General features: G+C 36.8%; 6 protein-coding genes, 1 long non-coding RNA gene, 1 other non-coding gene and 1 pseudogene across 11 annotated transcripts; 6 read left to right on the top strand and 3 right to left on the bottom strand.

The window, feature by feature from the left end:
* The first annotated feature begins 816 nt into the window (after positions 1 to 816).
* Positions 817 to 2,431, top strand: LOC149008119 (UDP-glycosyltransferase 88F4 pseudogene; annotated as a pseudogene).
* A 21,835-nt stretch (positions 2,432 to 24,266) lies between these two features.
* Positions 24,267 to 24,371, top strand: LOC149008118 (U6 spliceosomal RNA). The gene has a single exon (XR_016175419.1). It is a non-coding gene; the product is annotated as a U6 spliceosomal RNA (small nuclear RNA).
* Positions 24,372 to 26,231: 1,860 nt separating this feature from the next.
* Positions 26,232 to 27,061, top strand: LOC149008117 (uncharacterized). Its single transcript, XR_016174997.1, has 3 exons — positions 26,232 to 26,409; positions 26,657 to 26,708; positions 26,794 to 27,061. It is a non-coding gene; the product is annotated as an uncharacterized LOC149008117 (long non-coding RNA).
* Positions 27,062 to 30,353: 3,292 nt separating this feature from the next.
* On the bottom strand, positions 30,354 to 35,810 carry LOC149008116 (alanine--glyoxylate aminotransferase 2 homolog 2, mitochondrial-like). 3 transcript variants are annotated; one of them, XM_089166343.1, is made up of 10 exons: positions 35,475 to 35,810; positions 34,915 to 35,145; positions 34,660 to 34,830; positions 34,225 to 34,368; positions 33,946 to 34,122; positions 33,606 to 33,831; positions 33,237 to 33,350; positions 33,050 to 33,136; positions 32,702 to 32,763; positions 30,354 to 30,583 (listed from the first exon to the last, which is right to left on the bottom strand). In XM_089166343.1, exons 1-9 carry the CDS (start codon positions 35,712 to 35,714, stop codon positions 32,720 to 32,722), a joined length of 1,434 nt encoding a protein of 477 aa, XP_089022469.1. In that variant the 5' UTR covers positions 35,715 to 35,810; the 3' UTR covers positions 30,354 to 30,583; positions 32,702 to 32,719. The 3 variants fall into 3 exon arrangements, with proteins under 3 accessions (XP_089022469.1, XP_089022470.1, XP_089022468.1); XM_089166344.1 differs by having other exon boundaries at positions 30,354 to 30,579; XM_089166342.1 differs by lacking the exon at positions 30,354 to 30,583 and having other exon boundaries at positions 32,256 to 32,763.
* Positions 35,811 to 53,490: 17,680 nt separating this feature from the next.
* On the bottom strand, positions 53,491 to 65,820 carry LOC149008115 (DNA N(6)-methyladenine demethylase ALKBH1C-like). The gene is made up of 4 exons (XM_089165910.1): positions 65,543 to 65,820; positions 64,192 to 64,782; positions 63,303 to 63,647; positions 53,491 to 54,082 (listed from the first exon to the last, which is right to left on the bottom strand). Exons 1-4 carry the CDS (start codon positions 65,627 to 65,629, stop codon positions 53,807 to 53,809), a joined length of 1,299 nt encoding a protein of 432 aa, XP_089022036.1. The 5' UTR covers positions 65,630 to 65,820; the 3' UTR covers positions 53,491 to 53,806.
* A 7,832-nt stretch (positions 65,821 to 73,652) lies between these two features.
* Positions 73,653 to 76,355, top strand: LOC149008114 (D-mannose binding lectin protein with Apple-like carbohydrate-binding domain-containing protein). The gene is made up of 2 exons (XM_089164950.1): positions 73,653 to 74,304; positions 75,226 to 76,355. Exons 1-2 carry the CDS (start codon positions 73,909 to 73,911, stop codon positions 76,228 to 76,230), a joined length of 1,401 nt encoding a protein of 466 aa, XP_089021076.1. The 5' UTR covers positions 73,653 to 73,908; the 3' UTR covers positions 76,231 to 76,355.
* Positions 76,280 to 95,420, bottom strand: RDM4 (RNA-directed DNA methylation 4). Of its 2 annotated transcripts, none has more exons than XM_089164951.1 (10): positions 95,100 to 95,420; positions 94,912 to 94,995; positions 93,291 to 93,379; positions 92,974 to 93,048; positions 86,425 to 86,469; positions 81,899 to 82,056; positions 81,703 to 81,821; positions 77,213 to 77,294; positions 77,063 to 77,133; positions 76,280 to 76,979 (listed from the first exon to the last, which is right to left on the bottom strand). In XM_089164951.1, exons 1-10 carry the CDS (start codon positions 95,212 to 95,214, stop codon positions 76,699 to 76,701), a joined length of 1,119 nt encoding a protein of 372 aa, XP_089021077.1. In that variant the 5' UTR covers positions 95,215 to 95,420; the 3' UTR covers positions 76,280 to 76,698. The 2 variants fall into 2 exon arrangements, with proteins under 2 accessions (XP_089021077.1, XP_089021078.1); XM_089164952.1 differs by having other exon boundaries at positions 92,974 to 93,045.
* Positions 95,421 to 98,860: 3,440 nt separating this feature from the next.
* Positions 98,861 to 109,321, top strand: ER-ANT1 (endoplasmic reticulum-adenine nucleotide transporter 1). Its single transcript, XM_089165349.1, has 3 exons — positions 98,861 to 99,281; positions 107,435 to 107,806; positions 108,584 to 109,321. Exons 1-3 carry the CDS (start codon positions 99,027 to 99,029, stop codon positions 108,893 to 108,895), a joined length of 939 nt encoding a protein of 312 aa, XP_089021475.1. The 5' UTR covers positions 98,861 to 99,026; the 3' UTR covers positions 108,896 to 109,321.
* An 8,266-nt stretch (positions 109,322 to 117,587) lies between these two features.
* Positions 117,588 to 118,574, top strand: LOC149008111 (putative chaperone protein ClpB2, chloroplastic). The gene is made up of 2 exons (XM_089167202.1): positions 117,588 to 117,665; positions 118,230 to 118,574. The coding sequence occupies exons 1-2, from the start codon at positions 117,588 to 117,590 to the stop codon at positions 118,572 to 118,574; spliced, it is 423 nt and encodes a 140-aa protein (XP_089023328.1).
* The last annotated feature ends 12,612 nt before the right edge of the window (positions 118,575 to 131,186 follow it).

Genomic DNA, 131,186 nt, shown 5'->3' with positions numbered 1-131,186 from the left:
AATTATCACAAAATTTAAGATTTAACAATTATTTTTAAAAATACAAATCATTCGAATAAAACTTTTTTTAAAATATTTTATTGAGTAAATTCTTTTAAAACTTGAACATGTGGGAACATTTTCTTTAAAATATTCATAGTTAGGCCGGCTTCCCATGTGTTGTTAATCTACATTCATTGTTCTCTGCCATTTATTTATAATGTATAATTTTTTTTTTCATATAGGGGGAGAAATAATACTAATATGATAAACATCTGGATAGAAGCAGTCGTGCTTCAGTGTTGTACAATTATTACACATCATATGGTTAAGATTTTGATTTCGATTGTCCGTTTCATAAAAGTAAATTTAATTAATTGAGATCGAAATCTCAGTCGAAATTTTAACTGTATGCTAGAGGTACTGTATATTAATGGAAAAAACTTGGGTCATGCGCATAATTAATATAAGGTCTGAAATCTCAATCCAACCGCACATGACCCAATCAAGACCCTATATTAATTATGTAGCACCTAACCAAAATCAATTAGAATATCCTATGTAAGGAGGAAGATTTCGATCTCAACCTTTAAATTTCGACCAAAATCTCGATCCAATCGTCTGAAATGCATGGTTTGATGTAATGCACATGCATGCGCAGAGCCAAACAAGACCCTATATAAATTATGTAGCACCTAACCAAAATCAACTAGAATATCCTACGTAAGGAGTAGTTTAAAAAGGAGGAGTTTAAAAAATATCTGATTTAACAAAGAGAAGTGGAAGGTGACGCAAGCAGTGATGGATGAAGCTCATCTATAAGACGAGAAGAAACAGAGAAGAAGTAGAGAAGAAGTAGAGAAGAAGAAACAATACAATACAATGGAAGGCACCATAGTGTTGTACCCGGTAATGACGGCAGGCCATTTAGGATCAACGTTGGAATTAGGTGAACTCATTCACCGTCACAGCCATGGCCGCTTCTCCGTCACCGTCATCGTTGCACCAGAGCCATTTTTCATCCCAAAAGTCACAGCTTTCCTCTCCCACGCATCTGAAACTAATCCATCTATTACTTTCCACCAACTCCCCTCCGTCAAACCATCTTCTCCTTTCCCAGATAATTTGTTAGCAGCCCGAGCCGAATTCTTCCGCTTAAACAATCCAAACCTTCTCCATGCTCTTCAAGCCATCTCGAAAACCTCCCTTGTTCGAGCTTTTGTTATGGATTTCTTCTGTGCTCCTGCATTTAGTGTGGTATCTGATCTGGGTATCCCTGCATACTTTTATACGCCTTCAGGTGCGAACTTTGTCAACTTCATGCTCTATTTTCCCACCATTCACAATCAAACAACCAAGAGCTTCAAGGAACTCAATATGACCAATCTTTATTTTCCGGGCTTGCCGCCCATCCCAGCCAAGGACATGCCTGAACCCGTTCTGGAAAGAGATGATCAGGCCTACCCTTACTTTCTAGAGATGGCTCTTAGTCTACCCAAGTCAAAGGGAATTATAGTGAACACCTTTGAAGCCCTCGAATCAGGAGTGATCAAAGTCATCTCTGATGGGCTCTGCTTTCCTGAAGCTCCAACCCCACCAGTTTACTGTCTCGGACCAATCACCAGCATCCCCATTAATAAACCTGTGGAGGATGACTCTGTAAATCGTCAGTGCTTGCCATGGCTGGATGCGCAACCGAGTCAGAGCGTCGTGTTCTTGTCTTTTGGAAGTCGAGGTGTGTTCCCCAAGAGGCAGGTGAAGGAGATCGCAGTTGGGTTGGAGAAGAGTGGCCATAGATTCTTGTGGTGTCTGAGAAAGCCGCCCGCAGAGGACAACAACTCACGCAACTCGTTGGAGCTAGGGGATCCGGATTTCGACGATTTGTTACCGGAAGGTTTCCTGGACCGGACCAAAGATCGGGGTCTCGTCGTCAAGATGTGGGCCCCACAAGTGGAAGTGCTCGGCCGGGAATCGGTCGGTGGGTTTGTGACTCACTGTGGGTGGAACTCGGTGTTGGAGGCTGTAAGTGCAGGAGTGCCAATGATAGCATGGCCTCTCTATGCCGAGCAGCACTTCAACAGAGCGGTTTTGGTGGAAGAGATGAAAATGGCGATGGCGTTGCAGGAATCTGAAGATGGGTTTGTGTGTGCGGATGAGATTGAGAGACGCGTGAGAGCATTGATGGAATCCGAAGAAGGGAAGACTTTAAGAGAAAGAAGTCAAAAGATGAAGGAAGAAGCCATGTTTGCGTGGTCTGAGGGTGGATCTTCTATAAATGCTTTGGCCAAGCTGGCTGACTCGTGGACTATTGATGCCAATCCGATGGTTTAGCCGTTTTCAAGCATATGAATATAGATTTGCTATATTTTATTGGTGATGGCTCAGATCCACCAACTCTCTAATTCTTTTCTCAAAAATTCCCTCTCAAGATTGTGCCATGTGGCATTAAGTAATCTAACAGTGATTTTAAATAAAATTCAAATTGATGAATGAATATAAATAAAATTCAAATTTAGTTTGAATTGAGTAACCATTAGATTACTTAATGTCACATGGCACAATCCTAAGAGGGAATTGTAGGGAAATGAATTATAGATGATGTGAATCTGGATGGCTCATGTCTTTTTGCTATTTTCAAATTGTCTCCGTAATCTGTTTACCTAAAAAACAATTTCCTTAATTTCTTTGAATTCTTGTTAGGGAAGGTGGCAGCAGACATGATAAAACTAAATTCAACCGAAATTTGCCATATTTTGGTTGGTTTGGTGAGTAGAGAAATAAAATAAGGGAAAAAAAAGATATCTGCTCAAAGTCACGGAAAAATCGCTCATTTTCAGCAATTTTCCGGCGAATTGGTGAAATAATGGGAAAAATTGCTGCTATTTCACTGAACTTGAGTTCCACTTGTCGGAATCACTGAATTAGGTTCACATTTGCCTCTACAAGATCCCCGCTCCCACGTTCAAGTCATAAATCTATGCTTTAAATGTTATAGAGATCGATCTCCGCCTGAAGGAGAAGCATGCCTCGTTTGCCAAGTTCGCCATTGAGAAATCTCTGGCGAACTGCTGCTTTGTCTTTGTTTTCTATTTCTCCGATGTGATTGGCTCCTCTGTGCGACAACAGAGGGGGAGGAAAATCTTGCTGTCATTTTTTTTCACAGGGAACTCTGTCGAAATTTAACTTGAAGTACAACTTGAGGCTTTGGCCGAAGGTCCTTGATACGTGACCTCGAAAAATTCTGTTTCTCTAATAGTAAGTTGTTTTGGTTTGTATATATATAATATGGAAAGAAGCAAATGTACCAAAAGGGGAAAGAAAAAAAATCAGATGAATTTTGCCAGTTGTTTCTTGGAACTCGAGCGGTCGAGCCTAGTTATTCAAAGAAGAAAAAAGATTAAGCTTTGTTTCTTGGGAGTTAATCATGGTCATTCAAAGAAAAAGACAAAGGAAAAGGACGTTGGTTGGACATGTTTGATAGATAAAGTGCTAGGGGTATTTGGTAAAGGTGTCATTATCCTTTTTGTGAGTCGGTGATTTTTTTGAATTTTGCTTGAATTTTATCCGAAATATCAGTAAAATTCGTCGTTTTATGGTTCTCCAAAGTGTGAAATGACAAATTTTGCTAATATTCTACACCTTGGTAGTAGGATGTGCCTAATATTAATTGATTAGGAATTTTGAATTTCAACCATTGATTTTATTAGAATTAAACTGTAGCCATTGAATTGTTTTTCACACATATTCTATGGAAATCCTCGATTTCCCCCATTTTTCATGGATTTTAGACCCACTTTCTCTCCTCTTTCATCTCACATTATCACATGCAATGTTTCCAAGTTTCTCTCTTTCTCTCTTTCCTCTTACTTCTACATTTTGTTCATCATTTACCTATTATGAATTTTCTACCTTCATTGTGCCATTATATGTTTTTATCTGTTTGGAATCTCTTGAAGGTTAAAAATAGATACAAATTTCTTGTTCATTGTTATGGATTTAGGAACTGTAGTTGGAAATTAAGACGTTACTATTAAAACATAAAAAGTTAAGTGAAACGTGAGATGAAATAAGGATTACTAAATAAAAATATTCAACGGTTAAGATTTAATCCACCAAAAAGAATGGTAAAACCAAAGTAGGGTTGATCTATTAGTGAAGAGGTAGTGGGTTCAATTCTTGTTGACGTTATATGTAATATCCCCAACCCCAATATATAAAAAAGCTCCCTTGTACCAAACAAAATAAATTTATACTTTCTGGTTATCAACAAGAAAATTTTGCTTGGACACCCTATGTTGTGGTGTTGACACCAACATGGAATGTAAGTTTCATGCTATCTTAGAAGCTAAGGTTAAGAATATTAAGCCAGTTTCTCTTATTCATCAAGATTGACAAATTTCACCTAGTTGATGGAGCCCCTCACCAGTTCATTATCAAGCTTAACTCAACAAAGGATATGCATGTTATGCTTTTTGCTCATCTTGTTGGGACGGATGCTCAACCAAGAAGAAGAACACAAGCAAACCCACTCATAGCAACAAGGAATTTAATGTGGTTTGGCAAAATTATCTACATCCACCAGAGAGAAAAAGAAACTCTAAAAATCCTAAAAATCTCGTTACTCTTAGATCTCACAAAGTGTTACCCTTTGCTTGTTTCCCATCCTGTCTAAGGATGGATACGGTTATCCCACAAAGACTATTTTTAGGGAAACCTAGAACTTTAATCCCCAAATAATTACAAATTTATCCTTGTAGAAATAATTGACAGAAAACCATATTCCAATTAAAAAAACAATCAAACTATAATTGCATGGACCTGCAGAATACAAGACACCCAAACCCAATAATCTCCACCTTGGCTTGAATTCTACAAACCACATTGAAGAAAACCGTGTTGATATTTGTAATAACCCCCATTATCCAAATGCAAAACCCAAATTGTAGGTCTGAGAACCCAAACATCAAGTCAAAAGAAATTGTGGGCCATCCGAATTGAAGCCCATGTTTTGTCCCCAAAACCTATGGACCTAGGTGAAGATGGTGAAGAACATGCCTCGTTGATGTGAAATCCCTCACAACCTAACCCGAAATCTATATTGTAGGTTCAAAAACCCGGAATGCAAGAAGAAGACAACTATGGGCCATCCGAATTGAACCCATTGGTTGTGATTTAAAACCAATGGAAGTAGATGGAGATGATGCTAAGTTAGAACCTTGGCGGATTTTGGAAGAAGGACTAATTTGAATGATAATGGACTTGGTAGATGGATCAAGAGTATAGTAATGACACAAGTGGAAGGTCCTGGAAAATCAGATAAAACCCTTCTATAACTTGGAAAAGGACCCAAGATGAAGTTAGGACCTTTGGAACACCAAAATGCATTTATGAACGAAAAAGTACAGGTTAGCAACTTGCTTTGGTCTCCCTAAGCGACCAACCAGTCCCGGGAAAGAATTGTCGCTTTTGGGAAATTAGGTTTTCGAAGCCCTATTTAAATATTTTTTTCGTTCTAATTTGAGTCATTGTGTCATAAGGCCGTCAGAGAACTTCATAGACACTTTAGAGCTCTCTCTCGAAGGCAAAGGAAGATTTCCAAGCGTCTGTGAAGTTTCCCATTCGACGATTCTTCTTCTACAAGGTTAGCAATCACTCTCTTCTCTCTAATTCTATTTTCTCTATTGTTTATACCTACTGTAGAGACTTTGAAGAAGGTCCAAAGCTATTAGAATGACCTATTCTTCCATCCTCCTAGTTCTAGATCTCCATTCACTCTAGCTCTTCCGTGAAGTTCACGGTGTGATATAGATTCACGAATGAATCTATATGATTGTTATTCTCTTTGATTAGTTTGATTTTCAATCCATGGTAGATCATATTAGTTGTTGTTTCAGATCTTGTTCTACTATTTGTGAATCCACACGGTTTGATTTCGGATAAAACCTAATATATGACTTATTATGTTTTCATTCCTTTGGCGTCCATTAATGCCTAAATCATACTAGATGGTGTCCTACCATTATTTTAGAGTTCTCTAATTAATTTTGGAGTGATTTGGAATCCAAACGATGAGTTTTTGATCGATTTTAGGTATTACTATCCATACACAGCAACCTTGGTCGGTTGGCTTGGCAGCCTTGAGCGTCCAAGCTAGGTGGACGAAGGGTACCGAGACAGCAGAATGCCTTGATTTGCCCTCTTTTGATCTTTGAACCTTTAGGGCTTGTTCCCAAAGACAATATGCACAAGAATAGATGTAATATGCCAAAGATTTTGGAATGAACAACTTAGCAAGAACAAACAACTGAATCTCATTGCGTGGGGGAAATACTAACAACCAATAGCTTTATGAGGAATGGGTTTTAAGAAGATGGAATATTACAACTTAGCCTTGTTATTAAAGCAAGGATGGCGAATAATTTCTCAACTTGAAGCGATGTGGATACAAGTTCTCAAAGCTAGATACTTCAAGGATCGATTTATTTTTTATCCCAAAGTATATGCTAAGAAGGGATCGTGGATATGGAATCGTATCACTAGTATCCTTCATCAGTTAAGGACAATGGTTCTCCGCAAAATTGGAAATGATACACAAACTTCATTTTGGTTTGATCCTTGGATACTATCCCAAACACATAGTTTGACATCTCTACAAGATTTCACTCTATGGGCTCTACAGGCAACGGTGGCTGAAGTGTTCAATGACCTACAAACTCTCAATAAGAATATCTCTTCACCTTCCTCTAACCCCATCCTCATTATAACATTGCCAATTTCCCTTTCAGACCAATATGATTCATGATCCTCCTTACTTTCTCCAAATGGAGAATTCTCGATCAAAATGTTCTTTCGTAAAATAGTAAAACAACTCTTCTCACCCCATGAATACCAATTTACAGAATGATGGAAGCAAATGTGGAAGTTACCAATCCACCCAAAATTTAAAGTTTTCTTTTGGTGTGTCTTGAATGCAGGATTACCGCTCCAGGCCAAATTAGCTCAATGGATAGACATTCAGCCGAAATGTGTTTTATGCGAGAAGGAAAATTAAATGATCTGGCATATCTCTATCTCGTGTGAATGGGTGAAAAAAATTCACGTTGTGGGGCCATTGGGGTTACGCACGGAAAATTAGAGTGATACATCTCTTCTGAGTTTGTGTCATAATATATGTTCGCAATTGGATAAGTTAAATTTCAAATGGTTTCTCTCTATCTTTATAATCTCTTGCTACTTCATTTGGCACGAAAGAAACTTGAGGGTATTCACACCAAAAAAACCTAATCCTTTGAAGGTGATGTCTAGTTTAAATCAATGGATTGTAACCTTAAAGCTACAAAAGATTGAGGACAATTACTTGAATCTACAGTTTATATCAACACAGAATACTTATGCGTTATCCCAAAATTTGGAGATATGTTGCACCAATATACCACAAACTAATAATACTGTGTTGATGTGTGCGGAGATGCTTAACCAAAAATTAGAGAATGTAGGCTGGAGCATTGGGGTCTATGTAGATAGATATCTATTTTGGCAAACTGCATACAATGGCTGTCCTAGAGGCAACACCTTTTGGGTTACAAGCTATGATTGAAAAAGCAAAAGCACAAGGGCTAGAAATAAGAGAGATATGGAGCAACTACCAAGGATTACCAACTCTTTTACCAAAGCCAACAGTAGGGATGTGGCCTCCAAATGAAATCTTTATGTTAATGGATGTGCTTAGACGACACAAACATTTAAGTGTGACAAATTCACATCCGAAATGCTTCAACTTTGGTTTGAAAAGTTAGCTACAATATCATCTAATCATACAGTTGACAGTAGTGAAACTTTAGTTAATATTTGTAAGTGCTTTTAAATAACATAATGAATTTTCTTCATTGAAAAAAAAAAAAAAAAAAAAAAAAACACTTTGGGCATTTATAATGGTTCAGTCTGGTTAATAATCCGGTCCAATAGATTCGGATTAAAGGGCCACTAATGGACTGGACTGAAGCAGCCCGAAACTGTTCGGTTTTTTTATCCTTCAGCCTGTACCCCCTCCGATAAGTCTTGATTTGGACCAGTTTGGATCATAACGGGCTAATCAGTTTGGTCTAAAAACTGATAACCTTATGTAAGCCTGTAAGGTCGATGACCTGATTTACTAGGCAGGTCCAATGCAAGAGGTGTTTGGTGGGGATTTGGATCTTGATTTTGAACAAATTAAAGTAATTTATTAATTGGATAAATAATGATACCTTGATTCTCAAATTTGACTATACAAAAATCATTAGATATCTGAATAAAAATCTGCTTGTTAGATTCTTACGAGAAATAAGTGATGATAATGATCTACAATAACATATTAGAGGATGATTAGAATTTTGGGAGATGGCACCTATCATGTACATGGATAGAAGATCCTGATTAATTTTTGAAAGGTGTCTTTCCATGCAAGTATGTGAATTGTTCTGGGTGATGAAGATTGTGAAACATGTTATAATACAATTGAAATCACTTTCTTTTTATTATTATTATTATTATTATTATTATTTTTTAATATTATATTATAAGTAGGGGTGTAATTGGATCGGATTTGAATCGGATAGTGGTAATACTATATCCGCATCCTATTATATTCGGACAGATTCTGATAATATTCTACCGTTTTTTTTCTTGAACGGATTCAGTCTGATTTGGATGATAATCAAAAAATTAATTTTCTTAAGTAGGTTTTTCTAAACAGGCCTATATAAATTGAATACAAGTTTTCGACTACCTGTTGACATATTTATCTTTTTGTTTGTAAGGCTAGGTTTGAAATTTAAGAATTTACCAACTTTAGTAGTTAATTTAGTAAAAAATTCAGAAATATAGTCACATATATGAAGTAAACATTTTAAAAATAAGAAAAATAAATCCAAACAAGTATCTTAATCGGATAATTTAATCAGACGTAATAATCAGTAAGAAAGGGGTATATCATATCCATACCGGCCTATTAGTAATCGGATGGATTCAGAAACTGCTAAATAGATGTGAATGCGAATTTGGGTGCAGATTTTGGTTATCCATTTACGCCCATTAATTGTAAGCTTACCATTTTTTCACTTTCCATCATCTATTATTTTCAAATTTTAATTAATGTAGCAATTAATGTAAATAAAAGAAAATAAAAAAGGCAAGTCATTTAGTGCAATTAATATGCATAATATTACAAGTCATTTATTCATTCATTAAATGACTACCCTTTCACTTTGTGGATGGTTCTAAGGGTTGGTGTTAAGGCTGCAATAGGTTGATGACTCTAATTCTGATTCAATTCTAATCATATGCTCAACAGAGCCAAAAATTTGAGCCCAAAATAGATTTGAATCATCGAAATCAAAATAACATCCTTAATCGATGGTTTGAATAAGATGAGAACTACCAATTTTGTTCAAGATCAATGTATACCAAAGGCAATAATCTGTATGACCCAAATCAGTATAGAGCAATTCATAATTTCAAATGGATATTGAATCAATATGAACTGAGACTAACCTAGTGTCCATGACTCCATGCATGCTAAAAAAAGTTATATCTATTGGCCGTTTTGTTCTTCTCGATACTCATCTGAATGGCTACATTGGTAATTTTGAAAGAATAGTTGTGTTATAAAACCCAACTTCTCCCTTTAGAAGATCGATGTTCAGTTCTCGAAGTGGTAGAGCAGAGCTCAAAGAGAAAGGAAAGTGAAAATGTTCAGAGTTCTGGCTGGGATTTCTTTAGTGTGGTATATGATTAATAAGGGCCTTTACGAAGTTGTGGAACTTTGTTGCTCTGCATGGGACTGTCTGATGGCTCATCATCCATCGGAACAATACCCGTACATCCCATACAGTGGAGGTTTTGCGGAGAGATTTATTGCTTGAATAGTTAGTTCATGATTGAGTTACTCTAATAATAAAATGAGTAAGCTTTCTTATACTGTATCTCAATGAATCCATCTTCCAAATAATAAAAGCTTTTCTGTTTCAAGTTTATAGCTTTAGTGGTCTTTCTTTTCTTTATCTTCTTCTTCCCTTGCTGATGCTGTTGAATGGTGTAAGAGATTTTCAGAAGAGAGGAAGAAAAAAAAAATCCCTACTGGTGTTTCAAAACTCTGGATGGGATTAAAACCTACTTACTTTGTGCCAGCATGAACTATAAATCTTTCTTTGGTGGTGTGCAAATTTTGATCTAAGAAATCGAGAAGTTGAAATTCGACTACTTATACATAACCCAACATCATTCTCATCTTATTATCTCACTCTTTATTGAGGAAAGCATTTAGATACTTTCATGCAGGAAGGGAAAAATGGATTTGAAAATTTTGCTTCTCATACAATTTAGTTTTCCTTGCACTGTGTAAATGAAAACTTGAGGATTTGTTAATTTTCAGTAAAAAATGCTGAGGAAGGTCGTGTGGGGAATTGTCTCTCCTCCTTCTACACCTTTGACTCTATTTGTGTGGAAGGCGCACTTGCTTCGCCCTTTTAATGGTAGATTGCTGGTTTCTTCATCCCTCTCAAAGCTCAAAATTAGTTATAGATCATGCTAAAGCTGAGATATTATGCAAATTGAAGCAAAGCTGTAATGGAAGGCTATTAGATCATTGTTTTCTTTACCTAAGACTAGCAATCATTTTTCCTTGGGTATGTTGTTCACGACATCATTTTGTTGGTTATTGTTGTGTTGTTGTTGTTGTACTTGGCATCATTTTGAGGATACTTAAAATCACGATGTGGTCAATGTAGTTATATTACTTATCGTCGTCAAAATTTGGCTTGATAACATGGTGACCTACAACTCAATTTTTTCTTTAGTCCAACCCTAATTCATAGAGCTTGCTATTGTTATTGTTTTTAGCTAGAAATTGTCTAATTTCTAACGTGTCATGGTTGTTCCCATGCATTTGTTTCAAAAGAAAGGGAAGAGAGCGAAGACCTTTTTGTATTGACACGTAGTAGGGGAGGTAGTTTGTTTTCCTCTTAATTTGGGAGGAAATATTTTGCGAACATGGTTCATTAATGTTTAGATTCCTAAGCGTTACTTTCAAGTAGGTCTTCCTTTATTAGTAAAAAAAAAAAAAAACTATTCTCAACCTCCAAGGGGTTGGCTTATTGACAATGATCAATGTCTCGTCATAGTTCATTAAAAGTCGACCGCCATGAATCATATATTTTCAAAACCAGATATAATCTTTTTGACGGAGACTAAGAAACCAAAAACTCAGATGGAGAAAATGGATCGCATGCTGAAAATGAACAAATCCTTCCATTTTGACCCTGAGGATACAATAGGGGCCTCTTGTTAGAATATTAATTGAATATTCCACATAAGGTGGGCTTCATTGATTGTGTTACACTTTGATTTGGTTTCTTATTGGTCTGATATGGGTAATATACAGTTACTAGAACTCTTATATGGACTGGCTAGTGTGGGCTAATAGGAACCGTTAGATCTTGATGGACGATCTAACGGATTTGCCTATATAAAGGATGCTAGGTCCCTCCTCTAAACCCTAATCATAATCACAATCACATCTGCTTAGTCAGAAAGGATATACCATCAAGCCAGTGAATAGGGAGGAGTCTAGAGGAGAAGATCCAACATCAAGTTGATCATAGAATCAACTTCCACCTCAAGTTTGTTCCTAGTGGGAGACATAAAGAAGATATTCCGCTGCGCTTCGTCTCCAATATAACCATAGAAAGGTATGCTCATCATCATCTTGTGTCATTATCATACTAAGGTGTTTTTAGTCGATCTATGCGATCTTGGATAGAAATATTCTTACATGTGGTATCAGAGCCTGTATAGAATCGATTAAAGACCCATAGGATTGTTGAATGATGAACTTAGGGTTATAGAATGGAACCTATGAAACTTGTGAATTTTTTCTCCTGATTTTTTCAATGAAACCGTGGGGTTTTTTGTCAATAACTTTTTTTCTAGAAAGAATTTTGAAAATCTAAAACTACCACGGCGTAGATCTCAGAAAAACGAAGAAATTGATATATTATGGGTCTCCATCGGACTTCGGACGCGCCGGCAATCGCTGCTGGAATCCGGCAGCATCTTTTTGATCTTTTTTAAATTTGTGCGGTGCTGACGTGGCAGTTTGACCGAGTCAACGGGTCGGGTCAACCCGACCCATGACCCGCCATGGCGACCCGATTTTGAACCCGTCAGGTCAAACGGGTCGACCCGGTTGACCAGTCATCGGTCCAAGCGAATGGATTAACTTGGGCGAACCGGATTTATTGTTTGAACCATTTTGGACCAAACTCGTTTTTTGACTCAGCGAGTCAACTCACTGATTTCTGTTTAATTTATGATTTCGATTCGATTTCTGATTTCGATTCCGGTTCAATTTTGGTTCAATTCGATTTCTGATTTCGATTTTTCGGTTCAATTTCGAATCGATTTCTAATTTAGATTCTTGGTTCAATTTTGATTCGATTCAATTGCTGATTTCGATTCGGTTCAATTTAGATTTGATTCAATTGCTTATTTCGGTTCGGCCTAATAAGATTCTGATTTATTAGACCGTTTTTATTTGCTGGTTGAACCAGTTTAATAAATAAATAAAAAACCAGAATACTATATGTTTAGTATTTGTTTATTTCTGACCAAACCGTAAGAAACTTTAAAGCGTTCTTCTGGGATTTTATATTTTGGATCATTTCGAACGCAATGGAACCATTTTCAAGACCCAATTCTACCCCTATATATGTGAAATATTATATATCATGTTTTGGTTGAGCCGATAATTGGAATGCTATTTATTTAGTATTTTTTTATTTTTGGCTAAACCGTAAGGAACTTTAAAGCATTCTTTTGGGGATTTATGTTTTGGACCCTTCTGGACACAATGTAATTATTTTCATGACCAAATTCCACTTTTATATGTATGAAACATGATATGACATATTTATGTTGTATATGTAATTTCACCGTTGGGTGAATTTTTTAATATGGATTTTTTTATCAAATGGCTTTGTATTGTAAGCATGTTTTATATGATATTATACAATTGTAAAATATATATCATGCATGCCTTATAAAGGGTTTGATTACTGGTAATCCGGATTTTTATGCAAATGTATTTTGATTGCCTTTTGGTAATCGAATTTTAAATGTATGATGTATTTTATACATGCTTTGATTGCCTTTTGGTAATCCGGAATTTTAAATGTATGATGTATTTTATACATGCTTTGATTGCCTTTCGGTAATCCGGAATTTTAAATGTATGATGTATTTTATACATGCTTCGATTGCCTTTTGGTAATTTGGATTTCTTCCAAACAATGTATTAGCATTATTTGTGGGTAACATAAAGTATATCCTAATATGAGAATTTCATGAGCTTGATTGTGAGTGACTGCCAAAGTGGCATTCATGGTTGGGTTTATGGAATGTCAGCCATATATAGTAATGAGATGTCTCTTGATGTTAATGCATTTTTATACTCCCAAAGGTGGTAATTATGTGATAGCATTAAGAGGGAAACATGTACAACATTTGGTTGGGAGTTGATTAATCTAAGAAGTTTATACACCCAAAGGTGGTAAAATTTTCAAGGTTGGAATACCTCATGGAGCCGACGTATAAGGGAGTATCACAACTATATGTCATGAATTCTGTCCAAAAGGTGTTTTCATGATGATATATGTGTGCTCTTTCTAGTGATGTACTTATAAGTTACATATTAAAGTGATAATAAAGTGATTGAGTATCACAACGATGTCATGAATGCAAATGTGTTTTCATAATGATATATGTGTACTCTTTCTAGTGATGTACTAATAAGTTACATATTAAAGTACTAATAAAGTGAGGGAGTATCACTGATGCATGAACGCCAAAGGTGTTTTCATGATGATATATGTGTGTGCTCTTCGTTAGTCACATTTTCGCTATAACAATATGATTGTTATTGAGATTCTTAAAAAGTCAAACTTCAAGAAATTGTTGATGATGTGTTGTTAACCACACATTCTTTGTTCGAGTAAGATGGATATGACTCATAAGAGTATAGAAGACAAAAGTTGATTTTTTGCGAAGTGAAAAGTAGTTATATTCTTTTACTGCCCATTAAGAAGTCCATCAAGGAACACTTGATGAATTGTTTACCCAGAATGCAGTTTGAAATTTTTGAATGCGGAGCGTAAAGATACTAAGTCTCATCTAGTGTTGAAATAAGTATATTTCTAAGAGTTTTTTATCATAAGGTGTGATGGTTTTGGAGGAGTTAGGGATTATTTCATCAGGATGATTATTTTTAAGATAAAACTCATGATTCCTAATGTTTCTTTTATTACCCTTGCTATTATCCATCAATGCCCTTTGCATCCTCTCGAGTTTGGAATTATAAAGATCAATACCTTTTCCGAGAAGAAACTTTGTTCTTATGAGCATCAATACTCATAAAAATGTTCGGGTAAAGACTAAGAGTCCAGGACTAACAATTTGGGACGTGAAAACTTCCTTATAAATAAAGATGATTGTTGTAAGTAGAAGTTGCATTGAGTATAAGGTCCGGTTAACTAAGTGCGAAAATGAAAGCTATGATTCCTTGGTTTTTGTTTGAAGATTTGATTTTCTCTTGTCCCATTCGGCATGGTGTCTAGATAGTGGTCCTTATTCCTCCACCTTGCGTATAAATTATTATTTCATCATATTTGTTGATGACCACTCTTAATATGGTTTTTGTATTCAATTAAAGAATAATCTAAATCTCTAAGATCTTCAAGAATTTTTAGACTGAAGTTAAGAAATTGTTAGATCGAGGGAGGAGAGTATTATGGCGATATGAGGATCGAACGACTAAGGGCCCATTCGCAAATACTCGGAAGATTCGGATATAGTTGGTCTGTTCACTATGTTTGATAGTCCCGAGCAAAATTGTGAACCGAAAGGCTTAATAGATGAGTATTATGGCTGATATGAGGATCTTGACAAGGGCCCATTGCCAAATACTGGAAGATTCGGATATAATTGGTCTGTTCACTATGTTTGATAGTCCCGAGCAAAATTGTGTAACCGAAAGGCTTAATCACACTCTTGTGGACATAGTGAACAGTATGGTAGGAAAACTATTTTGTCTGAATTATTTTTTATAAGGTGAAGCCACGATAATGACCTCTTATATCCTTGATCATGTTCCTTTCCAAATATGTTCTTTTTTAATCCCTTTTTCATTGCAAATTATTCATAAATCTAACTTAAACCATTTTAGCGTTTGAGTTGTTCTGCAAATCTAAGGTTGAATAATCCAGTATTGTAGAAGTTGGAACATAAAAGTTTTTCATTGTTAATTTGTTTCTTACTCAGATCTTGTTTTACCATCATTGTTAAGACAAAGAATTGTGAATTCTTAAATAGTTTACGGAGTTTGATATAGCCAAGAAATGTAGCTTGTTCCCAGACTACTTGATATAATGAACATGAATATAACATTGGAGTATGGTTGACCCGAGTTACTAAAAAGTTGTCTTTAATTAGATTTATGATTGGGTGCAACGAGATATATGATATAGTTGATGAGACAATATGATGTTTGGGAAGCTTGTTAAGTTGCCCAAAGGCTTTAAACCCATTTATTTTAAGTGGGTGTATAAGACTAATAAATATTCACGAAGAAAGATTGTAAGGTTTAAAACCAGACTGGCAGCTAAAGAGTTTACTCATAAAGATGAAGTAGACTAGTGAAATTTTCTCACCTATCTCTTCTAAGGACTCTTTTAGAGTTATACTAAATAGATGTGAAGATTGCCTTTCTAATTGAAAACCTTAATAAAGAAGTCCATGTCATTTAGCTGAGGATTTTGCGGTTGATGACCCCGAGGATTTTTGTGTTGATGATTTTAATCATCTTGGTGTAGACTCAAGAAGTCTAATTTGTGGTTTTAGTAAGCTTCCAACTATGGTGTTTAAAGATTAATAATATTGTGACTTCATTCGATTTTGTTGAGAAACTTGTAGATCAATATATATATATATATGGCAAGGTCAGTGGGAGAAATTTTATCTTTCTCATTATTTATGTTGATAATATTTTGCTCACTAGTAGTGACGTTGGCCTCTTGCATAAAGACCGAGCAATTGTTATTTGAGAATTATGATATAAAAGACCTTGGTAAGGCATCTTTGTCTTGGGCATTGAGATCCATAGGGATTGTTTATGCTATTTATTGGATCTTTCTCGGAGGGCATATATAATTTATATTTAAAGAAGTTCGGTATGCTAGATTGCATACTTGATAATGGTTTTGATTCTCAAGGGAGATACATCGAGCTTATTACAGTTGTCCTATAAAGGATACCGAGAGAGAACAATTGAAGAAAGTATCTTATCTTGAGATACTTGAAGAGGACAATTGATGATAAGATAATCTACAAGCTTGTTCCAGACCTATAGCATTAAGGTATATATATTTGACCTTGCTAATTGTCCGAATAATAAGAAGTCTACTTGAAGTTGTTTTCCTTGATGGCATGAGGGATAATATTGTGAAAAGTGTAAAATAAGGTAAAATTACTTATTTCATCATAAAGGTTGAGTTTGCTACATGTTATGGGGCGAGTTACTCAAATTGTTTGACTAAAGAATCTCATCGGATAATTGAGTTCTATTTTAACATTTCGCATAGATCCATCCAGTTGTACTATGATCACAATTCAGTTGTGTTGTTTATAAACAACAAGAAATGTGTGATCATAGGGTCTAAATACATGATGGTGAGTATTTGACCACTAAAGAAAAAAGCTGTTTGGTTAAGGAACCTCATTAGACAGTTGACATTTTTTTATTGTGGATAGATCTATCCAGTTTATCTTGTGATAACAATTCTGTTGTGTTGTTTGTTAACAACAATAAGGGTATCACAGGGTCTAAACACATGGAAATTAAGTATTTGACTATTAAAGAAAAGGTTAAAGAATGTGACACCACAGTAGAGCATATTTGTACAGATAATATGGTTATAGATCCCCTAACTAAGGGTCCCTGCCCAGACGTCTTTGATAGACATGCGGTAACTATGGGTTTAGGAGGAACCTTAGATGCGGTTGTTTAGTGGGAGTTTGAGAACTTTGCTCTATTGTGTAATAAGGTATTCTATCTGTACTTGTCTCTTGTATGCACTGATAATTTATTTGAATTTAATAAAGTTCTTTGGTGACATATTAATCTTCACATTATTATCATGTTGCATGTTATGAAAGTCTTAAAGTATGTGTTAACTTTAAGCAAAAGCTAAGGCATTCATGTATTAGCCTTAAGGTGTGTCATGTAACACATAAAGTTAAAACTCGAGTTATAAAGATGACACAGGTTCGTGGGAACCATAATGTACATATAATCTCATTTTTGTGGCATTGAGTCACAGGTTCGAACCATAATGTACATGCTTTCGTGGCATTGAGTCACAGGTTTGTAGGAACCGTAAAGTATATTCTTTTGTGGCATTGAGTCACAGGTTCGTGGGAACCATAAAGTATATTCTCTCGTGGCATTGAGTCAGGTTCGTGGGAACCATAAAGTGAGAGATTTGGATTGACAACAGAATGACACATGAGGATTTCTATAAAGTGTCATTAGTTGCCACACTACCATATTGCATCCATTTTCAGTAAAGTTAAGAGTATTTGTGACCATGGATGGTCCTGTGTTGCATAAAAGATGCAGTCACTGCCATGATTCGATACTTAAGGCTCTATGTGAAGGGATTGAGCTCTAGGACTATCCTCAGACCAATATAAAGTTGTGCACATAAAGGTCAAAATGTTTTCAATGTATCTTTTTCAAATGTTTTCTTAAAACAAAGGAGATGTTTTGTTTTACTCGACTGTGTCACAATCAATATAGCCCAAGTGGGAGAATGTTAGAATATTAATTGAATATTCCACATAAGGTGGGCTTCATTGATTGTGTTACACTTTGATTTGGTTTCTTATTGGTCTGATATGGGTAATATACAGTTACTAGAACTCTTATATGGACTGGCTAGTGTGGGCTAATAGGAACCGTTAGATCTTGATGGACGATCTAACGGATTTGCCTATATAAAGGATGCTAGGTCCCTCCTCTAAACCCTAATCATAATCACAATCACATCCGCTAGTCAGAAAGGATATACCATCAAGCCAGTGAATAGGGAGGAGTCTAGAGGAGAAGATCCAACATCAAGTTGATCATAGAATCAACTTCCACCTCAAGTTTGTTCCTAGTGGGAGACATAAAGAAGATATTCCGCTGCGCTTCGTCTCCAATAGAACCATAGAAAGGTATGCTCATCATCATCTTGTGTCATTATCATACTAAGGTGTTTTTAGTCGATCTATGCGATCTTGGATAGAAATATTCTTACACCTCTCTCTTTTTTGGCCGGAATATGTGGACATTCAAGTTATTTCAGCCTTGAATCGGATAACTGAGGAAATTGGAATAAGAAGGCCTGAAGTTTGGCCATACATTGAAGATTTTAACTCTCATCAATAATGGATAATGAAAAATGGAAGGAGAAGATTGAAGGCAATGGGAAGCTTTCCTATGATTGCCAAACCTTTAGACTGATTTATGTAATGCAGAATGGAGGATGCTATACCCAGATGCTAATATTTTCATTCAAAATATTATTGGCTCAGATCATGTGCCCACAAATAAGGCCAAAATATTATAGCTAGAATTGACTAGAGAAGAAATAATATAGCAACAAAAATCTCGTATCAAGTGTTTAAATGAAAATGATTCAAATACCTTATTGCTTCATGCTACAACCTCGCAAATAAGGCAATCCAACAAGGTTCTTGAGTTAAAAGATTTGCAGGGGACATGGTCACAGATCCAACAGAAATCACAAATATTCTTCTTGACCACTTTTCCCAAGCTATTTCAGCTGAACCAATTAACTAAGATTCACTTCATGTGCTTTTTATCTGCTATCCAACCCATTATCTCACCTGAAATGAACACTAAGCTTAATTTGTGAGGTTCTAAGGAAAGAGGAGATCAAGTCAGTTTTATTTTTTCATTTCAAGGTATACGGATCTAGCTAGGAATGTCTCTTATATTATCTTGATCCCTAAGGTTTCTTGCCCTGAGACAACAGACCAATTGAGGCCAATGAGCTTGGTGGTGTTGCAACCAAAGTAGTCTCCAATATTATAGCCAATAGATTACAAGCCATCTTACATGAGGTAATCACTCCATATCAATCGGCCTTTATTCCCGCTAGGCTCATTTAGGATAATATTTTAATGGCTCATGAGTTATTTTATTACATCAAGAAGATGAAAAAAGGGAAATTAATTTTTTAGGGCAGAAGTTGGATATGAAAAAAACATATGATAGACTAGCATGGCTTTATATTGAGTCTATTCTTACTAAGCTTGGGTTTTGCAAACAATGGATGGATATGATCATGCATACGTTACCTCTATTTCATATAAACTACTTGTGAATGGCTCAATAAGTAAATGCATCACTCCGACTGAGGCATCAGGTAGGGCACACCCTCACCCCTCCCCCCCAACTCTATTCATATTGTGGACACAAGAATTAAGTTCTCTTCTAAAGCAAGTTGAAGCCCAAGAGTTGAGCTCCAGAAATTACACATCTACTATTTGTAGATGAACCCTCCCTTTCTCTAAGATTAAATTGGAGATAATTTATAATTTGAAGGCAACATTGGAGCTTTATTGTCAAAGTGGTGGACAAGAGGTGAATTACAGAAGTCAAGTATGGTTTTCAGCCCTAATACCCAAATGAAACTTAGAAGATGGTTCTCAAAGATCTTAAAGGTTTCCTATATTAAGGAACCTACAAAATATTTGGGACTTTCATTTGAGTGACTTTTCTAAGAAGCAGACATTTTGGGGTCATAGAAGAAATGGATGGATGGAAATTGAACCTCCTATCACATGCAGGTAAAGACACCCTTCTTAGACTTTGGTTTTCCCCCTCCCACAATTTGTAGGAATACATTCAAATTACCAAAAGAAATTCATGACAGCACAAGGAGGAAGTTGGCCAACTTTTATTAGGGACATGACGAGGGGAAATCAAAGATCCATTAGGTATCTTGAGCCAAACTATGTAGATCTAAAGACTCTAATGGTCTTGGTTTTAGGGATACAACTCTTCAAAATACAACAATGTCGGCTAAAGTGGCAGTACGTTTATGGGCGAAACCAAATTCTTTGTTGGCTCAATATACTTTCACAATTGCTCCTTAATTAAAGGCTAAAACTGGCGCACAACCCTCTTGGGAATGGCGGAGCATCCTTGAAGAGAAAAAAGTCCTAATGGAGAATCTAAAATGGAGGGTGGAAACAGGTTCTAAAATTTAGATTTGGCCAGATAATTGGCTTCCAATGATTCCAGGTTTCAAAATTTCACACCCCAAACCAGCTAATTGCAGCCTTACTTGGGTATCGGAGTTGATAGATCAAGGGAACCGGATCGGGAAGGAGGAGGTGTTACAAAGCTTTTTTCACCCAATTGATATTGAAGCCATCAAGTCCATTAAGTTAAGTATTTTTCCTTCTGAAGATAATCTCATTTGGGGAGCATCAAAAGAAGGGGTATTTTCAGTTAAGAGTGTATATCATGCTCAAGTTAATGCAAAAGATAGAGAAATACAACCAGCTAGTTCTTCTTCTTCCATTTTGAAATGGCAAACCATCAATAAATGTGTCCGGAGAAGTATATGGAAGAGCCACACTCTTCATACGGTGAGGCACTTCATGGCAAGCTTGTGCCAAAGGGATGCCTACAGCTGAGAGATTACATAAGAGGAAAGCTCCAATTGATTCAATCTGTCAAAACTACCAGCATGAAAGTGAAGACATGGATCGTATTTTATTCAGCTGTTCCTATGCAAAGGCAGTGTGGTTTGCTAGCCCTTTAAGCTATATATGCTGCTTCTCATTCCTCTCCTGTGAAGATCCATGAATGGGCGCAGAGCTTGATGAGAATCCCAGCGCAATCAAAAAGGGAGGCGAGAAGATTCATCAATGCATGCTTCTTTACATGTTGGCAGATATGGCTCTCAAGGAACGAGTTAGTTTTGAAAGGAAATTTGAAGCCACCAAACCAGGTTGCAAGACAAGTGTGGGAGGCAAATGAAGAATTCTGGTCTGCGAAACAAGAAGGCAAAACATTTCCGATGGCCAACAATGGATTTACAACGACTCCTGTGGGGTGAGGAGAGATGGGTGATGGGTCAATCCACCCATGGGCTTCTTAAAGTTGAATGTGGATGCCTCTTTTAAAGAAGGTAAAATGGGCCTGGGCCTGGGCCTTATCCTAAGAAATGAAGATCTTCATGGGGACATTGTCATGGCAACATCGGTTCCCCGACATTTCTCATTGATCCTAAGCCCGGTCGTTGACGAGCATGACTGTTTGGTGTAATTCCACTCCCTAGTTAGTGGACCTATGTAATGTTCCAGCCTTGGCTTTGCCGTTTGATTAATAATATATGTCGTTTACCCCGGGGGGAAGCATGTATTTTCAAAGTGGATGAGAAAAACAAAAATACCTCTAAAATGTAATTGAGGTACACATAAGTTGGAAATTTATTAAGATTTGTATGTGAAATGAAATGATTCATTTAATCATCAAAGCTTCAATTAAATCTCTACCACTTACAATCCAAGATTGCTCACCTTTCACATTGAGGCTGCTCTTCTTCCTTATACCAACCATAATACTCTGTCAAAATGCCTTTCTTTTCTCTAGTCTTTTTTTTTTTTTTTTTTCTTTTTTCCCTCCTACTTTGGTGAATAGTAAACATGAGTCTTTGCTTGTGCAAAAGCCTTTAGCATCAAATACGCCTTTTCAAATAGTAATTGATCTCATCATCCCTTTATAAGCTCAAATTAGCTCTAGATCATGCTAGAGCTAAAGTATCATGAGAACACAATTCAAAAAAAATTTAGTCATGCAACTTAGGGCAATGGAAGACTATTAGATAGTTTTCCTTTGTTGAGACCAATGATCTTTTTTCTTTTGGTAAGTTCTCCCTGGGATCATCTTTTTCTTTTCTTTTATTTTTCTCTTCTTCTTCTAGTTTTGTTTTCTTGTTTTTTTTTTTTTTTTTCAATTAGAATATAACAACTTAATAGTTGCTTTTCAGTGTGGCTTTAAGAAGGACACGTCTAAAGTATGGAGCTGCAGCCTTTGTCGAATTGCTTCGCAAATGGTCTAGTTTCTATGTTGGAGGTTGGATTTAACGTGAATACAACCCAACCATCGACTAAATTAGTTTGGCTTCATTCCCAGATCTTCCTTTGGAGTATTGGCATGTTTGAGTGGAGATTGTGTGCTAAAGGGATTGCTGCGACTATTGATATCTCATCAAAAGACAGATCAAAGTGGACGTTGATTGCTCTAGATGTAGAAAGTCACCAGAATCCATTGATCATGCCCTCTTCGAATATAGCTTTGCAAGAGCGGTCTGGCTGAGCTCCCACTTGAACTTCAAACCACCGGAAAATCCAAAAATCCACAACTTTATTGAATCCTATAAAAAAGTGTTCAATGAAAAGAAGATGGGACAAGAGGTGGGTGGTAGGGCAGCATTTGTTGGCACATTTGGAAGGCTTGCAATAATTTCCTCTTCAATGGAGTTGATGGGTCACCTAAAGAGACGGCCCATTGGCCCTCAAAGGACTGGGAGACATTCAATGAAGGGTGTAAAAGTATTCCTATATCCTTTGTTCTTAATCCTTTAAATCATGTAGACAAAGAGATAAAGTGGACTCCCCCTGTAGCCCCCTTCCTCAAGCTTAATGTGGATGCGAATCTGAAAGGAGATAAATTTGGAGTGGGTTTCCTAATTAGGACCCAATCAGCAGAGGCAATTTTGGTAGTGTCAGACCCGATCCCGCTTGTCTCGGTGCTTGGCACCAAAGCCCACATAGTCAGAGAAGGTATTTTGGCAGCTATGGCAGAAGGAGTGGACTACTTATTAGTGGAATCTGACAATCAAGAGTTTATCTCTTTGTTAAACTCCGACAAAGTGGCTCCATTGGAGGTTAAATAAATTGTAAGGGATATTAAACAGCTGGAGCTGTTATTTTTCAACTGTAAGTTATCTCATATTTCAAGGTTGAGTAATAGTTCGACTAACTGGTTGGCTAGGAGGGCCATGTCCTGTTTGGGAAGGACATATTGGCCGATTTCCACACTATAGATTCTCAATCCAAAGTTGAAATCTGTATTCTAATGAATGAAAATATATTTACCAAAAAAAAGGTATAACTGTATTACTCAATTAAATCAAATCAGAGGTCAGAACTCTCAAAGAGATTTGGAATTGCAAGAAATTAGGGAGAAATGGTTCAATCAAACATTTTTTTTGCATCTGCTAATTTCCAGTTTTTGAGGTACTTTATCGTCTCATCTTGGTCCAATCGCTTTATAGTCTCATCTCATTTATTGATCACTTTAATAATATTTTAGAAATATTTGTTGTCACCAAGGTTCCAAATGTCGCCTGAAAAAGGGATGTCGGTGGCTGGCGAAACCATCGACACCCCGAGATGTCGGCGAAATATCGCCGACATCTCCACTGAGATATCGTCATCTCGAGGTTTCAATGTATATTTTTATAATTTATAACCAAATAATATATAATATATTAATATCAAAAGATTCAAAACATTTAAATGTTGTAAGTTGTAATTTGCGCACACGTGAAGCCATTATAGCGGGACCCACGATGCATTGATTTTCAACTTTTCTTAACTTTTAGTGGTAAAGAGGAAGGTGCCGTGCTATTGAATAAACTCGAAATCGGTTTCTCACCGGAGCGAGGAGCGAGCACAAAGCGCAGAGTTGCAGAGAGAAGAGAAAGACGGTGACGATGGTGAGGGGTTGAGAGAGACGGAGCGGAGCGAGAGGACGAGGAGAGAGAGTGAGAACAAGAAACAGGCGGGGAGGCGGAGAGACCGAGAAGGAGAAGCGGAGACACGGAGCCCGAGAGAGAAAGAAGACGGGGCGGAGGAGGAGAGAGGGACGGAGGCGCACCGCGAGCCGGTCCCTTCTTCTCTCGGCGCCAACGCGGCGGCAACCGGCGGAGAAATCGTCGATTTTTTTCCTGATATTTCGTTGGTTTGTCGATTTTTCGTCGATTTTTCATCGACTTTTTGTTGCAGTCGTTTCGACTACCAGTGTCGTGTCGCCTGTGAACGACATAGCGATTTTTCGCCGAAATGTCGCGACATTTCGGCGACATAATGTACATTGGTTGTCACCTTCTGTCTTTTCAAGGGCACGGGAAAAGATTGGAACTTACACAAGAAGAGAAGATTAGCATGGTTCCTACGCAAGGATGACACACAAATGAGAAATGGTTCAAAGTTTTATGATTAGAAGAACAAATGCTTCTAATTATGAAATCATAGATTAGACTTTAACATCATGCTTCTAATTAATTCTTGTCACTTACAGGCTGAGGAGAAGAAACTTGCGGTGACTAGGTTAGTAATAGCAATGGCAATTGGAGCTAATGATTCTTATGGTATATCTTTGCCTCAAATCCTAGGCTCCGTCTTTTATTCTTTTCCTCTCCAATCTTGCCATCACACATAGAGCGTTACACTTCACACAAAAGGCATTAGAGTCCAGATCAGCGTCCCTAACAAGGAGCATTTTGTGCTTCCCCGACACTTGTTAACCACAAATAGAAGAAGTCATATGGTACTCACTATGAGTCTCACCCTTTAAAAATTTTTTTTTATTAATTTTCATTTTATGGGTCCCACCTATTTTTGTGGTTAAAAAACACAAGGGGAGCAGGAGCTCCCGTCAAGGGAAATGATATGGATTCAAGGCATTGCATCTCCCTTGCCTCTGTGTCAGGTGGGCTGTAAGAGGGAGAGTTGGGTGCAAAGGGTATGTTTGTCATATCTCTAACATATGTGCATGGAATCAGCGTTCTGCCGATCCGATTTGGTGCCATCCAAATCGATTAGTGTATCAATCGGTTTGTCTACATGGTCTAATTGGTTGAATTGGATCCGTTGTAAATTGAACCCGGACTCCAAGTACTCCCTTGGTAGAGGGACCCTAGGGCTGTTAGAGGGAAAGTTGGGTGCACCGTGCACTAAGGTGGAGGAAATCCAAGTCTGGCAAAATTCACGAACATGCATTTTCTCTTTGTATAAAAACATGTAGAGTAAATATTTGCGGAGGCATTAACCATGGCCAATACTGGGGAAAGCTCTTCTCCAAGATTATCAAATTTATAGATTTCAAATCTATGGATATGCAAGTTCAAAAAATTAACTGTTTGGTTAGCCTCAAATCTATCAAAATTCATAGACTTCCGTCAAGTTACTCCACGTGAGTCCGCAAATTTCATTCATTTTATACTTAAGGTGGAATCCATAGAATTCACTCAATACCCAATAATGGCTTAGGCCTGTTTGGTTACAAGAATCCAGTGAATTGAAATGAAATGAGATTTCAAATCTACGGATTCATGGTTCAAAAAATTAACTGTTTGGTTAGCCTTAAACCTATCAAAATTCATAGAGTTCTGTTGGGTTACTCTGCATGAATCCGCAAATTTCATCAATTTTATACTTATGGTAGAATCTATGGATTTCACCCAATACTCAAGAATGGTTTAATTCACGTTTTTAGACAAAAAAGTGAAATTCCTAGATTTGATGAATCCATGGATGTTTTACAACCAAACAGGTAAAAATATATGATTCATGAATCCAGAGATTTGAATCTCTAGATTCAGATAACCAAGCAGACCTTTAATTCACATGTTTAGGCAAAAAAATGAAATCCCTGGATTCATGGGATGCTTTACAACCAAACAGATATAAATCTCTGATTCATGAATATAAATATTTAAATTTCTTGGATTCAGATAACCAAACAGGCCCTGATAATGTGAGGTGAAGATAAGACTTCGAATCAAAATGAAATGGCATGATTCATACAGTTAATTTTGATATTGCATTACATTGATCATCACTTGGCAGAGTTTGACATCTTGAGGGTGGTTTTGATTATACGGTCTGGTCCTTGGAAATCAAAATTGCAAGAATCATTTTACACGTGGTGAATGGTGTAAAGAAGAAAAAAAAAAGTGCAATTTATGGTCTTGCATGCATGAATCAAGTTGGCGTTCTCGAGCTTGCATAAAACACGCACCTTCAAGTTGGTTTATTCTAAATATTATATTCTCAAGATCACTTCCCAAATTGCAGACCTCAAAGAGAAAGAAAAGAAGAAGAAGAAAGAAAAAAAATGTCGAGATTTGAGGTTGGGATTTCTGTAGTGTTGGGAGTAATATTGAGGAAGAGCTTTTGCAGACTTGTTGAGTGTGTGCTATTTGTAATGGAGATGCTATCAGCTTTTCCATCGCAGGATCGATTAGACAGGTATGCTCCAGTGTCATTGATGTTCTCTTGATTTATTTGTTTGATTTGTTTCTTAATCCAAGTGTTTGTCTTGAAGAAATAAAAATAGAACAGGAGAAGAAGAAGAAGAAACACAGAACAGATCGTCTTTTCTTATCTTTCTTGTATTCAAAATGATTTGTTCTTCCATTGCTTATTTGCAATGATGGATTGAATTTTTGTGTCTATATCTTTCAAAACTTCATCGATTTGGTCATCTCAATTTCAGGTTTTGAACCCCAAATTTGCCGTTGCAGCCGGCATCATCAATTTAAATCAAGGTATTTGTTATGTGTGTTCAAATTCTTCTACTCAGTTTTGAAATTTTCACTTGTTCTTGAAATCTGATCAATTCAAACTTTTCAGAGATTTGTGGTGATAGCAGAGAGCTTAGGCCGATGCGTCACTTTGTGGCCATGACTTGACCTGATGGATCAGCGTGCATGGGGGAATGGCTTTTATGGCTATAGTTTAATTGTAGAGAGGAAGTGGGCAAAAAAAAGAGAGTTAGTGTTTATGGACAAGAATTTGCAGTGTTATTTTGTGTGCTCTTGACGAATCACCATTGTAATTTTCTTTCATTAAAATATAAAGTATTCTTTAATCAAATTTTTATCAGGTCTATTTCTGACAAAAAAAATAGGGCATCCAATTCCCTCTGGATGAGAACACATGTTCATCAATCATATCTAAAGATTTAGATTAAATTAAAATATAAAAAATATTTACTTACTGCTTATTTTATTATTCTTTTTTTTTTAAGAAAAATTTGGCCTTACCTACCCAAAATATCATTTTACAGTTTTTTTGTCAATATGGTTACTGGCAAAACTCAAACTAGTTTTAAAAAATATAGTTGTAAAGTTTAAGTATTTTCTTAATAAATTTCTCCATAAAGAAATAAATTAAAAAGATTATTTTAATTTTTTAACTATTTAGTTCCATGAAAATTAAGATACAATGGATAAAAAAGCATTTTGAATTTGTAATTATTTATTTGGACAAATTTTAAAATAATACATTAACAAAAAAATTTCAGGTCAATACATTTTGAGGTGTCTCTAAAATTTTCCCTAATCTGAATATAGGCAAGGGGTTAAGGGCAAGTCATAACTCACAAGACATTAAGGGCAATTTATGAATTATGAGATTATCTAATTCTAACTCAATGTAGTTTGCTAACGAAATGTATCATTTTACAAATTTAAGAGACATTTTGGGATGTCTATACTTTTCGCAATTTATTTTGGAGTGTTTCTGAAAAGAAAGAAGAAAAAAAATGGAATGGTAAGTGTTAGAGATATATGCTCCACAACAAATAATCGAACAAAACATGGAATGACCTAGTTAGGCACTCAAATCGAACTCCTTAAACCTCCATGTAGGTTAGGTGCCAATCCTGCACAAAAAATGTTAGGAAAAACCCTACAAAGAAAAACAATGCAATAGTGAGTGGTAGGGGAATATGCAACACAAGTAACACCATGACTCCTTGAATCTCCTTTACTATTCACCCACTTATGCTGCATCAAGAACAAGAGATGGAATAACCAACAAATCACACGGCCACTCAAACTAGGGGTGTCAATTAAACCCTATTGACCCGGCCCCGCCCAAACCCTCCCTAAGTCTTGCACAATTTTTAGGCGGGTTTGAAATTATAAAATAATGAGCCCTAGCAGGGTCAAGTTTGGTTTGGGTTCGGTTTGGGTTCGGTTTGGGTTTGGCCCTCTAGCCAACCCGATCCTATGATCCTATATCAGTTAAGTTTAATTAAAGTTAGAGTTAAAAGTTATTTAATGCCACAATAAAAAATCAATGTAGCATTGTTTAGGTGGTAAAACACATAGCTTGCAACAAAGATGTCATGGATTTGAGTCTACTTGGTGGCAATAGTATTATTCATTTTGTTAGGATTAATCAAGGCGGACCGAGTTGGGTTAGGATTCAGATTTTTCAAAACTTGAAAATGTTTGGTTGGGCTTGAATTTGGGCTCTAAGGTAAAATTAGGGTTCAAAGAGTGGACTGGGGCCCAACTTGACCCATTGACACCACTAACTCAAATCGAACTCCCTTGAACCCCCTTGATTTACAAGTCAATCATGTACAAAAGTAGAACAAGAAGAACATAACATGAAATAACCGACAAATCATACAAGCACTCAAATCAAACTCCTTGAACCCCCTTGGTTTACACGTCAATCCTGTACAAAAGAGGAACAAGAAAACCCTAAAAAGAAAAACAATGAAATAGTACAGCATTGTTTGAACCCATCCAATTGTTTACCCACCTATGCTGGATCAAGAATAGATCACATGAATTAAAGAATTGTAAAATAAATTTCCCTCCTAAATACGTGATGAAGGGATACGAAGAAAGTATAATCCTCCAAACTAACAGAAAATAAGCATTATAATCTCCAAGGGTTGCTCAGTTGGTAAAAGACCAATACCTTCATGTAGGATCTCTTCTGGCCAGAGGCGAATCCCTGCCTTAAATTTAACTAAGCTAGTCCGGACGAATCTCAGTCCCCAAACCCCGCAAAGAAAAATAAGTAAGCAACAAAACATGTGACCATGCTTAAGTGTTACGTATCTATGAAACAGACAGTTGAGATCGAAATCTCGATGTGTAGCATCCAAGCCAAATACCAAACTTGTCAACCACTTAGACCAGAAAAGTTACTGGTCCACATGGATTTCCTAGAAATCGATGTATTTATCATGTGATACTTAAAGAGAAAGGAGGAAAAAGAGGAATCTGAGGTAGGTATCCAGTCTCCACAAGAAAAGGAAAAAATAATTAATGTTACCAAAAATGGATGGTAGCTATCAGGATCTCGTGTCCTCCAAGCATATATATATCTAATGTAACCATCAATTTTAAATTGTATCTTCAGGGATTCCATCGACACGGAAAAGGTTATAAAAGCATGTGGGTTGAAAGAAAAAACGGAAAGTATGTGGATGATGTTTGACAGTCTACTAAAACCTTGCCGTTAAAATATTTATTAAAATAAGTGACTCACCAGCCATGTGCAGAATTCGGATTCTATCGGTCCTATCTATCCGATCGTGTGATGGGCGACATGTGACGAGTAAAAGTTCAATTATTGAATAGAAATTGCTGAAACAGAGTTAGGCTTGAAGTCTACATCTTCGGGACTCAAGACAGAATCCAATCACTATAATAGTGAGTTATCAAGACCTTACAAATTTTTAGTACTTTGGCAGAAGAAATACTGTAACCGAAGAGAAAATTGAAACATGGGTGAGGGTGAAACCGGTATTATAAAAAAAAAACTCGAATAGCAGAAAGGTAAGGATAAATTTGGTATTTGGAGCGTTTGTTTATTGATGGCATCAGCATTTAACAATGGAAAAAAAATCTTGAATACGAATTTCGGTAGTTTTGGCATAAACCCAAATATTTTTGGAACCGAAACTAAAACCATCCCTATCTCATGATAAATCAAGTCCACCTATTCATTTAACCCCAATCTTTACCTTAGGGGGCATTTATAATTAATTTTTTTTAGGGGTGGCAGATGTAATTGATTTGCAAACACAGAGGATCTATATGTAATTCGCCCTATATTAAAACTTTATTTGAAAATCCCACATAAATGGAAAGAGAGTATGAGGAAGGATGTTCTCCACCTAGAAGGGGTAGAGAATTATGCTTCTCTCACATCCTTCTATCATATATTTAAAAAGTAGAATTGCTTCAGTGTTACTGCAGCACTGTGCAGCCTACAGTCCATATCGAAACTTGTAATCAAGCCGAAATCTCGCCCATCTTTTTGACTCTTTTCGCGTAAATGAAAAGAGAGTATGAGGAAGATTTCCTATTTGATTATCAGAATAAATGGCAAGGCAAGCTGTCTGGTATTTTATTAATTGAAACCAAAATATACACAAGAAGACATATCTGCCTTATCTTCCTCCGATTCAACTCTGAGTAACCCAAAAAAAAAAATTATTACTCCCTAGTTCCTACACTCATGCTTACATTATAAGCTTGGAAAAAAAAAGTAAAAAAGAAAGAAAGAGTCATTTTGCCTCTCCCTGTCTTCATCTTATATGAAGTTGTGAAATGATCATTGATGCTTTCTCATAAACTTCCATTGGCTCCTCCATTTAGCCAGAAGCTGTCTTCACACAACACAAATAATTAACTGTTAATTATTACATTCAAAAAATGCTAATTAAATGCAATGCAATGCAAAATGAAGCATGGCACACAAGTAATTGGCTTAGTTGGTAAAAAATAAGAGCATAGCTAGGATTTAACATTTGGGGGGTAAAGGACTAATATTTCATACATGGAAATAGTCAAAAGGGTCGAGGGCTCGTGGGTACAGAAATTTCAAAAAATTGGGGTGATGGGGAGAGAAGTGCTAGTATTTTACACATAAAATTAAGGTCATGAAATCTCTTTAAGGAAATTTCAAAAAAAATCAGCGGACAAGTATATTTCACACAAGAAAAAGGGCCAAGGCAAAATCTCAAATCCATTCAATCTTAAATATAATAAAAAATGGATAATTATTGTTGTCCCCTATATTATAGTTTAATTACTAAAATTACTCTATTTTTTATGAAAATTACTGTTGCACCCCTCCTTAGTTCTAACAGTGTTAAGAAACTGTTATAATTGAAATGTTTAATGTTTATTTTGGCCTCAATTCCTATTACCATAAAAAAAAAATACAATATTATCAGGTTCATTTCACGGGTGAAAAATCCGACAGCCGGGGGGCGGGTTTCGGCCCCCAAAAAAAAAAAAATCATATCAAGTACTAATTTTAGAGTTGTATTCTTATTATTTTAAATTCCAATAAAAGATTATCTAAAATATTTTTTTTCAGCTAAGAAAATGAATTTTCTAAAATTGATAACACCAAATTAGATAGTAAATAAATGAAAATTGAATGGAAATACAAACTTCTTAAAATTGATAACATCAAATTAAAAAGTGAATAACAAAAACTAAAAACTAATACTAAATTGAAAAGTAAACATAAAAAAAGCTAAAAAAAAATAAAGAGCTACTTAATTATGGTTAATTTTTTTTCTAATTTCTAAGGTAGTAATGTAATTTAGCATAATGTATAAATAAATTGAATAAGCCTTAAGAGTCATTTTGAGATTTTTAAATAGATAAAAATTGTCCTGTTATCACTTAACTAACGGAGTTTAAGGGTAGGAGACAAGAATAATTACCTATAAAATTTAATTGAATATAAGGAATAAAGTAATAATTACGTTATAGTACAAAGACAATAGTAATTATACCAATAAAAAATCATTGTGAGTGTTCTAATTTCCTCATGTAGATATTACAAAGACAATCAATCTCTCAACCCCTTTATAGCAGATGCCTATCAAAAGGACTTTGCTTCAAACCGGCGCCGACGACCAAGATTTTAATCAAAATTTCGACCAAAATCCCGACCCGACGCCTACAGGACTGAAGCAAAATCACTGTGAAAAGAGCATACCCAGGCACAGCTCATTTTCCCTTCTGTCCACATAACTAAAGTGACTTTCACAACTGGAGATGCCAAGAGTTATGTTACATTAAAAATGCAATCAGGCAACAAGACACAAGTTTTTTGTCTTTATCACAAAATCTCTCTAGGGCAACCCATCCAGACTTTATTAACAAAAAGGAAATGAGATATCACATGCCAGACCACAAGAGAGCCCACATCATCCCTCCATAAGGACCACACCAGTATTGTTTATAAAAACAAAGGACCAGGTCTCTAGAAATGCATTTGAAATCTTATCTTAATCAATCTCTCTGCATTTTTTTTATTCACTTTCTTCTGATACAAAAAATGAGTTCTGTTTTAGGTGAAGAACAGTATGAGCTGAGAACCTAAGATTTTCCCAAGTGAAGTGTTAAAAGTTAGTAAGACTTAGTCAGTATTAAGGGCTCAGTGATCACATAAAAGAATCCCATACCATGAATATGAGAAAGAAAAATAAGCATAATAGACCACATAACATAGCTCACTTAACCAAAGATCCCACACCAATCAGTCACCATTGTTCAGTTTGAATTTTGATGCTAACAACACATTCTTAGAGAAACCAGAAGAAGAAGCAGCTACAGAGAGAGAGAGAAAGAGAGACAACGAGGTGGTGTCTCACCATCTCTACAGCAAAGTTTACATAATTTTATTCGGTTACTGAATAGAGTGATTTAGACTGATACAGCAGATATACGTAGATCGATTTGCAGAGGATGAGTTGGTTATATACTTTTTAGCACCAGAAGCTTCACATCTTCGACATTGAGTAGTCCATCACATCCACGAGGAAGTCTGAAACCAGAGAAACCAAAGTTAGTTCAGTAAAAATATTGGAAGTAAGCATTGGTATGGTGATACATCAATGTTATAGACTCCAGAAATGACCCATCTAACCAATCTGTTCATTTGATTGTATATAGCCTATGGCCATAAGGCTGAACAGGCAAAGTTTTGATGGAATTGGAGAGCTTGATATTTTGATGGGTCAAATCTAAAATATGTTATGCAAGGCATATACATGAGCAAGTATGTATAGATTGCTTTGAGAAATCATTCTAACAATCTGACAATATCATACCTGCATCATCCTTTGTGAAACAAAGGGGAGGTGTAATTCTGAACACATTGCCATAATACCCTCCTTTTCCGACTAGAACTCCCATTTCTACAGCAAAACCGAGGGACGTATTAGATTCGACATATACAGAGAAGACCATAACATGTGTGTGTGTGTGTGTGAGAGAGAGAGAGAGAGAGAGATAGACCTTTCATTTGTTCCATAATGTGCAAAGTTTCAGCCTTGGCTGGTGTTTTCAGTTTACGATCGGTGACAAGTTCAACTCCAAGCATCAAACCCCTTCCCCTTACATCGCCAATAACTGCAGGAATGCAAGGTACATAAGGTAAAGCATAAAGATAAATATAAGACTCCATCTTGGAGAACAGTAAGCATAGCGATTGAAGAGAAAGGAACGACTCCTAAAACATTCAATGCCTATTAACTCTTGGAAAATATTATAACATTACACCATCCATACAATGACCTTGGCCTAGATATTCAATAACAGCTAATACAGAATCAGCAAATCCATCATATAGTTGCTAAGATGTTGAGAAAGGTAAACAGCTCTTACGTTCGTACTTCTCCATGAGAGAAGTTAGGCGTTCCTTCAGATAAGAACCCACCACATGTGCATTCTGCTGGAGATTTTCTCTCTCAATTACTCTAAGAACAGCTAGTCCTCCAGCAGTACATACTGGGTTTCCACCAAAGGTATTAAAGTAACTGCGATAAGTCAAGACTTTCGCAATCTGAGGAGTCGTTACCACTGCACCAATAGGAATTCCATTTCCAATGCCCTGAAGACAGAGGTTCATAAAAAGTCAATCACTGATAGTAGAATAGAGCTAAGGTATTCAATCAATCTTTAATAAAATTGTATATTGAACTACTTGAATTGTATATCAATTCACCTTTGCTATTGTCACTATGTCAGGCACAACACCATGGGATTCAAATCCCCAGAACTGGCCAGTGCGAGCAAAACCAGCCTGAACTTCATCAGCAATACAGAGGCCTCCTGCTTTCCTTACAACATCAAAGGCAGCAGGCAAGTAACCTGGAGCCAACTCTACAATTCCACCGACTCCCTGCCAAATTGGTAAAAGTTGAATTGAGCACACACAAGCTCTCCTGGCTGGATAAAGTCTATGAAATCCTCAAGAAACCTAATAGATGGAAGAGCAATTTACCTGTATTGCTTCCACGAGGAAACCAGCAACACGACCAGAAGTTCCAAAATCAATGGTCTCTTGGACATCTCTTACATATTTCTCCCCATCTGAGCCAAAAAGACCTCTGTATGGGTCTGGGTTCGATACATGATGAACTCCACTCTGTCAGCAAAATGTAACAGGGTAAGGCTACAAGAAACATCAATGAGTTGGATAAAAGATTTGTCAAGATCCCCTAGAAAATGATCCACAAATCGATCACTAGAAAGGGGAAGGAAACACCATGGACATTTTCCTGTCTTTCATATACCAGAGAGAAAATCAAAAATACGAGCAGAGCTCATCATAAAGTAGAAGATTAGCTAATTCCTTAGAGGCATGCAACCCATTAAACCAAGGTAGATCCAAGAACCAAGGAAATCAAATTGAAAGATAGCTGAACAATTGAATTACCTGAACGACATTGAACTTCCAGTTAGATTGGGCAGTGCTTCCCATTGTTCCAGCAGCGTTGCCATGGTAAGCGTTCCTGAGTGAAATGATATCATGAGCACCAGTATACAATCGAGCCATCATCATCGCCAGCTCGTTGGCTTCAGTCCCAGAATTTGTGAAGAAAACAACCTACAAATCCAACCCAGAAATCCAATTAACACCGAACCCATTTACAATCATGACTGTTTAATACAAAACTACGAATTAAAATACCTTGAGATCTCCGGGTAACTTAGAAGCCAAAGCCTCGGCAAAATCTGCTATTGCATGGTTAAGATACACGACGGTTGAGTGCTGCAAGCGGTTCGCCTGATTTGTGAATGCTTTCACCACATCTGGGTGACAGTGGCCGCAGCAAACGGTTGCAATCCCTGCGAATGCATCAAGATATCGACGTCCATTCTCGTCAAAGAGATATTGCATCTTCCCATCAACCACGTTCAACTACAAATTCGAAAACCCATCATCAGTGAAACTGTAAGAGCAGATCAATAGCAAGATCTATGTTCCCCATGCCGTCAAAATCAGAGGCTCACACCCTTTCTCCACCATTAATGCCAGACAAAAAAGGAAAATAATATACCAAAACGAAAAACAAGAAAAGCAAAAAGAAACAAAGAAAAGCGTTAAAGGTGCATTTAGATCATGAAAGGAAAAATATAAAATTGATGGTTCGAAACAGAATGCAATTCAAGCTAACTTTTTTCTTAAAGAATTAAGAACCACAAACCCAATACTCAAATGTGAAAAATGGAAAAAGAGAAGATCTTTACAGGGTTCTTGTAGAAGTAGAACATAGAAGGACTGAGATATTCTTTTCTCTTCTGCAAGATCTCAGCAGCAGAAGGACCCGTGTAGGGTGGAGGAGTATAATCAAAAGGAGGCATTTTAGGAACGACATGGGAGCTTTCTTGCAAATGATCTTCACCCTGTTGAGCCAATTGAGAGAAACTTCGTTGGCAGCAACGAAAATCCCTTCTGGGTAAGGCTCTTGAAAATAAAGCTCTCATCATCGTTAATTTCTCTTCTCCCTCTTGGTCACACTGTATATACAGAGCTTCTTGTTCTCTGCAAAATGTAGAATCGAGAGAGAGAAGAGAGAGTGAGGATACGGAACGGAAACAAAGGGTTTATATAGACAAATCGTGAGGGCCATATGCACTGTGCCGTTTCGGGTTGGTAGAAAAAAGCCAAAATATGAATGGAACACAGATCATATCATCTTCTTTGAATTACAACGGCTGGATTAGAATCTTTTCTTCTTAACCGGATAAACCGGATCTTGTAATATAGATATTGATGCATATTTATCAAGTATACTAGTAAACCTAATCATCCGAGATTAGGATGGACCATAGGAGGATGGAAATAGTGTGCTACAATCTAAATACAAGTAACACATCGCAGATAAGATTTTCATTTTTTATTTTTTTTTTAATATTTTGCAAATAATTCTTGAGATAGTGATACGTTCTTACCGATCTCTTTTGAGAACCCGAAATATCATTTGGTTGACTGAGCTTTTTTCGGCCTCATTTGCTGGTCACATTGAATAAATGTTTGTAATTACTAAAAAGAAGAAAGACAAAAAAAAGTATAGATGAAAGAGAAGATGACTATATCCTCATGCTTATCTAAGCAAGATATGAAGGCGAACGTGGCGTAATTTCATTCATTAGGATGGAAATCCACTCTACCAAGTGATTAGCACTAGGACTAGGGGTGTCAACGGTGCGGTTTGGGGCAGTTTCGGGTTGGGCCTAACGGTTTCGGGCTGAAAAACACCTAGCCCAAACATGGCCCATTAGCAAAATAACAGTTTCGGGCCGGTTTCGATTTGGTGTGGTTTGTGTTCGGGCTAACTAACGGTTTAAAGTCGGGTTGACTAATGGTTTATGGTGTGTAAGAAAAAAAAACAAGAAGAAACAATTGAGCATCTTACAACAAAAGCAAATATTTATATGGAAAGCAAAGTTTCTATTGCTCAATTTCCATTAAAAAAAACCACCCATTCTATAGAAATCAAGAACATAGATATTAAGTAGTAAAATGACTATTTGATCTTTGAGTTCATTCTTAATTTTTTTTAATTATCTATACAAACTACCTAATGGTAATATAATGATTCAAATACTATTTAATGTAAAATTACAAAACGGGTTGTAAACGGGTTATAATGAGTTGCGGTTTGGTTTCGAGTTGGTGCGGACTCCACAACCCTCAGCCCAATTATGGCCCATTAAGGTTCGGTTTGGGCCGGTTCGGGTTTTAACAGGCCGGTGTGGTTCGGTTTTAACGGTTTGGGCTATAAATTGACACCCCTAACTAGGACATTGCCATGTAGAGTTAAAAAGATTTTATTATTTCTTTTGATAGTATTAGCAAGGTCCGACATTTCGCCGACATGTTGGCGATTTTTTGCATGGTGTCAATGAAAATTCGACCCCTGATTTCGGAGGGTGTTTAGGATCATTTCGACTTGAGTTTTGTTGTGTAACCTATTTTGATGCTAATAAACATATTGAGAACATTATTTTGGTATGAAACATCACTTAATCTAAAGTTTTTTATTGACACATGTTCGGCTATATGCGGGCAAAACTAGAAGTTTGGGAAATTCATATAAACTAATGTAAACATGCAAAAAAAACACAAATACACAACTAGTGAATAGATATACTAAAGTTTACAATTCATTATACAATTATGTTGAGTATGGCTCATGCTTCACATTTTGTTGCCGACGGACATGGGGTTCCGCTCCTCGGTGAGCGGGCTGGGGTTCGAGGAGGCCGCCCTAGGGGGTGTGGGAGCAACGCCCCCGGAGCCTGTAGAGGTCCTAAGTCACTTTGGCAAAAATCAAACGAAAAATTGGTGAAAAACCGAATGAATCTTTATTAAATATGGTGAATTTGGCGTTATATCGCCGAAAAATCGACTTCTTACGATATATCGTTGATTTTTCGATATATCGTTAACTTTTTGTATAAGTCATGTCGCTCGGGGGAGTTGTGTCGTCCCCTAGTGACATGGCAATGTATCCCCGTGTTTTGGCAATATATCACCGACACACTATACCATGAGGATTAGTGAAATTAAAGCTCAATTATGACTTACTACCCTTGATCTTAATACTAATCTAACGGTTTCATGACGGAACCCTAATTTGCCTTTAGGGTTGAAATTTTGAAGACTAATCCTATTTGAACTCAAGTTGGACAATATAGTTTAAGAAATCAAGATTAAACTTGCACTTTTATTTTAACATTACTACATTAGTTTATCACATTGATTTTCTTTTAAGATTTTTGTGCCTTCACATTCAAGTTTTATCTTATACATTAGTTTATCACATTGATTTTCTTTTAAGATTTTTTATGCCTTCTCTTTCTTTAATGTGGCTGAGAGATAGAATTAATGATTAATTTACTTACTTATTTGTAAATGATCTAATTATTTTCTACTTTAGAATTAATATGAAAACTAATTTTGTCTCATACATGATATCAATGCAGTAGATGTTGTCAAAAAAAAAAAACAAAACCAAGTGCATTTATATTCGCTTTTCTTGGTAAAACATTTAAACCTTATAAGGTATAATCCTTTTTTTTTTTCTCTAATCCGAGGTTGTCTCTTTAAAAACATCAAGCTTTTAACATGAGTTGTTAACTATGATTATTTAGGGTTTCTAAAATTAAGTTAGGAAGAACAAGAGAGAGAGTTGTAATGGGTAGTTGAAAACAAATATATATCTTTCTAGTCGTCCAGTTGTGAAGCTATGCTTTTATACAGTTCCAGATGTTGAAGTTTGTGGCCAAGAAAATCTCATTCTGCTAATGACATTTTCATCACAGAGCAGAAACCCAGTAAAGCAACCAAGTGCCCATAAAAAAAAAAGAGACGTGGAGGATCTGATGAAGCTGCGTTTCTTGACAGCTACACCTGATGTGATCCGCCGCCAAAGCTTCCTGATACGCCTCTTGTTAAAGCTTCTCCTCACCATCTCAATACTCATCAAAATCATCAACCCAGAAAACTCTCACCCTCCGATAGAGGAATAGTTCCTGCAAATACTGCCAGAACACTTGAAACAAAGAGGAAGGTGGGTAAGGAAGAAAAGTGCCTAAGCCCTAAAGAAGACAAATGAAGCATAGTTGAGTGTTTACGTGGTAAACATGTTTAAAGTAGCAGATATGTCTTCTTGTTCAGAAATAAATACAAGGCATAACTCCATGGGTTCCATAGTAGGTTGGCTTTTCATTTTCAACTCAGTGAATTCTAACATGATTATTGTTTTTGTTGAAAGTCTTGAAACGTCATGCATAACCAAATGAATATGACACCAGGCCAAATCAATTTTTAAAATGTGGGAGAGCCATTCTAGGGTTTGCTGTGTCATATGCTCTGCAAGAGGATATTCAGAAGCAGTATTTGAAGCAGACTGTTGGAATTATTCAATTAGGTCATATCCCCTCTTATGCCCACCCCAGCTTGTTTGCCAATTGTGAAAGATATTAAGAGACTGGGGCAAGGTGTCGGCAAAGTTCGTCATTTCGCCATTTGCCCAAACAAGATAAACAACAAATTTTCACCGAAATATTGGACGAAATTCGCCCTCTAAGTTTTCAGCTCAAGTAATCATTTCCTCTAATTATCGTTTTAAGTGACGAAACATTTTAATGATATGCAAAAAAAATTCAATGGTAGAGATTTAAAGTTGGGTTTGGGTTTCAAGAAGTGTAATAATTACCCCAATCAGGATCTTCTCCCCATCAGGGGAGCACAGCCCCCATGGCTTCCTGACCACAAAAACCAGTGGGTTCCACTGTTGAAAAAAAAACTTTTTTTTTTATTTTTTCTAAAATATGTTTTTCACCGTGGGCCCACTAATGTTTGTGGTTAGGAAGCGTCGCTGATCCAGACTCTAATTACCCACCGTGTGAGACAAAGTCAGAGGACTCAAAATGAAGTGATGAAAGCTAGCAGGTCCCACTAATTACACTACTTGAAACCACCTTAAAATGTGCTCACTTTTGTAAAAGCCACCTATCAAAATGCTGCCCACCGTTAAAAAAAAATGTGGCAACTTTATATTTTCTCAAAACCCAAAACCGAAGTACCTTTAATTAACCGTGGAGAAAAAAAAGTCAATCACAACCGTTATTCTTAAAAATATATAAATAAAAAAAAAAAAAAAGAATGATTGAATAAAAGTCAAATAGAAACCGAAAAGGAAGGAAAATCAAATTCAACTCAAATTGAAAACTAAATATCACTTAAAATATTTTCAAAATAAATGAAGTTTATTGGATTTGAATTTTGCCCATTTTATTAATTCAAAATAAATAAAGTTTAGGGTAAAATTGACATTTAATACGGCTTTTATAAATGAGGTAATATCATCTTTTGATTTCTTAATTTTCATGAAGGGCAAATTAGACATTACATATTCAAAATTAACGACAACTTAACACCTGAGGGGAACCCAAGCACGGGTTTTTTAGTAATAAAATCAAACACAGTAATTATCCTTTTATAAAATATTATAATATTTCATGAGAAATTGTAAAATCGGGTAATATATCGACGATTTCAGCGAAATATTGCCAATATTTCATAGAAACAATGTTAGTTTCGGTTTCAATCTCCAAAAAATATCGCTACTTGTCTGAAATAACAAAATTAACAAAAAGTCCTATAATTAACAACTCTACATTATATCATCGAAAGAAATAACATGGCGAATATTTAACCATTTCGGTAGATAGCAAAACAAAATGGGGACAAAAACGAGATTTTCAAAATATCAATAATATTCATTGATTATCCATTTGATTGCAATAAATTTGGTGACATATCGTCATTTGTAATCAAATTTCAACGACAATATTTAGGCTTTTTCGAAGTTTATCTCTCAATCTTTTTACATTCTTGGATGTTTCCTAATAAACTCCTACTAGTTAGGAATGTCCAATCATAATGTTTTACACAATGTTACAAAATAAAACATGATAGGACAAGTGAATTGGAAGGGTAATTATGTGATGAAAGTGGCAATTGGAGGATCTTGCTTGATATGGAAAGATGAGGTAGAAGAATAATGTGATGAGAATCAGGGGCGGACCTATGAAGGGGGCCGGGGCCATGGCCCCTGGATTTTTTAAATTTTTATATAAATTCCCTTAATTCCTTTAATTTTGCCAGTTTTTTCTCTTTCGACATGTGAAATGTTGCTGTTTGCCCCCCCATATCGAGAACAATTTTTAAAGGTAAAATGATGGATATAAATTTCATTCTTGATTAAAAACTAATTATTTAATCCCTATTTATTCTCCCCTCTCTTTTCTTTTATCTTTTCTTCCTATTTATTCTCTCTGTTTCCATAAACGTGGGTTAAAGGAAATTTTTGAAAAAAAATCTTATTAGGTTTTCAAAAATCAAAATGTCATAAGAAACTAACTCTTCAATCCCTATTTATTCTCTTCTCTCCTCTCTCCTCTTTTCTTTCTATTTATTCTTTTCCCTTTCTATAAGCGTGGGTTAAGAAAATATGAAAAAAGATCTATTATACAATTAAATACTCTTTCTATTTTTCAATTTATTTATCGTTTCTCCTTTTCTTTTTTTTTTTTTTTTTTTTTGTTATTTTTTTATTTGACTTTATATTTTATGTTTCTTTATTTCTTTTGCAGTTTTTGTTATTTGATTTTGTATTGTGAATAAAATGTTTTTTAACTAACTATCATTGGTTTGCATCTCTTACCTAAAAAAATAAAATTTGGTTTACATCTCTTACCAAAGAAAATTTTGGCTTGCATCTAGCTTTTTAGGGTTGAAGTCACGTGTATATATTTTCTTATATTGTTGCTTTAATTTTACCTATATTTTTTCATTATCAATAATTTACCAATTTTCAAATATACGTGGAAAAAAAGTTAGTGCTTCTTCAACCGGAAGGTTATCTGGCTTTCACTCTTCGCCCCCCCCCAATATTCCATCCTGGGTCTGCCCCTGATGAGGATGGTGATCAGGTGAATCTTGATAGAAATGGAAGGATGAGGTGTGAAAATGTCATGAAGGTGGTGATATGGAGAATCATGGTAGAAATGAGGAGTATTTCTTGCATTCTTGAATGTTTCATAATTTAATCATACTAATTAGGAATTTACAACCATAATAATTTACTAGTTAAGCAACTTAGGCTATACACAAATTTGACAAAAAATCACTTCAAATACCCCCAAAGTTGGGGGGCAAAATTTGACTAAACCCCCCCCCCCCAAAATTTGTAAACCAACCAGCTCACTTTCTGACTTTGCTTTGAAGTTTGATTTGGCTAGATTGATTCTAAAAATGAATGTAATTGTTTGAACATGTTTATAGGACCTACTAAAATCTGTTAAAGTATTGGTTTAGGTGAAACCAATTCATATAAAAGGAAAGGGAACAATCACACTTATACTTGGTTGATTGGTATACTATCTCTTTTATTTATTCTAAGTATGTTCTTGTCACTTTAGTATATTGTAATGTACTATTTAAGTGTGTCTACCTTGTGTATAATGACCATGGTTACCTACTGCTATTCTTTACTTAGTTACTTGATGTGATATGTTAGAATGTGTGACTTTGGCTTGGGAATGCATGGGTTTGTATACCTACTATCATACATTAGGGGTTGTGGTCTAGGCCATTGCTCTTGGTGCTTTTAGTACTGCATATAGCTACTGTTGGTGCATATTTGGATGTCTGAATATATGGTTAGGCCTCCCAAGTACATGCTACTACTCATTCGGCATGAGAATTGAAGTCTAGTGACCCGTGATAGCAGTAGAACAATGATGGACATCCAATAGTCGATAACCATCTTGTGAGGAAACACAGGCCTACTGGTGTACCATTCATGGTAACATTGCTTTTGATAAGGGTTGGGTTCATGGGTGTCCAATAGTCGGTAACCATCTTGTGAGGAGACACAGGCCTACTGATGTATCATTCATGGTAGCATCGCATGTGATGAGGGTTGGATTCATGGGTGTCCAATAGTAGGTAACCATCTCATAAGGAAACATGAGAGGCATTTGCCCTATCATATGTGGATGACCATAGGGTTTCGGGGTACTAAATCCAATAATCGATACCATCTCGTGAAGATTTAGAAACTCCTAAGTGGATAAGGATATTGGACTAAAAGGGCACTTAGCATGAGGAAAGATATCTAGCCATACTACATGTAGTATGTTACTTTTATGACCTTGCATTGAGCTAGGATATCCCTGACACTTGCCAAATTTATATCAATGGTTGTGATTAGAGAGTGGCCGTATAACTCTTAACCATGGTTGGATTGGACTTTTATCCTATACCTCAATCATGACACTCAAAAGTCAGTTGGATGCCTTAAGAGGTCTATGTGAGACTACCCAAAGGAGCATAGTGTACATCTTAATGCATGTCTACCTAGATAGAGACAGATATATGGTTAGCTTACTAGTTGCATACTTAGAGTATCAATGCATATTTGCATTTCTGCATCTCATGTTATTCTAGTATATGTGAATTGTTTACTTTACTGAGTTCTTTGGAAGCTACCCTTATGGATTCTTTGTTTTCTTCAAATTACTTTGTAGGTCATGATGGAACCATTTTTCCAAAGAGTTCAATGCCGGCAGAACAGTACAATCAACCAACAAGAGAGAACTCCAAGGTACACAGAGACTCATGCCCCTATTTGGACTGCTCTTACAAAGTCCAATCCTTCTGAACATTGAGAGATTGCCTAGGAGAGTGTGGTGGCTTTAATTGGGATAATTTATATGTCTGTTTGCCTAGCTAAACGTTACCGTGACCTTTGAAGAAATATATGGAACGGATTGTAAACGTTAATTGGATTATTCATTTCTTTTCACCTGGAGATTTATTACTTTCATTTATTGATGGATTTATTACTCTTTGCTATTGATTATGGTTTTGTATCCATTATCTATTATTTTGCGTTGTAATCGATGTTGCAGCTGTGGATCACATCCACGGGTAATCGGAGTGGATCCAATACCCTCAAATGGGGTGTAACAATTATTGTTACCCCGTATGCTTTAATTTGATTAGTAAAAAGACCTTCCTCTTTGTAAAATTACTATTGCCTCCTTCAATTCTAGTAGTGTCTGAAAACCGGTACAATTGAATATTTAATGTCTATTTTTCCAATCTTGAACTAGGAAGTCAAATGACAATATTATCCTCATTTAAAAATATATAATTATATACCAATTTTACACTTGTATTCTTATCATTTTTTATTCCTTAAAAAAAGAATTTCATTAGCTATAGGAACTTCCCAAAATTGGTAAAATCAAAATAGATGATAAATAAATAAAAACCTATTGGAAGTAGGAACTTCCTACAGTTGATAACATCAAATTAGAAATTAAAGAAAAAATAAAATAAAATACCACCAAATTGCAGCTAAAAAGTAAGGAGTTACCATTTTCTTTGTTTCCTTATATTTTGAATCTCGACTTTGAATTTTGTATAGGGAGAGGAAGGAGGTGAGTTGAGGGTTATTGAGAGGAAAAGGAAGAAAAACCCTTTTTTTTTTTTTTTTTTGGGGGGTGGGAGACAAGGTAACAAAAGAAGACTGATTTTTTTTTCTTTCTTTCTTTCTCTTTTCTCTCTTTATTTTGATTAGAGGAGAAAGTTGTTTAATTAGGGTTAATATTTTCTTAATTACGGGGGTAGTAATGTAATTTAATATAAAGTGTAAATAAATAATATAAAATCTTAAGGTTATTTTAGGACTTTTAAATAAATAAAAACTATCATATTATACACTTAACTAATAGAGTTTAATGGTAAGGGGCAATAGTAACTATAGATATAGTCCAAAGTTAGTTTAATAATTTAGAAAGATATAGAAAATAAAATAATAATTAAGCTATTATACAACAGAACAATAGTAATCATCCTTTATTTTTTGTCATTGGAAGAATCTACGATGAACCTCGAAAGTGTGATATTAGTTTGTTTCAAATAATAGAAGAATGAAGTAGATTACCTATGTACAATTTAGTCTATTGTTGTGCTTGAAGCCTTAAAAAGACTGAAAATATTAGATTTTTTTTTTAATTCAAACCTTCTTAGGATCCTATATATAAAATAATTATCCTCTCCTTGCCACCCCCTAACCCCTCACAAAAAAAAAGTTTGAAAGCTAAATCACCTCCCTATCAAGGGAGAAGTATGTGCTCTCTTGATGCTTCTCTTGGACAAAATAGAGGTAAAATCCATGATGGACCTACTGAAGGTCTCACTTCTTATTTATTTTGTCAATATTCAGTCGTGGACTCTACCGTATTTTGTGGTTAAAAAAACTCCCATGACAGGAAGGTGATCCAGACAAATTTTTGTTTGCTGCAATAGCTGCAATATGCAACGGTTGATATTGCGCCACAATTACAAGAAACCATCTGACGGTGTTAAATCGAGTAGTTGGGGTACAGATGTAAATAAACTTTCTATTTTTACATTCATAAGGATTTATTATTTAGAAAATTTGCAAAAACAAATCCCTACATCTACCTAACTCTAAGAATCAACGAGTCTCTATCCAAGGAAAAACAACAACCCATCTTCTTCTTCTTCTTCCAACTCCACTATCATTTCTTTCTCTCAAATGGTTAGCTTCAAGAATCAATAATTCTCCTATGACCTAGTCATGGATTAGTATTTGTCGAGTTTGATTTTTCAAACATTAATTCGATTCTTGAATAATCAACTTTTGGGCTTTATGGGTCGAGGGCTCTTCAGAAACCCTAATCTCCTCGTCGAATTAGGGCTTGGTTCTATTGGGCTTTTTAACTATGAAGTATATTAAGTAGCTTATAATTTACAACATTCTCTTCTGGATGCAGATTTTGGTTCATCATTGTAGGGAATGGTTTTTATCATCACTTCTACGAATTAGGGCTTGAAAAATCCATTATATGATCCTATTGAGCTTTTTAAGTATGAACTATACTAGTAGTTTATAGCATTCTTTTTTGGATGCAGATCTCAATTCTTCATTTTAGAGAATGGTTTTTATCTTGGCTTCTATAATTCCTTTATTTGTAAGAATTGCAACAGAAACTATTCATCATTTTTGCAAAAGCTGATTCTTGAAATATCAAATTCATCAAATAGGAGAATTATTGATTCTTGAAGTTAACCATTTAATATTAGATGAGTGGTTGTTCTTCCTTGGGTAGGGAGGGAATGGTTGATTCTTAGAGTTGGGTAGATTTAAGAATCTGTTTTTGCAAATTTATAATAATAAACCTTTGTGTATAAATAATAAATCCTTTCATAAAAAAATAATTTATATCTATATCTCCATTATTTGATTTAATAATATTAAATAATTTCTTGTTCATGAGGCACAATATCGACCTTTGGCTGCATGCAGCAGCTGCAACCACGTCCCCTCCCCCATAAAAAACAATTAAACTTTAATCGTGTGTTTCACCTAATTAATTACTTTTTGACTTTTAGTCATTTGGTGACAACCAGATGTTTTTTGATTTTGGTGTATTTGTGTTTTTTTTTTTGGGTAAGATGTTTTGCTTTACTTGGAGCGTGGGTGTTTTAACTTTTTAATGATTTGATCTTGATGTTATATAATTTATTATAAATTAAAAAAGAGAAAAGTATAAAATATTTATTATTTTATTTTTTTTATCATAAAGAGAAATTTATTTATTATTTTATTTATTATCATAGAAGTGCTAACTCTTCTGTGATAACTTTACTTAAAAAAGCCTTTAGTTCACATTTAAAATTGGGTGAAAAGAAAATTTTCTGGACAAGAAAATCCCAAGGTCCTTTAATTGCATATGGAGTTTCAATCAAATTGAATTTTTCTTTTTTCCTTTTAATTGGCAAATCAAAAGTTTGAAAATCCAATTATTACGTGAAATGCATGGGTTTGCTTACATTGTTAAAGAATAATTAGTTTTGTTGGTGCAGAATTTATCAGGATTATAGACTACAAATCACACCAATCGGTTTAGATCTAGCTTGATCTGATGTTGGATCCACTCACACCTACAAGATTGCTGAAGAACAATTAGAACGAAGGATTGTGGTTGCAAAGCTCAAGTGAGCTCTAAGTTTTTCGAATATCAGAGAATGGGAAAATGCAGATGATATGAGGAAAATTGCACCGAACATATCTCGACCGGGTTCACATCTTTCGCCCTGATTAGACCATAATCAGGGGCCATTCTAACCTGATCTAAACAATCAGGAGAGCGCCGCTTTGGAAGTTACTGGCCATGAACTCCCTCCCGAATCTAGCGAAAGACGAAACTTCCTAGTAGGAAGCAACTATCGTCAGGACAGTGAGGGAATCGTGAGAAGTTCGGTAATTACTATCAGTAGGGTTTTGAGTGAATGAGAGTGTTACCTTCTACTTATGTTTGAGCTCTATTTATAGATTTTCTTTACTGACTAGGTTTTCTCTGAGCCGTCAATCAAGCGCTATGAAATCGATGGTCATGATTAGATCCTTACCTGGCATATAGTTCGATCCCGTATTTGATCTAAAACACCAGTTGGTCTAACGAGAGCCGGTGCTGGATAATTTATCCACAACACGTTGACTTAATATGTCTTGTATCCAATAACAATAATTCAATTTTATCCTAATTAAATGGGGTCATGGATATAAGTTGTCTTCCAATCAATTCTATTTGAGATATATTGGATATAAGGCTGGGTTATAGATATCTTTTTTTCTAACATTACTTCTAATTCAATTTTAAGTCTATTCCTAACTCTTTTAATTCCTTCAATTTGAATTAAGTTATTATTTTCAATAGCAACTTTTAAATCCTTGGTAACTTATCAAGTATCACAAAATTCACAACTACTTTTAAATTAGTTTTAATATATTATTCTTTACTTTATTTTTCTTAATTTTGTCATTCATCTATCTAAACATCCCCACTTCAGCTACATCGAGTTTATTTATTAATATTTTTTTAACTCTTAACACTTTGTACCCTTCTTCCAAAAAGGTTATACAACTATTTTGTAAAATTTGTTTTAAAGGATTATATCAATGACATGAAACCCCAGCTAAGAGATGAGCTTTCAAAAAACTATTAATATGATGTAGGGATGTTACCTCCTAACTCTTTGCTTTGCTTTGTCATGGATGAGTAGACAACTTGATATTTGGTTCCAAATAAAAAGTAAAAAAAAAAAAAAATAAAAGAATAAGCCCGCATGATAGACTTACATCTTAACTTAAATCTCGAGTTTTGACAACAAACTTCAATAATTTTGGAGTAAATATCACTTACCTTCCTTCTTAGCTAACTAATGACGCTTGGACCCCCTCTTAATTGGATAAAATCACTTACCTCTCATTTTACCTAGTAAAGGTATCAAACATTTTATCTTTATAAACATTTTTAGTTAAGTTTTATTTTTATCGTTAATTTTTTTTTTAAATCCCAAACTACTGTTAAGAAAAAATGTTTTAATTTAAACATCAAAATGTCCTCAATTACCTTAATAGTTAAAATGATAAATTAATATTATCGTTGAAATTCAACATTACCCTCAATTACCTTAGCATTTAAAATCCTAAATTACCCTAAAAAAAGAAATTAATAAAAAATCTAAAAGTCTTTTTTAGGGGTATTTTGGGGTTTTAAGAATAAAAATTATTCAAAATAATTTAGGGTTTAGCTACTAAGGTAATTAAGTGTAATTGGGATTTCAATATAATATTAATTAAGGGTAATTTATGTTTTTAATTACTAGAGTAATGCAAGAAACTTTGAGGTTTAAACTTAGAGATCTTTCTGTTAAGAATAGTTTAGGATTTTAGAAAAATATTCAAAGATAAAAGTAGAACTTAATTGAAAAAATTACAAGAGGGGGGCGTGTTTGATACCTTTGCTAGCTAAGAGAAGAAATAAGTAATACCACCCAACTAATAGGGGGTTCAAGTGTCATTTGGTCAACTAAAAGGGAAGGCAAGTAATATTGTTTATATTATAATGACTAAGTTTATTAGTTTGAGCAAAATAAGAATATCGGATAAGATCATCATCTAACGGGAGTGTTCTATCTTTTATTCTTCCTATATTAAACAAGGAAAACAAAAGTTTGATCAAAGCAAGCTAAACAAAGACGTCTAATAATTGTACATCAATAATGTGTCATTGTTAATTATAATAATAGAGATTAGATGTAATTATAAAAGTACCTATAGATCTTTAGATGTAATAATTGTACACCAATCTGAAGGATATCCCACTTCCCTCTAGTAACAATGGATCTGATGTGATGTCTTGGATCCCATCCACTGAAGGTACTTTTTCGATACACTCTGCATATGAGACATTGATAAAAAACGAACCAGCTGTAGATATGGGAATATTCGATGAAAAATTTTGGAATACTTCTTGGAAACTTCATCTTCCAAACCGATTTTGCAGTTTCTTTTGGCTAGTTGTAAAGAATAGGTTGATGACTAATGCTAGAAAGCGCCACTTGCATCTTCAAGATAATGATAAATGCAATCTTTGCATGACAGAAGTGGAAGATGTATTACATGTATTTAGGGATTGTTGCTTTGCAAGAAGCATTTGGAAACGTATGGTTAAACCACGAAATCAAATATGGATCTATGCCAATATCTGTGGGTTTGCTGCCAAATGGAGCAACGATTGGCCTGAGCGATTTGTGTGTACCCTACAATTTCTTTGGGGATGGCGAAATCGAGATATCCATGAAGTAGATTTTTCCAGACCAGGGAATGGTATGCTCATTATCGAAAAATTTTATCGAGCCAATAAGGAAGCTTGGACAACATGCCGAAGCCCTGTTCTTGATCCAAGTAAAGAATTGGAAGTTTTAGGGTGGACATGCCCTAGAAGAGGATGGTTTAAGTGCAACACGGATGGTGCTATGAAAGTGAAGGAATGCTACGCTCAATTAGCTGGGGTGATTCGGGATCAAGAAGGCCTGTTCAGAGGAGGATTTGCTATCAAGATTCCTCTATGCCATGTAGTAGAGGCGGAACTGCGCGCAATCAAAGAAGGGGTAAAGGTAGCGTTGGATATGGGAGCATAGCCACTCCAAATAGAATCAGACTCGCTGAAGGCCATAAGGTTACTGGAACCAGAAGTTAACGAGCAAGGATCGATGGGAAGATTAGTTGCTGAAATTCGAAGCCTATATGCTTCTCGAGGCCGTGTTAGATTTAGTCATGTGAGGCGTCAAAATAACAAGGCTGTTGATTGGTTGTCTAAGAGGCGGCTAATTGGAAGAGATGATCTGGTCTTTTTCAATGATCCCCCGCAGGAAATGACAGAGATCCTTAGAGAGGATTGTCTCAAGAGTTGTGCTCTAGTTTGATTTGTATTGTTTTTTGAGTCTTTTGACCCCGTTTTGTAAAAAAATAAAAATAATAATAATAATAATAATTAGAGAGCTAGTAATGATAGATTTGTTTTAAAAGACCACAAAACAAGCAAAAAAATTGAACTTTTTTATTTTTTGTATTTTGTATATATAGAGAATGAAAATATTATATATACCATCAACAGAGTTGAACTCCCAATCTCTTCACTAAAAAGTATTGATTATTATCAATCGAACAACTTTATGAGGATAACATTTGCAATGTTGGAGTTACATGAATCCTTTGCCTTTCAAAATCATGGACCAACTGTAGTGTACTTTGGAACTATTTTTAATTTATGATGAGTGCTTCCACTATGGAGGCACCAGTAATTAATAAAGACATGTTTCCATCCGGGTGGAAGTGTCTGACCATATTTCATATAGAAGTTCTTGTATTTGACCGTGATTTCGGCTCATATCCATTCAACATTTGAAATTTGAGACTTTAGAGAAAAGGGTAGCCTTTGTGTAGTAGTTAGATTAACTAGTAGCCACTCTAGCAAAACCACTCGAAGTCACTGATTTCAACAATACCATTAGCGAGAATCGAATCTACTATCTCTTTACTAAAAAATGTTGATTAATATCAATCGAACAACTCTGTGATGATAATAAAACACATTCAAAACATTTGCAATGTTGGAGCTATGTGAATCTACTCCTTTTTCTTTCTTTGCCTTTCAAAATCATGACAAATGTAGGGTACTTAGTAACTATTTTTAATTTATGATGAGTGCTTCCACTATGGAGGCACCATTAATTAATAAAGACATGTTTCCATCCAGGTAGAAGTGTCTGACTATAACTCAATAGAGGTTCTTGTATTCAACCATGATTTCGGTTCATATTCATTCAGCATTTGAAATTTGAGAGTTGAGAGAGAAAGGTGGCCTTTGTGTAGCAGTTAGATTAACTAGTGGCCACTCTAGCAAAACCACTTGAAGTCACTAATTAACCCTAAAAAGTTTTCTAATAAACAAGAGATTTTGTACTCTCCTATGCTGATAAAAACCACCATTGGAGATTGGAAATTGATCCATGGCTTACTTAACTCTAATTTTAATCTAATCTCATCAGTCTCATGAATTTTGGAATACTTCATAAGACCAAGGGCTCAAAATCTTCAATAACCCACTATTTAAAATTTGACAAAAGTTTTATTTGTGTCACTTCGCATAAAACAAGTTTGGAAAGCCATTTGAGCGTACATTAGATAACCCGCAATATTTAAATTCATGATCGTATGCATTGCCAAGTGTTGTAATGAACACCCAAAAAAGGGAATGATGAAGTAGAGTGCAAATACTAGTATTGCCCAACTTGATCTAACACCTAAATGTATGGATGCTGATGGAGAACGCAATTAGGTTATCTAATCAATAGGATAATCCATTTTAAGGTTTTTCAATAGAAATTTCAATAGTTTGTGATTATCAAGTTTTCTTGAATGTCATAATCAATATCATATGGGTATGGAAGCATGATTAAATTATGGCTAAAGCTCAAGATTTGAGTGGTCCAAATCATATACTGAATTGGCCAGCCACTAAGGTTGCTGGATCATTTAGATAAAGACTTCAACCTAAAAAAATGATTGATTCTATCAGAATGCTCTAGAAAGCTCTATCATTTGTGTGGGGAATAATCAACCTTTGATAATAGCTTGCCTGAAGAATACAAAGACTTTATTTGTCTATTTGGAATTATTTAAGCACTCAGGCTTCATCTCATTTGAGGATTTCTGGTGGGTTCTCTTAACTTTAGCTAAGAGATCCTTTCTTGTGGGTTCACCTCACTAGAAGTCACATGAAAACCCACTAGATTTGTACTAGTAATTTCCTTCTGAAGTTACCATTTTTTCAATCTGTATGATACCTCATATGGATATTATGTATATTTCTCAATAGGTATGGTAATAGATTTCTTATTATTATAATTAAGTGTCATGGAGTATATATATATTTGGTTCCTCTAATTTCCATTTATTTGATACGCATCCTACCAAATTTGGACTAGTTGTTGACATACAAATATTTGAAATAAGGTGATAAGCAATCTTAGATTTGATTTTAGCATATAAGATAATTGGATAAACAAATTATAAGGCTTAACAAATGGCATATAAAGCAATGCCCTTCTCAAAATGGAGAAAAGAAAACTAGTTGGTAGTTAATATGTATCCTAACAAATTTGAACTAGCGTTAAATAAATGAACTAGTTGTGATTGAACTACTTGCTGAGTTCTTTTGAGTTCATCCTTCGGGGACAATGTTTACCTTAACCGGAAACAGATACTTGTTACGAGGCCATTGTTGTAGGTGACCGAACCTATTGTGTACAAAATGCTGGCTATTACGATCATCACAGTGAAGATTTCCAGCGTAAAGATTGTGCGTACCAGGATTAGTCCTATTCTAGAGCTAGAGTGTCCCGTATTAGATGTTATCAAATATTTGAAGTAAGGTGATGCACAATCTTGGTTTTGATGTTGCATAACAGAGAACTTACATAACAGTGCCCTCCTCAAGAATGATTCAGGGAAAAAATAAAACAAAAAAAGAACACCACTAATTGGTAGTTTGAGCCATGGAACAGCACACAGATTTTTATTTTTATTTTCTTCTGGTAAAATGCATACGGATACTAGATGGGTCATTTTCAATTGTCAAATTGGTCTGTTAAGATCCTCAGTAATTCCTTCATCTTGTGGTGATTTGCAGTTCAGAATTCACAAGGAAGATGCTTCACCTAACACTACAAGTAAGAATACCAAATTTGCTTCCTTTTCAATCTTCTGAAGCTCCATAAAGATTGGAGGTCAGACTTCCATGTGTCGGAACTCTAAATACCCAAACTGAAAGAGAATATAGAAGCCTTTAAACACTATAAAACAGTTGGGTATTTGAGCTCAAGGTGAGCAATTGCCCAGAAGATTAACAATTCGGTTTTTGAGATCCAAGGTGGGCTTTGGAGCTCTATATTAACATTTTGCTGAGGTCGAAAGAACCAACACAGAGCAGGAACTACAAGAATCACAAAGCAGAGGAACCCTTTTTAAGCTGCATTTTGTTTCTCATTTCCTTTTTTTTTCTTTTCTTCATTTCCACGTGGATTTTTGACAGTAAGTTTACCAGATGAAGGAAAGTCAAGAGGAGGGTAAACTGTGTTTAAGACAATCAACTGGAGGAAAAATTCTCAAAAATTATGAAAAAAAGAATTTGCAATTAGCATAAAAGGCTGTTAGGTACAGGTATCCGATTATTAACACAGATGGAAGTTTTACCATATCAACGATGGGAGCAAGCTAGGTCTCTGTTATATATACTCTACCCAACAATTTATCATGGCATATATGCATTTGACAATGGGGGATGTTCAGAAGAGGATGAAGGAGGGCAAATTAAGCAAGGTTTAATATTTGTTTACTAATTGCATAAGATGCCTGGCTATGCAGCTATACATGTAATAACTGATGACATACAAATCTACTCATGCTCCTCAACAAAGTTTATGTGAATCTGCAAACTGCAATAACTTTGATGAGCCAAAAAATTACCAGACTTCACATATCTCATGTGGATCAAAAGAAAGGGCTTACTCACAAGCTATCATACAGAGAGACAGAGAGAGACAGAGAGAGAAGCTGCTAGAACTTTCTAAATGTGAGATTTAAACGTCCAGGACGACTATCTGCTTCTTCAGCCAGAAAAGCAGGAGCTGAGTTTCGCTTAATACTTGACACACCGTGATATACATGCCTTGCATTACCTCCAAATATTAGCACATCACCAGAATCAAGAACAACTGAGTCTGTCTTTTCAATTTCTCTGTTGTCTCCATATAGAAACTCTGCTGAGTCACCAATGGATAATGAGACGACAGGTAATTCCCTTTCTAAGCTCTCCCTACTTTCATCTCGATCCTGCCATGCATGAGAAATCAGAAAATTCTTACTAGTGCATCATGGGCAATAGCAACTCTAATCATCAAACTGCTATCAATTTATTTGCAAAAACTCCAACAAAATTTAGGGGATGTGTTGTGAAAATAAATGGATGACATGACTTTAAAGAATCTTCCAGAGTCAACGGGTTGTGATGATCCCACTGGGTATTATCCCTACTGAGGGAATAGTGCAAGGGTATTATCAACCCTGTACTAATGGGTGGTGGCACATCTTGCCATTGTCGTCTGTGCTTTCCTTGTACCCACAGCACATATAAGCCAAATACAAAGATATCAATCTATTAACCTTTGAAGTATGACAGTAATGACACCAATTAACTACAACACTGTTAACTAACTTCCAAAGAGACGCTGGCAGCCAGCATTGAAAACCACTTCTCTCCATCTCTTATTGTTTCATCATTACAATACACAAATAAGTAATAAGTGCCACAGAAATTTTCAGGGGAACATAGGTCAATGAAAACATTTCAAATTCAATGAGTATCCAGAAAACACTTGTTTTGATACAATGAAAATTTTTTGGGACTTGGTATTGGACTTAGGTTGACATGACAACTCGAGCTTTAAACTAATGCTCTCCACAGATTTTGCACATACCTACTTGGGTCTGACATGTATGAAATCCAATGGTTACACACACAAAGAAACAGAAGTGTCATCACGACTATAAACTGTACATATACCAGAGCACTACAAAAAGGAGTCAACACATCAAGGGCAAAGCAGTCAAGGCCACATAGCTTGGGATACAAGTTGCAGTTGGGATCTTCATAAAATCCAGAATGTGTTGTCCAAAAAAATAAAACCCAGAATGTAAAACATTGAGAATAAGACATTATTTTAATCTACAATCCCCATAATATTCTCATGGCCATTCCTATTCCTCAAAACCTAAGCAGGGCATAAAATGGAATGCGGGCGATCGCAGATTCTATCAGGTTCTGACCAGACAAACTTCAGTTTTAGAAAGAAAAGAAATAAATAAAAATATTACACATTTGGGTTATTCCCGCAGGACCAGTCTCATGTTGCCAACGCCACCACCACGACATATTGTACTACTACCACGGGTCCACGGGGCTGGTCAACCTTTTGAAGATCATGGAAGGAGAATTGTGTGGTCTCAGTTTCTCACAAAGGTGAGATGAGATGCGAAGCCTTAGATAACTCCAACTCAACTGAGATCTTGCATATCTCAATCAAATCTCTATTATCTCCGGTATCTTGGATATCAAGAATATCTCAGTCACCTTGGTTCATATCTTGGATTTATTTTAGTCAAATCTTTGCGAGATCTTCATAATATCTTGGATATCTTCATAAATCTCGGAATTTTATGCTTGTCCATCAAATCTGACTTTCAACCCCCCCCCCCCACAAACCCCCAGAGGTGCAACCAAGGGTGTTTTGGTCATATTATCCCACTTTTGGAGCACCAGTAGGGCTAGTTTGGTGCAAAATGCTGTTAAGAGTCTACATCTTTTTATTTTTAAATTTGGTTTTGCTTTAGTCAAGTTATTGAAGAGTCCTTGTCTAAGTAGTTGGTTGTTTATTTTGCAAGTTATCCTTGTTCAAGAGTTCTATAAAAGACTCATGTTCTAGTTGTTGTGAGCTCATTTCCAGCGGTGGTGGGTGGTTTCTGGCAAGGTGTAAAAAGAAAACGGGCGACACGGAATCCCTTCACCCACATAAGGGTTGGGTATGGGATGAGACACAAGGGTAGTTTAGTAAATTGATATTAGGAGGGTATTTTGGTCATTTCATTTTGGGACTTAATTGATACTATTAGTTGTGTGCTACATGTAATATTGGATCGAGTTACATGTAATATAACCCACTCAAGGGAGGCAACAAGAGTTTCACCCCAACTTATGTAAATTACACGTAAAAGCCTTATAAAGAAAATAAGTCTCGAGTTGTAGGATTCAAAGGGAACGAAGCCCATGACCTAGGTTTCTTTTCTTTTTTCTTTTTATAAGGGATATGAGTTCTTTTCGAATTCTCAAATTCTTCTTCATAGTCTCCAATTTTCTTCAATTGATCAATAGCCCCCTTTCCCAACAAGTATTGCATTCCCAACCCCATCCCTAGCCTTCCTTCTTCCCCTTTCATCACACCCTTCTTTTTTACTTTCTTGAATTTTCTTTGAATTTTTGGACTTTTTAGAAACCCAAATTTCAAGGTCAGATCTACACCAATCTAATCATTAGATCTGTCCAAAATTTAGGAACCTCATCCCCCAACTCTAGTAACCTTAGAACCCAATTTCAACCCATTCAACCTATAGACCCAAGCTTCCATCTCAAGAAATTCATCCCATATCTCCCATGGGATGGGTTTCGTATCTTTGAGATCCTTAGAACATATTGGACCACAAAACATTAACCTGACCTTCCCCACCCCAAAGAAAATCATCCCTTCACAAACCATATCACAAAGGAACCCCATATCCCTAAATTCCCAAAACCCTAGAAACCGTAGAAATTACAAAAACCAAGATTCCCTAAACCCTTGTTTGAAGAATAATTCTGCAACCTTAAATTCTGTTAGATCAGATATTTTCTTCTTTTTCCAGCCCCAAGACAGCTTTAGCTGAATCTGAGCATCATACGTACATCAACCACAGACACCCCCATACCCTAGCCGTAGGGCATAATTGGATTCTATCAGCTTCCGTCCACCTGAAATTTTCCATAAACAGCAGAATTAAAACCCCTAGATTACTGCTGGTTCATTGAAAGGAAATCCTGAAGTCTGGCCCAAGCCCCGGTTTACTTGAACGTCGACAATTCGTCAATTCCTTTGGGGACAAATACCATAAATGGATTCAGAGCCTATAGACATTCTTCCAACAGTATGTGGTGACTGAGGTTAGAAAGCTTTTATTTATTCAAGTAAAACAAAAGGGTACAGCTCGAGTCAGGTAGGTCAAGCATGACAATAGTATTGAATTTGTGCCATCAAGCTGGCCAAACCTTGAGCTGAAATAGTGGCCAAGAACCCATGATTTTCACTGGCCAACTACAATCAACATGTGCATCTCAAGTTTGCACAGCTGAGGCATGACCATATAACAGTATTGGAACATGGCCAGTTGACTGCTTATGATGGAGGATGGCATATAATTAGTAGCATAAAACATAAATTAAGACATTCTCAAACACCTTATCCAAATGCAATGATGTAAACTTCCTTCTTGACCAAGTCATCTGTACGCCACAAGTCAGTGGATCTTCTACAGCATCCTCAAGGCCTAAACACAGATATCTTGCACCTGGTGGTCATGGTTCTGAGACCTCCTTTGAAGCCACGGGTAGAGAAAAAGTGCTTTACATGCAAGTACAGACATTTGTTTGCCAGCTGTCCTACCCATTTGGTCACTTTTGCTAGTGAAGTAGGTCTAATGGGTGCAGCTCTGGAGGAGCAAGAAAGAAAGATAGCCTATTTTGAGCCAGCGCACAACCCTGGCATGGTTAACAATACTAATAATGATGTGGAGCAGCAACAGGTTTACTACTTTCTTTGTCCTCTTTCTGCCATATATAAGATCTTTGACAAGGATGATTGCCATCACAACAGTATTTTTCAACCTGGGGTAAATGCAAAGACAGTCTACACACTCTGGTAATTGACAAGGTTGAACTGATGTAGCTTCCAAAAATGCTACGATTGAAAACATCGGTTTAATATGAAGTATTGGACCAGTGATTTGGTGTAAATTCTATAAGGTTTCTAGGAGAAAATGATCACAAAATCAATAATAGCCTTTTCATACAATTTCAATAAATGGGTTTGATCAATAAAGTGCAACATGACATTCTATCTCTGATTGTTTGGCTCATATCGAGTTGTTATAGATTGCATAATATGATATGGACGTACTTTTAAAACAAAAAAGGGCTTGTCTGATCTAGAAATGGACCAATCTATCATGAAATCGTCAACCAGCATCAAAATTGACCGACTGTTACCATGATTTAAATCCTTGGTAAGCCAGAACCACACCCAAAACTCTATAAGGCTTGCTAGTAGAACAATACTGATCTAAAAATTAATAATAAGTTTTCTCACATATTCAACAGCTGAATGGATCAATACAATACAACAGCAACAAGTAGACTAACCCAACTAAATGGGGTAAGCTACATGGATCCTTGTCTATCAGCTCTACTTGAGGCTACACTAGATACAAGGCCTAAGCCATGTATATTCTTTTTCTTTACATGCACTGAGATCACTACATAATTAAAGTATGGGGGGGTCAACTCAAGTAAGAATTGTTGATAGTAGGTGGAGCATTGTCAAAGAGATTAAAAGTGCCTAAATTTTTTTTTCTGGCTTTGGTAAGAATTACATTAAATTCCTTGCTTGGAAGCGAAATTAAAGTTTAAGGGTTTTAGAAATCCCAACTGATGTAATGAGCACCCTCTTGAGAGAATAGTAATGGGTTTTACATTTTAAGATTGAGGTCGAATCGGCAAATAGGAACTCCAAGTAGTCCGAATAGTTTGACCATCTAGTTGTCTTGTATTGCCTTATGCTTTTGGTGACGAGTTGAGACCGATTTTAAACTGTTTAAATGTGAATTGAATTGAAGTATAATATGAAAAAATTATGTTGAAGTTTAAAGTATAGACCTCCTTCTTAGTAACTGGGTCTTGGTTTCACCAACATCAAGCCTCGCGTCAAACAGTTGGGGTCTCTTGTGTCCAGTCGTGGCCTGTAGCCTAGTTGGCTTGAGTAAGTAAGTTCTAGAGGCGTTCTACACCACATCCCTTAAGGCCATCTGGCTTGAGAGTAGCTGACCCAACACTCAATACATGGGCCATCGAGAAAGCTTAAGAGGCAAGACATTGCAAAGACTAGAATTGTGTGTGTTAACGAAATAATCAAATTAATATGCTTACGAAATGTCTGAGGAGGTCATAATCCTAAGTTCTTGGTACCTAGATTAGTCTTATCCGAGGGTGAACTGGTGGTCTGAAAATAAGAGAAGACTTATCACTTGAATTGTTTGCCTAGAGCTAGACTCAAGAGTCAAGAGGGGGTGTAAGAAGCTCAATGTGGGGGTGCCTATATTCCCTTCAATCTTTCATGGAGTGTCCGTATCTTGGAGTCTATCTTTTTACTCTTATTATTGCCAGAATAATTAAAAAAACACTATTGTGTGTGTATATTATCTGCAAACATTCACGAAACACAACTCGTCCACAAGGTAACCTAGGGCTTTAAAGGCGTGTTGCACATACTAAGTGCAATCGTGATTCCTAAGAAAGTGAGTTAGGTTTTTTTTAGTTATTTTTAGTATTGCTTTTATTGTCTCATTTTGCTCAAGGACTAGCAAACAATTAAATGTTGGGGTGTTTGATAATCATGTATTTATCATTATTTATTTGATTTAACTTCTTATACTTAATTAATTAGAAGAGAGCTAATTGAGTACTTTGTGTCTTTTAAAGAAAAACAAGGTCATTTTTGTTATTACAAATAATATAGAACAAAGTTGACAAAGATAGTAGTTATTGGTAGATTTTTTAATAAAATTAAAATCATGCGATTCAATCTTGCTGCCCAAGAATCATGAACGCTATTCATGCACGGCAAGCACAAATATTAGCCAAATTGGAAACAGGTGAAGGCCTAAGGAACAAAATTGGTAACAAGATCCAAAAATCTTGCAGACAAACTCACCTCGGGTTTTTTAGGTGTAACCCTTTTGTCTGAACTCAGATTGAGGTGATTTAGGATGTTATGGAAACATGATGGGAAAAATCTACGACTTTCTAGTTTTGAGTATTCCTAGAATCGGAACGAATAAGGATCAAATTAAAGGCTAAAGAGCACGAAATTATAGTGGGCGGGGGGAGATAAAAACGAGGCAACAGCCACGGATATAATAGGAGAAGGCGAAGAGAGAGGCTTTCATCTCTCACTTTTTAATTGAGCAAGAAGAAGACCAGGAACCAGTCTCCACCCCTCCTCTGTCCAAGAGTTCAATTGTGGTTTAGGTCTGAAACTGAAGCTTTAGCCAGAGTGTTGTCCGCAATTAGTAGCAGTCCTTGCAAGAGTTTCAAATCCGTTATTCTATAGATAAGCAAACTAAGCATGTCAAGCTTCAGCTAAGGACAATACTCATGCAAAGATAGAGCATATCTAGGAAAAACCATCTCTTATTTTAAGGTGTAGAGCTAAATCCGATTAGTGAAAAGCGTTAGGGATTCAAAATTCCAAAGACCCTCACTTATTCATAGTTAAAGTATTCACACTCTTATTAGTCTAAATTCAGATTTATTAGGTTTTGTTCAATTCAATCTCGGTAACTTAGCCTTTTAGTTCCCTCAAGTTTGACCCTGTACTTTCTGCTAGTTAGATTAGTATACGACTTTATTTTTGATTGGTTAACTACCAAGATTAAATTGAACAAAACTTAATTTAAAGTAAATCTGAACTTTTTTATTTTACTTAAAGAAACACAAAGAAATTAAACCGATAATTAGTGATAATTAGTGCAAAAACTTTAACTATGAATAAAAGAGGGTCTTTGGGATTTAGAATCCCCAATGCTTTTCACTAGTCGATTTTCGCTCTACACCTCAAAATAAAATATGGTCTTTCCTATATATGCTCTATCTTTGCAAGAGTATCGTCCTTCACTAAAGCTTGGCACGCTAAGTTTGCTTAGCTATAGAGCACATCGATCATAAACACAATTAAAAACATCAACCAGAATGCATATGACTATCAAATAATGAAATAAACAATGGTTCATCTACATTCCAAAGAAAAAGCAACTAACTACTTATTACCAAAAACAACTCATAAAACAAATAATAATGGATTTGAAACTCTTGCAAGGACTGCTACTAATCGCAGCACTCTGACCAAAGCTTCAGTTTCAGACAAAAAACGTTATTGAACTCCTGGATAGAGGAGGGGTGGAAACTAGTTCGTGGTCTTCTTCTTGCGCAATGAGTGAGAGATGAAAGCCTCTCTCTTTGCCTTCTCCTGTTCTATCCATGGTTGTCTCCTCCTTTTAATCTCCCCCGTACAGTATAAGTTCGTGCTCTTTACCCGTTAATTTGACCCTTATTTGTTCCAATCTAGGAAAACTCAAAACTAGAAAGTCACAGATTTTTTTGGTCATGTTTCCATAACATCTTGAATCACCTCAATCCGAGTTTAGCCAAGAGGGTTATGCCCAAAATACCCGAGGTGAATCTGTTTGCAAAATTTTTTTATCTTGTCACTAATTTTGTTCCTTAGGCCTCCAATAGTTTCCAACTGCCTAAGATTCATGCTCACCTTGCATAAATTAAATCAAATCTCAGCATTCATGATTCTTGGGTAGCAAGATTAAATCCATGATTTTAATTTGATTAAAATCTACCAGTATCTAATATCTTTGTCAGCTTTACTCCATTTTATCTGTAATAACCAAAATAACCTTATTCCGAAAAAAGACACAAAGATACTCAATTAGCACTCTTCTAATTAATTACGGAAAACTAAATCAAATAAATAATGATAAATGTCTGATTATCACCTTCTCGTAAGAGACTATAAATATAGCCCTCTAGACATGTAACAGATTTACACTTGATTAATTGAATGAAAAACTGATTTTAAAGGAAGAGTTGGGATTGTGGGATCCTAGGAGAAATCCCACTGCTTTGTGCTAATTAAAATTCTGCAATTTTCCTGCATACCATCCCCTCTCATCTTCATGCTTGCAGCAGCCTTGGTCCTTCAATTTTTCTGCGGTTCAAATCTCCAACAACAAGTAGATACAACCCCAGCCCCTTTTCCTCCCCCATCCCCTCTAACTCGTGGCACCCTCCCCCATCACAAAACCCTAAGCTATCATTTGCTTAAGAATTTGAAGTAGGGTGGGAAAAGTAACATTTTTTCCACAAAATTCCAACATTTGGATTATTTGGTTCAATAGGGTGGGAAACTAGCAAACAAGCTTCCTTAAATTAAGGAAGCTTGTTTGTTGAAGTGGCATTCCACTTTTTCCACCCCATCTCTTTTAAAAGTCCCACATATTTAGTGGGACTTTGAGGGAAAATGAGGGATATAATAAGAGTGGGACCAACATGTGCAATTTTTCGCACAAACTCTTTTCATTTCCTATTCCCCCACCCCCACTACAACTGGGTCCCATGTGTATATTTTTCCCACCCCTTTTTATCTTGCAAATAAAATATGCCTACTTTTCATTCCATTCCCAGCCCCCAGCCCATCTCAAGCCCTTCCCCTTCCCTCTAGAACCCTACGGTGGTTACCCTTCCCCACCTTAGACCCTTCTCTCCTATCCACTTCATTCCTCAGCCCCATCTTCTCATTCTCTTCTCTTCTCCTCCTCCTGCTGCTCCTTCTCTTTCTATTTGTGGCAGCTTAGAAAACCAGAAAATTCTTTAAAACCCTACACCCTTAGTTTAGGTTTTTCCTTCCATAATCCTTCATTACAATCCCATTCTAATGTAAGAACACTACGCTAAATTCAACCCCAAGCCTAACCCTAACCCTAGCCTAGAAACCCTAGAAATCACAAAACCCTAAACCTTAGCTTGAGAATACTTTTGTAAAATTCATAATCAGTTAAAACAGAATTATTCTCTTCTAGTTCCAGCCCTGACACAAGCCTGGCCGAACCCTAGATTCCATTTCCCTCTTAACCCTAGACCTCCTAAACCCTAATATCCAAGGTTTTGGAAGTCAAACCAACCTTAGCCACAGGGTATTTGGTGCATTGTTAGCTGCTGTCCACTGTCTTTTCACCTAGAACAGCAGGGTTTCAACCTTAAATTGCCTGATACATATCAAGATCAGCAAAGCTTGACTGCATTATAAACTCAAGTCAGTCGGGAATTTATTATTTTATTCACCAAAAAAGAGTTAGTTGGGAAAAAGCTAAAGTAGAGTACATTAACACTTTAGATACTCCTTGACACGAATCCTAAATTCCTTTAAATTAGAGAACAATTTAACTGAACTTCATCAGTTGAGTACAATCACGTGATGAAATAATTTAGCACATGATAAATCTATCTTTGAGTTCTGATTGTCATTTTGAATGGCTGAATCCATTTTATGTTTTTCATTGAACATGTCACTACACAAAACTCTAAGAAGCAGGATAATAGTAAGCATGCAGGAATTAAATTTCACACCTGATGGAGACCAAGTTTCCCATTCTCTGTATAGAAATTAACAATGCAGATATCTGGTGATATCCCGGGAAGAACCTCTTCTATGTTGCTAACTTTAGATTCTTTCTTTATGAAGTCTTGGGAATCTCGAATTGCACATTCAACCAACTGCTTAAATTCAATAGGAATACTGGGTGGACATGCATCATCAATTGATCGACGATCTCCATAGTCTCTTGTTTCTGGATCCCAATTCTTACCAAGGCACATCATTTGCAAACGTAATTTGGCACCATCTCCGTAACCAGGTTGATAGAATCCTCCAGGACCACAACCAAGTTCCCGACACTTCTTCCAGATGTTGATCTATTAACAAATAAATGATGAAAAGTTAAGATATAGTCAACATTAAATGGGATGCTTTTCATTTTTTCTCCCCTTTTGGATGCAAAAACAAGAAGCACAAAGTCACCACAACCATTTCACAATATGCTCAGTAACATCAATGCACAGGAGGGATAGGGGTTGCCAACAGCTACCAAATGTATCGGAAAAAAGAACTAACTCGATGAGGACTGTAAAAGCACTAATTTCTTTCTTCGGGAGGCAGGGAAGCTGCATGATTCAATACAAAAGGAAAATCCGCAATATACATCCTAACATTATGCATGATATATTTATGACCATCCAGAGTGATACTAATATGATAAAAATAAATTTTCATGCAAATGAGGCTGAAATAATTGATCGGTGAGTCAACCTATAGATCTACAGTAAGTTAATGATTCTCTCTTTATTCTTCCCAATTAAGCATCTAATGACTATGAAGCTTGTAGATTAATCTGGAAAGCAGCAATACCAATATTTGAACATACACAGAAGTACTTAGAAGGATTGAGGGAAGTGGTACCTGATCACTTTGACTGATGTATTTTTTCAGAAGAACCATTCCTTGCCTCAGGATATGTTTTTCACCAATCCTGGAGCACTCTTGTTCATTCCTCTTTGCTTTGTTTGTTGCAAATAAAGAAGGTTTTAGTGCTAATGGAATCCCTTTTTTACTTTGGCATATATCAAAAGGCTCAGCCACGGATACCAGCTCAGAATTTTCCTTTCTAAGGTGATCTGCTGACTTCTCAGATGGTATCTTCTCATGATGAGTTTTTTCAGTGAGGAAAGGTATGTTCCTGTTAATATTATACGTATTTGGCCGACAGGCAGAAGGTAAACCAGGTGAATATGATTGGTGTTGACTGTCAGCTGGAGCTAAATCAGGTGAATGTGCTTGATGTTGACTGTGCTGAGCCTGCGGTGCCTGAGAAGAATCAACCCTGCTAACAGATTGACAACCAACTTCCTTGCTATTGACAGAATCCTCTAAAGAGTTCTTCGGCTGTGGTGAGCTGTCCACCACACTGTTTTGTGAAGCACAATCCTGCGGAATACTTTCTGTATTTGCTGATCTCTCTTTGGGAACCCAACAAGAAGACATACGTCCATTCTGTCAAGTAAATAAGAGCAAATGTCACAGAGAAGAAGGAAAAAATTTAAGAATTCAACTCACGAGGGCATATGTCTCACCGAAAACAAGGAAAAAATAACACATTCAACTCAACCAAAACTGCCAGTATACTTGGGTTGTTTACTCACTCCCCCAACAACCGAGTAAACAACCCAAAAAATTAAATAAATAATATAATATAATTTTTTTTTAGATTGCCTCTCCTTCTCAAGTAACAAGTAACAGTGGATGGTAGATTACCAACGGATTATTGCAGAGCGATAATCTGCGATAATCATATTTACCCGTAAAATTAACGAAACTTAAAACAAGAAATCTATCATATTGTGGAGTTTATCCAAATCCGCTTGTTCTTGAAGTCTTGTGTGAACTTAAATATCTCCACCTCAGTGAAGAAAAACACAAACCAACTAAATGGTGTGTTTTGGTTCTCAAAATCATGTTTCAAGGGTTAAAAATTGGATCTCGATGGGTAAATATTTGATTGAAACTTTACATTTATAGCAGTGGATAAGCCACACGAAGCAACAAAATGTACAGATGTTATGAATCAAGTATCTTCATCATTCGGGTCTGCGTTAGTACAATAACGTCTGAAAACAAATGCCGTTACTTATTTAGGTTTCTGTTATTCAGGGAATCAGGAAACAATACAGATTCCTAACCATGTAAGAGAATGTTCTGCAAGTTTTTTGCATCAAGAACTTAATAGCAATGAAGGAGAAGATGAAACACTTACAGGTTTTCCACCATCACCACGACCTCGACCACGTCCACGACCACGATCACGATTCAAGCTGTTCCGCTCACCGCTGCGACTCGTCATCGTTCCTACGGAACAAGGCGTAAACTCTTGGCGGGAAAAAGTAGGGTTTCTTTATGGACGAAATGCCAGAAGATTAACAGTAGCAAGGAAGAAGAGCAAAGATTGGAGAAATTAATAATGGAGTAACCGATAATCACTCCGACGCTTCGTTCTTCTAAGCTATTCATTAAAAGCTCTGAGCATCTCGCCTTTTTCCTATTCCCACCCGAAATCGAAGATTCATGAGATTTTTTTATTATTAATCGTTAAATATTAATTAATAAATATTCAAAAAATTTACTGTACATTTAATTTGCATTGTGCCAGTAATTTTATAATAAACTAATAACTTTTTCTGTTTTTTTACGTCTGAATCCATTTAGTGAACCATAAACTAAACCATTAAGAATTTTCAAATTTGGTTAAAAAAAAAAGTATACTCAAATTTCAAACCAAGGGCGTACTCAGTAGGCCATGGCCTCTGATTTTTTTTAAATTATATTATTTCTTTGATTTTTTCTATTTTACAGTAATTTTCTTAATTTTTTCAATTTTTTCTCTTTTCACATTTGAAATATTATTATTTGGACCCTATTGAAAACAATTTTTAAAAGTAAAATAATGAATATAAATGTTATTCTTAATTAAAAATTAATTTTTCAATCCCTATTTATTCTCTCCTCTCTTCTAATTCATCTTTTCTTCTTATTTATTCTCTTATCTTTCTATAAACGTGGATTAAAGGAAATTTTTGAAAAAAAATCTTATGCGGTATTAATTCAAAATGTCATTTCTAATTAGAAACTAACTTCTCTATTATATATATATTTTTGTATTATTGATTTAATTTACCTATATTTTGTCCCCAAAAAATATCATTATCAATAATTTGTCTTTTTTTTCAAATATGTGTGGGCCGCACAAAATATGTGTGGACTTATTCCTTAATATAATAAAATAATTTAAAAATAGGACCTCCAATGGGTCTTATAAGGGCCACACTGCGAAAAAACACTAGTGTTTCCATAATGGGAAGGTTATCTGGACTTTCATTCTTCGGCCCCCAATGTTAAATCCTAGTTCCGCCCATGTTTCATATATAAAGGGTTCAAAGTGTCCTTCGGGTTATTTATACAATGTGTTGATATGGTTTTCAAAAGAGATAATTTATCATTAAGCATTAATTATATAGTTAATATATATACAATATATATTAATTACTAAATAACCTGTGGGGTATTTTGGTCCCTCAAGTGTTTGAAACTTGAATATCTTTAGTAGCGACTAACGGTGTAAGTCGGGTAAAGATCTACAAGTAATATATTACATTAAGAAAACCCAACATTAGTTTGTGGTCCACCAAAAAGACTCATATGTAAAAAACTCTAAACAAATTAATAACTAGTAGGTTTTTAGCTTGACCAAATAAAGCTTGATAGGTTTTCTTTGTGGGCTTTTACTACAAAATATGGGCTCCCAATTGGGCCCATAATTTAAGGTAATTTCCAAGGCCTACCCGTTTCAATTTTTTTGATCAAACAAACCAAAATTGAAATTTACGAAAGAAAAAAAAAATTGGAGGATTCTTTAGCATGGTTTCAATTTCTATAGTCGTCAATGTGGTAACAGACTCTACCAAAAAAAAAAAGAATGTGATTACAAATTCTTTAGCATGGTTTCAATTGTTGGGTTTGGGTGTTTTGTATTCTGTGGGTCAATGTAATTATAATTTTGATTATATTTGTAATTGAAACAAAATTTGGGTCAATTACTAGTAATGAGTTAAAATTGTAATTCAATTGAGATTAGAGTTTTAAGTTTTCCTATAAATAGTATGGATAATGTAAAGGCCAAGAAAGCAAAGGGTAATACTTTGGAGGTGTGAGAGTGATGTGAGGTTTTTTGATATAGTGAAACTTATTTTATCTCTGGTGGACGTAGGCAGGATGAGAAAATCTAGAAAGTAGAGGATAAGAACTTGACAAATTAATTGAATGTACGATTATCTTTTTTTTATTTATTATGCTTTGAACGGATTGAAAAATAAATAAATAAATAAAAAAAAAAAAAAGAAAGAAAGAGAGAAGAAAGGAAAAGCACAAAACGGCGTGGTTCGATGGAGTGGTTTTTTGAAGTTTTTTTAACCTTTTTGAAGGAAGTAAACAAAACAAACAAAAGTTGAAAAAGTGAAGTGAGTGGAGAACGTGGAGGAAAACCGTAAAGAAAAAAAAGAAAAAAAAAAGAAGAAGAAAAGAAAAAGGAAAGAAAGAAGAAAAAAAAACAAGAAAGAAAAAAAGAAGAAGAAAGGAAAGAAAGAAAAAAAAAATAAAAGAGAAGAAAGAAATTCAGAAAAACTAGAGGCGATGAAGGAAGACGATTGGCAAGAGTTGAAGAATCTAGCAAATAGTACAATCTAGTTGTATCTTGTGGATAATGTTTTTCGTGAAATCATCGGGGTGACGGATCTAGAGGAAGTCTGGGCAAAGTTAGAGAGCATGTACAAGTCAAAGTCGTTGACAAATTGATTATTTTTAAAGAAACAATTATATGGACTTCGATTGTCAGAGAGAGTAAATTTTGACAAGTACCTGGATGAGTTTAACAAGATTTTAACGAAGTTGTCGGCTCTTGATGAGGAGATCAAGGAGAAAGACAAGACGTTACTCTTGTTGGCATCATTGTCTCAGTCATTTGATCACATTGTGACCACATTACTTTTTGGTAAGGATACTTTGAAACTTGACAATGTTATTACTGCATTGCTAATGAATGAAACACGGCGAAAAAATAGTGGTAATAGGGCGTCAGATGAAAGTAATGCCTTAGTTGTACGGGGTGGTCATAGTAGAGGAAGATCAAATGAGAGAATGGAGGGATCAAATGCAAGTCAAGGGGTCTCTCAAAGTCTGTTGGTTGCAAAGTAACTTGTTACTATTGCAAAGAAGAAGGTCATATAAAGAAAGATTGTCTAAGGCTTAAGGAGGATAGGAAAAGGAATGACGGAGAGAGTGATGAATCATCTATTGATGTCTTATTGAGCAATGATGTCCTTCTGACTTCATCATCAAGTTTGTATATTTCAGATTGGATTTTAAACTCTGGGTGTTCTTTTAACATGTGTTCAGTCAAGAATCAGTTTGCTATATATCATGCATATATGTGAAGGTGGTATAGTCAATATGACAAATAATTTGAAAAGCAAGGGTTGTAGGAGTTGAAACGTGCGGATTCGCATGTTTGATGGGATTGTGCGAACTTTGACTGGGGTTAGACATGTGCCAAATCTAATGAAGAATCTGATTTCATTGAGTACTTTAGATTCTAAAGGTTTCAGATGGTCATCTGATGGTGGAGTTCTCAAGGTTTCAAGGGGATCAATGGTTGTGATGTGGGGAAAGAAGATTGGTAAGTTGTACAGGCTTGTAAGGAGTGTTGAAATAGGTGGAGCTCTTGTTGACACTTTGGCTAGGGGTACAGGTAGACAGAATTTGCAGGTTGTTCATGCGCAAAACAAGGGCAAATCTGGAAAGAAGCGAGTGACTTTCGCTTTGAATTTGGTGAGTGGCAGTGATCTCTCGAAGTTAGTTGTGACAAAATGAGAGATAAAGCCACGTCACGTTGTATAGCAGCGATGAGCTGTAGTCATGTTGGCTTAGTGATGACGGTAACAAAAACATCTCTGGAGGGGATGTGGGTCATGCGATAAGGTGTGGTGGATACACAGAGACGGGTGATTGCAGAGAGATATCATCAATAGTTTTCTTCAAGGTGGTTTGCAGAATTCAAGCCAAGGAGGAGATTGTTGGGTTTGGGTGTCTTGTATTCTGTGGGTCCATGTAATTATAGTTTTAGTTGTATTTGTAATTGAAATAGCGGGGGGGCCCCCCCCCCCCCCCCCCCCCCCCCCCCCCCCCCCCCCCCCCCCCCCCCCCCCCCCCCCCCCCCCCCCCCCCCCCCCCCCCCCCCCCCCCTCCCCCCCCCCCCCCCCCCCCCCCCCCCCCCCCCCCCCCCCCCCCCCCCCCCCCCCCCCCCCCCCCCCCCCCCCCCCCCCCCTTTTCCCCCCCCCCCCCCCCCCCCCCCCCCCCCCCCCCCCCCCCTCCCTTTCCCCCCCCCGGTTTGAGTCAATTACTAGTATTGGGTTAAAATTGTAATTACATTGGGATTAGGGTTTTAGGTTTCTCTATAAATAGTCTCTATAAGATAACCTAGAAGGCAATGAAGCAAATGGTAATATTTTAGAGGTGTGAGAGTGGTGTGAGGTTTTTCTAATATAGTGGAACTTCTTTTCTCTCTGGTAGACGTAGGTAGGGTTCTGTCAAACCACGTTAAATCCCTTGTGTGTTTTGCTTGTGTTCTTCTCTATTTGTAGTTGTGCATCCGTTATCCCTAACATCAAAATCCCTTGTGTGCTTTGCTTGTGTTCTTCTCTATTTGTAGTTGTGCATCCGTTATCCCTAACATAGCTCATTGATCATTTTAATAAGAAGGCTTCATGCTTCACTTACTCTTTTAAATAAATCACCTTCTTATAAAAAATGAAAACCAATTAATGTAACTGTAATTTTAGTATCAATAGCTGATCTAGAACATATTATTTTCATCAACTCTAGCCTTTCGGTAGCAAAACACATCGGCCCGATGGTCTAGGGCGGACCCAATTTGTTGGTTTTGCAGAAAAGAATCGAAATCCATTACTTATTTATTTTTTTGGAGCCATTGAATCAACCATTTACAGATAGCAATACCATTAGGGATTCATATGAACCAATACCAATCTCTTGACCCCTCTAGTTGTACCTTAAACTGTGTTATTCCCTAAAATGGAAAAAGGATGATTTAAATTGGGTCTTTAATATTGTTGTTAATTTGTTATTGCCAATTATGTTGTTTGGAGGAATTAAATACTATTCCAGTCATTAAAGATAAGCCTCACCCTTTGAAGCTAATAAAACAAATCTATTTATAGGTATCATGAATAAGTAGATTATTAAGCCTCCAATAGGTAACATTGTAAATTTGGAACATGCTCAAGAGGACCACTTTCTTGTGCGTTCATGGTGTCACATACCTACTAACTCTCTAATTATTGTAGATAGTAGTGGGCGTGTTGAAAGGACCAGAAACGACCTAATTTTTATGTTGAGAAGTTTTTTTGCAAAACAACTTTAACTTGTTTTGTCATTCTAAAAAACAAAAAGAGCATTAAAATTACATCAAAGAACGACACTCCACCCAAACATCATTCCAATACAACTTCTATGTCCTTCTGGTCTTCATAAGATTTTATTATTTTTGAAGTCTTCATCTCTCAAATGTTCTTAGCACAAAATGTTACCAAACAATCAAAATTGTGCTCAAATTATTGTTATTTAATAAAAATGTTAAGAAAGTAATTATTGCAAAGAACGTCATTCTCAAGAAAACCTGTCACCAAACACATTTTTAGTTGTTGCTCTCTTTTAGGAAATTCATTGCGGGATTGAACTTGTCAATCGACATAAGTTTAAAAACTTAGGTTAATTGTTAACAAATGATCAATATATATTGTTATAATTCCACCATAACCCAATCAAGTACATAGAAAATATAAAATGAGGAAGTAGCCTAGCACTAGGCCAAATCAATGAAAATTAGTATTAAAAATAGAACCTAAACCATTATAAGGTGGAGAAAAAAAAAATTTTTGGTGGTACAGAACAACTTTATTGAGTAGAAAAAAGCCTCAAGTCCCCAACACCACCACCATATGAACGCTTTGTGAAGTGTTTGTGTTCCTTCTCTTACATTCCAAGGAGCATCAACCTTGTTGTTGATACCCTCAATCTCCTTAGGAATCAGAGCACCCTACTACACCAACAGTTGGATCAAACCTTGATTATCCATCTAATGTGAATATCAATTCTAAGACATGAGATCTATGAATTCAGATATGTGTCTTATGCATGGTGAATATCTATTCCCCCTCTGCCGGATTGAGATTCTTTATCCTTGAGGGTAGACAATGCCACTATTCTGATATCTCTCTTTCATCATATATTCATGAGAGATGTTCACCTCTAAACACTAGACCTATAAATGGATAGTTGAAATCCGCCTCCGAATTTAATATTCGTATTCGTTTAAATGTGTCCGCATCCCACATTTTTCTTAGTGAGAAATATCTGTATCAGTCCGCTAAGCAACCGGATTTGGATAATATCCGAATAAAAATTTATCCAAATAGATTAAAGTATTCAACATTTTTTTCTCTGAAAATAGATGATAATCGGATTCAGAAGCCGATAATTGACAACCGGATAATCGAAAATCAGAAATTATCTGGTTAGAGTATTAAATTTTTTTCTCTAAAAAACGACTGATAATCGGATTTAGAAATCGGTAGGTGGTAACCAAAAATTGAAAATCGGAAGGAAAAAAATCACAAATCAATAATCAATCGGATTATTATCGGATATCCGATAAAATTTTGAATTCAAATTTGGATGCCTTCTTAAATTTCTGCTAGATTCAGATTCATATTTGGACTCAAATAGTGGTATTTTGATCGAATTCAGATTCAAATATTAGAATATTCGAGTTGAATCCAATCCGTTTAGAACTCTGTACCATTGCGGGAGCTCAAAAGTGTATTATTGGGACTCCACCCTGTTCCAACTTCCAATAATGATCCGAGATAAAAACTGCAAACATTTTTCAAAAAACTCTACGTCAGCAGGCCTTAGATGCACGTCAGCACTGAACTTTACTGCCACGTGGCAAAAACAAATGGTCACTAAAGCATGATCTGCTGTCGAACAATTGTAATTAAAGTACTACACACCCGACGCGAAACGATAGGTGTGGGCTCCTACCCGGGCAGGCCATGTGGGCCCACTAGAAATCAACACGCACGCTCGTCTTCCTACGCCCCCCACAATTTCCACTGACGAAAAAAATCATAAAATAGTGGTTGTTGGGAAATTGGCAGGGAATTTAAGCAACATACAGCAGACAGCATCAGATCGCAACAAGAAAGAATTTAACAAAAAGTGAAATACACTTTCTCTACTTCCATCAATCCACAGCAGCCAAGGTTGTTAGTTGTTACACGCCTGTTTCCATTACCTTTGAGGGTATGAAAGTTCCATCCTTTCAATGTCCATTACTTTTTCAATAGAAGATTCTAGGGCACTGCATCTAATAAACAAAGAAAATAAATTTACTAGTAATGATAAAAGGGATGATTTTCAAGTTTGGATAATTTACTCTATGTTTTCTTGATGTTTCTTCATCACATATTGTATAAGATATACATTTAAATATGAAAAAATAACTTAAAAACATAGGCCCTACACAATATGTTGTAGTGAAAAAATATTAAAAGAGCGTTATGTGCTCTCCTGATGAGAAGTGATCCGAATTCATAATTTTCTATTGACATAAAGGGCATAATTGTCATTTACCCCATGGTATGACTAAATTGTAATCTTATTCTTAAAAGTTTTTGAAATTATTTATAAAATCTTGTACTTAAAGAATCACATATTTTAATTTTTTAAAAATATTTAGATAACCTTGATTAATGGTTAATATTGATTTTTAGTAAATTACTTTTCTATTATTAATGACATCCGTCAAAATGAAGATGTCCGTTTCACCCACATTTGACGGGAAGGAAACCAAGTAACCGATTGGTGTTAAATGATGTTTTGCAATGAAATTGAAATCCTGAAAATCCTACGATAGCCACTTCCGAAATTAGAAGAACTTCTTCAAGCAGATATGTTGGCTACGCCAAATGAGTTTTCTTTTTGTTTTGTTTTATGTGGATCACAATTGATAGTTCATCCATAACTCAGTAATGAGGGCGAAATGATAATTCTACAAATGTCTCATTTTAATGAAGGACATAATGATTACCTAGCCCTGTTGGCCTAGTTTGTTGTGGCATAAACTGATTGGTCTCTTACTACTCTCTTGTATTAGTTTCTATGTTTAAGCCTTAGTTTTGCAACCTCAATAAGCTGGTTTACCCCAAAAAAAAATTATTTTCATAAAAGAGTCTTTGTCTACTAACACCTTACAACCACTGGACAGTATTTCAAGTAGATGGATGGGAGTTTCATCCTTCCACAGGTCACAACATATTGTGGCCTTCCATGGTGGGTGTGTGGTGTGTGGGGACGATGGAGACCACTCCAAGTACTCATGAGTTATGGCCTCCTTTAGCGCTCACTGTCACCTTCACATTGTACCAATGAGTCAATGACCACCTCTTCTCAGGCTTTTCATCGAACACCTCGAACTCGAAAAATCCAAAAATGGAGTTCTACCAACTTACACTGACCCTCCTCGTCTGCTTCTTCTTTGGTTGTTCTTCTAAATCTGATATTCCAATAGATTACAGAGTCACAGTCCCAATTCCAAATGAATTCAACGAGGGTTTCCAAGGCAAAGCCTTTATTATGGAGATTGGCAACAGTGAACCTGATCTCAGGGCTGCACTGAGTGTGGAAGCCATGATTAATCTCAAGAGATATTCGTGTTCTCTGCAAGTATATCTTGGTGACACTAAGGTATGGAGTTCCGGCCACTTTTCACCGTTTTATCCTTCGCAGAGGTGTGTTTTGGAGCTGACCGGAGACGGAGAGTTGCTGCTGATGGGTGCCAGGAGACGAGTTGGGTGGAGAACCAATACGCCAGGAGAAGGTGTGGAGGTAAAATGCTAATATGGATTCCACTGAGTTGACTCTGTTTTTTTATTTTAATTTGTTTGTTTAAACTTAGTTAACTCATTCAATCAACCCTAAGAATTGCCTTCTTATGTTTAAGTCTCCTGCTCCTTTTAGAGACTGTTGGATTGGAATTTTAGTGGGTATTAGATGGGTTGGTTCTAATCCAACAGTCTACAACCCATCTCATTATCATAAAAATTCATTTTCTTAAATGAGATTTTATCTGTAAACTAAGAAGTGAATCAGGAGCAGTTTATCTTGCAAAAAAGCTGCTGTAGAAAAAAGAGAGTTTGGATCCTCTCTCTGTCGGGGGAGAACATACTATTCTCTTGACGTTTCTTCTCCACACAATAAGTGTGAGGCCCTATCTGACTACTAAAATAATTTAGATGTGGGACTCTCAGTGGATTTCACATAGGTTCTGCTGCTATTATGTGGTAGAGAAGCGTCAGAGAAGCAGTATGTGCTCCCCCAACCGGGAGGTGATGCAAACTCGAGAAAGAAATACAGAAGAATTTATTTAAAAACTTATATGCTGATATGGGCATTGTCTAGCTTATGATGTATTACTCTAGAAATTTCAATCCACTTTAAAGAAATAAAATGTGCTTTATGACTCATTTTTGCACCCTTTGACAAGGCAAGAGATTGATTATTGGTAGTTGTTGGAAGATCTTATGAATTAGAATGAAAGTGCTAGATGGTCAAGATCAGACAACTTCACCATCTGAGTATCTTGATTTTAACTCACTTTCTGACTTTCTGCTTAGTCCCAGTTTCAATTCTTGATCAATGGCAATGTGACTTGACCATTGTGGATAGATCCAATAGTAATTACTGAAATGATTACCTGGTACTTGTTAATCATTTTGAATCTTTTTTCTTTCTCTTGTTTTGAAGCAGAGGTTGCAGTTGCTAATCACAGGCAATCTTGTTCTAACTGATGCAATGAACAACATAAAATGGCAAAGTTTTGACTTCCCAACAGATGTGATGCTCTGGAGCCAAGTACTCAGAGCTTCTGCTCGCCTTACTTCTTTCTCAACCAACTCATCAGAGTTTTACTCTTTGGAAATCCAAAACAAGAAGATAGCTTTATATTTGAATTCTGGCACTTGGAAGTATACTTACTGGAAGTTCAGTCCATTGAGAAGTCGAAACATATCTTTTGTGGAGTTAGGATCAACAGGATTGAAGTTCTTCAATGTTAAACATCGAAGAATTGCCGAAATTTCACCGACAAAACATGAACCAGTGAGATTCTTAGCACTGAATACCAAAACAGGGAACTTGGGATTCTATTATTATTCAGCTGATGAGAGAAAATTTATAGCCTCATTTCAAGCACTGAATAGAACATGTGATCTTCCTCAAGCATGTAAGCCATATAGCATTTGTAATACCCCATCAAACAGCTGTACTTGTCTCGAAATTTCAGGATCAAGAGGAGGCCTCAGCCCTAGTATGGGAGATAATTGTAGTGAGGAGTTTCCAAATGATTTCTGCAATGCAAGCACTGGCCCTGTGGAGATGATAGAGTTGCCAGGTATCAGTAGTAATCTGAGGAGTAACAATCAGATCAAGAACACCAGCAAAGAGTCGTGTTCGAGCTCTTGCTTGGCGAATTGTTCATGTGTTGCTGCATTGTATTCTGCTGGTGGATGCTTTCTTTATGGCCTGGTCAGTGGAATGAAACAGGTTGATATGAGAGCTGGGGTGGGTTATTATGTGGTTAAAGTTCCCAAGGGAATTGGTAAAGGTCATCAGAAGAGTTCTAGACTGAAAAACTTGCTCTTGATCATGGGAGGGATTCTGGATGGATTGGTTCTTGTTTTGGGAGGGTTTGCTTTTTATTGTTTTGTAATAAGAAAGAGAAGAAAGGCTTCATCAGGAGGTGACGAAACTTGAAGTCAAGATTTTGCAAATACAGCATCTTCAGACATTGCTATATGCCAATACTAACAACAGAAACAAAGTGATTCATTGGATTAAATGATTTAAATCCACCGATTGCAGTAGATGAATTACATCATTTCTCAACTACTGTTTAAATGACTAAATGCCAACATTTTCAGCTATCATTTACAGTATGATTATCAGAAGCGTTTTATACCCAGACAGACGACATCAAAATTTCTGACTACCAAATGAACAGGAAATAAAATGGACCAAAAAACCTAAGATTTTTTAGCGGGGATCTGTACTTCTTTACCAAAATGTATCACTGGTGCTACATTTGACTGTTTTCTAGAGACAAGTAAACCTAGATACATCCCTACATCAGGAGGTAATACCCAAAAGCTGAAAAATGTTCACCCATGAAATGAAGATATGTTCTTGACCACAAGAATGTATGAATCCCCCTAGATATAAGCCTCAACGGTACCCATCCCTCCACTCTACATAATAACTATCATCATCATCATCATCATCAGCAGCAGCAGCAGCAGCAGCATCATCATCTTCATTACCGATAACACCAAGTTCAGCATCAATAAGAACTTCATCCTTGTATAAACCACCTGCATCTTCTGACTGATTATCAGATTGACTTCCTGAGTCACTGCTTTTAACTTCTTCTGTTTCACCATTGGAATGTAATTCATCCTCTTCAGATGTCTCTTCATCAGGATAATCGTTTAATGGGTTATCTTCGGCTGAATTTGAAGGCAGAATTAAAAAAAATCAACGGAGTGTCCTGGCTTTATTCAGAATAAGAAATCAAACAAACATAGTTTACCATTTGAATCATCACTTTCATATTCAGAATCACTTCGGCCATCGTAGAAATCACGATCATCAACTTGAACCCTGAACCAACAGCAAGGATTCAGTTTGAGAAGATGTCATGACAGGCAAAAAGAAAATGAAACAATTTGGAGGTGCTTACAAAGGATATTCATGTGAGACATCAGTTGCACCTGGGTTATCACTCACAGTATACAAGTCATATACATATGTATCTGTTGATGCTGCAAGGCAAATAAAAAGGATGCCATGAAACACCATCCAATCGAAGCATCAAGAAGTCAATGGATATAACAATTGAAGAAACCAGAGGGAAAGAGATAAATCTGCCACATTGACGTCTTAAGAGCAACATTTTCAAATCAAGCTGAACCATAAAGACATGATGAGGGGAAAAAACCAGTGTAATTGTAAGTGCAACAATTGGAATCCATCCATCCATCGAATGTTCGTTATAATGAGCATACAGGAGGAAATAATGGGTAACTTGAGGGAAAAAATCAACTATTGGACCTTGAGTGATGGGGAATTAGACCAAGTCTAACAGATGATCTGCACTCTTGAATCATGACAACTTTCCATCACTGTGAACAAGAAGAGAGGACAAAGGAGCAGGGAAGAAAGCAGCTCCACAGAATCAGCCAAAAAAATAAAAATAAAAAACCAGTAGTCCAAATTGCTCTCTGGATTAAACATAACATGAGCAGTTTAAGGTTTCCCCAACCCTAACTAACCCTCGTGAAGGATCTTGAGATAAAACTTTCTGAAACACCATTTGGAACACTGCAAATCCAACCTGCCATGCGGAGGAACCAGCACTGGAAGCTGCTGTCATCCAACCAATACTTCAACCTCAAATACTAATTAGGGTTTACATTTTTCAACTTCCAGATCCGATCAAGGGAGAAGGAAGAAGGCTCAAGCAATGCTTCCCACAATAGAATCCTAGGAAGTGTCAATCTTTGCCCTCGTGAAACCATCCTCGATTTCACATGTCAGATTCATCAGCTCCCTCTTGCATCAAACATGATGGTCACTGCTATGTTTCTCACTACTTCAAACCAAAGAATTCAGTTGACTGTTTCTGACTTCCCTTTTCTTTCCTCTATGGTTCCAAATTTGGATTATACACTATCTTAAATGAATCTACTTTATCCTTTGGAGATAGGTGATGAGATTGAGGGTTTAATGTAAGCAGCTCCACTTTTTGTGAAAGAAAAAAAGAAGAGCACATTGGGAAAAGAAGTGAACCTCGAGATTAGTGCCAAATCTCAAGCTGGGTTTGGGGAATAATTTGCATCCATATTGGACTCTTTTTTCCAATTTTCAAATATATATATATATATATATATATATATTATATATATATCGCACAACCTAATACTGCCAAATTGCTTTAGGCCTATGATGAGCTTTTCTAGGTCAATACGGCCGTTATGAAGATCTTCTATATAAAAAAGCTCATCATAGAGTCCCTAAAGCATTAATTTGGCAAGTACTAGAGATTAAATGTTGCAAGTAAATATGTAAACATAGTTAAAGAAATATACAAAGGATCAGTGATAAGTGTAAGAACGGTGGGGGGAAAAGGTGGTGAATTCCAAATTACAGGTGGGCTACATAATTATTTGCATTTATAATGATATTTGCCTATATTTATTTACACTTAAAATGCATATAGTAACCAAAAGACATTCAAGATGAGGTTCCTTGGTGTATGCTTTAGCTAAAGATGTTGTTTTGAAAAATGTGACACAAGTAGGAATTAATACCAAATTAGAATCATGGAGAGCAACTTTGGAATCAAAAGACTTCAAACTAAGTAGAACAAAGACAAAATATCAAATGTAAAATTTTGGTGGTGATAGTGCGGGTGATGAGGTGGTGAAACTTGATAAGAAGGAGATTCTACAAAGCAATTAGTGTAGGAACTTTGGTTCAACCATAAAAAAAAAAGTTATATAATGATGTTTCCCAAAGAATTAAAATAAGATAGTTGAAGTGGAGAGGTACGTCCAAGGTCATGTGCGATTGACATATTCCTTTAAAGCTCAATGGAAAATTCTATAGGATTGTCGTACAACCATATATGATTTATGGTACAAAAGTATTGGGCTGCTAAGAAGCATAATATAAATAAACTTAGTATAGCAGAAATCAGGATGCTAAGATGGATGAGTGGTAAAACTAGGAAAGATAAGCTAAGAAATGGTCATATTAGAGCTCGTTTGGGAGTAGCTCCGATAAATGATAAGCTATGAGAAAGTCATTTTTGCTAGCACGACCACATTCAATGGGGCCTGTAAATGCCCTTGTATGGAGAAGTGATTTAATCACAGATTGAAGGAATTAGAAGAACAAGAGGTAGACCCAAAGATAATCTTAAGAGAAGTGGTGAGAAAGGGCATGCATAGCTTAGGCCTTGTATCTAGTATGACATCAAATGGAGCATATTGGAAGGCAATAATCCATGTAGTTGGGAGTCTTGGGACAAGGCTTGTTGTTGACTCATAACCCCTAATCATATAAAAAATATTACATAGACAAACTCGGTCAAAGAGTATAACATGATTAACATTAGCCTCCCAGCCAGGCCTATTGCAGGGCATAAACCTAAAAGTAGAAGTCAGGAACTTTGAGAAATCCAGATCAGGAACTATAGTTACTAGATGGGCCTCAAACTCCCTGAATTAGGTCCTTTTTTGGGTGTTTGTTTAGTTTTCTAATTTTGGGCTTTTTTTTTTTTTTTTTTTTTGGTGGGGGGGGGGGGGGGGGGAGTGTTTAGACCTCCAAATCTCAACTAATTCTGATGGTCTAGTATGGAGATGTGAACAGGTCCTGAAAACAAAAAGTAAATCCAGAATTAAGAAGTAATATGCAGCAGACAATTCCAGCCATCTGATCTACTCAAAATCAGTATTGGAGGGATTGCCTTGTGCAAGTAATCTAGCCTCCATATTAAACAATAGTTGATGGATAGGTTTCTAGATCAATGGAATCGATGCTGAAGCAAGATTCCCTGGGAAGTACACAACTGGACTATCTTCTCTGATCAGTAAGAACGGTAACCACAGTTTTGGAGTTAGTGAAAATCAGCAATCCAAATAGCCTCAAATACCCAGAAAGTCACTACTCAGGGTAGGTATCAATTGGAATAGAAAAAGGGGAAGAAGAAAGTCGATAGGAAAGTTGAGGCCTAGCGATAAACATTAATACCTTCTCCCATCTTAGCTTTCCCATACAGCAATTAATCTCTCAGCCAAGCGATAAACATTAATATTTTCTCTTCTTCATATTGGCAAGGAATAGGGTCCATCTTTGTACTTATAATCAACTCTCAAAAGTTGCAAAATTAGCAACTTCCATTTGCATAAACATTGCTCCGCTGAATATAAACTGAGAAAATGAACTAACTCCAACATAGAAACTAGCTGGAAATAGAAACACTGATAATCTAGCTACCGACTCATTAGTCATACAAGAAAATACAAAGTACTCAAGCAGAAGCTAAGAAAAAAATAGCAACTAAAGATATGATTTTAAAAGGTGTACGGTGCACCCAGTGCATGAGGCTCCTGCCACTACATGGTGCCTCCTCTTCCTTATTTTGTTTGGGAGAGGTTTTTTTTTTTTGTTGGGGGTGGGGGGAGGGTCATAATGTAGTAATGTACAGAGGGTTAACCCTCCTTTTTGGTGAGAGGCAGTTTCTATACTCAAATGGTTGAACCTGTGACCGGTGGGTCATAATGGAGCTACAGTTGCACCAAGGGCCCTGGTCTAAAAGACATGATATTGGAGCATTTAGCATTCCATTTCAGATGTCCATATGAGGCGAATAACAGGAGCTAAACAGAACAGCGGTCATTGTTCATGTGAATAGTGTCAGTCACATGAAGAGTAACACATGGGCAATTTTCTTCTTTCAACTGCATCCTCTACATAAAAGAAATGTACCCTGCCATCTGGCTATGTGAGATGGAAGGTAATAGATTTTTGTTTCTGTGAAGTGATTCTACTGCTCAGGCACCCAGTGATACTGGAACCATTCCTATTTTAGATCTAGTCATTGTTCCTTTGGTTTATTACATTCGTTTCTTTTCATTGCCTCTGTTTCCACTTTCTTTTTCCCTCGGTATCTCCCTTTTTTCTCTGTTTATGTTTATGTTTCTTTCTAAACTTCTGGGTTGCTGCTACAAATTCACTGACAAACACTCAAGCTTGGTTCTGTTATCCGAAATCTGATCAGATCAACAATTTGTTCCCAATCAGATTTCCTGGGAATCTGAGTCTTCTGTTAATTGGGCCCCTCCCAGAAAGCTAGTTGATTTCTTTTCCGATCTCTGTGTGTAGCAGGGCTAATCATCTATGTGATATATCAGTTGAAATAAACAATACTGAAGATTTCCTCATTTGTTAATCCCAAAACCTTTTGCAGCAGCTCCATACCAATCACTTGGAAGGGAATGCTAAGATGAACACACACACAAAGGATAAATTTGGGGCGAAAATAGCAGGAGGTGGTAGGTCAGTTCAATACCAATTGCTTGGAAGTATATGCTAAGACAAAGGGACAAACATAATAAAAAGTTAAAAATCTATCTTCAAAAGCTAAAATGATAACAGGATAAGTACCTTGTTTGGACATGTAAGCTTGAATATCAGATTCAATTTCTGCTAGAGCGTCGGGAAGGAACTCTCTTATTAGAGGCATATAATTACACAAAATTGTGTTATCCTCCGAACAAGTATCCCTGCATCAAAAAAGAAAGAAATCATTGCAACAAATAGAACAGTGTATACAGAAATATTATGAACTAACTCAACTTACACCGGTTCTTCTGCCTCAATGGATGGTTCATCCTCTGCCTCAACACGGACAACATCATAGAGATGACATATTTCTCGTAATGAGTCATCAAGTACAGACTCTTTGTTTTCTTTTCGGCTCTTCCATATCTGTTCAAAGCGAGCATTTTTTGCAAGGACCTGACAAGATCAAAGGATATGAAATACTAAGAGTACTCAATTAAATTTACCTAGCAATTGTTCATATCCTTGAGCAAGAAATAAAATATGAAATTAAGAACAAAACATTTTAGCTGCAACAATATTGGGCAAGAAAACCAGAATGAGCAGGGTAGTCCACACTAAAGATGTTTGTTGGACGATCCAAGGTAGACTTGCAGCTGGAAAAGGTCGCACTCTCAGGAGGTCCAGTTCAGGCACATCAAATTGAAACCAGTCAAGATGCAACAATGAAGCAACTCATTCATCCCCAAAAGAAAAACACTGGAGCACCTCTAATCATGGCGGATGTCATGCCAACCACTGAACTCTCTCATCTCCTTGCACCACTCAGCTCTTGGATCTGTTGCCTCTTTCTATGCCAGCCTCTTCTGATTCCCACTTCATGTAGTATCAATAAACTGGTCCAATGTGTTTTTTGCCCAACTAGGGTTGCATATGATTAACTGCATCTTATTTTTAGTCTTTTGATAGTTTAGTTTTCCTACGTAGGGGTGAGTTGACTTTGGTTCTGAACTTTGTTTTTGAGTTTCATATTTCTACTAAGATTTATGTTGTATTTCCTTTAAATATATAGGCCGCCGGCGGCGGCGGGGCAGGGCGGGGCGGGCGCCCCGGGCCGGGCGGGGGCAAGGAAGCCCACCACACACAATAAAAACAACAAATAGACCCCGCCCCCACCCAGGCCAAAAGCGCAGGGGGGGGCGCCGCGCGGGGGGGGGAGGAGAGAAGAGAGGAAGAGAGGGTGGGAGGGGGGAGACGGTAGACTTAATTTTGTTGTTTTTATTTACAGCCAGGGCATTCAGCATAGGTTCAACAAGTACTACCGGAACATAAGCAAGCCTCGTGGCATCTCCGTGTTTAAAGGAAAAGCGGCGCTTTGCCTAAAATGGCGCGCCGGCCCGCCGGGCGCGTGCGCGCCGGCGCGCCGCCTATGGTTGTAGCACTCAGCCATGCTTAAAATTAATTGAGAGAAAAGTTGAGTTCTATTGTAGGAACAGATTGTGTGATGTTCTTCCTTTGAAAGTCCGCTACATTCTTGTAGGATGCCCATGCTTGTATCATTGTATGACAAGAAAGCCAAGCATTAAGGTTATGAAAACAGAAATTCCTTCATGCATGGTAGACTTGAGATGAAATTCCTTACAGAAAAAAGATCTTCTATCTATCAAGATCAAAAAGGCTGCTGGTACATACCTTCTACAACGAGTTGGCTCAGATCGCATTCTCGGACCTCATCCTAGCTTCGTGGAGTCGAGTTCTTTTCACAGTAGAGTTGATGAAGTACTAATAAACTGGTCCAATGGGTTTTAGTCCAACAAGGGTAGGACTTAATTAGTTGCATTTTATTTTTGTCTTTTAATAGTTTAGTTTTCCTATGTAGGAGTGAGTGAGACTTTGGTTTGAAATTTCTTTTTGAGTTTCATATTTCAACTAGGATTTGTGTTTTATTTCTTTTAAAGACATGCTTGTAACACCAGACATTATTAGAATGACTGTAAGATAAGTTCAGCATTGTTTGAGGATCAGATTTTAAGAATTCCTCCTCTTGACTCTATTTCCCCCCTTCTTCCCACTGTTCTAGTTATCTCTCTGTCACAGCCCACGGTGGCAGCCTATTCTTAAGCTGCATCACTGCTGTTCTCACAAAGGTATCTCTGTTGGTGGTCGCTTTGCCTACCTTGTGTAAATTCTTGGATTATCTACTCAAGAGCCACCTACTATATGACTGGTTCATCTCATTCCTGTTTTGGTATCCTAGTTCTGGAAAGGCTAATGTTAGGGGTGCTGACAGTTCCATCTCCCCTCTCTAGGGAGGGTTCTGTCAAATGCTCACCTTTATTCTCCTTATTCTCTGTATTTCAAGTGCCCAATTTTGCCACCAATATCGTTTCCATTGATAGCTTTACTAAGTGCTTAAAATTCCAAAATTACTATCAATCCTGTCCCATTGTGCTTTACAGTACTTGACAACAGAGAGGACAATTGGCACTTGTGAAAATCAATGGTTTATACCAGCCGGATTCTACATGGTCCTCTTTCTCATCAGTGACGAATGATGACACAGACTGGATGCGGATTCAGCCTGTATTTGACTGGATGCAAATTCAGCTGGTATTTGGGTGTGTTTTTGTAGGGATAAGCCTAGGATTGAGTCATATAGGGGTTGGGCCTTTTGTTCCATGGGTCTACTTCACAATGGGCCAGTCCTATGGGCCTAAGACATGTGTACTAAAGTGGTACACGAATTTAATTCTTTTAATTAAGGTTAGGATTTCTAAGATGAATTTCCTAAATTTTGGGGTTCGCCCAGAATCTTCTAGCAAATTAATTGGATGAAGGAACCCAGGATGATTCTAAGACTGTTATCGGATGAAAAGGGTCAATCTAAAATTATGTAGGAAAGCTCTATTATCTCACATCAGATGGGTTGGGATGATTTAGGGGCAAGGGAAAATTAGGATTTTATCAAATCCCTATGGGATGGTTTTGGGATATCTAGAATCACCCTAGGGTTGACGGGAAAGAAGAATGAGACAATTTGGATTACCATGGGTTGCTTCATGGAGATCTTGGAAAGGGGAAAACAGAAAACTTTCTATCTCTTTAGATCTTCCTCTTCTTTCTCTTTTTGTTTCCTTTCCTTTCTTCTTTTCTTTTCTTTTTCTTCTTTCTTTCTTTTTCCTTTTTCCTTATTTTTTCTTCTTTTCAGTTTTGCCAGTAGAACAGAGAACCCAAGAGAGAGGGTTCTGGGGTGCACCGCAGGGGCTTGGGATGGTGGGGAAGGGCCTAACGGAATCGAAGGAAGATGGGGAGGGTGATTAGGGGTCTGAAATAGCTGGGGAAGGTGGCAGTAAGGTCTGCGAGGGTTCGGGATGGGAGGCTCTGCTTTGCACAGGGCAGGGGAGGGGCAGTGTAGGGGTGAGGGGGAGGGGCTGGGATGTCAAATGGGTTTGGAAGGTTGCTGCCAAGTCGCAGCAGCCAGGGAAGGGGGAAGCTAGGGTTGCGTAAGGATGGGGAGGGGCTGTATTTACATGGAAACCTTGGAAGCTTGCTCGAATTTCTGAGTAATGGTGCTAGACTGAGTAGGTTGCACCTTGAAGAAGAACTTTACTGGAAATCTGCCGTGGCTCAGTCCTCAAACTCAATATTCTTATTCACATAATCAGATTTAATCAATACAAAAAAAGAATACGCTATTTATAACCTACTAAAAGACCTTAACTCTAAGTGGGATTCCTTTATAGATTAGGATCCCACCACATTAATCACAATCATTAAAATAAAAATTACAAGATCTAATGGACCCTAATTCACACATGCTGAAATAGAATTCTAAGTAACTTAAAACTCTAATTAGCCCATGATAAATTCTATCAAATTAAAAACTCTTTAATTGCTGGTCTAAAGACTCAAGGACTCTTAATTGACCGGACTTCCCAACTGACTAAAACTCTTCAGAAAATAAAAGATAAAATTACGAAAATAAAAACCAGCCACTAAATTAGGGCTAAAGTGACCAAAATACCCCTCCTAGTAGGTTCGGCCAGCTAGTTTGGAAGGACCTTGGGGCCCACTCTAGGATTCGGCAGGGGGTCAACCTTGTTCACATCATCCCCAGATCCATCAGTCTGCAAAGTCAGTCAGTAGAGATTCTCCCTATAACATGGTGATCCTATACTGGGAGGGAATGACCCCAAGTGAGAAAGAAAGGGCAAAAACTGTTTGTGTTTACTGTGCAACTGAAATTCCTCGCCGAGTATTGTTTCCACTGCTAGGATGAGAAGATGATTCCAAGTGGCAAAATCAGGTGTTCTTTGTTGAAGAGGACAATGAAAAAACTGGATTTAGTTATTTTATTCAATGTGGCCCCCACAACTTCAGTTTTCCCACTTTCCTTTATTTTTCTATCTTCTAACCCCATGACACATGAGCCCTAACTATTTTCCTTTGCCACCCCTTTTGGCCCGCCAAACAAACCCGCCCTTAGTGTAGGCTGATTCAGCAAAAGTAGGAACTGATGATTAATTCTATGTCAACCAGGAGAACTATATACTGTCTGGTATGTTCAAAGCTTTTCAAATAGCTTGGAAGGATGTCTCACCAGGGGGGGGGGGACCTTCAAATAATGGTAAATATTAATATATGTATTCTACCATAGAACATAATGTTTGTTACTAAACAAATAAAAAATACGTAAGATGTGCTATGAAAGTAACAGGACTAGCACAAAGGGAGCCTTCTCCAACATTAAAGATGTCATCAAGAAAGAGAGAAGTACTTAAAACAGCTAACATAAGCAGGCACCAAATTTACCCGTCAATATACCTCATGATCGTGCCTGGCCCTTGATAACAATTGATCTCGATGTCGCTGGGGTCAGGATGGAAAAGAAAAGGTATTAGTTGAAACATCGGCAAAATTTAAATCCCCACTTTAAAGAAAAATAGATATCCCGTGTCACTTAGATGAAATAGGTAAACGAAAATTAGAGGTTGAACAATGTAGGTTTTAGTTTGAAAACTCCACGGCAGTAACCTTAAGATCAAGCAATGAACAGCTCCAAATGAAGAAGGAATTTCTAAATCATTGATAAGAAACAAGTTGTGATTCCACAAAATGTTTCCAGTAAGCAAAGGTTCAGTTCATCACCTTGTTTGGACATACACCTTTAAAGCACTAAATGTGTTGCCGAATTGACCAGTCCACTTTTTCAATTTTTAACAGGATGATATTTTACTTTCTCGCACACATTTTGCTCTTATAAAATGATGGAACAAAACAGAACTCATGAACAACGACTCATGTTTCATCAACACTAACAGGTAGAGTTTTACTTTTAAAGGCTCTGAGGACTGGCATGTCACTACTTGATAATTCATAACCTCTTGCACCAAGCAAGAATAGCACAAGGGTTGTCATCTCAACGGCATTGGAATGGATTTAATGTCTTTCTCTTACTTAAAAAGGAAAACACAGAGAGGAAGACCAATGGCATTTACTCAGCATGGAAACTAAGCCTCAAACAAGATTATCAACTAAGAAAAATCAAAACAACAAGACAGATATATTTATCCCAAAAAAATAAATAAATCAGAGAGATTGACCAATGCTAGGCATAAAAAATACAGTCAATTTAGTAGACCATCAACCAAATCCATGCTATAAAGCCACAACGAAGTTCTGTACACACTAATATTTTCAAACACAGTAGCATCACAAAACATCAACTGAGAATGTCTATAAAAATATAGTACACAATAATAAGAACAGCAGGAACAAACTCTCACGACTAGTCAGAGAAGTTGGCCAAAAATGGAGAGTGCCAACCCAACACCTTTACCAACACAGCAATAGCCTCCAACTTGAAACCTAGATCCAATCCAAACCTTTTCAAATCTCAACTTTACAACCATGCAGAAATTGACTTCTCATGGCCTAAAATTTCAAAGAAATTTAAGGATCTTCTTAAATAGTCTTGAAAGTCGAAAAGTGTACCATAGATATTGAAATTTCCGAAGTCCATGATGTTACCTAACTAGGAAAAATCACAATAGCACCTTACTGGATTATAGTTTCTTTCTCTACAAGGTAAAATTATTAAGAGAAGAAACTCAGAAAAATGGGAAGAGAGTCTCCTGCAGCTAATAAAATTGCCCCCTCACTAAACAAGAACCAATGAATAGGTCAGTAATGGTTTCCCAAATAAAATGACTTAAAAAAAAACTGTGCATCAAACTATGCCCTTAGAAGTTTAGCTTTTAATTATAGAGAGACAAACATAACTCATCTGGAAAGTGGTCTACTTTGATCAATTTGTAAAAAACTTGGACCCTTCTTAGATGGGATCATACCGCCATGGGGAAAATAGCATTATAGCACACACTCAAGTGTCCTCTTACCATGGCCCTACAGATTCGTGATGTGAACAAGGGACCACCCCACTGACCAAAACTAGGGCTGGCTGAACCCTAAAAAGGGGAAATTTGGTTGAATTTCTAGCCCTAATTAGCTGCTGAATTTAATTTCAGAATTTTAGTTTTTATTTTCTAAGTCCATTATGTTTTGAAGTCTTAATTTGAGTTAGTAGTTGAGTTCTTGTGAAGTAAACTAGGATCTACAGCTAAGGATAATGCTGTAATCTCCCTAGATTTATGGTTGCCCAAGAAATTTCAGCAAAGAAGAATGAAATTCTTAGTTTCATAGGGTGTTTTCACACTTTAAATTTCAGCCACATTGTGAACAGGGTTCTGAGTATTTGCAGGATTCAATTTTAGGGTTTTAGAAGGTTCGGCCAGGGAGAAAACAAAGGCTAATCCTTGCTGGTTTGTACTTGCAGAACTGATCCCTACAATATTCTGTCACCTCAGAATGTAAATTGAGTGAACAAAACTTAACAGAACTAGAATTTAGCAATCGAAAAATTCTGCAACTTCTCAAGGTAGAAGATGAAGTGCAGGTTTTTTAAAGTTAGGGAAACAGGGCTGAATTGGGGGGAGTAACAGCAGGGTTGGCTCCTAGGGCTTTTTGCAATCCTAATGGAGGTGAAATGGGGCAAAGGGGAACAGAAAGTGGGTCTAACCAGGGGAGAGGCCTGATATCACTGGAAGGAGAAGGGGAGGGCTACGGTTGCTAGGTGAGGGTAAAACCAGGCTGAAGTTGAAGAGGAAGCGGAAGGGAAAGGGAGTCTTTGCGATGGGATTGGGGTAAGTTTCTAAGTTGTGCAAGAGGAGAGGGGAAGGGACACCTATAGTGGGAAGGTTTGTAGGGTTGCGCAGGAGAAGGGATGGGTGGGGGATGCTCTGAACTTACATGTGGCTGCTGGGATTGAATAATGACTGCTGGTAGAAGGCTATTGACTTGAAATTACTAGCTGGAGTTGCAGAACTTAATGCTAAAGCTTGAAGAATGTAAATCTTAGACAATTGCAGGGTCCCCCTCAAAGGAACCCTGCCACACCTTGGCAATAAACACTCTATTCTCATTCAATCCAATCTGAAAATTACATTGCATGAATACACTCTTTATAGCCTTAAAACAAAAGACTATGATTGGGGTTGGGAATCCCTAATAGATAAGGATCCCAACTCTAGATTACCATCCTCAAAAAGAAATCAAATTACTACAAGATCTCAACCCTAGGATTAGAGTCTTACTAACACTTTTTAAGCTATCTTTAAAGCACATGCTAATTAAGATAACTCAAAATTACAACATTAAATCAAACTATAACTTTTCACAAACCAAACTTAACTAAAATTGGAAACTAAAAATAGAATCAAGCTCATAGACTAGAGTTGGTATAATTTCAGCTGTCAAACAGGGGTGAAATGCCCAAAATACCCTTCAAAAGGGGTTCAGCCAGCTTAGGGTGGCTCATTGGAGCCATCCTGGGGGCCCCACTTGAGGTTTCAACCTAGGGGTCCTTGTGTTCACATCATCTTGTGTCTTAAGGAGTCTTCTTTTTTAAGTAAGACTCTTTATAGATAATTAGATCTTTTATTTCAAGAAGAATTCTTTATTTTATGTGATTGTTATTTAAGTGTAAAGGGTATCCTAACTTATGAAGGAAACCCTAGAAGAGTCAATTTCCAAAAGTCCTAGTTGAGTCTAAGTTGAGTCTCCCAATTAGAGATAGATTCTTTCTTTCTTGATGTAAAGCTATAAATAAGCCATTCTATCATTATGAGAATTAGTCTGGATTGATAAAGATTGAAGATTGCTCGTGATTCTCTTGGGAGGGCCAAGGCAAATTCTTAGTGTCTTGATTCAATTGCAGTAACCATTCTTCAGCAAATCAGCAACCTTCATCTCCAGCAGCATACCAAGTGCCAGCAACCCCAGCCCCCTCCCCCACTTCCAATCCACATCACAGCCCTCCCCTTCGCTTTCTCTCTCTTGTGCTACCTAGGAAACCCCACCCCCTTCAATTGTGGCCCCTAATTCCCCTCCCCATCCCTGACAGCACCCTAGAACCCCTCCCCCACCTCCCTTTTACCTTGCAACACCCCCTTTCCCCTCTCTTTCTCTCTAGGTTCTCCCTCACTCCCTTTTCTAACTTGTGGCACATCAGAAAAACAGAAAAGAAAAGAAGAGAAAAAGAAAGAGAAGAAAGAATCAAATGACTGCCCAAGATCTTCAAATCCTAATCAAGACCCACTTCCAAAACCCTAGAATTCTTTTTATCAGTTGTTTCATCCAAAGGATTTATCCCAACTGGAGACTGCCCTTCCCTTTCTAATTAATTTTAGACAATTTCAGATCACCCCACCAGTTCCCAAATAATTTTGTTAAAACCCTAGCCCTTACCAAGGCCCTCCCATAAATTTTTGAGAGATCCACAAACATCCTAATCCCTTCCTTTGCCATCCAAGACCCAATTCCAGATACCATTAATCACTAAGTCAACCCTTAGATATTTGGGTATATAACACCAGTCAACCCTTAGATATTTGGGTATATAACACCTAAGAAGCCTTAGATTATGCTAACATTTATGCTTAATCATTCTCAACAACCCTCCCCAAATCCCCATTTATTTCTCATTGATTGTATTATTTGCTAGTTCAAAAAAAAGATTATCCTGGGCAAACCCTAAATTTTAGGAAATCTTTTCAAAAAACCCTAACCCTAAAATGGAATTTACATCATCTACGCTGCAACTTCAACATATTTTATTGTATGATGAATTATTTTTGGTGTTCTCAAAGAAGAAACACTAGGGGAGTTATCAAACAGCTCCTTTATTTACATACTCATACGAGATCTACTAAAACCTAGATCCACTTTGGGGGGAGGGGGGTTGCAGTGTGTTAAAGATCACTCCTTTACCTTACTCAACTCATCCCAAACTTCGACTGACTCCACTAAATGAAGGTTCTGGCCCACCACTAGCAGTGTCTGTCTCAAGAAAAGCCTCAATGCTATTATAAATCAAAATCTTTTTACCTTCATTCCAAGTTTTGTCTAAAAAGACCCAAACGGGGTCGTGGGAAGCTATCCAAAAGGAAAGCGAGTAGATCACCCTTTATTTACCATGAAGATGGCACTCATCTACCAAGGTGCTATCCTATTTATAGCTTTAAGGAGTGTTTATGGAAATAGAAGCACTATTTTAGGCGTTTGATAAAACTTGCTTCTAGAAGGAGCAACAATATTCATAGGTATTTGATCTCATACTGCTCCTACAACTCTAATCCAAAGTTGACTCCAACTGCAATTCTTGTCCTCCTCTTGCCATGGATCGAAGAACTCTATCAGATATTGAGAGGATTTTAACAGGCTGCTATGTTTAGAGTGCCATATTCCATAAGTACCTCTTCTAACATTGTTTCGACGCTTTCTCAAACCAGAAATTTTCATAAATTTCAACTTATGTTGCAAAAAGCATGCAAAACAAAATGGTTTTATTGAACGATTTTCCACTGATTTTTAAAATATTACTTAAAGAAAGAAACACCAGAATGTGTTTTCCAGTGGGTTATCAAATGGGACAAAAGTTTCTCCTAGTTCCATCAAAATGAGAATTTTCTCTTCTTTTTTCCCACAATCATCATTGATATCTGATCCACCCTTTAAAAGAGAAATTTACTTGAGAATAATATATCACTCCTCATGGTAATATACAAAACTTAGCAAAATTTCGACAAGATATCACGAAGTTTCGGTTGTCTTGAACCTGTCCGAGAAGAAACAGGGACCAAGATGAAATTGAGTCAGATGACCAAATTTCAATGAAATTTCAGTACTTGGGTGATATTTCGGAAATTTCAATGAAATTTCAAGGGGCTGTTATTTGTAATTTTGTAAATTGAGATTTGACTATTTTTAATATTTCTCTTGCATTTTAATGGAAGTTTCAATGTTCACCTGTATACATGATTACGTTTGTGAAAATACATGATCTAGTTTTGTCCTCATATAGTCAGGCATGTGCAAATCAAGACCACCATTTGTGTAAGGTTTTAGTAAAAAGAAAAACAACAACATTGCCATTGTGTTTATTGGCCTCAAATTAGGCTAAATACCAAAAATCAGACCCCAAAACCACCTAAACTCCACTGATAGTAGCGTACTATGTTTTGCCAAAATTTCAGTGAAATCTCGATATCTTGGCTGTCTCAACGTTGTCGAGACATTGAGGCAAGACGAAATTCTAAACATTGCTCGTAGTACATTAACATCTTCAAAGTATGCATGCACATAGACTTATTTTGGTTGAGCTACACTAGACCATTAGGTGAGTACCAGCATCAAAATCCACAGCATGGAGGCTATAAAAGCCCATATTGCATTATGGTTCTATTCTGTTGGATTTGACCTCGTCCAATTTACCACCTAACAATTTTCACAAATTGTACCCGGCAAAGGGGGAGGGGATGATAATAACCCAGGTAGAATGCCAGTCCTTATCTTTCTTTTTCTTTTTTCTTCTTTTTTTTTTTTTTTTTTTTTTTTTTTGGGGGGGGGGGGGGGGGGGGGTATGATACTTGATCTTACAGCTTCAACAGGATTACCTGCTAAGGCTATATCAAGCATTGAGCCAACATAAACATTATTCTCTATGCTTGAATGTGTGATATTTTAATAGGAATAGCAAGGCATATTGTAGCTCATAGTTGTTTATTTGAAAACTAATTTAACTTTTTTATCATTTACTTGAATAAGAGAACATCATAAGCAGACTACTGAATTAAAATATCCAGAGGCTACAATTCATTAACTCTATCTTCTGAAATATATTTTCTGCATACCTCATCATTTTTTTTTCCTGGGTGGGTGGGGGGGGGGGGGGGAGGGGGGAGATGTTTCGATGACCATGCCAAAGTCTCTAGATTCAGCCGCTGAGGATATGCTTGAAGGGAGAAAATAACTTACATTTTCTTGTGGAAAGATGCGTCTTCGCTCCTCGATCTTTGTTCTGGATCCGGATGCGTTCGAAGATTCAGGCTGCTTTTAAAATAGTCACTTGTTAGGTAGCCTGTAACTAAGTTCAACAAAGCTGATTTCACAAAAAAAAAAAAAGAAGTAATAATAATTTCAAGAAATCGGCAACTCGATAATGAGCACAAAGCTGATTTCAAAAAACTCTTTGGTCATGAACCAAATTAGTAATTGGCAGTAACAACTCACAACCAGATCAATAAGCAAGGGAAGCATAAAATAAATAATCATCAAGAGACCATTACACTGACCACAACCGACTGCAGTACATCTACCGCAGCCTCATAACTGCTAACTGTTTCCACGTGCTGTACAAAAATCTTTTTGGTCTTCAATTCATCTAGACAAATATTACAATAGCACATCAGAGAAATGGAAATAAAATTATAAGACAAATAAACAAATATATTGCTAGATTGAAATATAGTTCACCTGTAGAGTAAAAGATGAAAATTTAAATAGATTAGAAAAGAGAAGTATATCTCTATGTATACTGAGAGTTGAGCCAGGAAAGTTGGGCTTTTTTTTTCCAAGTACAAAACAAATTATGGGTAAACAAAGTTAAACTTGTTATCCTTCTAACCCATCCTGGGTTTAGCGGAAGCTCCTTAACCTTCCCCTGGGACCCCCTTAGCATTTTGTTCCACTATGTCAAAGCTCATGGAGTCTACTCCTATGGAATCCCAAAAGATACCCCTCTCTCCTTCACTTCCTCCAGTTCCTGGCTTTGCCCTACACCCTTCCCACCTAAGCTAGAACCAATTTGGCCTCCTTCTCCTATCAACCCTCCCTCCCCCAATTCTGATAAGTTGATCCAGATTCCCTCCCAATCTGGCTCCTTCTCTACCTCCTCATCTTGGAATCATTTCTGCCACCTCTTCCCCTCTATCTCCAGGGCCGACCTTGTCTGATTTAAAGGTAATATTGCCTGCAGACGACTTCCTGAAGAGCTTTGTCCTCTAACCTTCCCACCAAAGCTTTCCAAAACCATTACCACAATCTGTTCCCACCCCTCCTCTATCCTTTGCCACTCGAGTCAAGAGGAGAACCACTGTCTCTTCTTCTCCTATCGCTTCACCCTCTCTATTTGGTCCCTTGGCCTTGCTATCAGAAACCCCAACACATTGCCTGCAAGTGCCACTAGATGATCTCAAACTTGGGGTTCCTCGACCTATGATGCCATTGGTAAGCTAGTTTTTGGTGCTCTTGTTTCCCACATTTGGTTGGAGCAAAATCTTTGTAGATGGACTTCCAAATCTCGATCCACTAAGTAGATTTGGCAGGCCACATATAAGGACACTAATTCTAGAGTGCACCTTCTCCCCCACAAACTTCCATTGGCTCCCTAGGAACAAACACATTGGGGTCACCTGTGGTGTAAATTCTTCTCGTTTGTCTCCCACCAGGCCCTCTTGATCCCACGTTTCATCCCATCCCTCGACCCTTCATTTTTCTGTCCATGTGGCTATATATATTTATTATTCATCCCCCCCCCCCCCCCAAACCCCACCCCCACCAAAAAAAAAAGTTAAACTGACTGTATCATCTGACTAGTTTTGAACTTGCCTAGTATAGTACGAAACAGATTAAAACGTCAACTACTTTTAACAACATTGCATATCATGTAGTAAGCGCCTTCTACTGTCCAGAGAATAACCAAACCAAATAGGCTCAGAGAACCCAAACCCTAATAAATCACCAACATACTACATATGACAATTTGAAAAAAAAAAACTATTACTTTATCAACGAAAAAATATGAATAAATAAAAATAGTTCACCAATTCTACCATAATTCAACTAGATCTTTTGGTGGGAGAGAGGGGGAAGGATGGTGTTGGTTGGAGAAATAAGCTTAGCACATCCTCTCACCTTTCCCAGTTGAATCAGCAGAGATGGATAGCTTCCCAAAATCCAATGCAGGTCGTTTGGCTGGCCTCTCAGTTATCTCTAGCCCTATAACGGAAATGGAGGAAAAGATTACCCAAAATTAGTCGAAATCCTCAATACCATCAAACAGGAACACCACTCCCGCTGGCTGGGAAAGAAGTCGAACTCACAGAGCCCGTCAATGCTCGACTGCGAAGCTTTCCTTTTCAGCCGAACAACCACTGGCTTTCCGTTCATCGGCTTCAATGATAAAGGAGGAGAAGAGCTTTCCCCAGTGTTGGACATGGTGAATGCCTTATGCCTCTGCAGATGGGTAAATCAATTAAAACTTTGATTTCGAAAGGATTTTATGGAATATTTTGAGAGAACCAAACGAAGGGATATTAAAGAAATCTCCAACAGGATGACCGAATATCAAGTGCCAAAGAAGGGATTAAGGAGTGAATTATCAAGGTTTGAACCAGAAGGATTGCCCGAGCGGGAGAATTTGAGCGCTCCAGGAGGGGAAAATAGTTACCCTGCAATCTGCATGTATTTATACAAAGAGCAAGTACAAGATTGCCGATCCGATTTGATGCCATCCAAACCGATATGCGCATCAATCAGTTTGTCTATCTGGTCTAATTTGTTGAGCCGGATAGTTGTAAATCGAACCGGGATTCACTCGATCCTCACGCTTCATAAGGGATCCCACCCAAACTTAGAAGTATCAATTTGTAGTCTAAACCATTAAAACTGAACCGCACCAGCCCGTTATAGTCCAAACTGGCCCGAAACCAAACCTTAATAGGTTGTATTCAGACTAAGGGTCGTAGAGCCTGCACTTGCCTGAAACCGAATCACAACCCGTTATAACCCATTTTGTAGTTTTACATTAAATAGTACTAGGTAGGTATAGATAATTAGAAAAATTAAGCTTGAACTCAATGATCAAATAATCATTCTATTACTTGCAAGGGACAATCAGAAGGATTAAGTATGAATGTCCAACTTGAATGTATTAAATTTATTTAAATTGAGTAAATACTTATCCAATCAAGAGGTATTTATTTTGCATATCAAACTAAATACTAACCCCAAAAAATATGGATTTCACAATAAGGAAAAAAATATACATTTTCACATAACAAAGACGGAACAAGGACACTAAAGCTAGGGCTCAATTTCAAGACATTCAATCATAGCACAAAATGGAATATAAAAAGGATTCAATTTAGGTTCTTGATTATATATGGTGGGTAGGTTTTTAACAATATGTGATGATTTTTATTTTTTAATGAAAATTGACCAATAGCAATTTTGCTTTGCATGAAATTTTCTTTTGTTATAGGATGTTCAATTGTTTATCACTCGTTTTATTACACACATATCTTCGCACATGGGTCATTGAGATTGTCCACCAAAATATATCAGTGCGAGTTATCTTCCAAATTGGATACAAGAATTCAGGTAAAAAACATAACATATCTTGCTCTTTTCCGGTTCTCCTTCCTGTGGTCACTGCACAAAATTTCGAAAAAAAAAGAAACACGATCGTTGTCCATTTCTCAATTCTGTTGAAAAGCTTGAAATGGGTTCTACAATGTCAAAGAAGCGATCAGTTATGCCTACTTCAAGCTGAATGAATTTGGTTACTAATATTTGGCTTCAATCAATCTGTGGAAGAAATGCAGAAGCTTACTCATTCTCTACATTTCTTCCACATATTGCCTGAAGCCAAATGTTGTTCACCAAACACATCCTGTGAAGTAGGCATAACTGCATCACTTATCTGCTAATTTCTATAACCGGTTTTCAACTTCTGGGTTCCCTTCAATTTCAAGAATGGAAGCGTGGATGAGAGAGAAAGATTGAGTAAGAGTTATGGCAATTCATCAGCTGTGATTAATGGAGTAGTAAATTGTAGTTGTGAAGATACTAATGTGGATTGCTGTTAGCCACCTCCATCTCCATCTAACATTTACATAGCATATGGTGTTCAGGAAATATGGTTTAAGTGTGGAGCTGTTGGAGATGAAGAATGGTGTGAATAGTAAAAAAGTTGGATCAAAGGTATGATCTAAAAGGACAAACCATTTGTCGCTCCAAAATCTGTGGGCCAACTGTTGCATTGTAGGACCAAACCTCGTTCATGAGAAACAAATAAAGTGAGCATGGGTCGTCTCTAAGGATGGGAAGCCACCTCTAATGATTAAGTCAAAATCTGGTGAACAGAAATCCTTTCTTTAGCCGAGATATAACTTGTCAGGCGCTTAATGAAATACCATCTAAGAAGTCCATCATGACAGCTGGCTGTCACCATGAAGCTCTCTTCTTAGCAAGTATTCTATTGAGAAGTGCCCTGTCAAGAAGTGCCTTACGGACTCTGTGAGCTGGGATTGAGCCAAATGTACTGGTTCACATGGTCTACTCAAGTCAAAGGGTTTAAACCATAATGTTTAGAACACCATTGATCACAAGGAATCAAAGAAGGGTTCAACTCGGCTCTAATCAGGATGATAGATTTCTCATGTCCCTTATATGAGATTGATGGTTACCCCCAAAAAAACAAAAAGATGAGGTGGTTTGGGCACTCCCTTGCCATTATTTTAGAATAAATTTGTTGGTTTTATTCCTGACCATATACATCTCACCACTCTATTATTATTATGGGAGGAAACTCATGAACCACACACTGTATTTCCAACCTTGATTTACAAGACCCACTGAACTTTATACTCAAAAACAGAACTGAGATTTTAGGTACTCCCTGTAACAATACAAGTAGCACAAGGATTTTTTTTTTTGGTTAGAGAGATTCAAAGGTTTATCACCAACCTTAAATTTCTTGATGGAGATATCACTCTCATATTATTTAGTTGTATAATATTTAAAAAAATTATTGTTGCGACTCTCATGTTGCAATTAGTGGTCCAAAGTGAACCCCACTCCTAATGCGTAGTGAAAAAATATAAGAAAAACACATATCTTCAGTTAGGGGATGTGAATCAACGAGGTTAGGATGTCTAGATGGTAACCCTAATTAGCAAAGGTGTTTGATCCTCTCCATCAAGTGGCTCTCTTTGATTAACAAAAAAAAAAAGTGGCAATGGCTCTATGTCATGTCATGCGTGGTATGTTTGCTTTTCATACAAATGGAAGGCATCGCGTACTATAACCTTCCATTATTGAGTTTGGCCATTCCCGAAACTCGGTATGTTCACTTGCTGGCATAACACCAAAAGGACTATTTCAGAAAAGGGACAAAGGTCGAGTGGCATTGATAAATTGAGAAATTTGGAAGGAAAAAAATAGTTTTTTTTTCTTTTTCTTTTTCTTTCAGGTGCAATTATAATAAAGGTTTTTTTGGGTGTAAATTTTAATAGAGTTAGTTGACGAGTACTCTTGAATTAAAATATTACACATAATTGAATTTTTATAACTCATTGAGAGACTTCTTTAAATAAAAGAGTGAAAATTGCAAATAGCGGGGAGCCCAACTCCATAATGGTGTGGATTTGTTTCTTCACCAACCTAACGACGTGGTCGATTGGCCTAGTTTAACCTGTTTGTCCGCCTAATATAACTTGTTGAATCAGATTTGTTGTAAACGGCCAAGTTAAATTTCCAGCTTTATTCTTGATCATTAACATTTCCCCGCCATATTAACTATTATATGACTGACAATCTTGAGCCACACATTGTGTTTCTAACTTTCTATAATAATATTACCTAGCACGAGAAAGGTTTAAAGCATTGGTATCGAATATTTTACTCATCAGACTTTTTGTCTCATATGGACACTATATTTTCGTGAATTAATTCACAAGAGAGACGCTTGACATGTATGGTATGGTGGGATTATTCAAACCTTGGCACGAGTGGCACGTGGCACGATTCGAAATCCAACGTTTATCACAAACCTCAAATTTCTCGGTGGAGATATTGGCTTTCTCTGTGACTCTCCTATTATTTTAGTTATACGAATATACAATATTCAAAAAAACTATCGTTGCATACTCGCGCTGCAACCAGAGGTCGAGAACCAGAAGAGCCCATTTAGGCCTACCTTCTCTATCAATCTATGTGGGTGAAATCTTGAGGGTTCAGAAGATCCGATGAAGCAGTCGGAGAAATTTTCTGCAGATTTCGTAATGGGTGGAGCAGCAGCAATAATTTCGAAGAGTGCAGCGGCGCCAATTGAAAGGGTGAAGTTGTTGTTGCAGAATCAAGGAGAGATGTTGAAAAGTGGACGACTTAACACTCCTTATAAGGGTATTGGGGATTGCTTTAAGAGGGTTTTGAGAGAAGAAGGTCTGCTATCTTTCTGGAGAGGAAATCAAGCCAACGTCATACGGTATTTCCCCACCCAGGTATTTGAAGTTTCTTTCCTTTCTTCGTCTCATTACTATAGCCAATTTTAATATTGTTATGTAATTCTTTCTCTTGTCATGTGTTTATGGATCCGAGTTTTAATTTGTTTAAACGCTTTATGTTTAACTCTTGCATGATTTCGATTTTCTGTTCTTTTCTGTTGTTACATTGTGCTTCAAGGGTTGATTGGCTGTTTTTCACAACATTTTTTTCCCTTAATTTTCGAGTTGCTGGTTACGTTCAGTCTCTTGAAATATAATGCACAATTTGCAGGGCTTTTAATTTTTCGTCCTTGGATTTTTACGTTGGTCATCTAATTTTAATTTCGTTTTTTCCTTTTCTTTTAACAATATAGACGAATTTCTGCTTCACAAAAGCATCCAGAAAAAACTATGATTTTTTCTATCCTTAGTACTTCCTTGACTACTGAAGTTCATATTAGTGAAGAGGCTGAGGCTTAGTTGGTCCACAGTGAGTTCAGAGGAAATTCTGCAATGCCCTTAGGGCCTGTTTGGTTACATAAATCCAGAGATTTTCAAATCTCTGGATTCATGAATCTGAGAATTATACCCGGTTTGGTTGTAAAAATCTCTAGATTCATGAAATCTAGAGACGTGAATCTGTAGATTTATGGGTAAGGGGTGAAATCCAGAGATTTCAAAAAAGCTATACATTTGTACATTCCCAAAAATCACGTCAATCAAATAGTTTTTTAGAATGAATCCACAGATTTCATTCCACAACCAAACATCTAATTTTATAAATTATAACTCCATAGATTTGAAATCTATATATTTGAAATCTCTAGATATTTGAAATCTCTAAACTCATGTAACCAAACAGGCCCTTAAAGATTGTGAGTGTGACATTATATTAAGCGTGATAAGGATGATTTTTCATTCTTTCCCTAATTGTCTCTAATTTGAATTCTTTCCATATTATTTGCTCCTCTCATTTGAAGTCTTTCCATATCATTTGCTCCTCTCATTTTAATTCTTTCCATTCATCATTCCTCTCGTTTGAATTCTTTGTGTTCATCATTATTTCCATTTGAATTCTTTCCATACCATCTCATCCTTCCATTTCATTAGTATCCTAATTTGGCTTGATTGGTTTCTCTTTTAAATCAATTGGATTTTATAAATGCAGTCAGCCATGCGTTAGTTCTTTTGGTTGAGTGTGACAATGGAGTTTCACAAAGACAGCCTGGCACAGCCGCATCCTGGCATGTTCGCATCTGTTTATCAATTGTCTTCCACTATATTTTCAATTTGATATCAAACAGGTCAGGTTGCTGGATTGCAGACAAAAGTTTTTTACCTACCCAACCAATAACAAACGAAACTACCATATGAATGGAGCCTCTGGTCTGAACTATCAGTGCTTAAATTTTCTACTTGAACAACTCTGATTAGGATAAAACATACCATGTGAGCAGAGATTCGTGGGCTGGAGAACCTGCCTAGAGACCCTCTCTACAGTTGCCTGCATGAGAACTCCAATGAGATATTAGATATTAGATATTTCTTCTCTTATAGCAGAGTTCATGTGTTTCTGCACTTAACAATCTTTTCTGTAATATTGCTGTCTGTTATTGCCTTTTATTATGGGTGAAAATAATTTAAGCCAAGCCAACCAGTTTATTTGATCAAATACTGTTATGGTATATTGCGTACTTGGAATTGAGGTGGCTGTGTTGGTGAAGGTGCATTCATGAAAGATGGATAACAACTAGGCTCCCCTTTCAGTGAAGTGTTGGGTTTGCCTCTTTCTTGTATCCTACTAGTAGCATAATTATTATTGGGTTGAGTTTTGAGTCCAACACATGTATAGGATTAATATTGTAATTGTGTGGGGATTAGGATTCCTGATGTTCCCTTTATATTGTCACTGTGAGAAAATTCTAGACAAAAGGGGAGATCATATTGTGAGGTGGAGAGATTTACCCCCCCTTTTTATAGGATACCAAAACTATATGGTTCTCTTGGGTAAGTGTAGGCATCTGTGCTGAATCAGGTTTAATATCATCTGTTGTATGTGATTGTTTGCTTGGTTTCTTCCATGTGATTTTGCATTTGCACCCATGAATAGTATTGAAGTGAGGTTTGGCAGATTTTTGCAAGGTGTATATGGAGATATGAGGAACAGGCCAGAAAGTTGAAAATCAAATTGTTTCCCTCCCCTATAAATTCTGGATCTCGTTTTCCTTTCTACATCCAGCGTTTGTTCTAAGAAAGAGACATAGGAAAGGAAAGGGGCGCAGAAGGAGAAGAATTGTACATTCTAGAACTGATTGATTCTCAATACCTTGTCTATTGTCGGCAGTATCTTATTTGAACTTGCATGGAGCAACCGAGCAAGGTTTGACAGATCTTTTATGGTGTATTTGGAGATCTGCAGAAAGGGTGGTATGCCAAAGAGTGGCAAAGGTTCAAAATCAATCATTTGCCCCCCTCTATAAAGTCTGGATCTAATTTTTCTTCCTACATCCGAGGGTTTGTTGGAGCAAAGTGAGAGAGAGTAGGAAAGGAAAGAGGTGCAGAGGGAGAAAATTTGGATATTGTAGAACTGATAGATTCTAAATACCTGGTGTATCATCAGTACTCAGTAGTATCTTAACTAGTGACCGTCCATAGAGTTGTATTCTGAGTAGAATTCCTATTTAGATTACCACATAGATTACAACTTAAGTAAGGAAGGTAAATAACATAAAGTAAACAAAGCGAAAGGGCTTTGGTGATAATTCTGCATTACTAAGTGTTGTTTGATCTGATGTTTTTGGTCCTCTTATGAAATATTAGGTTACTTGCAATGTGAATATCAGTTTGATTATCAAAGTACATCTTTTTAGGTTTAGTAGTGGGAAACCCAACTCTTGAAGCAGGCACTTCAACTATATCAATTTAGTTGTAATAGAAGCCATATCACTACACTCAGCATTGGACTGGATCTAGCCATGTTAGAATGAACACCAAGAAATCACAAATTGAATTAGGAACAAAACGAAAAGAACACAAAGATTTATCGTGGTTCACTCACTAATGTGGTGTGCTACATCCATGGGCAAAGAAGAAGAAGTTTCCAACATGTAGAAGAAGAAAAGAATGGAGGCCTCTCAAGTCTCAACCAATCGTCGGAAGGGCGTCACAAGAACTCTCACCCAAAACCCTACGGTGAAAAATCCCAAATCTCTCAATAACCTTGTAGCCAAATAGTTTATATATATATGGGTCGATCCATCGGGTCGGGTCGTCCAAGCCCTCTGCTTCCATCACAGATATCCAGAATCGGGTCATTCAGGTCGCTCACCAAAATATGTTGGTGTGGGTCCATCATTGAAGTTGGGTACAAGAATATGTGTTGCAACATAACAAGCCACAAATAGTGCTTCTTGCTTTTCCATGTTATTAGATTGCCATCGCTAAGTATGCAATAACTCGTGGTAGATCACCTACCACCATTAGAACTTGCCTAGTTTGCATTAGGATACTCAATCAGATAAATAAGCTGATGTGGACAATAAGTTCTTCTTTTTCCTGGAGCCCCCCAATGTAGATCACAGGTCACCTATAGCTGCAGGAACAAGCCCCCAAACCACCCTAATGTAGTTATGGGATTAATTGCTGTGAGAGGCAGCTTGGTTTGATGCGGTTACAGGTTTATGTAATTTGATGGAGCATCATATAAGGGAGCCAAATTCCAAATTGTGTGGAGATTATTTAGGTTTATTTACAGCCTTTTATGTGTTAGTTTACATCGAAATGGATGAAGAAAGATTGAGACACTGTTGATGTGAAGAGTTGTCATAGCCCATATTTGTCTTCCTTGAGAATGCTTTTTAGAAGATTTTGATTATCCATTGGAATATCAAGTGGAGAAATACTCTATCCTAATGCTGCCAACTTTTAGTTCCATTTTCAATTTTAGAAAATATATTTTATTTCATTCCGATAGTATATCAGGTAACTTCTGATTTTAGTTTGTTTCTATTTTTATTTGTTGTCAACACTAGAGTTTCAGTTTTGATGTTTGACAACTAAATTTTATATTAAGTTTCAATATTTGATATAAGCTACTTGGTAGCAAACACTTTCTATTTTTGTTCTTTCTATTTTGGACTTAAACCCTTGAGTCTAAATAATGTTCAGAGACCTCCACACAATTTAATGGATGAATTTTTGTTATTGTTTTCAGTGTATCGTTCTGAGATAGGCTAGGAAAGGTGAGATACCCAGGCTGAGACAGCCAGGATCTTTGTTTAATAACTGAGATAGCTATAGAGGAGAGACCCAAGGCTGAGTTGATCCCCCACGCCCTCAATCTATCCTTTGTTGTTTCTTCTTCCCCTTCTCTATTTTTCTGTTTTGTTCTTACATTCTATTATAATTTTGTGTAGTTTAATGTACGTCTATGATTCAATCAAGGCTTTTTGGTTGCTGCTGGTTAGGAGATATATAATCGGGAAAATACTGCCAACTTGTTCACCATACAACTAGGGTTCATTTTTTTTGGAACCCTATTGTTGTTGACCTATGATCAATCCTACAGTAGAGTGGATCTTGCAGGCACTTCTTGTACATTACCCTCCACAAATATCTTAATGTATTATTTGTCATCTTAAGTGATTGTGTAAACTGGTTAACAACACCAACAACAAAGGATATATCAGGCCTAGTAACAGTTAGATAAATGATTTTTCCCAACCAATCCCCTTTAGCAAAGCTTTTCCTCAAATTTCTTGGCCTTACTTTTGATGTGAATCCAGAGTATCAATTGGTTTCGAAGCAAGTACCCCAGTCTCAGATGAGTGTATTGCTGCATATTTTTCTCAGTCTCATATGAGTGTACTGTCATATATTTTCTTGTGGTAAACTAATACCTTTTTTATTCTGCAGTACTTCAATACTGTTAGAAATAATGAGAGATAGCATGATGTAACACAACAAGAGGAGGCCCCCTATCGTGGTTTCCTTATTGGTTTTGGTCTTTGGTCATTAGTGTCCTAATCTGAGTGAGTTTCCTACTAAGCTATAGGATTAATTAGGTCAGAGTTAAGGTTATATTTACTTTTGTAATTCTATTTCAGTTTTCTCTTTTCTTTTGATTGTCTCTCCCCTCAACAAGAGATGGTCCTCTCTCCCTTGTGTTTATAATTTTAAATTCCTTAAAGATAAAACAACGACCGTCCCTTTTCTACTTAATAACAATTTCTTCTGTTTAAAGAAAGAACAAGTAAAAAATACTTGAAACAAAAAAAACCACCGATCTCTTTTTCCTTTCTTTTTTCCCGCCCTAGTCCCCCCCTCTTACAATCTCACCACAATGAGCTTATTTAATTTTTTTTTTCTTTCAAAACTTGTACGACCCATCCTACCGAAATTTCTTGTATTTTTCTCTTTCATGATCAAAACCAATTGTCCTTTTTTTTCTTCTGACTATTTCACGATCCAACCCCGGATCACGGTCTCTCCTTTTTTCCTTTCCTCCTTCGATCGTCTCTCTTCGACGATCCGAGTAGTTGAAAAAAAAAAGAAGAAGAAAAAAACAATTCCATGATCTCTAATACTCAAGAATGAAGGATTCGATTAATCCATAGAGGCCTTCTTTATTCTCCTTACACTGTTACTCTCTTTCCTGAATCTTTGTACACGCGACAATTTACCGTACCTTGCTTGGATACCTGAAAGCATTCCAATGTTTCATCTGAAGGGCTGATCCTGGATGCATCATCCCCAGATATACTAGTCGTTACTTTAGAGTTTTACACAACTAGAACAATGATTAATGATTTTGGTAGAGTATCCATTTTCAAGTTGCAGAAATCACAGGAGAAGCATTATGGACTTTTGATAGGAAAGAAAATAACATGTAGCACCTGCAAATCCGAGTTAAAGATATGGGTGCTGGCCCTTTCAGGCTGCCATTATACAATGGTTTGTCTTCTTCTCTTATTCTTTAAATGCAGAACAAAGAACACATTGCAGGCATCAGAATATCACACAGTAAACCTATAAACATTTCTATAAACACTTGTCAGCCATCGTATTGTTAACATCTGCATCTGGGTTGCAGAAACACAGCCTTGGGCCAACCTGAACCCAACTGAGGTTTCCAGACCAAGATGAACCGGATACAGTTTGAGTCATTGTTCTAGTAGAAGTTTAGGAATTTTTATCTGGGAGAGATGATGTTGCTTTGTTTTTAGAATTTAGCTGGTCACAATATTTGATTCCTCCTTTCTTTTAGTTACCTTATTTGAACTCAGATCCTAGTTAGTGAGTCAGTCTTAATTTAAGAGTCTTTTTGTTATCTATAATATATGATGTAATTCCCCATTAAAGACTGAATGAAAATATGATTTGAGTTTATGTTTGTTACATCCTGTGTGACTGGCATGCACCCTTCTGAAACCCCCAACCCCCCCCCCCCCCCCGGTCGTTTTGCTCTCTTCTCCTCATCCCCCTTTCTTCCTATTCTTTTAGTTCTCCTTTTGTCAAAGCCTACTACTATACCAGGCCATTCTCAGTTCTGCATTAGTTTGTTTTACACTTATGAAAATTATAACTGTATTTTTATGCAAAGGTACTGAATATCTCATATGTGATTAATCAAATGTAATATAATCATCCATTTTCAGCTTCAAAATTTCAACCTACTATATAAAAACCAGACATGATTCTTTTTTTTTTAGAAAGAAAAAAAACCATACATGGTTGAAACTTCTCAAAATGCACTTAGAGAAAAGTTAATGATTAAGTCACTTGTACCTACATTTGATCAAATAGAGAAATCAGTTATTCAGTTAACATAAGGATTTCCTATTAGAAGAATGCCCAGTACATGAGGCTTTGCCAAGTACATGATGCTTTGCTACTACAGCGTCTGGGAGGGGCAAAGATATGCAACCTTATCCCTGTTTCTTTTGGACCCACATCCTGATGTTTGCTACAGCTCAACTGAACATTATCCCATTCTTCTGTTAAGAGTTTGAAATACTTAATAGTTTGTTTTATAGAATTTTAACAAGTGTATGTACCTTTATTTTCACTTGACAATCCTAAATACTTGATATACAGCTAGTTGAACATATATACTAATGGTTTTCCTGTATGTGATCACCTAGTTCTGACTGATTGTTTCCTCACCGTGCCGTTATATGTATCTATTTCCTTTTCTGCGGATAATCTTTTCGTGCCCCCATTTTTGTCATTCTTTTCCTTATCCCAATTTTAAAGAATGGACATGTAAGTATATAGCATTCTCAGCATGCTTTCCAGGATCAGACGTGGAGAGAAAACTAAACTGATAGAAAAGTCTATTCTGATTGCAACTAGCTGATGAATCAAAGCTTAGTGTACAATCACTAACTCTGCTTTCATGCAGTTGACAATTAATTGCTTAATTTATAGTCTCCATGGTTGTCAAGGCGTCACCTAGGCATCCAGGCCCTTCTATGGTTCTGGGCTTGTTGCCTTGGTTTTGTTTGCCCCCCCCCCTCCTCCGACGCCTTGTCTCCTTGACAACTATGGTTTTCTCCTAGGTAATGTTTGAACTATGTTGGTTAGGTTCCCGCAATGCTGTTGTTCAGTTCTTTAAATCCAACAATGCCAATGATTTATTGTAGGTCATTCACTTCATCTCTCCCTGGTGCACTCTGTTGTGGTTTCATGTTTCTGTTTTTATGGTTGTCTGTGTACATTCTTTGCTTATTTAGCCGAATATGGCTGCTTTTATTGAATTCAGAATAATTAGCAAGTTCAATCTACTCTTTTCTTTTATCTTTTTACAAAGTAAAGAATGCTCACTCAGGCTTAGGGATGACCGGTGGAAATAAGCCTGGCTTAATAGAGCCTGGAAATGGGGAGAGACTGTTTAGCTCTAGACCATCTATTTTGAAGGTTGATCTAGTAGACTAGTAGGCCAAAAGTTCATCCAACTGAAAATCCTTTATCATCACAGCTGGGGCATTACTAAGCAGTGGCAAATGATCAGGAAGAAACATTTTTATGATTAGAATTCTTTTTTGGTGGTATCTCTATTTGTTTATCGTGAAATGTGTTTAGTGTTCCTTCATCACTGACAAAAGGTAGGTATTGTCAAACTGATATACTACTCAAGATTTCAATTACCAGAGATTGTTTTGTTGCCACAGGCTTTCAACTTTGCATTCAAGGGGTACTTTCAGAACCTTTTTGGATTCTCGAAAGAGAAAGATGGATACTTGAAATGGTTAGCGGGAAATGTAGCTTCTGGTAGTGCAGCTGGAGCAACCACTTCTGTGTTTCTGTACCACTTGGATTACGCACGCACCCGACTAGGAACTGATGCAAACGGATGCCAAGCCAATGGGCAACGCCAATTTAAAGGGCTAACAGACGTTTACAGGAAGACCCTGGCCAGTGACGGGATTGTAGGTTTGTATCGGGGCTTTGGGGCTTCAATCATGGGGATTACTCTCTACCGAGGAATGTACTTTGGGATCTATGATACTATGAAGCCCATTGTTCTTGTGGGACCATTGGAGGTAATGACTTCTAGATCTTTTGTGGATTCTCCCACCCTCCCAATGGGTATCTATATGCTCCATTTTATTCTATTTTATTTTGCTTGGATATCAGAAAGCTATTTATATCATGATGAAAAAGAAAATTACAGGCTATAGAAACTGTAATGATCCAAAAAAGAAGATAAGAATACCCCCCTTCAGCATTGCCATCAAATGGGGACTCTCACTTTATATTTTTGAATGGAGCTTTTAACTTTCAGAAAAACCCAACCAGGGATGTTTGTTATTGTTAGTTTTTCTCTTTACAAGTATTATCTTTTTTTCACTAGTATTCTAGTGATTTTCACTATTATGTTTACATCACTAGTGAAAGTTGTAATAGTAGGTGATTGTGTTTTTTGACGACGTCACATGGGGCTAATATTTATGAATACATTGATTGGCATATGCATGGTTGTCACCCATTTTTGGGTCAAGGCGACCTAGTGCGCCTTTAGCCTAGGCGACGCCTTGTCGCTTTGCTTGGTGTCGCCTTGGTTTTCATTGCCCTCTATTGCCTTGCCTCGCCTTGTTGCCTTGACAAGCATGGGCATATGCTTCAGTCTTAGCATTGCAGAAGATAACGGCCTTTTTGGTTGCATACCCATCCAATGATTTGGAACCTATAAGATATCTTCTAGGTCAAAAGACATCACAACTGTCTGTTTCTTTGGGTTGCTAATGTCCATTTTGTTCACAGATATATGTCCCACATATTTTGCTTGCTACCAAAACAAGATGCTTATATTGTTGCAGGGGAACTTTTGTGCGAGTTTTTTATTAGGCTGGAGCGTTACCACAGTTTCAGGGATATGTGCATACCCCTTTGATACCACTCGACGAAGAATGATGCTGACCTCAGGACAGCCATCCAAGTATCGTAATTCATTGGATGCCTTCCGTCAGATTGTTCACCAGGAGGGCTTCAAGGCACTGTTCCGAGGAGTAACTGCAAACATGCTTTCTGGTATGGCAGGGGCAGGTGTCCTTGCTGGTTATGATCAGCTCCATCGCTTGGCAAATGGACGTGAATATGTTTTAGAGCCTCAAAGAAGAACCTTGAAGTGATGTTTCTACACTGTAATAGTTTTTATACTAGCTTGAAAATCAATGTCCACTCCAAAGCAGATGATAGAAGAAACCAAACAGAAGAGCAGAGGAATGGATGTCTGATTTTTATTTTTGCACTTGCGCTTTCTGGCTTTCCCCATAATTGCATATAGAAACTCAGGGGAATGGCTTCATTGTGTACATTTTGTATTATATAATAATTCAATTCATTTCTTGGGAAATTTGTTTTCTGGCATTGTATGTCCTAAAATTAAATGAGATCAACTATTTCTTGAAGCCACTGCTGCATCTCTTCTACTGGCAGTCATAAAGAAACATATTAAATGCTTGAAATACTAATCAAATGAAATTATAAAGTAGGAATTTCGTTTAGTTTGGTTGGACTGAACTCATTGCTGTCCTGAGAGAGAGAGTTGAACTGGGGTAATTGAAGACACTCAAATGGGTTTGAAGTCTAAATGTCTGTGTGAAAACCAAGTATATGAATGTGATCAAACTCTAAACAGTCAAATTAAATTCATAATTTGGGCTGCATTGTTCTTGCACAAAGATTGACTTCTACTTCTAGATTGTACGGTATGCATCCTTTTTCCATGGAAGGAAGTTGGCTTTCTTTGACTGCAATTTCTATGGTTTTGGGTTCAACTAGACAAAATCTATTGGGTTTGAATTTTGTATTTGAATTATTATTAACTTATTGAAGAAGAGATTGCCCTCTGGACCTGTATTATTTCACAGGAACTCTTTACTTGGCATTCAATCTTGGCCGGCTCTGTCCCTCACATTTGAGAACCTCTCAATTGTCAATCATGTTTCTGCATATAGCCTTTCTTTTGGGGTAACACAAGAAGTCCCTTTCTGCTGCAATGCTTTCTTTCTTCTTAAAGTCTACTGTCAAATTCATCTCCATCACTTATCTAAACTTCCTGGCCTTGGCCTTGGCCTCCCCCCGATCCTATCCGCCGGAACTAGCCCGGAACCGGTCTATTCGAATCCCGATTTCTTGATTAGTTCATGATATTCATGTGAGTTAAATGAAGAAACCAATGTCCTTGATTATTTGATGACAATATGATGAGCAAAGATTACTTTTGATCGTTTTTAAATTCTACTCCACCACAGACCACACTACTTTCCATCGTTCACACTTCATATTCACAGTAATGCTGTGCTGGTCATAAGCTAGTAAATAGTCTTTCCCACCATCAAAAGAATTGGCCGGCCTGTTTCAAATCATGGGTCTTCATTTTTGTGTTTCTTTCGGGTGCCACTAATTTCAATCTAATCATTGTTTCTTCTTAAAATCTTCCGTCAGACTTTGAACCTTTAAGTCTTGTTCATCACCCTGCCTACCAAGATTCAGGTGTTAGTCCATTCATTGGGAGATATTCAATGTATCCTCTCTTTATTTGTGGCTTATGTATGGAGAAGTCTCTTTAACTGGTTGGTAAGCCAAGGACAATCTGTTGCTCCGTGGGGCAGAGCTTCACCTCCCCATTGGGACGAGCACAATATGCTCCGTTGATGCTTTTTTAACACACACATTGTATAGGGTCCATGTGAGACCCAATGGGTCCCACCTCTAAATTATTTTTATTAAAAAGTGGATCCCACATAATGTGTGTGAGCATATCGTGCTCCCAACAGGGGGTAGACTTGAATGCCGATCATTAAATCCACAGTATCTGTTGTCAACAATTGACAGTTGAGATTTTAATGCACAACATGTGTTGGGTATTAATTTGAAACCCCCAACAAAGAGGTAGTCTAGATTTCACCTCACAAGATTTTTTTGAAATTTCATTGTGGATACCCCTTTGGCCTCCTTTCCATGTGTGAAATACTAATGCTTTTCCAAATTCTTCCAAAAGAGATCCTTCGGTCATTTTTTTTTATGTTTGGTATCAATACTTGACTGTTGGAGAAAATTTTTGACCACAAAGATAATGGGTAGAGGTGGTCATCGTTAATTATTAGCTTTTAAGGTATTGGATAAGTTCATAAAAACTAAGGTGTATTAATTCACCAACATCGTGCCATTAGATGTTAAATATCCTTGCTTGGGCCCACTGTGGGGCCCAATTAGCGAAGAATTCTAAATGCGAATGGGCCCACCACCGGTTTAGTAATTATACTCCACCATAGACCACATCACTTCACCACCGTCTAGCAACGGGCATTGCTTGGGGCGGTAATACAGTAACTAGGGTTGCTTGCTTTTTTGCCTTTCTGTGTTCTTGAGAAGGCGACGGCACAGTCCTGCTCGTCCATACCATGTTCCAAGTTTGGATCGCTTCGCCATAGGGGGTTGAACTTTCAGCACATGTTGCGTATTAAATGCGCATCATTCAAGTTCGACGTCTCCATCGGGGGATCACAATTCGTTCCGCTGACGCTTTTTTACCCATGGGCTCTCAACTCTAAATTCTTTTTTATCAATCAATCAATCAATATCTAAGATTCCACAGAATAGGGTAGTTAAAAAGAGCCACAGGAGCATATCATGATCTCGACAGAGAGGTGATTCAGACCAAGGTTTAAAATATTGGTATCGAAGTATTGTATTACTCTGGCTAATGTATTTTTTTGCGTAATTCAATCTCTGGGATTTCACCCTTTACCCATAAATCTACAAATTCACGTTTTTAGTGTAAAAAGGTGAATCTCTAGATTTCATGAATCTAGGAATTTTTACAACCAAACGGGTATAATTTTCAGATTCATGAATCCAGAGACTTCAAATCTCTTGATTCATGTAACCAAACAGACCCTTAGTCATTTTTCTATGTTTGGTATTAACCTTGACCCCTGATTGGGAAAAAAAATTGAAACAATAAAGATAATGGATGGAGGTAATCTTTGTGAATTATTAGCATTAATTTAAGGTATTGGATAAATTCGTAGAAATTCACCACTGTTTCACCTTCAATGTTAAATATCCTTGCTCCGCCTCCGCCCCACTGTGGGGCTCACTTATGAAGAACTATAATTGCAACCAGGCCCACCAGTGGTTCAACAATTACACTACACCACAGGCCACACATTTCACCACTTTCTAGCATTGGGCATTGCATGGGCATGGGGTGGTGAGATAGTAACCAGTGTTGCTTTCTTTTGCCTTTCTGTGGCAAATAAGCAGCTTTAACTCTTAGTTCTTGAGAAGGCGATGGCACAGTCGTGGCCGTCCATGTGTTCATGCTTGCTTGCATTGTAAAAAAGATCTACTAGTTAATTTCAGCATGGAGAGCAAGAGTCATAACACTTTTCACTCCCTGTCTCTCTTCTTTATTGCAAATTTGCAACTAGCTATATAGCTATTAGGGAAAACTGTTATCGTCATACTCCCAACGGACCAAAGAACTGGTTTCTGGGCCACCCATGACCACCTGCTGGCCTTGGGCTTTCCCTCGACTAGACGTCACCCCAAGGATTCTCAAGCCAAGAAGTGCCCTAAAAGCACAAACTGGATCTTAATCCGTGGCGGGGCGAGAATGCTCTATGTGGCAAGAACCACCTTATGCAGGCCTAGTTTCCCTGCAACCTGCTGCCTATGTCAGAGGCCTTGTGTAATCTCACCTCTTGACGTTCGTTTTTATTGATAAGATATGGACATGACATGACTGGACAAGATTCTTCATATATTATAATTTGACAAAAATAGATAATTTGTAATTAGACAAACGAGTCTATGTGCAAATTCTCTCTCATGTGGATTTTCACTTGCTTATAACAAAATTAAATGAATGTGATCAATGACTGTATATATACAATAAATGGTGATTTATGGTCGCAGTGTCTAATCCTAATTTTGTAATTTGTCGCTGTCTCATGTATCTTTTTATAATAGTTTTGTGATCATCTTTATCAGTTCTAGAAATAGGTTGCATTCGTCAAGCAACAATAGGATGTGTGATCTTCCATTTTCTTTTTCATGTCAAAGTGTGATTTTCCATTATAATTCCCAAAAGATTGTTTTGTACATTTTAGTTTGTCTTTTTTGATATATTTGTTTTCCATAAGAAAAGGACACTTCCAGTAAAAATGGAAGAAATATTCCGTGTTGTCTTTCCTCTACAACAGCAAAATATTTTCTATGCTGACCGCCTGCAATTTTCTTACTTATATGAATCAGTTTTAATTAGCTTACATCAATCATATCAATATTTTTAATCCTTATGAGTGGGTTCTTGCGAGCTCTCCATTATGAATTTGAGGTTTTATGTATGATGATTAACTGATTTAAGTCCTACCACCTTTTGGTTGAGTTTGATATTTATTTATTTGTTAATTTATTTTAATTTTAGAAAACCAAACATATATGCATACAATTAAAAATTAAAAAAATCATTTGAAAAAGAGTTCAAATTTTTTAACCATATGGAGAGAATTTTTTTCTAACTTGTACCATTAAATTCAAGATATGTGTTCAATTTAGAAATATAACTACAAGAAAAATGAGAATTAGTGACGTTTAACTACAAGAAATATAAACCGCCACTAATTAATAAAACCCACGCGACCCACCCGATCCTGACGGGAGGGTGTTAAAAAAAAGGAATTTTGTAGCGGTTTTTGAAAACCACGGGTAACTCTCAACATATTAGTGGCGTTTTCCTTCGTAACGCTGCTAAATATATGAATATTTGCAGTAGTCTCCTAAGAACCGCTGCAATAATCCTAATTTGTGTTGATTTCTTGGAACCGTCAGTATTAATCAGAAAAAATATGGCTGGCTTTTCCTCATTCCTCCCGCCCAACCCCGCGCCTATTTTCACTTCCAATTTTCAGAAGACGAACCCTTTGCTTCTTCTGTGTCTCTTTGCCTCGTCCTCTCAGCTTGCCTCGCAGAATCTTGCAAAATAGCTCCGAGTGATTACGATCCTTTCTTTACTTGTGAAGAAGGAACAAAAGAAGGAATAGCTCCGAGTGATTACGATCCTTTCTTGCAGAATAGCTCCAAGTGATTTGATTTCATACAAATATTGAGAGGTAACTAACATTGTTTCCAATATGGAGCAAGTTTTTAGTTTCTAAGAAAAGTCAAAAGATCCAGTTGTTTGGTTTGGTACATCGATTTGTTTTCAAGTTTATTTGTGTCCAATTTCTTCCATTTGCGATTGAAGAGAAGATATCCGTTAATGGATTAGGAAAGGGTGATACATGGTCGTTGTTCGTTGCTTAAGCTTTGTTTTGTTATTGTCGAAAATATTGTGTCCAATTTCATTCATCTGTATTTATCTCTCTCTCTCTTCGCAATCCCTCTGTAGTTAGCTCAGTTCTCTGGCCCTTTGTCTTGCTCTTGCTCGCTAAATCTCAGGTAAGAACAGACTGGTTTTTCATAACCTTAGAAATTTATTACTCTGTTAAAGCTATGCTCTCCCTTGTATTTTAACTTTGGTTCAATCTTAAACTCTATTTTGAGGGATGTTATGTGTTTGTTTTATTTCAATTAATTCGATGTATGCAGTGTCGGATAGATAATAGGTTTGCCATCTGTAATTATCTTGTATTTTGGTGGGAACTTTCAAAGTCATTCCATATTTTTGACATAAGATTTACCAACACTAATTGTAAGATCAATTCCAGTTTGGTACAATATTGACTTGCTGATCTGGAATTATTTTAAATTTCTCATTATACTTTTCTTGCTTTTACTTGAATTTTGTTGTCAATGTTATGAATCTTGTTATTGGTTTTAGACTTTTACTGATCTGTTCTTTTAAACCTGGAACGTTTCTAAATATGGTAAGCAACTTTTCTAGTGGATTCAGCTGAACGGTTGTGGTATAAACTTAATTTATTGAGTAAGAATTTCTTTCAGTTTGTTGCTCTCGTGTTTATGAAAATAGTTAGAAAAGCTGGCTGCCGTTTTATTTTCTTCTTCAATTTTATTCCCTGCACTTCCAAGTTCCAACCAGACTGTCTTTAATTCTAATGATGGCAAAGCAAGAACAGTATTTGACAGTTTCAAGTGTGAAAATCTTTTCTTTGTTCATTGTTTGATGTACTTGATCAAGCATCTGATCAGCTCAACTGTGTCATGAGGGTGTGAATATCTTTATCAGTTTGTGTATTCATTTTTGGGTCATCCATCCATTATCTAACTACATGGATGAATGGATGTCACAAACTGTGAAGCTTTAAAACAGTTTAGATTTGACTATAGAGTTCAAAATATAGTCTCTTGGAGAGATCATAAATACAAATTATCATCATCAACTCTTGGGTGGGCCATAGATAAAATTTTTGTCCTTGATTTCTCAGTATCTATGCTTGGTTGATTATTTCTTGATTGATGATTCAAATTATCATGCCAATTTCTTCTGTTTTAACGGTCAAAAGCTTCACGGCTGGCCAAACAGTAGAAAGTTAGGCTGATGGTGTAACTATAGAGAAACTAGGTTCATTATGTTCAGAAAAGATAGCAGCTTCTGTAAGAAGATCCCCAAGTCAAATGGATCTGGTCTTCTCTGTATCTATATCCTTGTGAATGAAGTCCACATGTTATTGCTTATGGCGTGTTAAATCTCATTAGAAGATGCAGATACATATATCTCCAAGAATCTTCTCTAATTTCATTTTGTTGAAATTCCCTTTATTGTGTCATTTCAGATCACCCAATTTCATGTAGATGCACAAAAGTATGATGTGTTGTAGAAGAAAGTGGAGTTATTAGCAAAATTGTTATTGGATAGGAATCCTGTATTAGGTAATGATAAACCATTATGTTTCATTTACTGTTTTTGGCTGGCAAATGTGCTTTGCAATACCTCTTTTTGTTTAATACTACTTAATAAATCATTACTTTTTATCTTTTTGCAGTAATGGGTTGCTGTCCATGTGGTAGAATTATGCTTGTTCCACCTTTTGCTTAATCCCTCATGCCCTGCCCTGTTGTGTGGACCCAATCAAGATAAGGATTTGCAATTGATGAATTCTATGCTGTGAATAGCTGAAAAAATAAAAGCAGAGACTACTGTGTTCTGCCGCTTCTGCTTCTGCTCGTCATAGCTTCACTTGATTATGTCCTTCATGAGGTGAGGCTCAGTGCTTCTGTATATTATCTTCCATCTTGCACATTGGAGTTTGTTCTACTGGTTGGACCATTCTAACTACATGGGGAGTAAGTCTCTTAACATTTTGTCACCTTATTGGTGTCTCATTCTCCTCTATTCCTTTGAAGCAGTCTAATTAAGCTTTCAATGCGGTTTGTCTAGTCTATAGTTCATGCAAGAATTTGGATGATGAAGAAAGCTGAAATTGTTACTACAACAATAACAACAGTGGGTGTTAAGCTTGGGAAGCTAAATCTTTAATTTGAAGACTCAACTGACGCTGCCGCAAGAATCCATCACCACATACCAATTTCGGTAATTATACAGAATTGCAAATATGTAGACTATCAAACACATGGCAAAACTAAACCATTCCTATTTTTAATTGGTTTTGCTGTATTTCAAATAGTTGGTTGGACAAGGCTGCAATTTTAAACAAAAAGGACTGTGGGAGCAATGGTTTAGTGATTCAAAACAGATGGAATCTTTGTTCAGTGACAAAAGTAGAGGAGGTGAAGTGATGGTTAGACTATTGCCAATTTGGGCTTCCACAATTTATTTCTGGTGCATACATTCATAGGTGCTTACCTTCTTTGTGCAACAAGCTTCAACAGTGGACAGGTCAATTGGCAATTTTAAAATCCCAGAGGGCTCTTTCAGTACCTTCTACATATTGGGCATATTGATTGGTGCTAGTTTCTATGACCAAGTGATCATTCGGTTGATGAAGTGGTGGAAAGGGAGACATGGTAGGTTAATAAATTACATTAAGCTATACTTCCATATTTTAATGCCCATTACTTGCAACAATACTCTTTTGAAGGACATGGCAGTGAGAAGAGAAGACTAAGAAGCGCCTTCAGTTGCATGTCTTCACTCTCAATGCGGCAGAAGTAGTTATCAACATCATCATTGTTTATATCGTCACCCTTGAGAGGGTGTCTGCCGCCATGGGAATTAAAGAGGTCCAACAATAATTCATTGAAAGAAAGGTGAGGAAGTATATTCTCTTGTATGCTGTAAGACCTGTTCTAAGGTGTTTTTAAGCTATTCCAACATGCTGTGACTGAGTTTCAGATTTGAAACAAGTTGATGTTTGAAGTTCAGATTCAAAAATTGGAGTCCTAGGTCAACTAGGATTAAGTTAGGGTCTGGGGAAGTGGCTTTTGGGGTTTCAGCTAGTGACAAAAGAAGGATCAGGTTGCTGGTTATGCTTCACAGAACTGATTTCTATCACTCTCTTTCAACTAGAATGGATCTAATTGATTAGAAACTAATAGTCAGATTTATGGAAAATTAGAATTTTCTGCAGAATGTCAAGGTTGAAGAAGACTTGCTGAAAATTTCATATTAGGGAAAACAAGGTGGAATGGGGAAATTGACTTGGGGTTTCTGTTATATGGCTAGGTACAACTCTAGGGAAGGAGACAAGGGTTCAAGAAGGGCTGGTGAGGTGCATGGGCTTAATCAAGGAGAGGTGCTGCTGCTTGTGCAGAAATAGAGGAGGAAGGGGATGACCTATGATTGATGAGGGAGAGGGGCTGGAGTTTCAGAATCAGGAAGGGAAGGTGCTAGGGTGAACTGTGACTAGGTTGGGGTTGATTTAGGTAAGAAGGAAAGGGCTGGGGAATGCTATGGCTGAAGTGGGAGGGAATGGGAAGGCTGCGGACATGATAGGTGGGGTGGGGATTATATGTAATTTACTTGGGAGGGTGAGATGAGATTGGACCATGCACTGGAATGCCTTGATGATCTTAGGTGCCTTACAAGCTATAAGATTTCGAGTCATTTCCAATTATCATCCACAATGGCTTCTTCTTGAGAATCTTTATTAATTGCAGTCACCCTTTATTTGTTTATCAGTATTCTTCTACTAATTAATCTTCAACTCCTTTTATTTCTGAATTTTTGTATGGTAAATTCTATGATTCGGCAATTTATTTCTTATTGGTTATGAATTTGGAATGGTTGTTATTTCTTAGTTAGGATTTTCAAGTTTTAGAACCAACAAGGATAGTAGTTATATACATGGGACACAATTTGTTGCTATTTCTTTGCTGTTTCATCTTGCTATTGTTTGTCCATCAATTTTTTCGTGTTTAAACCTTCTACTACCAAGTAGCAGGATATTTAATAAGCATTCCCTCAAATGTTAGCCGAGTATCTCTTTCCAACTTGATTACAGCATGTGTTTGTTTCTTATCAAGTGAAGAAATCATTTGGCTGTCTTCAATGAATGTTAAATTGTATTCTAAATGCTGCTCCTTGCTATGTAGATGGTGAGCCCGTGGACCTGCACTCCTGTGTTAAGTCTTGGTACTGAAGAGAAAGAGTGGCTGCTTAGCCTTGCAGAGAGAGTGAAGACAAGAGTGGTGGGACAAGATCCAGCTGTTGATGCTGTTGTAGATGCGATATTGAGATCTAGGGTTGGGTTGTGTCAGACTCGAAATGTGATTGGATTATTCCTTTTTGTGGGTTTGACAGGTGTTGGTAAGTCAGAACTAGCAAGAGCCCTTGCTGAGCATCTTTTCGGCAATGAAAACATTTTGGTGCAAATTAATATGTCCGACTATGTTGAATGGGAGTCAATTTCACAACTTATTGGTTCAATTCCAAGGTGAGCAGTGCAATTCCTTGTTACCTAGTAAATGGTAGAGGGATTTTCATAGAAATGCCTACAAGGTTGTTGTTTTTGAGTAATTGAATGTTCTTAGTTATATTGCAAGGAATTAAGCCAAAACTGCAAACATAATTAATTTAATTACGAAAATGGATGTTCAGTTTGTAGTTTTTGTTATCTTTGTCAGCTCTTTTATTCCATGAACAATTATATGGTGAATCTAATGCAATGATTTTTTTAATGGAAACAAGAGTTGATGTTTGAGGACTGCATTAAGATTCTTATGCTTATTAATTCTTAAAGTTTTTCAGGTGAGAAGGCATTTTAGGCCTGAGTTTCTAGATCCACTCTCTGATGATATATACATAGGATCCATATGTGTTTATCTTACTAGGCTTTAAACCCTTCGATTGTTTTTCAGCCTCTAGTTTGGACTTTTGCTATATGTTTCCTGTTCTTCCACGCACATGGTAATAGCTATACATTGTCTCTATGCTAAAGCATTTCTATTTTCATAAACCATTTCTACATATATATAACGTGTGTTCTTATTTGTAGGTTAGGAAGAAAGGAGTGCGACATTTAGTTCGCCCAAGTGCCAAATTTGTGTTGTTTTCTTCTTCTTCTCTAATTGGTGTTTAGATTAACAATGTAACATCAAGTAGAGTACTACATGTAGTCTTTGTATATTTGTATACAAGTTGATTTGATTAATAGGTATTGTATTTATTTTTCTTAAATTGTGTTCTTTGAATACTTTTAGCTTTTTTGAATTTTCTTTGTATTCATGTATTTGTATTATCTTTCAGGAATAAATGTAATAATAGCAAATATAGGGGATTTAAAAAAAAAAATTAATCTAATTGGTAGCGGTAAACAAAAAACCTCCCATAATTAGAGGAAAATACAGAGTAAATATGATACACATTTGAACACATTTTGTGGCGGTTATATAAACCGCCACTAAATAGCACATCATTCGTGGCGGTTTTTTTGTAAATGACACTAAATTGGACACATTTAGTGGCCCTTTTTTTGTAAACGACACTAATTTTGACACATTTAGTGGCGGTTTGAAGAAAAACAAGACAATTGGTGGCGGATTTTTCCTTACCGCCACTAAATAGGCTTAGTTCCATTCTGCAAAACATAATTAGTGGCGATATTATCTGCCGCGTATTATATATGATTAGTGGCGGTTCTATTAAAAGCGCCACTATTTGCACGTTACACGTGCGGCACTGGAAACCGCCACCATTAATGGCTGCGGTGGCGGATTTGTGACAATTTAAAAAGCCGCCACCATTTAAGGGCACTTTTTCCGCTACTAAAAGTAATTTTTTTTGTAATGATAGTTTTTATTTTCTAATTCTGAAAAATATAAGAATTCAAATATTTTTCTCTCTGGCTCAAAACAGTATTTAAACATGCATACATGGATCGCTGCTGTCCTTGTCAGTACAGGATTAGGCTTCTTTAAAAGTTAATTAGATTATTGAAGCAGTTTTGTTTTAATCCTAACCCTTTTCATCCTGTTAATACAAATTACTTGGACTAATATCTTGGGTGGAAGTGTAACAACGAAGCTGGCATTACTATTGCATCACTTAATCCTTCAATATCGTCACCACTCCTCTCACACTCAGAAAACATCGAAAGAGAAATTAATTTTCTTTTGAAATTAAATTAGGTTTGGCTTTACCAGATTATAGTATATGAGCTATCAGTTTGTTACAGCCACTCCAAACTTCAGGTAAGAAATTTTTTTCTTTTGAAATCAAATTAGGTTTGGCTTTACCAGATTATAGTATATGGACCATTAGTTTGTTACAGCCACTCCAAATTTCAGGTAATCTTGTAATTTTGATTTCTCAGAATACTTTATTTTCCTAATTCCCAACCCATGTACACACAGATATCATTCATTTCGAGAAGACAACCACGAGTCTTTAAATGTTGGATGGCCATGGTGTAGCTAACATCAAACCACAGTGGTGTCTACTTCATAGAGTATTCAGTGGATGTGTTTTTGGCGAGTAATATTTGGTTCAATCAATCTGTGGAACAAATGCAGATTTCCCAGCTTACTCATCCCAACTGAAACAGCTTCTCTCAATCTCTTAAGTTCAGCTAAACAACCTTGCATTTGCTTCAGATGCTGGGAAGTTTTTTGGATGGTTTCCTGGTGTTGCTGCTGCTCATCTCCCTCTCTGGTTAATTCTCTTAATTGGTTCCACTGTTGGGACGATTGGGTATGGTGTGCAATTCCTGATTGTCATCAATAAAATCTCTTTACTTTCATATTGGCAATTCTTCTTCCTCAGTGTTCTAGCTGGAAACAGTATTTGTTGGATCAATACAGTTTCTTATATTTGTTAGAATGGTTGAAATATAAGAAACTGTATTGATCCAACAAATACTGTTTCCAGTTAGAACACTGAGGAAGAAGAATTGCCAATATGAAAGTGAAGAGATTTTATTGATCACAAACAGGAATTGCACACCATACCCAATCGTCCCAACAGTGGAACCAATTAAGAGAACTAACCAGAGAGGAAGACGAGCAGCAGCAACACCAGGAAACCATCCAAAAAACTTCCCAGCATCTGAAGCAAATGCAAGGTTTGTTTAGCTGAACTTGAGAGATTGAGAGAAGCTGTTTCAGTTGGGATGAGTAAGCTGGGAAATCTGCATTTGTTCCACGGATTGATTAAAGCCAAATATTACTCGCCAAACACATCCACACCAAGCAAAGGCGACAAGGCGTCGCCTAGGCTAAAAGACGACACTAAGTCGCCTTGACCCAAAAATGGGTGACAACCATGCATATGCCAATCAATATTTTCCCTAGAGTTTAAATAAAATCAAATAGAGAGGTTTAAATAAAATTCAAATTTGTTTAAACTTGGGAACCGTTTGATCACTTAAATGCCACAGGCACAACCCAATGAGGGAAAGGTAGGGCTCCATGGAAATGAATTACAGAGGATGTGAATCCGACAACCATGCATACGCCAATCAATATTTTCTTAAAACCTTGTTTGACACCTCTCCAGATTTGCAATTTCTCAAAATTTTCGGGTGTTTGTGTCACCCATGGCTTCGTCCATATAGTAAAAATAAATTGGAACCACGATCTAGAGCATGAATCTTTGTTGGTTATGCTACAGCTCACAAAGGATATGAGTGTTATGATCCATCAACTGGGAAGATCTTCATTTCAATGCATGTGGTGTTTGAAGAAGCTATCTTTCCTTATTGCAATTTTCAGCATCAATTTGGGAATTTTTCAAAGGATGCTTGGCTCTCTGTTGGTATTTCCCTATCTCCAATAGTACCATCCCCATACAACTCCAATACATGTATCCCCTCTGTTGTTATCCCTAGCCCATCATGTAATAATAATTCTCTTGTAATTTTTGAAGCTGTAACTCATAATAGTGGATATTCCCCCTCCCCTAATAGTTCATCTGGGCCCTTGGCATGCTCCATATATGGATCCTGTAAGCCCATCCATGACAATTACACAAAGCCCAACTCTAGCAACTCATGGCCCACACCATAAAAGTTCAACTATTGGACCACTGTCTTTACAGGCCCACTTGAAATAGTGGATAATAATCTTGCCTTAGCCCACTCTATGCTCACACGCTCCAAAATAGGGTCTTTAAAACCCATCACTCGCTTGAATGTAGTTGCTACCTTTGATGACTCCATGGTTCCTACCTGTTATACACAAGTGGTTTGCTTACCTCATTGGTGGCAAGCTATACAAGAAGAGTTTAATGCTCTCCTAGCTAATGGCACATGGACTTTGGTTCCTTCTACACCCACACAAAATATTACAGGGTGCAAGTGGGTATTTCGTGTGAAGCATTGTTTTGATGGTTCAATAGATCACTATAAAGCACGTTTCGTCGCTAAGGGGTTTCATCAACAACTTGTAATAGATTTTGGAGATACTTTTAGCCCCGTGGTTAAGCATACCACCATTAGAGTTATTCTTTCATTGGCTCTTTCTCAGAATTGGCCCATTCGTCAATTGGATATTTCTAATGCATTTTTGCATGGTGACTTAGATGAGACCATTTATATGGCTCAGCCCCCGGGTTATGTGGATCCCATGTATCCATATCATGTATGTCATCTTCACAAGTCTCTCCATGGTCTCAAGCAAGCCCCATGCACTGGTTTCAAAAGTTGACTGCTTTTATCACCTCTCTTGGTTTTGTGGGTTTACGAACGGATACCTCTTTCTTCATCTACAACAAGGATCCCATAATTATTTATATACTCATCTATGTAGATGATATACTTGTTATTGGCAACCAATTTGAGGCTATCTCTGATCTTCTTAAGGCTCTCTTCACTGCCTTTACCCTTAAAGACTTGGGTGATTTACATTATTTTTTGGGTATTGAGGCTACTCGTACAGCTGATGGGCTACTACTTACTCAACGTAAGTATATTTTGGATCTTCTTCGCCATGTTAACATGTATGAGGCCAAGCCTATGCCTACTCCAATGGACTCTGGGACTTCCCTTAGTGTCACTTCTGGTGATCCATTGCTTGATGGCACTTTGTATTGTCACACAGTTGGGGCTCTTCAATACTTAGCCAACACACAGCCTGATATTAGTTTCACTGTTAACAAAGTGGATCAATTTATGCATTGTCCAACAGATATTCATTGGACTGCAGTTAAGCATATTCTTCGCTATCTTTGTGGAACTGTTTCTCATGGCATATATTTCAATTGCCAGTCTACTATTTCCTTGATGGCTCATTTTCTAATGCTGATTGGGCTGGGTGTTTGGATGATAGACACTTGACTACTGGATATTGTGTCTACATGGGTTCTCATCTCATTTCTTGGGGCTCATGCAAGCAACGGACTGTTTCTCGTTCCTCTACTAAGGCTGGGTATCATGCTATTGCTGCTGCTTCTAAAGAGCTATTTTGGTTACGATCTCTATTAGGTGAGATTGGGGCATTTCTTCCCGCTGTTCCTGTGATTTGGTGTGCTAATATTGGGGCGACGTATATGATAGCCAATCCAGGATTTCATTCGCGCACCAAACACATTGATATTGATTTCCATATTGTTCGTGACTTGGTGGCCACTAAGCAGCTAATTGTTCGGTATATTTCCTCTTTGGATCAGATAGCAGATACTTTTACCAAGGGCTTACCTCATTCACGTTTTCTTCTACTCCGGGACAAGCTTACAGTTTAGGATCCGTTACGCTTGCGAGGGCGTGTAAAGGAGAGATCAACCGTACAAGCTGTCCTCTAGCTGATGATCACGGTGATCTCAATTATCATATAAATACATGTAATATGTTATTCATTCATATATTGAAATATCATTTCATCATTAGATTGTAGGAAGTTAATTTAGTTTGGTTGGACTGAACTCATTGCTGCCCTGAGAGAGAGGCTTGAACTGGGGGTAATTGAAGACTTCAAACCCAATGGGTTTGAAGTCTGAATATCTGTGTGAAAACCTAGTATGTGAATGTGATCAAACTCTAAACAGTCAAATTAAATTCACAATTTGGGCTGCACTGTTCTTCCACAAATATTGACTTCTGCTTCTAGATTTTAAGGTATGCATCCTTTTTCCATGGAAGGAAGTTGGCTTTCTTTGACTGCAATTTCTATGGTTTTGAGTTCAACTACAGAAAATCTGTTGGGTTTGAATTTTGTATTTGAATTATTATTAACTTATTGAAGAAGAGATAGCCCTCTGGACCTGAATTATTTCACAGGAACTCTTTACTTGGCATTCAATCTTGGCCGGCCCTGTCCCTCACATTTTAGAACCTTTCAATTGTCAATCATGTTTCAGCATATAGCCTTTCTTTTGGGGTAACACAAGAAGTCCCTTTCTGCTGCATTGCTTTCTTTCTTCTTAAAACCTACTGTCAAATTCATCTCCATCACTTATCTAAACTTCCTGGCCTTGGCCTTGGCCTCCCCCCGAATCCTATCCGCCGGAACTAGCCCGGAACCGGTCTATCTGAATCCCGATTTCTTGATTAGTTCATGACATTCATGTGAGTTAAATGAAGAAACTAATGTCCTTGATTATTTGATGACAATATGCTGAGCAAAGATTACTTTTGAGCGTTTTTCAATTCAACTCCACTACAGACCACACGACTTTCCATCGTTCACACTTCATATTCACAGTAGTGCTGTGCTGGTCATAAGCTAGTGAATAGTCTTTCCCTCCATTCATAGAATTGGCCGACCTGTTTCAAATCATGGGTCTTCATTTTTATGTTTCTTTCGGGTGACACTAATTTCAATCTAATCATTATTTCTTCTTAAAATCTTCCGTCAGATTTTGAACCTTTAATTCTTGCCTACCAAGATTCAGGTGTTAATCCATTCATTGAGAGAGATATTCAATGTATCCTCTCTTTATTTGTGGCTTATGTATGAAGAAGTCTCTTTGACTGCTAGGTAAGCCAGGGACAATCTGTTGCCGCGTGGGGCAGAGCTTCCCCACCCCTACCCAAGTCCAGGTCACCTAGACCTGTAAATGGATAGTCGAAATCTGCCTTCGAATTCACATTTGTATTCATTTAAGGGTATCCATATCTAAAAATTTTATTCCCAAAAAATATCATATCCGTCCGTTAAGCAACCGGATTCGGATAATTGCTTATCGAATCGGATAACATCCATATAAAAAATTATTCGGATAGAGTAAAATATTCAATATTTTTTTTCTTCTGATAATCGGATTCGGAAACCGGTAACTGGTAATCGGATAATCGAAAATAAAAAATTATCCGGTTTGAATAAAGCATTTAACATTTTTCACAAAAAAGACTGATAATCGGATTAATTGGTAACCGGAAATTGTAAATCGAAAATTAAAAAATAACAAAAATGACAATTACCAATCAATAATCGGATAGTTTATCGGATCGGATTATTATCGGATATCCGATAAAGTTCCGGATTCGAATTCGGATGCCTTCTCTAAATTTCTACCGGATTCGAATTCGGATTAGGATAGCAGTTTTGCTAATCGGATTTGGATTCGGATACTGGTGTATCCGAGCCGAATCTGATCCGTTTACAGGTATATATAAGGTCACCTCCCCATTGGGACGAGCACAATATGCTTCGTTGATGCTTTTTTAACACATATTATATAGGGTCCATGTGAGACCCAATGGGTCCCACCTCTAAATTATTTTTATCACAAAGTGGATCCCACATAATGTGTGTAAGCATATCGTGCTCCCAACAAGGGGTAGACTTAAATGCTGAGCATTAAACGCACAGTATTTGCTATCAACAGTTGAGATTTTAATGCACAACATGTGTTGTGTATTAATTTGAATCCCCCACAGAGAGGTGGTCCAGATTTCAGCCCGCAAGATTTTTTTGAAATTTCTGTATGGAAACCCCTTTGGCCTCTTTTCCATGTGTGAAATACTAGTGCTTTTCGAAATTCTTCCAAAAGAGATCCTTCGGTCATTTTTTCTATGTTTGATATCAACACTTGACCATTGGAGAAAATTTTCGGCGACAAAGATAATGGGAAGAGGTGGTCATCGTTAATTATTAGCTTTTGCTTGGGCCCACTGTGGGGCCCACTTAAGTGAAGAACTCTAAGTGCTGCCGGGCCCACCACCGGTTTTGAAATTATACTCCACCACAGACCACACGCTTCACCACCGTCTAGCAATGGGCATTGCATGGGGGCGGTAAGACAATAACTAGTGTTTTGCTTTTGCCTTTCTATGTTCTTGAGAAGGCGACAGTATAGTCCTGGTAGTCTATATCATGTTCCAAGTTTTGATCGCCTCTCCATGGGGGGTTGAACTTTCAGCACATGCTGTGCATTTAATGCTTAACATTCAAGTTCGACACTCCCATTGGGGGATCACAACATGTTCAGTTGACGTGTTTTTACCCACATTGGCGTCCTAACTCTAAACTATTTTCATCAATCCATCAATATCTAAAGTGGATTCCACACAATATGTGTGGTTAAAAAGAGTCACAAGAGCATATCGTGCTCTTGACAGGGAGGTGATTCAGACTCCACCTCCATTTTTTTTTGAAATTTCTTTATAGATATCTCTTTGGCTTTCTTTTCATGTGTGAAATACTAGCCTTTACTCTCTCCTTTCACTTGATTTTTTAAAATTTTCTCAAAAGATATTCTTTTCGTAATTTTTCTATGTTTGGTATTAACCTTGACCCTTGATTGGAAAAAAAAATTTAAACCATAAAGATAATGGTTGGAGGTAGTCATCGTCAATTATTAGCATTTAAGGTACTGAATAAATTTGTAGAAATTCACCAATGTTTCACCCTCGATGTTAAATATCCTTGCTCGGCCCCACTGTAGGGCTCACTTATGAAGAGCTTTAATTGCAACCAAGCATTATACTCCACCACAGACCACACAATTCACCACTGTCTAGCATTGGGCATTGCATGGGGCGGTGAGATAGTAACCAGTGTTGCTTGCCTTTGCCTTTCTGTGGCAGATAAGCAGCTTTAATTCTTAGTTCTTGAGAAGACGATGGCACAGTCATGGCCGTCCATGGCCGTCCATGTGTTCATGCTTGCTTGCATTGTAAAAAAGATCTGCTGCTAGTTAATTTCAGCATGGAGAGCCAAGAGTCAATAATAGTCGGATCATGATCTCCCACTTACAGTAGTACTTGAACACTTTTCATCACTCCCTGTCTCTCTTCTTTATTGCAACTAGCTATCTAGCTCTACCTTTGACGTACGTAATGGCTTAAGTCATGCAAAGCACATAGCCAACAGTACTGGACAGCCCAGCTCAATGTGAATGGAGTCTTTAATCCTTATCATTCCTTTTGCATAATGCTGCTGCTGCTGCACCGACTCTTCAGCTTGGAATTATTGAGCTAGCTAAGCTAGCCCATCCCAGCATACAGTTATTTCTTAGATTTACTGATTGAACTAGCTTCCAAACTTTTGTTTTTTAACCTTCTTCAATGGAACGAACCTTAGTTCAGTAGTATGGTAAGGGAAAACAAATGCTGTTTAGTTGCGTGTACGATACCTTCTTCATCAATTGCCATCTGCTATCTTACAAATGAAAACAAATGCTGTTATTTGATACCTCTTTGATGCCCAGACAAATGTCGTTCTTCTTAAATTTTGGTGTAGTTTCTCTCTCATGAGGTTCTTAACTTACTCGTTTCTCTCTCATGAGGTTCTTAACTTACTCAAAAAACTTGGACCAGTTGAGGTGATTCATTACTTCACGCATTAAATTAATAGGCTATTCTTCCAAGTGTCACAATACATTAAGTTGGGATATATGCTTTTCTTCGTTACATCATTTTATCACATATTTAGGAGGGCGATATATCTCTAATTTACGATTTTCTGTCAATATTTAGAGTTGTTCACTTCTCCTCTTAAATGAATGGTAAGGTTATGAGAGGAACACAATCCAGAATTACTATATTCTAATATTTCCTCTCAGACAAGTTTATACGTTTTTATTATATTCTCTTATGTCTCGGTGGTTTGGTGTAGGTATGCAAATTGTCTCCGACAAACCCTATCCGTTATTGAAGGTTATAATTAATGTAGCCATACTAATGTTGGGAGCAACAATTATTTATTCCCTACTTTTTCTATTCTTCCCTTGCCGGTAATAACTAGTGTTTATTAACTAATGACATGTCTGTCTTTTTATTTTTAAAAAAATACCCAGAGTAACCTTTGGTTAGATTACCTTTTTAACCTTTGATAAATAATGGATGAAAAAAACCTATCTTTCGCAATTTTCTTCCAAATTTAAGTCGGCAGCATCAAAACAATAGTTCGTCCATGGCTCAACAATGAAGCCAAATATGTTGATGTAGTTGTGAGCCGGTGTGAAGACACGGTCCACTCATGGGAAAACCACAATTCTTAGCCTTGTACCTTCGGGTATATCAAAAAAGATGTGTCACTGTATCGTTCGATCACTATACGCGAAGGCGTTGTAGAGGTAAATTAGGTACTTCTTGCTAAGGGCGTGCCTTATGTCCCTAGCTAAATTCCGAGGGCACATTGAAGCTACTCCCTCATTATAATAATTTTCTTTTACTTTGATTGTGCAATGGATGAACTATATGGATCAGACAGCGATATCTATCTAGTAGTATCTATTGAATGACCAATTTTACATATATCTCATTTTAATGAATGGTAGACTAAGACTTTCTACATTAACACTTGAATTTAAAGAAACCTAAAGAATACAGCCACGTTTTTATTTTTTTGGTTGGTAAAATAACACTTACAACCACCTAACACCATTTAATTTTACTATAACACAAGGAAGCATCCTTAATTATTCATTTTATTATTATTGAGGATCATTTGACTTTGCAAAGTGTCAATGTTTTAAAACTTATTGGATTGTTATTGTGAATACCTGTGAGTGAGAAGTACCACCCTTGGATTGATTTCAAGTTTCCAAGAAACTCAAATTTAAGTAGCCCTAACTGAACTTTTATTGTCGTATACTTTTTTCTTCCTATCTTATTAACATTTTCGTTTCTAGTTTTCTCGGAGAAGAGGAAGCAGAAAGAAGCGATGCAAAGAGACATAGCCCCAAACCATGGTGGATAGACAAATTAAACGGAGAAGAAGAAGAAGAAAACACACTGAAAATAATCAAAGTAGCTTTATAAAGACATAAAAACAATGTCTATGTTGGAGAAGGAGTTGTCTTCTCAACCTTTTGCCTACCAAAATTATTTGACCGCGACTAATCTAGGCTGAAGAAACTAACCAAACCACGCCTTTCATCGTCTATTGCAATGGTATAGGGCTCTCATAAATTTTATGAATCGAAAACTCCCATCTGATGGATTCCGGATCCAAATCATCATCGACGATGATTAATCATTTAAGGATCTCATGACCAGAGACTTTTCTTAATAATTGTTATTCTTTAGGCAAAAAGATGGTCGTATACAGCTAAGGGGTCAATGTTGTACCAAATCGCTCCACCTAACACCATTTAATTTTACTATAACACAAGGAAGCATCCTTAATTATTCATTTTATTATTATTGAGGATCATTTGACTTTGCAAAGTGTCAATGTTTTAAAACTTATTGGATTGTTATTGTGAATTCTGTTGTGACTTTGAGTTCTCCTGTGAGTGAGAAGTACCACCCTTGGATTGATTTCAAGTTTCCAAGAAACTCAAATTTAAGTAGCCCTAACTGAACTTTTATTGTCGTATACTTTTTTCTTCCTATCTTATTAACATTTTCCTTTCTAGTTTTTCTCATATATTGGTTTCAAAATAAGCCATGCATAGAGTTCATAGCCTCAAACCATGTTGGATAGAAAATTAAACTAACAATCCAAAGAAAATTTCACTTTATTCTGAAAATAATCAAAGTAGCTTTTATAAAGACATAAAAACAATTCTATTTGGTTAAAGTTTCTTTCAACTTTTTAAAAAATTATTTGATTGTGACTAATCTAGGCTAGATACACATTTTCTATTGTCTATTGAATGGTAACTCTGTATTTTATGAATGAAAACTCTCATTTGATGTATTTACCGGTTTTCTTATTTGTCCATATTAATCATTTAAGGATCTCATGACCAGATGATTTTTTTTTTAATAATTTTTATTATGGAAAAATAATTGTTATTCTTTTTAGGCAAAAAGATGGTTAGTACACTAGTTTAAGGGTGTCAATTGTGTACCAAAATCGTTTAACCGTATCATTGTACTGGGTGACCGAAGCGGCCCCAAAATTTGGTATGATAAGTGTTGAAACCGAATTTTTTTTTGTACAGTCCGTTCTTCAGGTACTCATACCAGTGGATGTGCACTTGCTTACCAAAACCAAATATAAATTAAGGGATATATATATAAAAAAAAAAAAAAACACACACCCTCCTATCCCTAATTCCTTGTTTTAATTTTTCGTTTCGTCCTTCATTCTTATTTTTAGATTTACTTGCGTTGTTTCTATTAATTAGATTTACTTGTTTTGTCTTTGTCAATATCAGATTCTATCAATTGTTTGATTGCAATTTCATTAGGATCTTAATGAACTAATAACAAAAGTGGAATGTGTTCGTTCGTACCAAAATTATACCGCACTAGATACCATGTTTAAACTATCATTTTTCCGCACCAATTTAATATCGAAACTGTACTGAATCGTTTTTACAAATACCGAAACCGTCTTGTACCATGTAAATTCAATATGGTACAGTTTTGATTTTCAATATTTAAAGTTGGTATCGTATTGAATTACTAAAACCGTATTGATTAACACCCTTGTGTAGTCCCACCATAACGTTTGTTTTCATCTATAAGATATAGACATGATATGACTGGGTAAGATTCTTCGTATATTATAATTTGACAAGAATAGATAATTTTTGGGGGGTAATGAGACAAACAATCTATGTACAAATTCTCTCTCATGTGGATTTTCACTTGCTTAAAACAAAATTAAATGAACGTACCAATATACACCAATATGTGGGTGATCAATGACTGTATATATACAACAAATGGTGATTTATGGCCGTAGTGTCTAATCCTAATTTTGTCATTTGTCGTTGTC

The sequence above is a fragment of the Hakea prostrata genome, chromosome 8 (assembly GCF_041222555.1).
Source record: "Hakea prostrata isolate BN-2017 chromosome 8, UWA_Hpros_2, whole genome shotgun sequence".
Classification (NCBI taxonomy): Eukaryota; Viridiplantae; Streptophyta; class Magnoliopsida; order Proteales; family Proteaceae; genus Hakea; species Hakea prostrata.
Note: the sequence above shows the minus strand (reverse complement) of the source record. Positions and strands in the feature narration are given on the sequence as shown.

Bases quoted from the DNA above. Each gene is read 5' to 3' on its own strand.
- RDM4 (XM_089164951.1), bottom strand. From the start codon at position 95,214: ATGTCCAACACTGGGGAAAGCTCTTCTCCTCCTTTATCATTGAAGCCG. The intron at 82,057-86,424 runs GTATATTGACGG...TGATCTTGTCAG, and splicing joins GGGCCAGGCACGATCATGAG to GTCCTTGCAAAAAATGCTCG. The intron at 77,295-81,702 runs GTACTTATCCTG...TTTGCCTTGCAG, and splicing joins AGCTTACATGTCCAAACAAG to CATCAACAGATACATATGTA.
- LOC149008116 (XM_089166343.1), bottom strand. From the start codon at position 35,714: ATGATGAGAGCTTTATTTTCAAGAGCCTTACCCAGAAGGGATTTTCGT. The intron at 33,832-33,945 runs GTGAATTGATAT...CTCTGTCTTCAG, and splicing joins ACATAGTGACAATAGCAAAG to GGCATTGGAAATGGAATTCC. The intron at 33,351-33,605 runs GTAAGAGCTGTT...GCATTCCTGCAG, and splicing joins TCTCATGGAGAAGTACGAAC to TTATTGGCGATGTAAGGGGA.
- LOC149008115 (XM_089165910.1), bottom strand. From the start codon at position 65,629: ATGACGAGTCGCAGCGGTGAGCGGAACAGCTTGAATCGTGATCGTGGT. The intron at 63,648-64,191 runs GTACCACTTCCC...ATTTGTTAATAG, and splicing joins ACATCAGTCAAAGTGATCAG to ATCAACATCTGGAAGAAGTG. The intron at 54,083-63,302 runs GTGTGAAATTTA...CATGCATGGCAG, and splicing joins GGAAACTTGGTCTCCATCAG to GATCGAGATGAAAGTAGGGA.
- ER-ANT1 (XM_089165349.1), top strand. From the start codon at position 99,027: ATGAAGCAGTCGGAGAAATTTTCTGCAGATTTCGTAATGGGTGGAGCA. The intron at 99,282-107,434 runs GTATTTGAAGTT...TTGTTGCCACAG, and splicing joins TACGGTATTTCCCCACCCAG to GCTTTCAACTTTGCATTCAA. The intron at 107,807-108,583 runs GTAATGACTTCT...ATATTGTTGCAG, and splicing joins TTCTTGTGGGACCATTGGAG to GGGAACTTTTGTGCGAGTTT.
- LOC149008114 (XM_089164950.1), top strand. From the start codon at position 73,909: ATGGAGTTCTACCAACTTACACTGACCCTCCTCGTCTGCTTCTTCTTT. The intron at 74,305-75,225 runs GTAAAATGCTAA...GTTTTGAAGCAG, and splicing joins CGCCAGGAGAAGGTGTGGAG to AGGTTGCAGTTGCTAATCAC.
- LOC149008111 (XM_089167202.1), top strand. From the start codon at position 117,588: ATGGCTGAAGTGGGAGGGAATGGGAAGGCTGCGGACATGATAGGTGGG. The intron at 117,666-118,229 runs GTGAGATGAGAT...CTTGCTATGTAG, and splicing joins TATGTAATTTACTTGGGAGG to ATGGTGAGCCCGTGGACCTG.